At 46.1% G+C, this 142,285-nt stretch overlaps 3 protein-coding genes and 1 pseudogene across 14 annotated transcripts; 1 reads left to right on the top strand and 3 right to left on the bottom strand.

Moving 5' to 3' along the window:
• Positions 1-10,393: 10,393 nt before the first annotated feature.
• On the bottom strand, positions 10,394-20,162 carry LOC103095825 (zinc finger protein 883-like; annotated as a pseudogene).
• Positions 20,163-28,583: 8,421 nt separating this feature from the next.
• LOC103092611 (zinc finger protein 420-like) lies at positions 28,584-48,516 on the bottom strand. 6 transcript variants are annotated; one of them, XM_007490108.3, is made up of 6 exons: positions 44,909-44,977; positions 44,434-44,529; positions 43,973-44,099; positions 43,574-43,669; positions 42,779-42,812; positions 31,003-39,392 (listed from the first exon to the last, which is right to left on the bottom strand). In XM_007490108.3, exons 2-6 carry the CDS (start codon positions 44,470-44,472, stop codon positions 39,380-39,382), a joined length of 309 nt encoding a protein of 102 aa, XP_007490170.1. In that variant the 5' UTR covers positions 44,473-44,529; positions 44,909-44,977; the 3' UTR covers positions 31,003-39,379. The 6 variants fall into 6 exon arrangements, with proteins under 6 accessions (XP_056677180.1, XP_007490170.1, XP_007490164.1 ...); XM_007490102.3 differs by lacking the exon at positions 42,779-42,812 and having other exon boundaries at positions 44,909-48,516; XM_056821200.1 differs by lacking the exon at positions 44,909-44,977 and having other exon boundaries at positions 31,003-31,483; positions 44,434-44,884.
• Positions 48,517-51,046: 2,530 nt separating this feature from the next.
• On the bottom strand, positions 51,047-74,789 carry LOC107648874 (zinc finger protein OZF-like). 3 transcript variants are annotated; one of them, XM_016432883.2, is made up of 6 exons: positions 74,342-74,789; positions 74,006-74,145; positions 73,633-73,719; positions 62,319-62,445; positions 61,712-61,810; positions 51,047-55,043 (listed from the first exon to the last, which is right to left on the bottom strand). In XM_016432883.2, exons 1-6 carry the CDS (start codon positions 74,592-74,594, stop codon positions 53,842-53,844), a joined length of 1,908 nt encoding a protein of 635 aa, XP_016288369.1. In that variant the 5' UTR covers positions 74,595-74,789; the 3' UTR covers positions 51,047-53,841. The 3 variants fall into 3 exon arrangements, with proteins under 3 accessions (XP_016288369.1, XP_056677185.1, XP_007490166.1); XM_056821207.1 differs by lacking the exons at positions 74,006-74,145; positions 74,342-74,789 and having other exon boundaries at positions 62,319-72,736; XM_007490104.2 differs by lacking the exons at positions 61,712-61,810; positions 62,319-62,445; positions 74,006-74,145 and having other exon boundaries at positions 74,342-74,788.
• An 11,872-nt stretch (positions 74,790-86,661) lies between these two features.
• Positions 86,662-141,263, top strand: LOC100014591 (zinc finger protein 420-like). 5 transcript variants are annotated; one of them, XM_007490101.3, is made up of 6 exons: positions 108,007-108,336; positions 111,396-111,522; positions 111,755-111,850; positions 114,184-114,319; positions 116,528-118,144; positions 120,427-122,362. In XM_007490101.3, exons 1-6 carry the CDS (start codon positions 108,304-108,306, stop codon positions 120,431-120,433), a joined length of 2,016 nt encoding a protein of 671 aa, XP_007490163.1. In that variant the 5' UTR covers positions 108,007-108,303; the 3' UTR covers positions 120,434-122,362. The 5 variants fall into 5 exon arrangements, with proteins under 5 accessions (XP_016288303.1, XP_016288304.1, XP_007490163.1 ...); XM_016432818.2 differs by lacking the exon at positions 116,528-118,144 and having other exon boundaries at positions 108,001-108,336; positions 120,385-122,362; XM_056821206.1 differs by lacking the exons at positions 108,007-108,336; positions 111,396-111,522; positions 111,755-111,850; ... (1 more) ...; positions 116,528-118,144; positions 120,427-122,362 and adding exons at positions 125,629-126,166; positions 126,290-126,416; positions 126,571-126,648; positions 135,147-135,321; positions 135,626-141,263.
• Positions 141,264-142,285: the final 1,022 nt, after the last annotated feature.

Here is a 142,285-nt window from a genome sequence, read left to right as displayed (position 1 = left end):
GACCCCAGCAACTCTGCTCCTGATCTCCAGCCTATGACCCAGATTGCTCATCCAGGCCCAGCCCCAGGTCCCAGGCTGCTGTTAGCTGCCACTGTGTCTTTGGGATCACAAACCAACTGGTAAAAACTGGGGTGTTCTTTCCTTAGGCAACAATTACCCTCCACATGGCAGGGGACCTGGAGGGGGGGATGGGGAGACTGTTCCAAACAGGAAGTTGATTACAAAATGGTGTATTCTATGAAAGAGCAGTGCATTACCTATTTCAAACAGCTTCTAGCTTTAGGATGTTTTTTCATGAGTGCACTGATCCTTTCACTTATCTTGCCTGAAATTCAGGGGAGAAATTCATCTCCCTGCAACTCTTTACCATTTGGGCCTGCCCAGTTTGAAATTCCTAAAACCCATGTTCTCCCTCCCTATGGAAAATCCAAGAGCACTGACAATAGGAATCTGAACAGATAAAGAAAGAAACTTTAAAGAGTCTGGAGGTGAAATTTTAAGCTTTTTCAGACCCCATTTTTATGAAAGTCTCTGTATCTTATTGTATTTTGCTGATTGTATTGTTTAAGATTTAGTTTTGCTGTTTTAAGTTCATATATTAATGTATTCAATACTATTCTGTTACACTGAATCATTTTAATGTACTGGGTTTTAACTACTGTTATATTCTGTTTCTTTTCCCCTATAACTATACTGAACAAATATTATTGAATAAGCCTATATAAAAAACAGCTTTTTCCCCCTATTTTGTCTTTGTAAATTGTCACATAGAGAATGGATGGACTTCATAAAAAACTGGTTACAATTGTATAACAACCTTTGGAAAATTTAATGAGCTAAATACCTCAAATTGATTTTAAGGGGTCTTAAAACATGGATTTTAGGTTTTTTCCCTCAACTCTGATCATTTTGCCTGCTTCTTAATTATTTGTAACTGGAGGCATGGTCCATTTTAGCAGATGAAGTGAAGTACAATTATAATCCCCACCTCCCAATGGGACATTACAGTCTCATACTAAAGGAGCTAGGAAGTTGATCCCAGGGCATTATACCTCTGGATGGCTCCCAAAAGAAGGGTATCTTTCATTTATAACTCCTCATAGCTCACTTTACCCTTTCATCAGAATGATCTCTAGATTCTTGGTGACTTTTTAGACCCAATATAGTTGTCTATCCTGGACCTGTTTTCTAAATCTTCTGTTTTGTGGATGAGGTGTTTCATATTTTCCTCAATTTTTTTCATTCTTTTAATTTTGTTTTATAGTTTACTGCTGCCTTGTGAAGTCATTTGTTTCTAATTGTTATATTCTAGTTTTTAAAGACTGAATTTTGTCCCTGGTTTTTTGGTCATCCTCCTTCTGGTATGATTTTCTTTGGAGGATCTTATTTGCCTCATCTTTCATTTTCTTTGCCTCATTTTCAAGCTGATTAATTTTGGCTTTCAAGACACTATTTTCACGTTTTGGTTCAAGTGCCTCTGTTTACAGATGACTTATCTTGTTTTTTAAGTTCTTTTCCCAGTTGTCTTCAGCCTCTCTTAATTGTGTTTTGAATTGTATTTTGAGTTCTTTCAAAGCCTGTGTCCAATTCACTGGAGTTTCTGTGTTTTTGCTTAGTGTTCCTTGATCTTCCTCTGTTTCATTTGCTCTACAATTGTTCATTGCCTGGATAGAAGCTATTGATTGTAATTTCTTCTTTCTTTTTCTGTTGTTTGCTCATATTTGCCCCCTTCTTTCCCCCTTGTAGTTGCCTATAGTCTTGCTCCTCTCATTATGTGCTGGGTCTGTGGGTTTGGGCTTTTCTGTCCTGAAGGGACTTCTCTGCTCTGCTGATTGGTCAGGTTGAGTCCTGAAGTCAGATCTTTCACAGCTGTCAGCAGAAGCTGAAAAGGAGTTGGGCTTTCCACCTTGTTATTAAGGTGTTCTGTAGTAGTTGCAGTCTTCACTCTTGGAGCTTGATCAGCAAGGCTTAAAGAGCAGTCTGTGGGGGAGGGGTATTGGAGCTTGAGCTTCCCTGCCCTCTGTAGGCTTGATAAGATTAAGTCAGGGTGGAGCTGTTCTTGCAGAACTGGATGTGCCCTGAGGCCAAAAACTTGGGAAAGGGGGGGGGGATAATTTGGAGTATCTGGGCTGGTATTGGGCTGCTTTATCAGAGCTTCTCCTCCAACTGTCTCCCAACCACCTGTGTTCAAAGCCCTGAGCCTAGAACAGCTTTGTCTGCAAGGTACTCCCTCCAGACTAGCACCCTTGCCTGCCCAGAGATTCCAGCCACTGCTGGAGGCTCAGTACTGTAGTTGGGGGAGGGGTCCTGAGACCTTCCTTCCTTCCCCTTAAACCCAAGTATTCTGGAATCCAGGCTGTTGGGGAGCATACCTTTTAAGTTGAGTCCAGCAGGAGGGTTCCTTAGCTCTGTCCTCTTGTTAGATTTGGTTTTCAGTCCTCTAGGAGCATTTTGTTTTTGATCGGTGAGGAAGGGTTTTCAGAGGTCTGAATTTTTGCTGCCTCTAGACCTCCATCTTGACTCTGCCTCCTTTTAGACCCAATATAAACAGTACAGAGATTTTGATTTTTCTAGACCCCTCTGCCACAATTTTGTAATGATGGCAGTAATAAAAAATTTTTAAATATCTCAGCCAAGCTTGAAACATTGCTACACCTGAAAAACTTGTGACAAGTATCCATTTTATTTAAATGTCATACAGCAGACTCATGTAAAATATGATAATGGATTTGTTTACTATTATTATTAAATGGGCTATCATAACTTTGGGGATTTTGATATTAATTGAATGTGCATTACATGCTGTACTACTGTTCTTTATAAAAAACTGTTACTTTGTGAAAATCATTTGCTTTGCACTCACAGTGGATCATGGCCAAGTTTAAAGAGGAAATGGATCTCATTTCTGGTGAGAAACCTCTGTATTCTACTTTCCTTAGCTGACACAATGTGTCAGTGATTATAAACTATATATTTTTGATTTTTAGAACTTTTTATTATTGTTTTGCTTGCATGTGCAAAATATACTATTTCAGTTTTTTTATTTTTTCTCTTCTTTTTTGTATTTGAAGCATAGGTCACCAGTATTAAGGTGTTCTTTAACTTTTTTGATTTTGCAGTAATATAAGTTTAAAAATACATTTACTTTGATGTCCATGCATACCCATGAAGCTTTAGACTATACAAATTATGCCATTGATTGTTTAAAAAAATTTATGGGACTTTGCTTAATGATTCTGTCTGATTCCAGGAGAAGGAAATACAAAAAGGGTATTATGGAGCCCCAGTCAGGATTACATAGAATCTGGCAGCTTCTACATTGGAGGATTGGAATGTTTAGAGTATGATATTCTATAAGTGTCTTGCCCATCATCACACAGCTAGGAAGTGTTTGAGTTCATATTTCAACTCATGTATTCTTGTCTTTAGGCCCTGTATTCCATCCACTATATCACCTAGCTACCTATTATGAACAATATTCAATATATTTAATGAATTTTTAAAAATCAAAGATACAGGACTATTAAATTTTCATTCTAAACCATCAAGAGAACAAACTTGTCAAAAAAGAAGGGGAAAATAATTCAATTTATTGTTCCAATATTTGCAGCGACTTAAAAAATCACACTCAGGTGTGTTAAAGGGAAATTAGCAGGAGCAAGAACAATACTACAACTAGGAGCAGGAAATCCTGTAGGACAGAAGCAAGGGCAAGGTTCCAGAACTCTGGAGAAGTCAGGCAATTTCTTCTTCTCATAGACAGTTAAACAGCTAGGAGATGAGTTTCTGTCTGTCTCTTCTGGGGTGGACCCCAGAAGAGCTAGGTATTCTCTCTCCTGTGTCTTTCCTTACGATTCTGCCTATCCCTGTGGATCCTGTTGATGCTGAGAATGATTTCCAACAGAGCAACTCAAGACTCTTCAGAGGACAACTGTTAGCAAGACCCTTCCTTTGAACTCAGTTCCTGTTACCTTCAGTTCCTTCCCATTTTATATATTAACTAAGGGGGTTTAATTTAACTAGTTGTAGGAAGTAGATTTGTAGGTAGAAAAGTATTCAATAGTGTAGACTTACAGCTTGATGTTGGTTTTAGATGGGTCATCCAAATCCCTTCCCTTCCTTCCTCTATCTTAAAATAAACTATTTTAGTTATATTTTATCTTTACATATATTATTTCAGGTGCCAACTTAAAGCCAGAAGTGCCAACCATCATCCTCTTTGCTCCTGTTTCCACTTGTGAACATCCTTCCTTTTTTTCTGGATGTCGCTGTCATTGTCCTTTATGGACGTAGTCAGTTTATTATTCAGATTCTGCCTCTTCATTCATTGAGTTGTGTAGAGGACTTCGTACATTTCTCTGTATGGTCCACAGATGTCACTCCTTATTGCTCAATAATCCCCCCCCCACCTTCATAGAGGACCACTGGCTTTTCTAGCCTGTAGCTTCTAGTGCTCCAGGAATGTTTTGTCTCATAAGTGTCTCACCTCCACTAACCACTTTAGGGCTGTTAGGTCCAACCAGGGAGATCAGGAGCCAGCCTGATCACTTCATAGTTAATGTGGTATGATGCCATAACATTTTCCAAAAATATCAGTATTTGCATCTCTCTCAGCAGTGTAAACGTAAGTCTCTTCTCCAGACCTACCAGTGTCATTGCATCATCTTTAGCAAACTCTGTCCGCCCTGACAGAGGGGTCCTCTGCAGGTCTCCACATCTCTAACTCTGGCAGGGGCTCTCTGTTGCTGCTGTGGGGTCAGGTAGCTTAGCATCCGTAAGATAGTGGCACCGACCTCTCTAGGCGTGGAAAGCCAAAGACAAGATGCTGCAGGCTTTCGATGATGCAGCCGAACAAAAGATTGCGAAAAAGATGTCAGGGGAGCAGTGTGTTAACAGCCCAGACCTCCTCACAGGCTCTTTTTCTCCAGTTGCCTTTCCTCACTTCTCTAGGCCATTCCAGGAAAAGCAGTAGACGAGAGGTGCTTCCGGAGGGGAATCTACAAAGTGTCTTTACTTTCCCCTCCCAACGATAATAAACACAAATACGATAGAATGATGGGATTCCAGAAAACACCTCACGCTGTGACCTGCCCGAGATAGAACAATAATCTCCCCCGACCCTTCCATATCCCTACTGAAAATAGCTTCCACGTGGGGGAACAAGGTGTCCTGTAGCTCTCATTGCCATTGTCACCTGTCACCAACAATGTCATGATTCGATTTGGGTGGCTTGCACACCTCGGGATTTCTGACCCCACGTTAGAAAGACCACTTCCAAGCTTCCCCAAAATCTTCTACTATAAATTCATTTGGGCAAACATAAACATCTCAAGGAAGGGTCCAGACTGGCTTCCTTCATCTAAATAAGTAAACTAATCCACCCATAGGGAAGGGAAAGGCACTTTTCATTTGTGTTGGTGGGAAGAGGTGACTTGGGAGAGAGCAGAGTAAGTAATAGTCCTAGATTTGGACCCAGAGCCACAGGGTTTAAATCTTGGCTGCAATGACTAAAGTTGTTTGACCAAGGGTTAGCCAGCCATGGCCTCTCGTTGGGATGGAGTTTCCTCTCTTGGACTAGTCTTGAAGATCCCTTGTAGCAATACACTTGAAAGGCTTCTGCAGCTGCTTCAGTCTATGAATCAGGCAGGGGTTAGATAGCTTTGCTTCTTGGCCAAGGAAAACCCATGGCTAGGGTCCTCAGTGAGAACCACTTCCTGCCTCACTCCAAAACCTCAGACCAAAGAAGGGGGCCTTTGGGCAGACGGAATCTGGGAAGCGAAATGACAGATTCCATTTATGGGAGTGGGGAGTGAGACCACAGTGTTAGTACATGTACAAAGCACTCGAAGGCTAGCCAAACAATGTCCCTTGATCCTCACCACCCTGTGTGACAGGACACATGTGGCTGAGGAGGGGTGTCATCCTAGTTCTTGGCACTACTTTGTCCACAAGTCCACCCATTCCACCACACTGCTCCCTCCCAATGGGGATGGATCCCAAACTTAAGCCCACCAGCCAAACCTTGAGTCTTCTTTTCAATTTACAAATGTTTCTGCCCCTTCTTCCCAGCCAATTCAGCAGCTGCCCACTCGGGTAATGCCCCCAAAGTCCTAAAGAATGGAAGGTCCACTTGAAGAGAAACTGGTCATATCCTTATGACGGTTGCTCATGAAACACAATGGCTTCAGAAGAGGACAAACAATGGGAAATGAATGATGGATTTTGAATCTGGACTTTTGGGGATGACTTATCATTCAAGAAGTTCTTATCCAGGAACACTGCAAATCTAATCCATAAGGCTAAAGCTGAAAAGAAACTGGGAATCTATCTCTGACAATCTGGAAGTCAAAGAGAGCCGATACAACACAGGAATTAGATGTTTAACAAACGCTTGCCAGTGGATGGGAAGAACTGCAGAAATTCAAATAAGAATTTAGGACATCTGGGACAGGAACAACAAAAAAGGGCCTCAAATGGAGTCAAGAGGGCCAAGGCAGAGGTCCTGAAGCAAACAGGTAACCCTGATTTTAGAGATATCCCCGAGGATGAATGCATCCCCAGAATACGGCCCTGGCAGGCAAACTTTATTCCAAAAGCTAAGGACAGGTAAAAGAATGGGGGTGGGGGGGGGACCATGATGAACCTTTGGAAGAAACACTCTTCCTGATGGACTGTGAAGGATGCCGAAAGCCAGACCTAATCCAAAATCACTAACAGAGATGTTGGGAGTACTGATTTCAGAGACAGATCTGGGAAATGCCATCTCCTAAAGTACTGCAAGGGAAGATAGCTCAGAGAGAAAGAGAAGCACTCTAGAAGGAAAATCCGAAGTTCTGGAAAAAAGCCAAGTTATTTACAAAGCATGATGTGAGCTCTAAAGGACACTGGCTCATGAAGCACTGAATTTTAGAAGAAAATGTTTGGAATGCAGAAAGGCAGAGAACGCGATCCTGGAAAGGTCACTTGAAATGCTAAGACCAAAAGAAAGACCTGCTGAGGGCTGTAGAAGAGTGGCAGACCAAACAAAGGGCAGTCCGTGGCTCAGGTTAAGTGAGATATAAAGTACAATGAAGCAATTCATACATTGTTTGGTCTACCAAAGAGAATTACCTTTGGGCTCAGAGACAGAGCAGGGAAGTCCATTGTAAAGTCGAAAGTTTAAGTAGGGAGATAAAAAAAAAGAGAGAGAGAGAGCTCAATGCTATTGTCCATGAGTTTAAGTTGCAGCCCAAACAAGTCACATGTCACCTCCAAAAAAGTAGCAAAGACGATCAAAGACGGAAACGGTCAGTACAAAAAGGGCTGTGATGGACACAAATACCCTGTGGGTGGAGCTACAAACTGGTTCGGCCATCTTAGAAAACAAAGTGGAACCATGTGGGAATGTAAACCACTGGACTCGAGAATGCTTATGGCGTCAATGGTTCACCGTGGTAGGAAGTTCCTAGCGGAGTCACACAGGGATTGAGGCTTGGCTCTGTACTACTTAACATTTTTATCAGGGCTGTGAGTAAAGGCATAAATGGCAGCATTATCCAATTTCCAGCTGACCCAAAGTGGGAAGAGAGAGCTAACACACTTGATGCCAGTTAGGATCCCAAAAGGATCTTGAGAGCCTAGAGCAGTTCATAACCTAGGATCTGTGAACTTAAAACTGATGCACACACACACACACACACGTACACACGTACACACACACACACACATGAATATACACATGAAATAACTGCCTCTGGATACTTGTGCAATCCTATACATTTGAAAGACATCATTTTGAGGTAGAGTCCCTTAGCTTCCCCCAACTATCCAAGAGGTCTATCACATCCACAAAAAGAACCCCTGGGTCTAGAACCTTGAGTTAAAGCCAATAAGCTGCAATAGGGACAAATATAAAATTCTGCACTGCAGTAAAAAACAATCAGCCTCATTTGTGTAAGGGGGACCAAGACAGTCATTCTGAAAGGACTGGGACATTTTGACAAACTGCAAGTTCAATGACTCCACAGTGTGACATGGCAGCCAAGAAACAGAGTAGATCTGAGACTGCCCCTAGGGAGCTTTAAGATTAGAGGCAAGGATTTCACTGTATTCTGCCTACTGTCAAGCCACCCCTGGAGGACCGTGTTCAGATTTGGGCACCCAGGTTTAAAAAAGGAAGTACTAAGCTAACTGGAGAACACAAGAAGCTTCATGAACATTTCTTGGGTATAGTAGAGAGATGCCAAGCATGTGGCCCAAATGAGATCAAAGTGTAATTGGGAAATAGTTAACAAAGTAAATAAAAATACAATAAAACATAATGTTAATATGTGGCTTTATAAGTCAGGCAGGAATCCTCATCTATGATTTAGTGGCTCATGTCTCGGAGTTTGGCACACCAGTTTAGAGGATTCCTTTGTCGGCAATGTATTGGACTAGAAGGCTATTCGGGTCCCTTACAACTCAGAAAACCTGAGATTCTCGGTTGAGCAAGTGTCAGTATTTGAAGACAAAAAGGAAGTTGAGGCTCAAAAAAGGATCATTATATTTCACAAGTCACTAGTGATTTTTCAAAGTTCAATTACAATTGAGGCACAAATCCAATTGTAAAGCATTGAGGAGATGGTGGACACTGATGAAATGGAAATGAGTATAACATTGTTCTTTATTAAGTTTGGTGGTGAAGAGAAAAACAAACCAAAGGGGAGCTAGCTGACTATAGAACGGGATGTTTATAAGGTACTGTGAAGGCCAGGGCATTTGGACTGACAGTTGAGAAGCAAGGTTTGAGGGACAGAATTATGAAGTATTAAGGGAGAAGGGAGGATTGCTGGAGTGATGATGTCCTGAAGCAGCTAGCACAGGACAGAACTGAAAGTGAGAGAAATGAGCTTTAAGGAAGAATTAAGGAAATCTTTTCTGTGAAAGATGAGAAGAGAATAACGATTCTACTGAGAATTTTAACAGAGCAGAACCACTGGGAGGAGAGTAATTACGCCCCTATTAAATCGTCATCATTTTGTTTAAAAGGATGACTAATGAACTTAGAGTACAATCAATGCATTTAAGTTGACTTTACAATTACTGATACTTAATTCAATTTCAAAGCATGAAATGTTCATCTTGTCATCACTCCCCTTGAAGTCTCCCACACTTTCTTCTTATACAACTGTAGTCTCATTGTAACGGCTTCTCTGGCCATTGGTTTCCGATTTTTCCTGTTTTATTCCACAAAACCTTTCCAGATTATATCACATTCTTCAGTCTTGTTCCCCTCAATCACGCTATCATATTCCATTCTATTAGTGGAATTTAATGGAATTATTTTTTTTAAACTTGTTCCCCAGAGTTGGCCATTTAACTTGCTTTCATTTTTTTTCTTTACTACAAATAATGCTGCTATGCAAAGTTTTGAATAGTTATTTTTATATTTTATAACACCTTAAAAGCATATTCCTCAAAAAGGACCTGGAGTGGCAGAAGGGAAGAGTTTCCAAAACTTCTGTGAGCTGGACTTGTCGCCACCGTAGGAGTATAACAGTAAGAAGCTTTGACAGGATTCAGGGGTGGGAATGGAGCTGGGTGATCCCTGGGGCCTGGCTGGTGATTGTAAATGACAACAGCAGGGAACCCTATTATCTTGGGAGAGGGGGGCTGCAGGAGACCAACATAGGAATCCCTTCCGTAGAACCCCAGGCACGATTTATACCATGAGGTAAGGGATGTCCAGAAGGAATGGGAAGAGGGGATGGGTTTGGGTATCAGATAGGCCTCAGACTGACAAGAAATGCTTATATAACAAATTTTCTTAAGATTCAAGTCACCATGTACCTATGGGGATCAAGGAGGGAAATGCCTGGAGTCTCTAGTGGAAATAGCTTGAAACAATCTCTACGGGGAATTAATATATATCTATTTTATCTATATCAAGAGTTCTTAACCTGAGGTCCACAAACTTAAAAAAAAAATCTTTTTTGATAACTGCATTTCAACATAATTAGCTTTTGTAATCCCACATTTTTAATACTTCTGAGAAGGGCTCCTTCAGGAGATTGTCAAAGTGATCCCAGACCACAAAAAAGGCGAAGAACCTCTGATTTATAGGGTTTTTCTCTAGTCTGAATTCTCTAATGTTCATTAAATGATTTTAGCAATCCTTCTCATATTCATTCTATTCATGAGTTTCTCGCCAATAAGAATTAACCTGATAGTCACTATCTGTCCCATGATTGAAGATCTTTTCTCATTCATCAGCTTGTCTTCTCAAGTATGAACTGATACTTGGAAAGGAATTTACTCCAAAGGTTAAGCTTTCCCTCAATCATTACATTCATAAAGTTTTTCTCCAGTCTGGATTCTCCATTGCTGAGTAAGGTGTGATCTACGATGAAAGGCCTCCCCAAATTGATAAGGTTTCTCTCCTACAGGAATACCCTGATGTTCATTAAGTCCTGTGCTCCATCTGAAGGCTTTCCCACATTCATAAGGTCTCTCCCCAGTATGAATTGTTTGATGCTGAGTAAGCTGTGAACTCTGGGGAAAGGACTTTCCACATTCATTACATTCATAAGATTTCTTTCCAGTATGAATCAACTGATGTCGAGTAAGATGTGATCTATGGCGGAAGGCCTTGCCACATTCATTGCATTCATAAGGTTTATCTCCGGTGTGAAGTCTCTGATGTTCCATGAGTCCTTTGCTCAGACGAAAGGCCTTCCCACATTCATTGCATTTATAAGGTTTCTCTCCAGTGTGAATTGTCTGATGCACAGCAAGTTGTGTCCCCAAGCGGAAGGCTTTCCCACATTCACTACATTCATAAGGTTTCTCTCCAGTATGTATTCTCTTATGACGAGTCAGCTGTGAGCTCTGGGGAAAGGCCTTTCCACATTTATTACATTCATAAGGCTTCTCCCCAGTATGAATTATCTGATGTTGAGTAAGCTGTGAGCTTTGGCAGAAGACCTTTCCACATTCATTACACTTGTAAGGTTTCCCTCCAGCATGAATTATCTGATGCTGAGTCAACTGTGAGCTCTGGGGAAAGGACTTTCCACATTCATTGCATTCATAAGGTTTCTTTCCAGTATGAATCATCTGATGTCGAGTAAGTTGTGAGCTATGGCGGAAAGCCTTTCCACATTCACTACATTCATAAGGTTTATCTCCAGTATGAAGTCTCTGGTGCTCCATTAGACCTGTGCTCAGGCGAAAGGCCTTCCCACATTCATTACATTTATAAGGCTTTTCTCCAGTGTGGATTGTCTGATGTTGAGTGAGCTGTGAACTCTGTCGGAAGGCCTTCCCACATTGATTGCATTTATAAGGTTTCTCTCCAGTATGAATTGTCTGATGTACATTAAGTTCTGTGCTTCGTGCAAAGGCCTTCCCACAGTCATTACATTCATAAGGTTTCTCCCCAGTATGTATTCGATGATGTCGAATGAGCTGTGAGCTATCACGGAAGGCCTTCCCACATTCATTACATTTATAAGGTTTGTCTCCTGTATGAATTGTCTGATGTTGAGTAAGTCCTTTTCTCTGGCGGAAGGCCTTCCCACATTCATTACATTTATAAGGTTTATCTCCTGTGTGAATTGTCTGATGTCGACTAAGTCCTGTTCTCTGGCGAAAGGTTTTCCCACATTCATTACATTCATAAGGTTTCTCTCCTGTATGAATTGTCTGATGTTGAGTAAGTCCTGTTCTCTGGCAAAAGGCTTTTCCACATTCATGACATTCATAAGGTTTCTCTCCTGTATGAATTCTCTGATGTCGAGTAAGCTTTGAGCTCTGGGGGAAGGCTTTCCCACATTCATTACACTCATAAGGTTTCTCTCCTGTATGGATTCTTTGATGCTCTATAAGTCTTGTGCTCAGGCGGAAGGCCTTTCCACATTCACTACATTCATAAGGTTTCTCTCCAGTATGGATTCTCTGATGTAGAATAAGATGTGTGCTCTGTCGAAAGACCTTTCCACAATCATTACATATATAAGGTTTCTTCTCTCCAGCAGGCATTCTATGACTTTCAATAAGGTCTAAATTATAACTAAAGGATTTTCCACACTCTTTAAATTTAGAAAGTATTTTCTTGGAGGAGATCCTATTGCATTTTCTTATGTCTGAATATAGTCGGAAGCTTTTCCTATAAGTACCACATTTATCAAGATTCTTGCTTAACCGTTGCTGTGGGAAAAGGACTGGCCCTAGACTAAAGCTTTTGCTATATTTATTATACTCATGCCCTCTCAACTTATTGGGAGGTTTGATTTTTACTTGTTTACCATATTTTCCCTCATTGTTCTGCTGCCTCTCTAACCTGGAATCCCATTCCCAGGTTTCTTCCAACTTAGAGGCACAGGACCCATTCCTTGTAAATCTTTCCTGGTATGATTCTTCCATAGAGAGAACCAGCTCTGAGGCCGACTCCTTCATTTCATGCCTCATCCCCCAATCTGAAAGAAATAAAAATTATAAATATCTATTCTATCCCCTGCTGTTTCTTTTGAGTTTTTTGCTCAATTACACATTACAAACAATTTTTAACATTTGTTTTTTTAAATTGAGTTCCAAATTCTCTCCCTCCCTCTTTCGCTCTCCTTTGCACCTTGACAAGACACTTTACTTATATGTATAATCACACAAATTTCCATATTACTCTATTTAGATGTTTTGCATATTTGATCAAGAAAAAAAGTATTTTAAAGATTATAAAGATTAATGAAAATGAAATCTTTTGCTTTAAAGTGGTTATAAGATAGTGCTTCACATGCCTTAAAATGTGATGTGTCCCCTATTTTATTATCTATGAATCATTAGCCAATACTCTGAAAAGTTATCTGCTTCCTCCATGGTTATAAAAGATAATGGGTGAGGGGGCAGTGAGGTGGTTCAATGGATTGAGGGCCAGGCCTAGAGACAGGAGGTCTTAGGTTCAAATCTAGACTCACACTTCTTAGCAGTGTGACCCTGGGCAAGTCATTTAACCCACATTGCCTAAGCCTTACCATTCTTCTGCCTTGGAAGCAATACATGGTATTGATTCTAAGATGGAAGGTATGGATTAAAAAAAAAAAAGACAATGGATAGAAACAGAAAAACCTCTTTCAGTTGAACATAAAGAATGAATGCAACACAGGAGTTCTGCTTTCCTTATTTTTTAGAGAAAATAAGCACAAATACAAGAGAAAAGGTGCTGCACTTAGAGCCCGAGACCTGTATATAAATTGTTTCTGTCACTTAGTACCCTTCCAATAGATGTCTATTTCTCATACATTAAAATAAGAGATAGTTCTTAAAGACCACTAGGTCTCTTTCAGGTGGTATGGGGAGGCATGAAGCCTTGAGTTCAAATCTGGCCTCAAACAACTATTAGATGGGTGACGTTGGGCAAGTCACAAAACAATAACAGCCCCACCTCCTGAGATTGTGAGAATCAAAAGGAGGTAACTGTAAAGTATTTGCAAACTTCAAAGTGCTACCTAAATGCTAACTATTATTGTTATTAGTAAGTCTATGATTTTTAATCTTTCCTTGATTAGGCACCTTATAGATGTCTAAAATCTTAAGTAGAGATTGGATAACCATCAATCAGCTGTGAGAGAAGCAGGACATTGCACCTGATCACCAGTCACTCTCCTCATGACTGAGATTCCAGGGCTCTTCAGGCTCTCCTGAAACACAATGAAAAGAGAACCACGGGGCGGACTATCCAGGGTCTCTTGTTCTTAATTCTCTCACCTGCTTCCCAGAGGCATCTGCTTCTGCCTGGAGGTACCTCTCCAAGGGGACAGTATATAAGTATCCCAAATTCAACATATCCAAAACATGATGTACTCTGTAGCTCCCCCCAGTAAGGCACCCACATCTTTACCAAGGGCACCAGCATTCTTTCTCTCCCCCAGATCCCATCATTTAGCCAAATCCTGTTGATTCTGCTCTTTCCACCTCTGTCCTCTCTCTCCCCCTCATACTAGCTCCTTTGATGGTCTTGACTTTGGTCTCCTGCTTGAATCCCCTCCTCTCTATAATCCATCCCCCATACAACTACTGATATGATTTTCCTGCAAAAAAAAAATCTGACCTTGTTACTTTCTCACTCAACAGCCTCCTGTGGCTGTCGAGTCAAAGAAAAGTTTCCCAATTTCGGACTGAAGGCTCTTCCCAATTTGCCTCTAATCTCATTCCCAGCTTTATTTCTCTCACATTTCTCATCACTCTCATGCTAATCCTCTGTCTCTGGGGGTGTTAGCCCCCCCTGGGACCGGGAAAGGCTTCATGAAGAAGATGGTGCTGAGCTAAGGCCTAAAGGAACCTTGGGATCCTAAGTAGCTGGGATGTGGAGTGAGACTGGAGCAGGAAAGAGGCAGTGCTAGTGAAAATGCCCAGAGGGTCACATGGGAGGAAGGGCAGGAAGGCCAGTGTGGCTGGACTGCAGAGGGAGTAAAGGGGAAATACCTAAGGCTGGAAAAGTGGATTGGAGTCAGGCTGTGAAGGACTCTGAATATCAAACACAGGAGAAGCCTGGACTAGATCCCGGAGACACTACTAAAAAACCACTACAGTTACTGAGGAGGGAGGAATGGAGCTTCAGGGACATCCCAAATGTAAAGACAACAAGGAAGTCTTCCCCTCCAATGGCATCCTCCTGGGGAGCATCCAGTATGTACCCAAGTCATTGAGCAAAAAGGAATTCTGTTAATTTTAAGAAGGAAAGGCAATCGATAGCTGGGACAGATCCAAAAAGACGCTGAGGTGAGAGGTGGAGTGTCCACCCAGAAAACAACGTCAGGTTGCTTTGGCAGCACCACAAGAGGCAATGAAGAAAATAACAAGAAGTCTGACTAGAAAGATGGTGGGGAGCGAGGCTGAGAGGGGCCTTGAAGGCTGACAAAGACGCTTGTGTCGGGCCCCCAGGGGGAGAGAAGACCAAGGACTATTTCTGAGGAGACGCCATGGTTTCCTTTCTTGAGTGCCCTTGGTGGGCCAGGGGCCTGGACTGCTTGGCTGCACTCACTCCTGGAACAGCTCTCCAAAGGGGTTGGCGGCCCTTGGCTGTTCCGGCTCTGCCGTGTCCCAGCTCGTTCAGATTTGGTCTAAACCGTCTCTCTTCCCCTCGTGGTGACGTGCCGGCCTGCCCAAGGCCTGGTGACCCCAAGACAAGGACTAAGGGCGCTTAAGAAAGGGAACCACAGCCTCTTCCTAGAAAAGGTCGAATGGTGGCTTCGCTTCAAGGAGTAAAAGGTAAAATGATGGCTGGGGCCAGTGTAGGAAGGGAGCTCGGCTGAGCCAATTCCCCACCCTGCAGCACGGTCACTCCTTATGGCGCCCAAGGCCCGTGGGCAACCTGCGCCACAGGCCACCCACGACAAGGGGCACAAGACAAACAACATTCCTGCTGTTACTGCGAGGATGAGAACGAGTGGTCGGGGCAGATGAGGCAGGAGATACTGCAGAGCAGTAGGGCCGCTCCCCAAATGGGGACCCTCTTAAACTGAAGGAGGGTCAGCTCGGACCTTCCGGGGGTAGAGGTGGTTCCCTGAGGGAGCTTACAACAAGGTACCCCCTGGAAGCCCCACCAGTGACGGACACTCACCCAAGCAGCGACCCCGGGCGCTGCCTCCCTCCAGCCTCCAGGGGGCTTCCCCTTGCTCCAGCTGGGAGATCACATCTGGCTTGGAAACGGTGAGTCCTGTTCATTGGAAACAAGAAAAGACTGAGCACAGAGCCAGGCCCTGAGCAAAGCCTCGTCTGGTTTCATTTGGGAGAAGCAGACGTGGAGGCAGATCCAGAAGCTAGATCGGAGGTGCTGCAATGTGCAAAGGGAGAGGGAAAAGGGCGAGGAGTCTGACTCACAAAAAAAATCCCTTCCCTCCACCCAGTCCCTGCCCAGAGGATGTACGGAGCCCAAGAGGGGGGACAGCGAGCCGCAGAAGCTCAGGCCCTAGAACTGACCGATCGGAGGGCCTGGTCTCTGGGTGACGGTGCAAGACCACTCCTGGAGAGCCTGGGCCCCATGGAGACATCGCTGGGCCCAGCCAAGATGCCCGCAGCATTCCCGAGAGAAGCAGCAAAGCCCCCGTCCCTGGGCAGAGCCTGGGCCCCAGTGCGGTCTGTGCTCCTCACCCAGGCACACCAGGTTCCTGTAGTTCTCCAGCATCACCTCCTGGTACAGCTCCTTCTGGGCAGGACCCAGCTGCCCCCACTCCTCTGGGGTGAAGTCCACGGCCACGTCCCGGAACGTCACCAACTCCTGAAACGCCAAGAACACACGTGCTCGTCCACAGACACCCTCCTACCTATGTAGAAGTTGGGGTCAAGAGGAGAGGACGGGAAGGGGTGTGCTCAGGGCTCGGGACTTTGGGGTGTTCTAAGTTCCATCTCTGAGTGATCGACGCGTGCCTCAGTTTACACAAAACAACTACAATCCTCTCCCTCAGGCTTTTAAGGCAATGCCCCACAGTGGCTCTGGAGTATGCAACTCAGCCCTGTTCTGATCAGAGAAGTGAGCAGGGGAGGGGAAGTGCCCCCACCCCAAGTCCAGGGACTCCGTGGCCTCCGGCTCGAGTGCTTTCCCCAGGAGGGGCCAGTGGGGTCAGGCTCTAGTCTGCTGCGTCTCTGGAGCTCCTCAAACGACGTCGGCCCCACCAGATTCCATCAAGAGGCTGAAGAGCCGAGATCATCTCCGTTCAGGGCCTGCGTCAGATGACCAGAGACTGGGCGACCCTGACTGTGCTCTGCACAAGCCTCTGTTCCTCCTCCAAGAGTGTTCCACAGCCTGTCCCCTCATGCAGCCAAGGGACAGAGCACTGGGCCCGGAGCCAGGGAGACCCGAGTTCTAATCTGGCCCCCAACACAGGTATCCCTCTACACTGGGGGTGGGGGCCAGCCTCTGTGATCCAGGAACTCCACACAGGCTTGTCAGCCTTGCCTTTGGCCCAGGAGCCTGGATTTCCTGTTTCTTTTATGGGAAGACGTCTGCAGTCCCTCAGAGGATTCTGGGAATGGCTCGGCTCTTGGAGGCCTCTCAAGGTGGGCCAGCAGCTGGCTTTTGCACTCTTTTTGCAAATCCACCTTTTACTTCATTTAGTTTTACAGAAGAAATGTGTGTAAACAGATGGTACCAAACGAGAAATGGTTGCAGTACGCAATACTGGGCCGCCGTGGGGGCATTGCTGAGTTTTTCAAGCTTTGCTGTCTTCTGCTAGTCCTGGCACGTCGCTGGCAGCGTCTGCGGAACTCCCCCCATCCCCACCTTCTTAAGCCAGTACCCCGAGAGCACCACGGGGGGAGTGGCAACGAGGAAGGCATTCCTGGTGCCTCAGTTTCCCCAGCTTTGAGATTCTATCAGCAAAGTACTGGGCCCAGAGCACATGCCAAGTGCTTGCTGATGGCTCTCCCTACCCCAAAGCTATGATGATTCCCCACCAACAGTCAAGCACTATTGTGTCTTGGGGAAAACGCGATTCTGGAACTCCTTCCTGTGCTTTCAGAGGCCTGAGCCTCCCGGCGGGCTCTCCTCATCTTCCTCTCCAGCATCTTGGTGATCCGAGCAATGGCAGCCATGTTTCACACGTCGCCGCCGAGTGGATGGTTCTGCCCGATGTTGCGGCCCCCGGTTCTCTCCTGACCCCCCCCCCCCGCCGCCCAACCACAATAATGGCATCGTAATGGCTGGCACTTCTAGGCTTTCAAGGCTCTTCATGGATACGACATCTCATCGAGGGCCCACAACAACCCTGGCAAGCAGTTGCTGTAATCATCCCTATTTCCAGATAAGGAAACTGAGGCCAAAAGGCCGGTGACGGGCCCGGGCCACACAGCTGGCGAGGCTGTGAAGCTGCAGCTGAACTTGGGCAGGCCCTCCCGACTCCAGGCCCAGCTCTCCATCCTTTCCGACCTCTCTGCCTCCACCTCTTCCCCAAGATGTCTCTTTCAGACCCGTCCAGAAGAGAACTCAAGATCTTTCCCCCTCATTCTAGCTTCCCTGCCACTGAGGGCGCCCTGTGGTCCCTGACACCACGGGAGCACCCCTCGCTTCCTCCCATTACCCCCTCGACCCTGACGCCTAGATCCAATCGGTGGTCGAGCCCCGTCACTTCTCCCTTTTCAACAGCTCTGGGACATGCCCCCTCTCTCCTCTGCCCCTGCCCCTGCCCCTCCCTGGTCCAGGCCTCAGATCCCCTGGCACCGGCCTTCACAGCAGCATCTGGGGGTCGCCCTGTCTCAGCCTCTCCCCTCTAGTCCACCCTCAATCCAGTCACTGAAGTGATCTCCCTAAAGGCTCCCTATTCAATAACTTCTAGAGGCTCCCAATTACCTCAAGGCAGTGATGGTGAAGGCAGAGACAGAGTGCCCCTCCCCCCCACCAAGTACAGGGTGCCCCCTCCCCCCATATCCACATGGGGGGGGGGAGAAAGCGCTCCCACTGGGCTGCTGGGCAGAAGGGCGTGTGGTCAGGGAGAGGGGGAGGGAAGCAGCTCCATCCCAGTTCCTCTGCCTTTCTAGCAACGAGCGCTCTGCGTGCCACCTTTGGCACCTGAGCCAAAGGTTTGCCATCCCTGCCCCAAGGCCTCAGAGCCCTTCATCTCCCACCTTTCAATCTGCCCTTCAGGTCTTCTGGCAGCCTGCTCCGTTCCCCACACTCTAATCCAGTGACACGGGCCTCTGGGCTGTTCCTGAAACAAGACCCTCCCCGCCCTGACTCCCAGCTGTGCCCCAAGCCTGGAACGCTGGCCCTCTTCACCCCCACGGTCTGGCTTCCCTGAAGTCTCGGCTGAAACCCCACCTGCTCCAGGAAGCTTTGTCCAGCCCTGCTTCACTCTCCTGCTTTCCCTCTGCCCGTTATCACTGGTAGGGCTTGTCTGGGGTCTCTGACCCGGGGATGGCCCCACCTTTCTCCTTACTCAACGGCTGACCAGGCGCCTGGGGCCTCCCCCGCGACAGTGTGCCAGCCTTGAGGAAAAGGCCTGGGCCTCTAGGGCAGGAAGGCCTTGGGAACTTGGGCTCCATGACAGGAGGATGGTCAGGCTCGGGGATGCCTGCCCGAGGAGGGCCAAGGGCTCATCTCCAGAAGGGAGGCATCCTGTGCCCCATCATCGGCCCCGAATCTCTTCAGAGGGGGTGGGCAGGCTGGTAAAGGTGGCCCCTCCCCCTCCGGGGCATCTCTTCTAGCTGCGTGCTTTGGCCTCCTCCCGAGCTTCTGGAAGCCTCCTCTCTTCAAGAGTGCAGCTGACACAGCCCGAGCACGGAGGGCTCCTCTGGGCGGCCCCCACGCGGAGGGGACTCGTCCTGAGCCAAGCGGCCACCCGCTCCGCTCTCTGCCTCCCACCCGATGGTGCTGCGCCCCGACTCACCTGGGGGGGCCGGGCCGGCAGCGGCGTGGGCGCCATTCGTCACTCCCAGGGAAGGGCAGAGGCGTCAGAAGGCGGAGCTAAGGAGGAAGAGGGGGGCGTGAGACCAGAGCCGCCCCCAGCCTTCAGGGCGGACCCCAAGGGCACAATGGGGAGCGCGTGCGGGATGACGGGCAGTCCGGCGGCCCAAAGCACCGGGCCAGAGAACGAAGGGGGGCCGGAGGAGAGCCTCTAGTTCTCCGGGCCCGGAAGGTCAGGGACGAAGAAGTCTGGGAGAAGATCCCCAAGGGGAGGCGGCCAGAGGGGAAGCAGGGTAGTGCCCGGGGCCCGGGGGAGTCCTGGGTGGCGGCGGGCAGAGGGCGCAGAGCCCAAAGAGGTCCGAAGGTGCAGGACGCCGCCCCCAGTCCAAGGGTCCCTAGGGCCTCCCGCCAGAGGAGAACTAGTGTGGGTCCGGGGGAGGAGCGCCGCTGGAGCAGCGTCTCGGATTGGTTCGCAGGCCACGCCCCTCCCGGAAAAGCCAATGGAGGCGGCGGACCGCCGGAGGGGGCGGGGCCAGGGAGGGTTCGGAGGCGAACTGTGGAGTAGCCCTCGGGCCCCTCCCCTCACCAGACCTCGGGCTACGAAAGCAGGCGCCAGGCGTCCCCTGCCCCAAAAGCCGCCTCCAAGCCCCAGACCCAGGCCGCCACTCACCCCGGCTCGAGATGCGGGGCTCGGCCTCAGCAGAGACGGCAGACAGGGCTGAGCCGAAGCGGGCGCGAACGCTGAGGTCGCGGAGAGGCCAGAAGCGGAAATGACGCAAATGGTTCGGTGCCGACTTCCCATCCCTGGGCGTCACCATGGCAACCGCCGCGGGACCGCGAAGGACCTTCTGGGACTTGTAGTCCTCGTGGCCCGGCTGAGGTGAGGGGAGCGTCCGGCGATAACAGGTTCCCCTGGTGAGATGCGCTTTCCGAACGTTCTCTTTTGACACGGGGCGGGTCTCCTGCCTGCCCTTTCCCGGGGTAGCTGCAGGCGGCCGCTCTCGGGTCCTGGGCCCTTTGGAGGCCATCTCCTCCGGGGAAAGGACCGTCTCTCCCAGCTTTCCCGGGGCCCCTCCTAACTTGGGCCAAAGAGCGCTTGCGGTTAACCGCAGCGGAAGGGCCGCAGTCCTGGCCCACCTTCCTGGCGGTCTGTATAATCCCTTCGGAGCTCCCCTGGGGCCGGCGCCAGCCCCTACTCTTAGCTTAGCTCCTCGTCTGACCAATGAGAGACAAGCGTCGCCTTTGGCTCTTCCCCCTTCCGCGGGGGCTGGCCTTTGTGGTGGGATTTGAACCCAGGCCTTCCTGCGTGTGCATGTCCAGCCTCTCCTCCCACCTAGAGGCGGTTCCCGCAGGCCCTGTTAGGTTCTTGGGACCCTAAGACCAGGGAAGTGCCTGCAGCCGCCTCCACTGGGCTGGGAGCTGAGCTAAGCGCTAGGAATGGAGACCCCTGTGAGGAAGTTTTCCCTGAAATGGGCCCGCAACCCCCCACCCCCAAGACTCCGAGGTTTCCCCCAGGAGGCCAAACAAGGGAAATCCCTCCTCCAGGCGATGGCTCTTCCCACACTCCAGGTCGGTGGAACCTATGTAAAGGCTGTTGGAATAGTTGAGGTGCTACAGAGGGGTGGCCTGAATTCCAAGGGGTGCCTTAGAATGGAGAGGACCTGTGGGGGAGCCAGGAAGACCCGTCCATGTGCTGAGGGAGGGGGTCCGAAAGGGCTCCCCGAAGCCTCAAGTCTGGGAGGCCGGGAAGGAGCCAGGAAACCTTGGATGGGGGGGGAAAGATGAGGCCATGGCCAGCTGGAGAGGACTGGGTGACCTCCAGCCACAGAGAAAAGGCAGACGGTTGGGGGAGAAGGGAGGACAGGCAGCGGGGACCACAGGACCCTCCATATGGGGATGAACATCCATCCGGGAGACTTGTAAGATCACAGAAGAACCGAGTATATGAAGAAAAGGGGGCCCCAGCGAGATTACCCAAGGCTAATGAGCATGACGAAGGAGATGAGGCGGAAGGAGCCACCTGAACTGAGAAAGGTGGCCTGGTATGAAGAGGTGATCCATAGGTTCACCTGCGGCTAAAAAGAAGCCGAGGAAAAACCATTGGATCTGATCGGACCATTTGTTCACTGAGAACTTTGGCCGGGGCAATTTCAGTTGAATGCAAAGTTAGAAGCCAGATTGCAGAAGGTCTAGAAGAACATGAGGGAAGCAGGGAGAGGTGGAGGATCAGAAGGGAGTTACAGGATGATCCTGTGATCCAGCTGCACCTGACTCCTGGTGGCCCTGTGGACCCTCGGGAAATGGGCCTTCCTGAATGCTGAGCTGGGGCTCTCTCCACTAAGCCACCTCTAGGCCTCCAAGCCAGGAAGATGGAAAGAGAACAGATTTAAGGATGAGGGAGATTTGGGTGTATGTAGGTAGGAAGGGAGCAAGCAAGGAGAGACAGAGAGGGAGAGGGGAGGGGAAGAGTGGAGAGTGAGCATGACTCCAATGGCAGACCCTTCCCACATGGGTCATCACACGCTCTTGTTGATATTTTATGCATTAGAATTCACTGAAATGTACAAATAATGTCCATTATCATTACTTGTATTAGTGTAGTGTACCAGAGAGGCAAGTTGAACAGGATGTCCAGTAAACACTTAAAACTAAATACATCCAAAACAATTCATAACCCCTAACCCTCCCCTCCTCCTTCCCTTCCCTATTATTGCTGAACCGGGGCCCATAATGGTGATGCTATTCATAGTAGTAGATTCCACCAGCCTGTTCATGACATTATAGGAAAGGATTCTTTCTGCATGCAATTAATGCCTCCTTCCAGAAAAGGGGGAGGGGGAGAGTTGGAAGACTGTCCTCCTTCTTGGCATCTGTGAATCGAGGTTCAAATCCCATCTGACTTTGAGCAAGTCGCTTAATTTCCCTGCCTCCATTTCTTCCCCTGCATGTAAAATAAGGGGCTTGGATCCAAGATCCCTTCCAAGTTCAGAGTCTGTTGTTGTCCATTCATTTTTAGTCATGTCCCACTCTCCATGACCCCATTTGTTTTGGGGGGAAGATAACCGGAATGGCTTACCATTTGCTTCTCAACTTCATTTTGTGAGAGTTAAAATAGTGGAAGCCATAAACTGTGGCAGTTAAAAGAGTGTTTGGCTTAAATTGTGACCACAGAAAATATGGTTTCAAGACAGTGTCTTGTTTTAAAATCAAATATAAAGTGGTCGTCAGGGAAAAAATCCCAAATATTAAATATATCCAAGTCAGCTGGATTTTATAGAGATTTTAATTAATACAAATGAGGAATTAATGAAAGGGAGAGAGAGAAAAAAGGAAATAATGAGAAAAGGGCTAGACCAGCCTAGACCAGCATGAGCCAGCCTAGGCTGAAAACCCTAAGAGAGAGATCAGTCAGTCTTTTATCCACTCACCACAAGATTTGTCCCAAGCAAGATTCTAGTGTTCAGAGAGACACCAGTTCAGCTTCAGCTAGCTCAAACAAGTTCAGCCATCAAGCCCTTCAAGGCAACTTTGGCCAGCTGCCTCCTCCAATTCAGCTTTTCCCAGCTGAATCTCTCAGAGACCTCTTTTTGACCTCCTTTTAAAGTGAATTTTCTCCCATGTCACCTCCCCTAAGTTCTCACATCTACCAATCACAGTAGATGTTCTCCAAAGGACTGACCATTCTTAATTCACACCTGAGTAGACTAAAATCTCTGAGTAAGTTCTCACCTCCTTACCCTTTGTAAGTTTACAAGTTGCCTGACCTTCATAGGTACTTAGCACCTTTTTGTATTAGATATAAAAATAGGCCCAGCTTAAGGGCTTTTGCCTTACTATAAGTATGGGTTTAAGTACTTTTCATTGTTCACTAAGGAGTTTACAACTTTATCTTCCCCTAAGGCATGCATAAGTATGGGTGGAGTAGAGTTCTCACATTCCTGACTAAGTCCCTTCATTGTTTAAATGGGGAATGGTCTTAACCAAGTGTTCTGAAGTAGGGTCTGAGAATTTTTAAGATTCACAATTTTACAGTTGAGGAAACCAAGAAAAACAAAGATAAGTGACTTTCCCAAGGTCACAGAGCTCCTAAGGGTCTGAGGTCAAAGTTGAACTCAGGGAACATGAGTCTTTCTGAGTCTGAGCCTGGCATTCTGTCCACTGCCCCCAAGTCTGGAGCTGGAGTCCCCTAATTCTTAAGATTTCCTGTTCCCCTCCAGGAATCGGCTCTGGTACCTCCTCCTCCTCCACAAGGCCTCCCCTGATGCTCTCAGTTTTTAGAATACTTTGTCCTAAAAATATCTGTTTGCTCGTCTTTATCCAACTTGTAACCACGTGGTAAAACGGAAGTTCCTTGGGGACAGGAGTTAAATGTTTGCATTTGTATCCCCAGCTCCCAGCACAATGCTTAGCAAAGTCCCTAATCTTTGTCGGTTGTCCTTGGCTCCAGGCTCCTTCTGGGCCCAGTGATTTCACCTCTGCAGCATCTTTCAAATAGAGTCCATTCACTCCTCTAACCCTGCTTCTGTGCTGGGGCAGCCCCTCAGAGCAAGACTACAGTAGTAACTGCTGAGGAGTCTGCCTGGTTCAGGTCTCTCCTTTCCCGTCCATCCTCCATTTGCCCACCAAAGCGGCCCTAAAGGGCAGGTTGATCAGCCCAGCCCTTCTGCTGTTCTGGTGTTTCCCTATTGCTTCCAGAAGTGAATACAAAATGTACTGTGTGGCCTTCAAAGCCCTGCCTAACCTAGCCCTGCCTCCCTCAGAAAGTTCCCTTTGATCCAGTGGTACCGGCCTCCTTGCTCTTCCAGCACCACCTTCCATCCCTTACCTCTAAGCATTCTGGCCGACCTAGAATGCTCTCTCTCCAGTCTACTGTCTTCCGTGGCTCCCTTTTAGTACCAACTGAAATCAGACCTTTGAGAAGCAGCCTTCTCCAATCACTCTTACGTCTAGTGCCTTCCTTCAGTTAACTATTTCCTATTTATCATGCTAGAGGATGCTTTGTAGACAACACTTTTTTGAGTCTTGAATACTGGGACTTTTTTCTTCTTTTTGGACCCTGAGCATAGTGCCTGGAATGTAGGAAGAATTCAATAAATGTTGACTGATTGATTAAGCTGTCACAGTGTGCTATAAATATTTTGGAATATCAGGGAACTTTCTTCTTATTGATGACTACAATTTCATCGCTGCACCAACAATATATTCATGTGCCCATCCTTCCACAGTCTCTCTGATACAGACTGTTGCCATTTTGACTTTTTGGGGTGATTTTTGCCAATTTGTGGAGTGTGAGGTATAAGATTTAAATTAATATTGATAACACTGAGGATTAATTTCATAAAGTGTATTAATAATCACTTGAAGTAAAAGAAATAAAAAAATAGAAATAGAAGCTCAAAGCCTAATTTTCCAACTAACATAAGACCACGTGTGTACATTCTCCTGCCTGGCTGAAAGCCAGCTTCAGCAGCTGCGTTCAGGGAAAAAGAGAGGCGGGGTCACACCAACACTTTATCCCACAAACATACACAGTATTTGCACTCGGCCTGAGCACGCAGATGGGATGCTGGGAGAGAGTCCTGGGGCGCACATTCTGCCCACATGCAGATAAAATCTCAAGGTGGTTTCCATGGGCATTTCTTGTGTGAGTTGGGGCATTTTTCCCTGTGATTGTGAATACTTTGCATTGTAGTTCTTTTGAAAACTCATTCTTTGAGCATGTACTCATGAGGAATGGCTACTAGTTATAATATACATCTGTGTATCTATGTGTGTACATGGGAAGCTAGTGCCTGGCCTGGAGCCAGAAAGATTCGTCTAGTCTCAGATACGTACGAGCTGTGTGACCCTGGGGAAGTCATCTAACCCTGTTTGCCTCAGTTTCTTCACCTGTAAAATGAGCTGGAGAAGGAAATGGCACAAACCAGTTCAGTATCTAAACCCAAATGGGGTCATGAAGTCAGACATGATTGAAACTGAACAACAAAAAGTTATAGAGTATAATGATATGTAACTATATGTTTAGGTTTATGTATGTGTATCTGTGTGTATACACACACACACACACATACATACATATATATATATATATATATATATATAATTTACATATTATGGATGCCAAACCCTTTTCAGAGAAATTTGATACAAAGATTTTTTTCCAAAGGAACCATCTCTAATTTAAATGCATGAATTAAATGCAGACATGTCGTCTACGCAGCTTTTCTGTTTCAAATGATCCAAGTCATCTATTTTTAACTTTTGCCTCTGCCTCCTGGTTGGGTGAGACTCTATCCCCTACCCCTCAGTGGTGAGACATACGGTCTGTTTCTCTTCTCATCTTTAGAAAGATCTCTAGTATTAAGACTGCATATTTAATATGTTGTGGCGTGTCCTATAAATGCTGATCTCTTTCCAATTTCTGCTTTCTGCTTTTCCTGGGAATTAAAAAGTATTTAAAACAAATACAGCTTAGCTTAGCTTTATTGTTTCTGAATCTCCCTTGTATGATCTGATCGATTGATCTGTTTCCCCATTCTATAATCAATATCAGATGAGCTTATATTTTAGTTTGAAGTCTAGAAGAGCGAGCTGCCCTTTATCCTTACTTCTTTCCATAACTTCCCTGGATAGTCTTAATCTTTCATTTTTTCTAAATACATTATTTCACCAATAGATCACACAGTGTATGATCTTAAGACATATTGGTGGAATCCCTATGCTAGTATTTTCTTTAAAAATTTTGCATCCATGTCATCAGGAAATTGGGCTATCGTTTTCTTTGCTTTTCTTCTCCCTGGTTTAGGGATCAAAAACGTCCCGGTGTCATAAAAGGAATTTGGTAGAACTCCTTTTTTGTGCTTTTTTCCTTGTCCTTTTCAAAACTAAAATCATCATGGAAGTGAAATATATTCCAGTTTCTTCCTTTTAGTTTAATTTTTAGAAATTATATTTGTTGTTAAGTTATTTTAGTCATACCCAACTCTTTGTGACCCCATTTGGGATTTTTTTCACAAAATATACTGGAATGGTTTGTCATTTCCTTCTCCAGTTCATTTTTACAGATGAGGAACTGAGGCAAATAAGGTGAAGCACCTTGCCTGGCATTTTGCAGCTAGTGTCTGAAGCCATATTTAAACTTGGGAAGATGAATCTTCCTGACTCCAGGCCTGGCATTCTACCCACCGTACCATTCAAAAAGAAAAAGAAACTCTACATTATTTACACATAAAGAAGATAAAATTCCCTTTTCACATAAATCAAACTATTGTCACCCACATCATTACTAGTTCAAAACTACTTGATGCCTATGGAATTGATATCATAAACGTTCAAAACTACTTGCCTATTTTAAAAAGTTTATAAGGTATGTGAATTGTTATTTAAATGTTTGGTAGAATTCACTTGTAAATTCTTTTTTTTTTTTAAATATATTTTATTTGATAATTTCCAAGCATTATTCGTTAAAGATCATTTTCTTTTCCTCCCCCCACCCCCCATAGCCGACGCGTAAGTCCACTGGGCATTAGATGTTTTCTTGATTTGAACCCATTGCTTTGTTGATAGTATTTGCATTAGAGTGTTCATTTAGAGTCTCTCCTCTGTCATGTCCCCTCAACCTCTGTATTCAGGCAGTTGCTTTTTCTCGGTGTTTCCACTCCCATAGTTTATCCTTTGCTTATGAATGGTGTTTTTTTCTCCTGGGTCCCTGCAAGTTGTTCAGGGACATTACACCGCCACTAATGGAGAAGTCCATTACGTTCGATTATACCACAGTGTATCCGTCTCTGTGTACAATGTTCTCCTGGTTCTGCTCCTCTCACTCTGCATCACTTCCTGGAGGTTGTTCCAGTCTCCATGGAACTCCTCCACTTTATTATTCCTTTTAGCACAATAGTATTCCATCACCAACATATACCACAGTTTGTTCAGCCATTCCCCAATTGATGGGCATCCCCTCGTTTTCCAGTTTTGGGCCACCACAAAGAGCGCAGCTATGAATATTTTTGTACAAGTCTTTGTGTCCATTATCTCTTTGGGGTACAGACCCAGCAGTGCTATGGCTGGGTCAAAGGGCAGATATTCTTTTGTCGCCCTTTGTGCATAGTTCCAAATTGCCCTCCAGAATGGTTGGATCAGTTCACAACTCCACCAGCAATGAATTAATGTCCCTACTTTGCCACATCCCCTCCAGCATTCATTACTTTCCTTTGCTGTTATGTTAGCCAATCTGCTAGGTGTGAGGTGATACCTCAGAGTTGTTTTGATTTGCATCTCTCTGATTATAAGAGATTTAGAACACTTCTTCATGTGCTTGTTAGTAGTTTTGATTTCTTTATCTGAGAACTGCCTATCCATGTCCCTTGCCCATTTATCAATTGGAGAATGGCTTGATTTTGTGTACAATTGATTTAGCTCATTATAAATATGAGTAATTAAACCTTTGTCAGAGGTTTCTATGAAGATTTTTTCCCAATTTGTTGTTTCCCTTCTGATTTTAGTTACATTGGTTTTGTTTGTACAAAAGCTTTTTAGTTTGATGTAGTCAAAATTATTTATTTTACATTTTGTGATTCTTTCTATATCTTGCTTGGTTTTAAAGCCTTTCCCCTCCCAAGGGTCTGACATGTATACTATTCTGTGTTTACCCAATTTACTTATGGTTTCCTTACTTGTAAATTCTTTTAGTCCCATTTTTCCCCCTTTTTCCTTCTTCTCTCCACAAATGGAGTTTCTCTGTTATAATAATTAAAATTTAATGAGGCTGGTTATAGCTTAATAACTTAAAATCAAAAGTAGTAAGAGTAGTGAAGAGTGGAAAAGATGGGAGAGAGGTAGGGGTACTTAACCTTTTCTAATCAATGGCTGTCATTATAGGGTCTCCTTCTACACTCCGCCACAAGCATGCCAAAGACTCAGACTTCCTCCTGATCTGAACTTACAAACTTTTTTCTCCAGCCACTAACTCTCACGGGTCACATTTAAGGAACCAATCACAGTTTCTTAATTTGCCTACTATTTTCTTTTTCTGTTAATCTGGGCAATTTATATTTTTGTAAATATTTGTTCATTTTATTTAGTCAGTTTTACTGGTATAATGTGACAAAATAGTTCCTAATAATTGCTTTAATTTCATCTTCAATATGCATTCATTCTTTTCCTGTTTGATATGGATAACTTGGTTTTCTTTTTTTAAATCAAATACACTGATGGTTTATCTAGTTTATCATTTTTATTTTTGTAAAATTAGCTCCTACTTTTAATTATTAATTTAATGTTTTGCTTTCCTTTTTTACTTATTAATCTCTACTTAGATTTTCAAGATTTGTATTTTGATGTTTAATTGGAGATTTTTAATTTGACCTTTTTCTAATTTTTTTTAGTTGCATGCCCAATTCATTAATCTGATATTTCTATCTTTTATTTTTGTATTTAAAGATATCTTCCAATAATTCCTGCTTTGGCTGAATCCCACAGAATTTGCTATGTTGTCTGCTTTAATGACCAATTGTTTCTATGATTTATTCTTTGATTCACTCATTTTTGGGGGATTAGAATTAATTTCCAATTTTTAACATATTTGAAAGACTATTGAAAGTAACTTTTGTTGCAGTATGGTCTGGAAAATGTTCATTTTAATATTTCTGCTTTTCTTCATTTGTGGTTTTTATGACCTAATACCTAGTTTCATCAACACTTTCAAGTACCTGGGCAGCACCATCGCCAACGACGGGTCCCTAGACCATGAGATTAATGCCAGGATCCAAAAGGCCAGCCAGGCACTCGGGTGGCTGCGCTCCAAAGTCCTCCAACACAGTGGTGTAAGCACTGCGACGAAGCTCAAAGTGTATAACGCAGTGGTCCTCAGCTCGCTCCTGTACGGTTGTGAGACATGAACACTGTACTGGAAGCACGTGAAACAGCTGGAACAATTCCACCAATGCCCCCTCCAGTCAATCATGAGGATCCGATGGGAGGACCGAATCACCAACCAGGAAGTCCTCGACAGAGCCAACTCCACCAGCATCGAAGTCCTGGTCCTCCAAACCCAGCTACGATGGTCTGGACACGTCATCCGCATGGACCCACAGCGAATACCAAGACAGGTATTCTACGGTGAACTGTCAGTTGGACTCAGGAAACAAGGCCGACCAAAGAAAAGATTCAAGGATCAGCTAAAGTCCAACTTGAAGTGGGCTGGCATGACACCAAAGCAACTAGAACTCGCTGCCTCTGACAGAAGCAGCTGGCGAACCCACATTAACCATGCCGCCGCCATCTTTGAGGATGAGCGACGTCGACGTCTTGTGAACGCCAACACCAGGCCACACCCGCACCTCCTGTAACAACTGGCGTCCCAGGCCCCGTGTGCCACAAACTGTGCGCCTCAGCCTTTGGACTCCAAAGCCACATGAGGGTACACCGTAGATGAAACTGCACAAAGACAATAGTCATTCTCGATCACCGAGAGACTACTATATATATACCTAGTTTGTTGTTGCAAAGGCATCATATATAGCTGAGAAAGTTATTCTACTAAATTTATACTCAGTTACCTTCAGAGATCTACTATATAACCTTTAAATTCTATTCATATTATTAATTTTATTGTTGTTCAGTCATTTCAGTGGTGTGTGGCTCTTCATTGACATTTTGGGGTTTTCTCAATAACTATACTGGAGTGGTTTGCCATTTCCTTTTCTGGCTCATTTTACAAATGAGGAAACTTGAGGCAAACAGGGTTAAATGATTCACCCAGGGTCAAAGAAAGTGTCTGGGGTCAGATTTGAACTTAGGAAAAATGAGTCTTCCTGCCTTCAGGCTTGGTACTCTTATCTACCATGCCACCTACCTTTCTCAAATTTATAATTAGATCAAATTTTGAGAGGTAAATTGCGTGCGCGGGCACACACACACACACACACACACACACACACACACACACACACACACCCCTAGTATAGTTTTTGTCTTTTTCCTCTTGTACTTCGTTTAAATTTTCCTTCAAGAACTTGGATGCTCTGCAATTTGATGCATGGGTCCAGTAATGATATTACTGTCTATGATACCTTTTGGCAAAATGTAGTTTCCTGGATTATCTCTTTTAATTAGGCTTATTTTTGATTTTGCAATGTTTGATCAAGATTGCTACCCCTGTCTTTTATTTCAGCAGAAGCAAAATAGATTCTGTCTCAACTTATTTGAAAAATGTATGCCTAAGTGTTTCTTGTAAAGAGCATACTATTGACTTTTGGTTTCTAGTCCACTCTGCAATAGATTTTTATGAGTTTTAGAGATGATTCCTATGCATTTCCCTTCATCTTATTCACTTCTGTGAATTATCCCCTCCATGTCCCTTCTGGCTAATACCTACCTTAATTTGCCCTCCCATATATTACATGTCCTCCTCTTTTACCTCCTTCTTCCACTTTGGGTGAGATGAATTTCTATTCACAACTCTGTATTTATATTCTTCCCTCTCTGAACCAGTTCAGATGAGAGGTTTCAGCATTGCTGCTTTTTCCCTCCAGCATGTTTCCTCCCCCAGTGTAAAAACTCTACATTGTAGGTTTCTTCTTTTATGTGAGATAATTTTCCCCATTCTTGCTTCCCTTTCTCCCTTGTCCCTTCTTTCTTGCCTTTCCATCTTTTTTTTTTGAGAGAGAAAATTTTTATTTAATTAATTTAGAATATTTTCCCATGGTTACATGATTCATGTCCTTTCCCTCCCCTCCTCCCACTGCCCTCCCACAGCCAACAAGCAATTCCACCGGGTTTTACATGTGTCATTGATCAAGATCTATTTCCATATTATTGATATTTGTACTAGACTGATGTCTACATCCCCAATCATATCCCCATCAACCCATGTGATTGAGCAGTTGTTTTTCTTCTGTGTTTCCACTCCCACAGTTCTTTTTCTGGATATGGATAGTGTTCTTTCTCATAAGTCCCTCAGAATTGTCCTGGGTCATTGCATTGTTGCTGGTAAAGAAGTCCATTATATTCGATTGTACCACAGTGTACTCAGTCTCTGTGTATAAGGTTCTCCTGGTTCTGCTCCTCTCACTCTGCATCAATTCCTGGAGGTTATTCCAGTTCATGTGGGATTCCTTCAGTTCATCATTCCTTTGGGCACAATAGTATTCCATCACCAACAGATAGTACAATTTGTTCAGTCATTCCCCAGTTGAAGAGTATCCCCTCATTTTCCAATTTCTTTGCTACCTACCACAAAGAGTGTGGGTATAAATATTTTTGTACAAGTCTTTTTCCTTATTATTTGGGGATACAAACCTAGCAGTGGTATGGCTGGATCAAAGGGCATTGCCTTTCCATCTTTTAAGATCATCCTAAAGTAACAGCCTTCTAATTATCCAAATGACAATAAATTTCTTAGTGGTAATAAAGGAATGTAAACAGTTTAACCTTAACTTTCTTATAACTTATGTTTACCTTTTTATTCTTGAGACTTGTGTTTGAATGTTGCTCTGGTCTTTACATCAGGAATGTTTGGAAGTCCTCTATTTCATAAAGTAACCATTTCCCCCCTTTCTAGGATTGCCCTGGAGGCAGCTAGGTAGTGCAGTGGATAGAGCTCTGGGCCTGGAGTCAGAAATACTTATAAAATTCAAATCTGAACTCAGATTCTTACTAGCTGTGTGACTCTAGGTAAGTTAATTAATCCAGTTTGTCTCAGTTTCTTCGTCTGTAAAATGAGCTGGAAAAAGAAATGGCAAACCATCCCACTATCTGTCAAGAAATCCAAAATGGAGTCACAAAGAGTCAGACATGACTTGAAAAATGAAAACCAAGAATAAAATATTATTCTCAGGTTAGCTTTTTAGATTACTCTTGATTGTAATCCTAGAACTTTGCCTTTTGGAATAACATTCCAAGCCATATAGTCCTTTAATGTTGTCCCCAAGTCTTGTGTGATCCTGACAATAGCTCCATAGTATTTGAATTCACTTTTCTCCCTCACCTGGGAGCTCTGGAATTTGGCTATAATATTCCTTTGAGTTTTCATTTTGGGATTTCTTAAGGGACTGATCAGTGGATTCTTTCACTTTCTATTTTGTCCTCTGGTTCTAAGTTTCCTTTATAATTTCTTGAAATAGGATGCTGCTACCACTGTCTCCAAGGTCCACAACACTGCACAGTTGGCGGTTGTCATGCCTCATGCTCTCAACTAGCCCCTACCACATTGCCCAGAGACTCTTGTCTTCTTAAGCTATATTGGGCTAGAAACATTACTGTGACTTTTTGTTCATCATGTCTCTTAGCATTTCATTTGGTTCACTTTTTAAAAGTTTCTTAAAGAGGCAAGTGAAGAAGGCTCAGTAGAAATGCTCACTTTATTCTGTCATTCTGGCTCTGCGCCTCTTCCATCTCAACTTACAAGAGCCAAATTCAAGTTCTTGCCTGGACTTTTAATAGCCCTTTGCTGCTCTCCTTTTCTATTTCAACCGTCTCCAATTCATCCTGCACAGAACTGTGCACATCTATTGTTCCCCTACTGACAGATCTTGCCCTTTTACCTCTAGGAGAAAATATGAACTCACCACAGAATTTAAAGTCCTCCTCATGTCACCATACTACTCATCAAATTCTGGTAGCTCCCTATTGCCTCCAGGATCAAAACCAGAATCCTCTGGTGTTCCAAACCTTTCATAACCTAGCATATCTCCCACATTTGTAGTCTTCTTATACCTTATATATCCTTGTACTCTTCATTTGGTGACACTGACTTCTCTGTTGTTTTACATACAAAGACAATCCACCTCATGGACTCTGGGCAATTTTTCTGGATGTCCCTAACACCTGGAATGATCTTTCTCATCTCCATCTCCTGGTTTCCTTCAAGTCCCACCTTCTATAAGAAGCCTTTCCCAACATTTCTTCAATCTAGTATCTTCCTTCTGTTAATTACTTCCTCTTAATCCATACGCATCATTTAAACAGTGATCTGCATATTGTTTCCATGAGATTCCAAGTCCCTCAAGCACAGGGGCTGTCAATTGCCTTTCTTTATATACATCATATGTATCTAATTGTAGGAATTAAATTTTAATGGGTTGACTAAAATATATGAAAATTAAATTTAATATGGTCCCCAATGTAAAATATTATAGCTCAAAGTCAAAATGACTTTTAATGACTTTTATTTACAAGAGGTGGAAAGAGTGAAGAGAAATACAAAAAGGAATAGATTCTAGGCTATCACACAAAATATTGCTCTGCTACTTGACTCAGCCAGGTACAACTTGTTAACCCTCTCAACCAAAGTTAAACTCTCTCTGGAAGTCAGGAAAGGAAAGCCATCTATTCACTCACCCAAGTTCCCTCCAAGAAGCAGGTCAAGATGAGTCATGCTGAAGATGACTCCTAAAGCCAACTCTCTTCTTGAAGCTGACTTCCCAGCCCCAGAAATTCAGGGCCATTTATAGTGGCTTCTTGTCCCTTCCCCTCTTCACAAGGGCCAATCACAGCTTCCAAATTTCCCACCACTGCCCAGAGGGGCAGTGTCTTCTGAGATCCACTTCTCACTTCTGAAGGTATCAATTCTTATTATAGGTCTTGGGAAGTTTAAACCTTTTTTTTATCATGGGATTCACACATTACTGACTGATTGGGTTAGAAGGATGGAGCACTCTTTACTTAGTGGTTAGCCAGGTACTAAGTAGAGGTACTAAAAGAGTTGACTTAAGTGTTGACTCAACATAGACAAAGAGAATAAATAATTCCCTTTTACAAGTGTTAACATAGACAAAGAAAATAAAGAATTCCCTTTCACATAATGCTACTTGACTAGTGAATGAAAGTACACATGAAGAAAATAACTGAAAGATTGCTGTGGGGAAATTAAACAAGACTCTACTTCCTTTAGAAGGTTTTTACTGAATTTTTCTGATTTTTCAGGAAAGTGTGCTCTGGCTGGAATCTTCACATTTATTTGGAGTTTTTTAATTAACTTTACTTTTTTATTTTTAATATAATGATCCTCACAAAATAGATTTCATTACACAAAAAACAAACAAGGTGATTGTATGGGGATCATTAAGTTCTGTTAATGCCATTTGCTTTTTAAAGGCATATACACACTTTAACAAGGTGGTAACAAAATTACTTTGAACTTCTTTTGAGAATGGGTTCCATTTTCAAATGCTTTATTTAAAAAAAAAAACTATCATTATTCACAAACTCACACCGGGCAAAATAAATCAACTACTAATGAATTTCTCATTGTATACCTCATCTGTCACTTCTCTGAAAAAGGATGGGTGGCATACTTTGCCAGTTTTCTGAATTATAACTGGGCATTGCTTTGACAGGTTGGGCTATGAAGCTGAGTGATATCTGTGTTTTCTAAGAACTGGATGAAGTTCATTTCAGTCCCATCCTGGGGCCCCATCTTTATAATTTTCAGCTAGCCTTATGATCAGGTACCTCTGAAACCCTTATCAGTGACTATGATCTCATGATACAGTTAGACCCAATAAATTCATACATTCCTAAGAGACAGTGAGGAGTGGATCTCATCCCTTGTGTATTTATGCCCACCTTCATTAATGTAACCTTCTGTAATGTTGCCAATCTCATAACTAATGATGTGATTTTGTCCTCTGCTTATAAAAGTATATTGTAATTCCTATTCAAGGTCTTTTAGCTCCTGGAAGGGTCAAGAGATCCACTTAACTGGTAGATTAAAACAACTTTGCTCAGGGAAACTTACCTCGACTTACCCATTTGGCCATAAATTCTACTATAACTGTTACATGTGTAAAGCCTCCCAATCATAAGTCTTCTCTATAGCAGGAATTATATGGTTCTTATTAAGATCTGTGCTTTAAAGGGCTTTTTATATTGATCAAAAGCAAGTTTTCTCTAATATAGATGGATGAAGAACAATGAATTTGTCTAGAGGAAAAACTAGCTCTCACTTATTATCCATTAAGTTTCTCTCCAATGCAAACTCTTAAGACACATTCTTAATTGAAAGGACCTTTCATAGTCATTGGGTTGCTCTCTAGTAACAATTATCTCACATAAAAATAAGGAAAAATTATGGATTTTCATCACATTCATAAAGTTTATCTTAAGCATAAAACATCTGATGCACCCTGAAGACTTTGCCACACTCACATTTATTTAATATCTCTTATGTGAATTTTCTGGGTAGTCGATAAATCCTATGTTCTAACAAAGTATTCTGGCATTAAACAAATTCAGGTCTCTCCAGTATGAGTTTGTTGTTGGGCTTTTTTTTTTTTAATATCATGCACATTAATGTTTTCTCTTTTACTAAAGATCTGAAGTCATTTGTTACATTTGTAAGGTTTTTCTCCAGTTAATTTTGTGATATACACTAATTTTAAGCATAGGCAAAATGCCTTATCACCATCATTATAGTTGTAAGATCCTTCCATGATCAATTCTTAAAAGGAAAATGTGGCATTATGGATAGTCTTTCTGAGGATCAGGAAGACTTGGTTGCAAGTACCACCTCTGACACATAATTGTGTTACCTTTTGTTACTTAAAGCAAGTCACTTTACCTCCTCAAGGTAACTCTCACATTATATGCTGCAAAAAAGATGGTACAAAACTTAATTTTGGAGAAAATTTCCTCATTTAGACCTTTGTGACACCAATGAAATGAAGCCCAGTTCCTATGCCTATCTCTTATGAGTTTTCTAAAGTTTTCTTTCTGGCTAATCTCACCACATTATTTACATTTTAAAGAACATCCCCCAAAATGAATACTATGAGGTACACCAAATAGCTCAAAATGCCTACCTGCCCTCAGTATAGTTATAGTTTCTCTACAGGATGAATTGGCTAACGTCAGCAGATCTAAGAACTGAAAGGGAAGCCCCCCCCCCCCCCTTTATACAATATCTTTCAAGTATGAATTCTCTGATGCTGAATAAGAGTTGAGCTCTGGTCAAATTACTTTCCATGTTCATTAAGTTGATCTCTAGTATGAATTGTCTGATGTGTAATAAGATGTGGCTTCTGGCGAAAGAACTTCCCACATTCATTACATTTATAAGGTTTTTCTCCAAGATGAATTCTCCGATGGAGAATAAGTTGTGAGCTCATTCGGAATGCCTTTCCACATTCCTTACATCCAAACGGCTTCTCTCCAGTATGACTTCTCTGATGTGCAGTAAGATGTGCAGTCTGGCGGAAGAACTTTCCACATTCATTACATTTGTAAGGTTTCTCTCCAGTGTGAATTCTTTGATGGAGAACGAGCTCGGCATTTCGACAGAATGCCTTCCCACATGCATGACATTCATATCGAGTTTCTCCAGAATGAATCTTCTGATGTAGAGTAAGACTTCTACTCCGGACAAAGACCTTCCCACACTCACTACATTCATAGGATTTCTCTCCTCCGGTATGAACTCTCTGATGTTGAGTGAGGTCTGAGCTCTGGCGGAAGGCTTTTTCACATCTACTACATTTATATGGCTTCTCTCCAGTATGAATTCTCTGATGTGAAATAAGATGTGCATTTTGTCGGAAGAACTTCCCACATTCAATACACTTATATGGTTTTTCACCGAGATGAATTCTCCGATGGAGAGTAAGTTGTGAGCCCATTCGGAATGCCTTTCCACATTCCTTACATTGATAAGGCTTCTCACCCGTGTGACTTCTCTGATGTGCAGTAAGATGTGCAGTCTGGCGAAAGAACTTCCCACATTCACTACATTGATAAGGTTTCTCTCCAGTGTGGATTCTTTGATGAAGAATAAGTTCTGTGCTTCGGGAAAAAGCTTTCCCACACTCACTACATTCATGTGGTGTCTCTCCAGTGTGAATCTTCTGATGTAGAGTAAGACTTCTATACTGGACAAAGGCCTTCCCACATTCATTGCATTTATAAGATTGCTCTCCTCTAATATGAAATCTCTGATGTTGAATAAGGTCTGAGTTCTTATAGAAGGTCCTTTTACACTTATTACATTTATATGGTTTATCTTCAATATGAATTCTCTGATGTATTTTAAGGTTTGTTTTCTGACCAAAGACCTTCCCACATTCATTACATCTATAAGGTTTTTCACTGAGGTGAATTCTCCGATGAAGTGTAAGTTGTGAGCCCATTCGGAATACCTTTCCACATTCCTTACATTCATAAGACTTCTCTCCAGTATGATTTCTCTGATGTTCGGTAAGATGTGCAGTCTGGTGGAAGAACTTCCCACATTCATTAGATTTCTCTCCAGTGTGGATTCTCTGATGGAGAATAAATTCTGTGTTTCGGAGAAAAGCTTTCCCACATTCACTACACTGATATGGTGTCTCTCCAGTGTGAATCTTCTGATGAAGAGTAAGACTTCTACTCCGAGCAAAGGCCTTTCCACACTCGTTACATTCATAAGGCTTCTCTCCAGTATGAATTCTCTGATGCTGAGTAAGGTCTGAACTCTGGCGGAAGGCCTTTTCACATTTATTACATTCATAAGGTTTCTCTCCAGTATGAATTCTCTGATGTATTTTAAGGTTTGTTTTCTGACTGAAGACCTTTCCACACTCGTTACATTTATAAGGTTTTTCTCCAAGGTGAATTCTCTGATGTATACCAAGTTGTGAGCTCAGGCGAAAAGCCTTTCCACATTCTTTACATTTGTGAGGCTTCTCTCCAGTATGAATTGACTGATGTTCGGTAAGCTTTGCTCTCCGGTGAAAGACCTTTCCACACTGGTTACATTCATAAGGCTTTTCTCCACTATGAATTCTCTTATGTTGAGTAAGATGTGAACTCTGGTGGAAGGCCTTCCCACATTCATTACATTCAAAAGGTTTCTCTCCCAGGTGAATTCTCCAATGGAGAATAAGATTTCTGCTCTGGCTAAAGGCCTTCCCACACTCCCTACATTTATAAGGTTTTTCCCCAGTATGACTTCTCTGATGTATGATAAGATGTGAATTTTGACGGAAGAACTTCCCACATCCATTACATTTATATGGTTTTTCTCCAGTGTGAATTCTCTGATGGAGAGTAAGTTCTGTGCTTCTGCAGAAAGCCTTCCCACATTCACTGCATTCAAAAGGTTTCTCTCCTTTATGACTCTTCTGATGTACTATGAGATGTGAACTCTGGCGGAAGAACTTTCCACAGTCATTACATTTATATGGTTTCTCTCCAGTATGAATTCTCTCATGAAGAATAAGTTCTGTACTTCGACAGAAAGCCTTTCCACATTCACTACATTCATATGGTGTATCTCCAGTGTGAATTTTGTGATGGAGAATAAGGCTTCGTCTCCGGGTGAAGGTCTTCCCACATTCGTTACATTCATAAGGTTTCTCTCCAGTATGACTTCTGTGATGTACACTAAGGTGAGCACGTTGTCGAAAAAATCTCCCACATTCCTTACACTCATATGGTTTCTCTCCAGTATGGACTTTCTGATGAATAATAAGATTTCTCCTTCTGTGGAAGACCTTCTCACATTCATCACACTTATAAGGTTTCTCTTCAATATGAATTCTCTGATGTTGAATAAGCTCTGAGCTCTGATGAAAGACCTTCCCACATTCACTACATTCTTGAGGTGTCTTTCTAGAATGAATTCTATTATTTTCAGTAAGATCTGAATTATAACTCAAGGAGTCCCTAAGTCCATGATGCTTAATAATAATCTTATTCTTTGAAGTAGTTTTATTTTTTTTTAGGTCTGAATATGAGCTAAAGCTTTTTCTATAAATATCACATTCAAAGAAACTTTCTCCTGCACTTACACTCTGTTGTGGAAAAAGCACTGGCCTTGGTATGAAGCTTCTGCTACTTTTATCATATCCATGGCCTCTCATTTCATCAGGTTTGTTTTGAAGAATTTTTATTTGCTGGAAGAGTTTTTCCTTACTACTCTGTCTTTCTGAGCTGGTGTCAAATTCACAGGCTTCTCTCAACTTGAAGATACAAGCACCATTCTTTATGAGTCTTTTCTGGGATAAATCTTCCCAAGAGAGGCCCAGCTTTAGATTTGGCTCCCTGCTTTCAGGCCTAGTCTTGCAATCTAAAAAAAAAAACATATATTGTCTCATCTTCTCTCCCACTTCTGTATCCTCCACCAAGATCGCTACACTCGAAATGGGCAGAAAACAAACAACCTACCAGTGATATATAAGCTTATATTGGGAAGAGTTGTAAACAAAACTATCATGAAGCTTTTGATCTGTGATGATATTCATAGAAGTAAATGTTAATTAACATTATTTAGGAAGGAGGCAAGTTATTTTACCTTACAGATTTAGAACAGAATGACTTAACAACTTGCCTTAATCATGTCATCTCATGTTGCCATGTAAGGCTTGAAGCTCCTCTTTTGACTCCAAGCCTAATTCTCTTACCACTAAACTCTGGTGCCTGAAGTGCTTCTAATTTTCTTAATTTCTAAAGGGCAGAATAGAGACAGAAAGTTGGAAGCTAAATGGAGGCCATTTTGAGCTCAACATAATGAATTAATTTATCAGTATTTATGGCTGTCCCAACACTAGATGAAATGCTAGGGTCAGTGGAGGTTTGAATGACCACTTAATTTCCAACTTCCTCATTTTAAAGAAAAACAAGTGGGCCCAAGATGTTAACTAATTTGGTTGAGATAGTATTGCATCAGTAGTTCTTCAGCTTTAATCGAACATTCTTATGATTTTTTGGCCAAATTAAGCATACTGAGTTTTGGCAGAGAATGATATCCAAACAGTTTAAGGAGGCAGCCCTGTAGAAGGCAGCAAGATGGCACAGTGGATTAAAGGCTGGACTTGAGATCAGGAAGAGTGAAGTTCAAATCTGGCCTCAGACATATAGCCAGGTCACTTAATCTTTCTTTACCTCAGTTTCCTGAGGATAATAATCATCCCTCCCTCCAAAGCTGCTGTGAGGGTCAAATGATTAATTTGTAAAGCATGTCACATGATGCCTGGCATACAGATGTTTTAAAAATGTTTTTTCCTTAGTCCTTCCCTTATACTGCCACGCCAGTTTTATAACCTGTTTCCCAAATTCTTTGCCTAATCCCCTCTTCTGTCCACATGGTCTGTGATATATTTCTGTAACCATATTCATTCTGTTGATACCTCTTTTAATACTTAATGAAATCCTTTTGTCTCTCCTCATTTCTTTTTAAACCCCTACCATCTGTTTTAGAATCAATACTAATTACTGGTTCTAGTGCAGAATAAGTAAGGGCTATACAATGGAGGGTTAAGTGACTTGCTCAGGTTCACATAGCTAGGAAGTGTCTGAGGTCAAATCTGAATGCAGAATCTCCTGTCTCCAGCCATTGAGCCACATAGCTGCCCCTTCTCTCTCCTTGTGTTAAGTTTTCTCATGTGAATGTGTTTTCAAAATACAATGCTATTCCCATCATTCCTTCTTTTGATTCTGTTCCCATTAAGAAAGAGATATTTGTATGGACCCAATTCTAGTCATGTGTCCCACCTGCAGAGTTTTAGTGAGCTATTATTTAGATAGGCTGGTTTACCCAATTATTACTTTCACTGTGAAAGAGGAAGGGATGATTCTAGAGTGCGGTGGGTAGTATAAGAAGTACTTCTGTGATTGTGAAAAACATGGGAAACACAAAAATCACTTGCAGTCTTTTTCTTATAACAATAAAATTACAAAAAAATAGTCTAAACATTAATAAAACCAAAAAAGTTGGGGAATTGAGCTACCTAGAAATACACAAATGGCTCTGCATAACAAATATAAAATCATGACTGAAATAAAGCCCTAAATAAATTAGATCTTCCATGTTCAAGGAAGACACTAATTCAATAAATACTTCATGCAACACAAGTGGGTTTTGCCTAGAACTGCACAAAACCCCGGAATTTCTCTGGGAAAACGATAGAGCAAGAATATTAATAGGCACATTGAAGAAGAGACAGGAATGGAGCCGGATGGCACCCTGGATTTAAAATGGTCTACAAAGTGACTCAGAGCAAAACTACTTGAGATGTGGTCCCAAAGTGGAGGAATAAACACATGAAAGAGACTACATGTAAATACTAGATACATAAAAGATGAGCTATCCAGTGTAATCTCAAAGGAAGAAACTAGAAACTGAGGAAAACTGAGAAAAAGCCTCCAATAGAAGGCAGGATTTGAGATGAATCTTGAAGGGAGAAATAAAGATCAAGAAGGGAGAGCTTTCTAGGCCTGAAGAACCAGCAGAAAAAATGCCTGAAGTCTGGAGATGGAGGATATGTGCAAAACAGCAAGCAGGCTATGTAGCTGTAGCTAGCATTTGTGGAGGATGTAAGGAAGAAAGGAAGGATGGTGTAATGAACAGCTCAGAATGCCCCAAACAGGATTTTGTATTTCAACCTGGAAGTTTGAGGAAGCTAAGGAAGCTTGAGTCTACAGCATGTGCTCTACCACATATTACTGAAATTAAGGGTTTGGATCCCAACAGTGTCTCTGGTCGCCTTTACATTGGTGATCACACCAAGAGAGGGTTTTCTTTATCCCTCAGGAAGTCAAAACCAGGGTCTAGGTGAAAAAAAGAGTGTCATTTGTCCAGAAAGAAATCTTCCTCGAGGAAATGCCCACATTCCTGCTGTTCTGCTGGACAAATAATTCCAAACCATCACTGGAAACTGGGGAGTGATGTCTTCTCATTGTTTCTCAAATTCATCTTTTGTTTCATGATCATTATGAAATATGAAATTCAAACTACTTACCTAAGCTAATAAAAACTTTATTTTTGCTTTTAAAAAAATAAAGTGGTTTCAGACACACTCCAGCTAAACCCAGACTGAAGGTGGCTAGCTTCCTTAGAACAGAAATAGGACATTTTCTAGAAAATAAATTCTGGAGGAGTTGTAGAAAGAGGTGCCCAAGGCCACAGCGGTGGAGCTATGAACAAGCAGTCCTTGGAAGCGATTTGGAACTCTGCTCAAATATTATTAAACCATGTATATTCCCTTTGACTCAGAGATACTGGCACTAGGCCTATATACATGAAGACATCTGGGAGAGAGAGGGAAAAGGACCCAGATGTAGAAAGTTATTTATGGTAGTTCTTTGGTTTTGGTGGCAAAGAATTGGAAACTGAGCAGCTGGCCACTAATTGGGAAATGGCTAAAAAAAATGGAATGAGAATGGTAAAGAAGACTATATTATATAAGAAATAAAGAGAGTTTCAAAGAAACCTGATTAGATTCATACAAATACACATCGAAGAGTGCAGAATCAGGCATCGAGCATACTGTGACATCAGCACCGTGAAATCACACTGCTTTGGAAGACTGAAGACTGATCACCTGACTCCAAAGTCTCACACCGAAACAGGAGACCCGCCTCCTGAGAAGGTGATGGACCACTACCAGAATGAGGCCCACCCTTTTGGACAAAACCAGGAATATTTCTAACAAGAGTCTTGGTTTTTTGTCTTACTTTTCCAGTGGGAAGAAAAATAAATCCTTGATCCCTGAGGAGAAAAAAAAACAAAGAAAAACATTTAAAATTTACATTAAGATGAGGGAAGGATGTGAACTAGAACGACCTCCAGGAAGTGATGCAGAGCGAAAGGAGCAGAACCAGGAGAACATTGTTCACAGAGACTGATACACTGTGGTACAATAGAATGTAATGGATTTCTCCATTGGTGTCAATGCAGTGATCCTGAACAACTTGGAGGGATCTAGGAGAAACAAAGTATCCACATCCAGAGGAAGAACTGTGGGAGTAGAAACACAGAAGAAAAACAACTGCATGATCGCATTGGTGGAAGGGATATGGTTTGGGTGTAGACTCTAAACGAGCATCCTAGTGCAGATATCAATAATATGGAAACGGGTCTTGATCAATGACATGTAAAACCCAGTGGAATTGTGTCAGCTGGGGGAGGGGGAGAGAGGGAAAGAACATGAATCATGGAACCATGACAAAATTAATTAAATAAAAAATTTCAAATTAAAAAAAAAGACTAAGGTTAGGGTTCCTGGGGGTCTCTAGCAGGGGGCCCCATCCCACATATTTGAACTGTTTCCTCATGAGAGGCAGCAGGGTGTGATGGAGATGGCACAGGGCTATCAAGAAGTCCTGGATTCAAAGCCTGCCTCACATGCTTTCTAGTGGCCACCCTGGTCATGTCCTGATCCTCATCCCTAAAACGGAGAGACTGTCCCCCGAGCACTGGCCTCACGGGCTGCCTGGGAGACCCAAAGAGGCCGCCGAGGGGTCACTCACCTGGAGCGCAGCTCCCCGGGACACCTCCCTGCGGCGTCCAAGGCGCCTCCCCGCACTCCAACCGCTGGATCACGTGTGGTTTGCACACTTCGAGTCCTGCTCAGGGGAGAGGGGGAGGGCTGGGGCCAGAGAAGACCTGCGGCTCCCCCGACACCCCCCGGAAGACGGGCACCCACTGCTTCAGAGCTTAAGTCCCACAGGAGGGGGGGGGGGTTGGCCCTGCTCAGAGCCTGGGAGTTGTCCAAGGCTTCAGGGGCTTCCGCTGTCTTGGAACTGGAGGGAGGCTCTGGGGGCCCCACTGACCAAGGCCACCCACGCCCTCTGGGCTCCTCTGGCCGCCCGGGGAGCCCCCTTATCCCCTGCCCCCAGCACGGACTCAGGCCCGGGGAGCCCCCTTACCCAGCCACGCCAGGCTCCGGTAGTTCTCCAGCATCACCTCCCGGTACAGCTCCTTCTGGGCCGGGCCCAGGCGGCGCCACTCATCCGGGGAGAAGTCCACGGCCACGTCCCGGAAGGTCACGGCACCCTGTGACACCCAGGACAGCTCAGGGCGCCGGGCCAGGCCGGAAGGGGGCCCTGCAGGGGCTCCGGAGGGCGGGATTCCTCCCCCTCTCCTGCCCCCCCCCCCCCGCAGTGTGGCCAGCAGTCCTCCCCTCCCCCACCCCATTCACTGGGGCCGGGTGGGGGGCGCTGCCTGACACAGCGGCTCGGGGCTCCCCGTGACCCCCCCCCCCCCCCCGCCGCACGCAGCGAACCAGGCTCTCCCGGGGGGTTCACGGGTCACAGCCCGGGCGGGGGGGCACAAAGGGGGCCGGCCCTGCTCGCTCTGGCCAGACTCCGTGGCTGCTCCGGGGGCTCACCTGCTGGGCGCCGGCCACCAGGAACACGGGCGCCATCATCCTCCTCCTCCGGGCAGTGTGGGGGACGTCAGGGCAGGCCGGGGAGGTAGCGCCTACCTGTTGGGGCCGGGAAATGGGCAGAGGCTGGAGGGGGCAGCTCCCCACGCATGCCCGAGGGCCCCCGCGGCCAGGGGAGTGGGAGGAGCCTAGAGGCTGGCACGCCCCGCGCTCCTAGAGGGAAGTTGTCCCTCCCCCACCCCAGGCAGCGGAGCGGAAGTGGCTAGCGCCCGCGGCCTTCTGGGAAAGGTAGTTCACGGGGCCTGGGGTGCCTGTCATCTCGGAGCAGTCATCTCGGCCCCAAACGCTCAGAGCAGGGAGGGGCCCACAGGCGTAGGTGCGGGCAGAGGCGCCGGCTGCTTGCTCAATGCCCCACCGGCGTGGCGGGTTTCCTCCCGGCCCTCCCGCCCCTCATTGTCCCCCACAATGTACTCCTCACCTAGGTCCGAGAGGAATGCAGAGGTCGGTCGGGCCAAGCGGGAACAGGAAGGGTTGGCACCGGCCGGAAGTGACGCATGTCTGGTGGTCCCGCCCCCCGCGCTGTACAGACCCTCAGGAGCTCCCTCCGCCCCGTTCCCAACAGCTTCTGCCCCGGCTCCCTGGTCCCTCAGTCGGGTCCAACTCGGAGTCCCTGGATAGGGAAACTGAGGCAGATGAGGAAGTGACTCTCGCAGACTGGTAGGGCCCTGAAGGTTGGCGTCTCCGTTATATGGGGAGGAGACAAGGTGAAAGGAGGAAGAGGGCTCCGCGAGCGCGCCTCGTCCGGGTGGGGCACTCCCGGCCTTCGAAGGGCGCGCCAGAGAAAGACTTCCAGGGGCAGGCCTGAGGTTCGGCCGAGTCGAAGGGAGCCAGGCCTCAGTCGTTCTCCCCTTCTCTAAGCGTCCTGCCCCTGGCTCCGGCTCTCCCTCCCATCCTTCCTCCGGCCTCCAGGGAACTTCTTGGATCTCAGCCCCGGGATACCAGAGGGCGGGGGGGGGGGGGGGGGGGGGCGGGGCGGAAGCCATCCAGCTCAGGAGGGACCCAGCACGGGCGTGAGGAAGCACCCCAGAGCCACTGGGAGAGCAGCCAGCTAAGCCCCTCTGGAGGAGAGTCCAGTCCAAGGGAAGAGGGGAGGACTCGGGCTTGCAGCATGGAGATTCTCAGGGCCGAGGAAAGGCTGCGGAGCCGGAGAGGGAGAAGAATAACCCGGAGGGAGGCCGAAGAGGAAAGGAGGGACCAGCTGGCTCGGGGAGGCTGCACGGATACACACCTGTGCCAACAAGGGGGAAACCTCCCTCCCCTCGGAACTGCCCGGAGAGCCGAGTACCCACTCCACACTCCCCCACGGAATTGGGCGAGGGGAAGTGCAGGGAGGGCGGGTTAAGCAGACTTACACTAGGTGTCGCCCAAGGCCCGGGATGGCACTCCAAGAGCAATGCTCTCACCTGCAGGAGTGGCATGGCAGAGCCTGGCTTTCTTTCAGGCTTCCAGCTTTCAGAGAGAAGATGGAGGATGTCAACCACTTCAGGTTCCTGAAGGAAAAAGGACTCCTAAGGATATGGAGCCGGAAGCTTCGGGCCTGCTCCCCTACTGAATGAGCAGCGATTGCACCGAAACCACGTCCTCGAGATAAACAATATTGAAGGGAGCTCATAGAGTTCTAATCCACCATCCAACATTCTGCTTCATTCCTGGCAGGAATTAAGTCTCCTTTGGAAAAGGCCAGGGAGAGAAGGGGCCAGCCACGTCTATTGACACCCTCAGCTCTATTCAGGAAACAGCCTTTAGGACAAACTGATGTTAAAAACTACTTTGAGCAGCCTTTTTGAGGATGCCCATATGTTGGGGAGGGACTAGTAGTAGTAGTAGTCTCTTGGTAACCGAGGATGACGATTGTTTTTGTGCACAAAGACACTTGTGCATGAAGATTTAAGTGGAAAAGCGGATGCACAGAGACAGTCCCACTCTCTCGGCAATGGCACGAAAAGTCATTACACCTGGAGACTTCCTCAGCTGCATTGGATGCCGTGTTGTCTTTTGTGCTCCAATACGCCCTAAGTATTCCACAAGGCTTTGCTGCGTTGCCGCTGAACCTTCTTGTTGGTTTCTTCCGCCTGTTCCAAGCAGTCTTCACATGCTGGGTGAGCAAAGCCCTAGTTCACCAGGGGTCGACAATGACCCGATGGCTGTTGCCCAGGGTGTGGCCGCTGCCTCATGCTAGCAGCTACTGGGAGCCACAAGTGAGAGCTGGGTGTCAGGTGAGGGTCAGAGGCTGGAGAGCTGCCCTAGGAGGGCACGACAAACCCTCCATACCAGAGATATTACCCCTCCCTGAGCACTAAGTCGAGTTATATAATTGTGATGGAATACTATTGTACTTTAAAGAATTATTGGGAATGACTTAGAGAAACTGCCATATATTGGTGCTGAGTGAAGGGAGCAGACCAGGAGAGCAATTTCTACCATGACAAAAATATTATAAAGACAAACAATACTTGCCTCATCAGCAGTGTTAAAGGCTGTAGGGAAGTCAATAAAGAATATAACAGAAAAGGCAAGCAAAAGAGCATTAATAACTTTGGAGAGATGTATTTATAATTTTATAAATTACATCTGGAGAATTTTACAATTTACAAATTTACATTTTGTAAATTACATCTGGAGAATTTTACAATTCACAATTTTGTAAATTACATCTGGAGAATGTAAATTACATTTGGAGAGATGTAATTACAATTTACAATAAATTTACAATTTACAAGATTGATTTACAATTTTGAACCCTACAAACTACTATTTCCCACAATTCCTTTTCCTGGGTCCCTGTATTTTGGGTGATTGATTTTAAGTAGCTGTCATGCTCTCTCTCTTCCTCTCTTGGACCTACAACTGGGCTGAAGTCAGGCGGTTCTTTTGCTTTAGTTATTATTAATAAAACTTTATAAAATATAATAGTTATTATTTATTGATTTTAAAACCCCACAGAGAACAGTTTCAGTTTAATGAGGAGGCTGGAAGCCAGACTGCAATGGCTTGGGGAGAGAGGAGAATAAGTAAAGGCATCCACTGTAGATGATCTTCTCAAGGAGTTTAACCAAAAAAAGGAAAAGAAACATGAGAGTAGAAATGGGATGACCAGATGAGGGATTTTGAGGTTGGGGAACACATCCTTGTATTTGTGGGTATTGGGGAAGCATCCAACAAATGGAGAGATTGAAAGGTGAGAGAGTGGGGATGACTAAGGGGACAATCTATTGGAGGAGATGGGAGGGAAGGCGATCACTTGTATAGGTCGATGAGCTTGCTTTGGTAAGCAGATGGGCTGCCTCTTCATGTGAGACAGAGTGAAGGCATCTCAGTGAGATGGAGAGAAACAAGAAATCCCAGCGAATGGTCTCAACTATTTCCATAAAATATGAGGCAAGGTTCTCAGCTGAGAGGTGGAAAGAGTGGGAAGTTTGAGGAGGGATGGAAAGGTTTAAAAAAGGTGTTATGGAGAGTGGGATGAATTCATTAAGGAGGCAATGAAGGAGTGCTCTGCAGCAGGGAGAGCCCAGTTATATAACCTAAATTGAAGGTTCTTTTTGCTACCTAATCAGAGGTGAATTCTTCCTAAGGGGGCCTTTCTGTATGGAGACCCACTTTCTGGAAGGACATCAAGTGAAGCGGAAACTCCCTCACTCAATTCCATCTAGTCCTGCTGATATGGAAAAAGGAGCCCTAGTCCTTTGGACCAACCAAACCCAGAGAAAGGCCTTCTCATCTCAGCCCAGCCTGCCCAGAACAAGTGCATCTTCTGGACCTATGAGACACTAATGGATGAACATAAACAGACAGGGTAGTCCTCAAAACCACAGCATTCAGGAGCCCTACCTAGAAATAATTGTAACGAGCACCAGTAGCAAGTGGGGATTTCAGCATCTGGGAAGCCTGGCTTAACTTCACCCAAACCAGAAATGATTTCCTCAAATTGGCTTGGGATCACCATGGAAAAGCAAGTTGTGAGAAAAGCATGAATTGGCCTCACCATGGGGACCAATCCAACTCTTCCTCTAATTCCTGCTCCTAACACAGCATTCATTTCTTTGAAACCTGAAGGTTTCCGGTATTTTACAAATATCTCATTTTTTTAACAAGTCTGGGAGTTGGCGCTGTTTCCTCTTTTTGACAAATGAGCAAACTGAGGTTAAGTCTTGCTCAGGATCACTCTGATCTGACCTTCTATATTCCAGGCTCCCTCCCTCTTCTAAAGGGATATATTCATTTAGGATTCTAGTAACTGGTCATGTTCTCCTAGGCACATAGCACTCTGTATTTAGGGGTGAGGGTCCTCCAAATGAGTGGGTTTGTGATGAGCTAACCTTCACACCTAGGAAAGGAGACAGGTCACATGAACAGAACTTGCCAAGTTTAATGAGGTTTATCGAAGGTCATTCAGCAGAGGCAGGCAGATGACAGATACAACAGAGTGCTCAGCTCAGAGATGGGAAGTCCTCAGTCCACGTCTGCCCTGTTAAATTTATTTGGTTATTGGTAGTCGCCAGGGATTTAATTTCTAAATCCCAAAATGAATTACTAAAGTAAATGGAATTTATGAAGTTTATTTTTTCAGGAAGATATTAAGGAATGAGAGAGAGAGAGAGAGAACTCTGGCTTCCTCTGAGCCAGGTAGAAATTCTAAGGCCCTAATTAGGGAAAAGGAATCTCAAGATGATGGGCCTTTTCTCGGAGGTTCACACCTCCAGAAAGGCAAGGAAACTAAGTCAACCTTTCATTCACCACAGTGAAGTCTAAAAGGAAAGCAGTCTGAGGTCTCCTGCATGAGCTCCTCCAGGGTCAAGTTCCACAGCCAAGTCTGAGTGTTTGTCTTCCAGTCTCTCCTCAAGTGTCTCTCTTCCCTCCAGCTCCAAGTGACTGATCCTTCACTCCAAGCCTGGGTGACTCCTTCTCCAGTCTTTGTTTCCTCTATTTAAAGACCTTTTTCTCTGTGTCACCTCCCCTACCAACCACAGTAGATGTTCCTCTCCAGGGCTACCCACTCAATGTATGAAATGGGTGTTCACACCTTTTTTGTTAGATCACACCTTTAGTGATTCGTTCACAGTTTTGTGGTTAAAAATGGGTAGATCTACTTTAAATATTGAGTTAACACTTCGGGGACTAAAATCTAAAAATAGACAGGGGATTACAATTTAATCTTTGAAATAAAGGAAGAGCTAAGTACCTTCATTGTTACAATCAGGAGATAGCCAAATCCAATCTTCACAGCCCTCGGAACCTGGGCAAGCCATGCTACTTAATCTCCCTCCACTTCAGTTTCCTCATCTGTAAAACGGGGAGACTAGCACCCACATAACAAAGGGTTGAATGAGGTGATTTACATATATGTTGTGTATATAATTTTTTACAAAAAGCACACACGCGCGCGCGCACACACACACACACACGCATTTGCAAATCTTGGTGACAAACGCCTGCTGTCTGAGTTGTCAATCTTTGGAGCCAGCAGAGGTCTGTGAAGAGATGAGCCATCCCTGAGCTCTGTGTTTCTGGTAGTTGCTCCACAGGCTGGCTGAGCCCATCTTTAGTGTAGGGAACAGCGTGCTGGAATCGGGGTCAAGTCCCATTTTGAACACGTGTTAGTTCTGTGACCCCAGAGCAAGGCCATCCCCTTCTTGGGCTGCATGATCTTTGAGATCCCTTCTGGCTCTAAATCTGTTCTCTTTTGAGTAATGAAAATAGTAGTGGAAGAGAAGATGGTGAGTCTACATTGGGCAGGTGTGAGTTGGGTAGCAAGCCTAGGGGTAGCTGTCCACTCCATGCCAGCAGCAGAGGCCCAGGCTGTTGGACTGAGTTTGGCAGTGAGGAGGGAGAGAGCACCATTAAATGAAACTAGCTGGTGAGGATGGACAGAGCCCTGGATGGTGCCCAGGCTCCTCTTCTACAAAGGCTCAATTTCTGAGGCACGTTCCAGATGGGACGTGGGCTCAGAGACCACTTCACAGGGAGCTCTGGCTTTCACTTCCCAAGTATGGACATTTATTGCTGGTCTCTACAACTTGGGGATTTTAAGGGGGAAAAAAAGTTTCATTTTCAGATTGAAGCTACAAGGTGCTTCTCCCCTACCCCCTCGCTGAAGAGTAGAGACAAGATCTTTTTTTTATCTGTAAACAGATCTCTGGAGAGGGTGTAGCAGAGAAAAGTGGACGTGCCCTCAGTGCTACTCTTGGCATCCTCTTGACCAAGTGAGGTTGGGCCTTCAATCAGGAAGAGCATAAACTGGAGTACCAGGAAAAAGTGAGGGTTTTTGCCTTGGAGTCAGTGGACAGGTGTGTGGTCTGGACCAGCTCTTGGAAGGGCAAGAGGCCAGCCACACATGGCTGGTGCCTTCTCTTTCTCTGGCCCACTTTTTGTTATTTAATAAATATTATAAACTAAGATGGTCTCCAGTGGATTTTAATTATAACACAGGGTTCACCCCCAAAAAAGGAACCAGGCTATTTCTCTGCTTCATGGCCCCGTCCTCTAGAACAAAGACTAGGTGTGGCTTCTGTGGATTCCCCCCCCCCAAAAAAAAAGGCTCAATGTACAATAAGGGTAGGAGCTATGGCATAGCCTTTTATTTCCTACATCACAGAAAATGCTTCCAATAAAAAAGATGAAAAAGCAGAGTCACAAATGAACCACATTTACATTCTGCTGAAAAGTAGTTGCACCTTTTCTGGGCTGGCATAACAGGCATTTCCATTTTCTCTCAGAATGACACTGAGCTACTCTCTTGGGCAGCCAGGGTAGGGCTTCCTTAGTCACCATAGCTGCAGTATTCACTTAACGATTATGGAATTTTGTTTAATTTTTCGTCTCAGAAATGGTATGATTGTGGGAAATTACTTCCTTCTGAGAAGCTAGCACCAAGGCAGAAATTTGAATTCTAGAACACGAGGACACTCCTAGAGCTGGAAACATACATTTCTCAGATTTTTGTCCAGGGACTGGGGCTGGTCCTAGGAAACACATTCTTCCCCTTGTGTTTATAGGTGCCATTACTGTGTTCACAATGTACATAAATCAAAAACTCAAGAGGGATTCTTTATTCCACTGAGGTACTAGGCAAATCACAATATGGCAGGAAATAGAATAAGGCTATGGAATATGTTCCCCACCATCTACTGTGGTGAAGAATAACTGACACCAGAGATAAAGAGGAACTTAAAAATTCTTGTTTGGCCACAAGAATGACCTTTGGTACTTGAAGTGATTGGACGATAATGCACAAGGAGTTAACACCCAACAAAGGATCAGGAAGAGACTACCCAGTTGATCCTGATGAATTGAAGCTTTGGGGCCCAGATGAACCACATTTTTAAGTACCAAAGAAGTGGCAAATGTGATAGTAAGAGATCAAGGGACACTGAACTGGAGGGCATATGAAAACATTCAGAGAGGACAAAACCTGGGCCTACAAACTAGACTAGAGTTTGACTTCAATTCCTAGGGAAATTCTAGAATAGATCATTAAAGAGATAGCAAATATCTGGAACGTAAAGTAGTGATTATGAGTTCTATCAAGAACTGATCATAGGGGGCAGCTGGGTAGCTCAGTGGATTGAGATGGGCGGTCCTAAGTTCAAATCTGGCCTCAGACACTTCCCAGCCGTGTTGACCCCCATTGCCTAGTCCTTAGCACTCTTCTGCCTTGGAACCAATACACATTGATTCCAAGATGGAAGGTGAGGGTTTAAAACAACCACTGATCATGGCAGGCTATCTTCATCTCCATAAATGAGAGGGGACAGAATTAATAAACTAATTAATGAGAATTTTATGGATATAGTTTACCCAGATTTTAGCAAAGCTTTTGATAAAAATATTCCATATTTCTACAAAGAATACAGAAGATGTTTATCAGATAACACAATTGGATGGGTTAAGAATTGGCTGGATGGCTGGATTTGAGTTGCGGTTAGTGATTCAATGTTAATCCAATAGTAGGGGCCTTTAATGGAGTTGCTTAAGAATCTGTGCTATTGAATATTGTCAATGACTCAAATAAGGCAAAGATGATACCAAATTGGGAATAGAATGCAGTGAACTGCAAATGTGATGTTGAGAGATCAAGGGACCAAGGATCCTAGCAGATGAGAGCACTGGACTAGGAAACTCAACAGGGATCAGTGCAAAATCTCGCATTTAGATTTTTTAAAAAATGAACTTCACAAGTTGGGAGGCACAGCAAGAGAGCAATTATGAAAGACTGAGAATTTCGGTGAACTGAAAATGCATATGAACTGGCAGTGTAATGTGCTGGCCCCCAAAGCTGCTTCAACCTTGGAAAGCTTCCTGGAATGGTAGAAAAAACAGATGCACTCTACTCTCCCTTCAGTGGTCCAAGACTGTGTTCAGGGTGCCATGTTTTATGAAGGACACTGATAAGCTGGAGAGAGTCCTGGATGGTAAAGGGATGGGGATTACATGGAGGAAGGGGATATTTGGCTTGGAGAAAAGAAGACTAGGAGGAAGAGGGCTATGACTGGGGCTATAGGCCTACCTGAAGGGCTGTGATAGGGAAGAAAGATTAGGTTTCTGTTTGACCTCAGAGAAAGAACCAGGAGCCACAGGTGGAAAGAGCAACGAGGCAAATTTAAGCTAATGTTGGAAAGAACTTGCTACAATGAAAGCCATCCAAAAGTGGAATGATTTGTCTCAAGAGGTGATAGGTTCCCCCTCCTCAGAGGTTAAGTAGGAACCAGATGAAGCCAAGACTTGTTGGCTATGTTAGATTATTCTTTTGGCACATGGAAATAGACTATGTGGTTGTTAACCACCCCCCCCCCACATTGGGACATTCCACAATCTGTTTCCTCTGTAGGAAAGCCTTCCCTCAGATAGTCAATCCAATTTAATAATATATTAAGCACTTCATATCTTTCAAGCACTTAGTAGGTCCCAAGGATATAGACAAAAATAGGGCAATTCCTGCCATGTAGCCACATTCCGCTACTGGAGGAAAACAGTATGTGTATGTTGTCTAAAAATTGGGCAAAATACAAATTTCTTAGGGCAGCCAGGGGCCAATAACGACTGGGGATTATAAGAGATGTAAGAAAGGAAAGCATTACAGGCATTACAAGCTCTGCATATTCAAGGAATGGGAGATGGAATATCATGTCAGGGGACTCTAAGGAACCTAGACTGACTGGAAGGAGAGATGTTGGCTAGACGTCTCTGAGGTTGACCAGATTGTATACACCAGCAGAAGGTCACCCCATATCATGACATCTCTATGGTTTTACTCTTGTATGGAATTTCCTGTTGTTGAATAAAGCCTCTGCATTCATAAGATTTCTCTCCAGTGTGAATTTTCTAGAAATGAGTAACTTTTTACTTGCAATGCTAATTATGTCCACAAACTTTTTTCCCACTATGAATTTTTCGGTGTTCAACGAGTCCTCTGTTCTGGCGGAAGCACTTCCCACATTCATCACACTTATAAACTTTCTCTCCAGTGTGAATGTTCTGATGGTCGGTAAGTCCCGTCCTCTGGGAAAAGGCTTTCCCACATTCACTGCACTTGTAAGGCTTCTCTCCGGTGTGAATTCTTTGATGTCGAACAAGATCTGTCCTCTGACTAAAGGCTTTCCCACATTCATTACAGTCATAAGGTTTCTCTCCAGTGTGAATTTTATTATGTTCAGTAAGTCCTTTCCTCTGGGAGAAGGCTTTCCCACATTCACTGCACTTGTAAGGCTTCTCTCCAGTATGAATTCTTTGATGTCGAATAAAATCTGTCCTCTGACTAAAGGCTTTCCCACAGTCGTTACATACATACGGTTTCTCTCCAGTGTGAATCTTCTGATGTTCAGTAAGTCCCTTCCTCTGACGAAAGGCTTTCCCACATTCATTACACTCATATGGTTTCTCTCCAGTGTGAATCTTCTGATGTTCGGTAAGTCCTTTCCTCTGGCGAAATGTTTTCCCACATCCATTACATTCATAAGGTTTCTCTCCAGTATGAATTGTCTTATGTTGAGTAAGGTGTGAGCTCTGTCGGAAGGCCTTCCCACATTCCTGACATACATAAGGCTTCTCTCCAGTATGAATCGCTTGATGTTTAATAAGCTGTGACTTCCAGCAGAAGGCCTTCTCACATTCGTTACATTTATATTCTTTTGCTTTAGTGCATAGTTTTTGATTTTCAATAGGGGCTAAATTGTACCTGAAGGATTTCCCACATTTGGTACACATAGAAAATATCTTTTGGGGGTACATCTTATTACACTTTAACAGATGTGTATACAGTCTAAAGTTCTCTCTGTGAGTATCACATTTACAGAAATCCTTTTCAACAGACACTTTCTCTTGAGGAAGAGAGAATGGTTGTAGGCTGATACTTCTATTACACTTGTCATGGGAAGGTTTCTTCTGAATAACTTTAACTTGCTGGCTGTGATTTCTCTGCTGGTTTTCAATTGAAGAGTCATATTTCAAAGTTTCCTCCAACTTAGAGACACGAAGACCATCTTTTTTGAGTTTTTCCTGACAGGACTGTTCCGGTTTTAGAATCGACACCTTGGTTTCACGCATAGATTTCCAACCTTAAAGACAAAAAAAAAGCTTTTAAATATTCTGCTCACCCTGCTGTACTACAAAGTTCTTCTCTGTGTTCTCTCCATCAAGAAAAGTGATCTTCTAAATCGATTTCAGCAATGCTCATTTCCTCAATGTGTTTTCCTTGTTTTACTGCGACAGCCAGCATTTCTAAAGACAGATCAGGAAGGGTGAAGTCAAGGTGCACCCTTGGCTTCCCATCAGACCTTACTAGCAAGCTATCCAATGTTTCTACATCACAAGTAATTATTACTCTCAATAATAGAGCGATTCTATTGATCTACCCAAGACTGTGGGTCAAATTAAGGAAAAGTCTTTCAATGACTTTTTTTAAAAGACTTTTTAATGTGTCCTATATTTTGCTCCAGATCTGAGATCATCCTATATAGTTTCTATTAATGAGATTCATTATTGTTTAGACCACATTGAACCATCCTTGTACCTGCAGCATAAATTCAATCTGGCCATAATTTTGAAAAATGGAACATACAACCTTCTAGTTACCTTCTTCCCATCAATATTCATCAGTGATATTGGCCTCTAGTTCTCACTTGCAGCCTTATCCCTTCCCCTCATCTCCCTAGTCTCCTATTACCTTTAAGAGCCAACAACATTCTGCTAGTTCCTCCCAATCAAGGGTCATCCGGGACTTCTCACTCGCTCGCTCTCACCCCCATTTCCAATCCGCTGCCAAGGCCTCTTGCTTTCAGCTTTGCAACCTAAGCTGCCCATTTTACAGATGAAGAAAACGTGCTCACGTGGGGAGCGAGCCTGCCTCTGATGCTCACTAGCTGAGGGAGCCGGGATGAACCTTTGTGTGAACACGTACGAGGCATGAGGTGACTCCCGAGGATGAAGGTCGGGGGAGAGAAGCGGAAACAGGGGCTCTCAGAGGTTAGCGGAGAGTCAACGATCTAATTACTAATGATAATGAGGCCACTGCACAACACCTTTCACACCAATGAGTCAGACACAAACAGCTGTAAAACACTGATGGCTCCTGAGCCAATAGAATAAAAATTCTTCCTAATGTAGTTCTTTAGCGTCGTACCAACCAAACTACCCAAAATGACCTCACAGGACTAGAATGATACGATTCATCTGCAAGAACAAAAGGCCTAGAATGCCAACAGAATTCGGGGGGGGGGGGGGGGGGAGGCTTAACTGTGCTGGATCTCAGACGAAGCTGTAAAGCAGCCACCGTCAAAGGAACCTGGCGGGACAGGAAACAGAGCGGAGGGCCAATGGAAGACGCAGCACTCAAGCCGCGTGGCCAACGGCCCTAGTGACCGGGGCTTGACAAGCCCCGAGATCCAGCCTTTTGGGAGAACTCGCTGGGAACGCTAGAAAACAGTGTGGCAGACGGAAGGCAGAGACAAACACCCCAAAGCGAAGGGCAAACGGATCCACGACTGAGAAACGAAGGCTGTGCCACGAACAGATCAGGGGAGCCCCGAGGAGCTAACCCGTCAGAGCCAGGAAAAAGGGAAAATTCAGATTCAAACACGTGAACTAGAGTCCTGCCTACATGGAGTCACGAGTTTCTGCCCAGTCAACGCATCCAAGATGAAAAGACGACTCATAAACTTGGGGAAACCCCTTCTGGCACGTCTCTGCGATGAAGGCTGCCTTCCTCAGCTGCAGAGAACAGCCCAACGGGCAAGAACACGGAGCATGTCACAGCTGGCAGACGCCCAAGGATTCTCGCCTTAAGACATTAAAATGAACCAGTCACAGGGAAGGTGCTTGAAACCACTCCTGGCTAGACGCTCAGGGCCCACCTCGTACCCCTCGGGCTGCCCGACGCGACCAAAAGGAAAACCACCACGGCCAGAGGGATGAGGAAGACGAGGACAGACACGCTGCTGGCAGAGCTTCTGCAGAGCCAGCAGCAGCCGTGTCCGAAGGGCCACCCAACCGGAGGCACGAGCACCCCCCGCAGGCCCGTCCCGTGTGCCAGAGGGATCAAAGCGGGGACGAGGACCAACAGCACAGAAACACGCCGAGCCGTTCTTCTGTGGCGGCCAAGGGCGAGAAGGGAGGGCCGTCCATCCCTCGGGGGTGGCATCTACTGGGCCACGGGAAAGGGCAGACGAGCCGACGGCAGAAAACCCGAGGAGTTCTCGGAGGTGACAGAGCGAAGAGGGCAGGCACAGGAGGACGCTGGGACGGCAATGGCGGCAGTGATGACCCGGAAGGGCTTGACCGTCATCCACAAGCGAAGGACCCGGGATGCCTGCCGGACTCCTGACAAAAGAAGGCCATGGGGCACCCGAAGGAGCAGGCGGAGTCCGACTGTGATCGGAATGTGCTTCCCTCCACTTCCTCCTCGGTGAAGTTTTGTCTACTGTAAGCAATACTGTCTTGTTGCACAGCACGCGAGCAGGGAAGTCTGTACAACCCACAGCCTATTGCCTGCCTTCTTGGGGAGGGGGAGAACCCGGACTTCGAAATAGCAGGAAATGAACTTAAAGCATCGCACTGACACGTCATCTGGAAAAATGAAAATTCATCACGATAAACACGTGACGACGAGGGCCTTTTTCACAGCCCCTACCCTGTGCCACCTGACCCTCAGCACAGCCTTGCGGAGGCCGGGGCCATCGCGACCCCGTTTTGCAGAGGAGCACCCTGAGGTAGAAGGGGGTGAAGCACGGGGCCCCGGATCACCCAGTCATTAAGTGTCTGCGGCTGAATTTGAACTCGGGTCTCTGTGACCCCCAGCCTTGTGCTCGCCTCAGACCCGTGGGGCCAGAGCTCTGTCCATCCCACTCAGGGCAGTCCAACAAACGTGTATCTCGGTCCCCAAAGACGGGGGAGCAGCAGGTCCGGTCCTGCTGGGCTCACGCGCCACTGCCGAGGAGGGAGGCCCAGGAGGTTGGGAAAGGCACTTCCAGCAGGCCCGGCCCCAGGCCCGGGCACAGAAAGGCAGAACCAGCTGCTGCCCAACAGACGGGCAGACTCGGCCTTTTCTCCGCTCCCCGGGCTGCCTGCTGCGAGGAAGGGCCGGAGCCCAGTGGTCAGTCCGTGGCCGAGGCGCGCTCCCGCCTCCTTGGCCCCCAGCCCGGCTTAGGACCTCCTCCAGCCGCCTTGTGCTCAGGCAGTCGTCTGTCCAGCATGTCCGGGCGAGCGTGGAGGGGCTTCTGCCTCTCTACGTGCCGGCACACGGCCGCCGCCTAATAGATGCTCGCCGACCGGTCCGGGCCTCACACGGAGGAAAAGCCCCGCCTCACCCGCTCCAGCACCAGCTCCAGGGGCTCCGGCTCGTGGCCCTTCTCAGGCGGGTCCTTAGAGCCCCCCCGCCTGCTCTTCCTGTTTCCGGGGGGCAGCCAGCCAGCACCGCCCCCCTTTCCTGAAGTCTGGACTGAAGCATCAGGAGGTGCTGTGGCGGGTGGAGGAGAGGGGAGCGATGGGGGCCCCGGGAGAAGAGAAGGAGGACGAGCAGGCTGAACCAGCTCGAGGGAAGGTGGGGGTGCAGAGCGGACTCCACCTGAGCAAGGATGAAAAGCGTCCCCTGCCAAAGGAGGGCGGCTGGAGGCTTGAAGCGGGGGCAGGAGGGGGGCCGTCGTGACGGCCAGACGCTGCCCCTCGGGCGCGGGCTCCCTGGGCTCCCCCAAGCTGACAGGCTTTCCGGAGGCTTCTCTCGGCCAAGGCCTCGCGACGGAGGAGCGAAGCCCCTTCGGGACTTGCTGGTGTGAGGAAGCTGCCTGCCGGGGCAGAAAGTCTTCGGACGCTCCGGACTGCGCGCGTTCTCGCCATGGTGCGTGTTTGGGTGTGACCGGGCTGACTTCCTGCTGTGTGCAGGGACGTTCCCGCCTCTGCTGGTCGCGGCGTGAGGGGTGCGTCACGATTTTTGCTTTCCTTCCTTCGGCGGGAAGCTGGTTCGGCCTGTGACATCCCCCGTTCTGAGGAAGGTGCCAAGAAAGGCCTGTTCCCGTCTCCTCCCACTCAGCTCCGCAGAGGCCGACCCTATCAAGCGTTTCTAAAACTCTATTGGCTTCCTAACGGCTTGTTTCCTTTTCGTCTGGATCTGTCCAGGTCGGAGAGGAGAAGTTCCCTCCGAGTAGAGTTCGGCTCTTACTTCCTATAACTCACGGGCACTTCAAGGGGGAGGCCTGCGGCTCCCTCGCCCTGCTGCTGGTCCTCTGGTCTCTCGTGCTGTGCTGGTAGTTCCTGGGACGCCTCCCTTCTCACCCTCATCATGTGGGTCCCTCTTGCTTTCCTTTGTGTGTTTTTAAACCCTCCCCTTCCGTCTTGGAAGCAATATTTGGTATTGGTTCCAAGGCAGAAGAGCGGTCAGGACTAGGCAGTGGGGGTCAGGTGACTGGCCCAGGGTCACCCAGCTGGGAAGTGTCTGAGGATGGATTTGAATCCAGGACCTCCCGTCTCTGGGCCTGGCTCTCCGTCCACTGGCCCCCTTTCATTTGTTTTGAGGCATTTTCCCTCTTCTTTTTTACGGAGGGCTTGGCCAAGCCTGGACTGTTACTTCACCATGTAGCGCCTGGAAGCAGAAGTCCGGCACACGCACGTCCTTTCTTAGGGCCCAGTCACCGTCCACCACTTCCTCCTTCCCTTGGTTTCCGAGCCTCGGCTTTCACGGGAAGCGCTGCTGCTTCACATGTTCCGGTGCCTCTGAAGCCTTTCTCACCCCCTGACTTCCTTTAAGGGCCCCGTCGCTGCCTGCGGCCCAGGAACAGTCCTCGCCGTTCAGAGCAGAGACCTCCGGGGCCCACGTCCTACCAAGCGGAGCGGCCGAGGCGCACGAAGCTGCTCACGGAGGCCCAGCTGGCGGCTGGAGGCTGGGGGCTCCGGAGGCTCCAAGGGAGAGGCTGCACTGTGGAGAGCCGATGGGTTATTGGGGGAAATGGAACGCTTTCTCCTTCATTTCGGTGTTCTTTCTTTGTGAATATGAACTTCAACAAACACAACTGGTTCTGCGTGTGAGTGGATGAAGCGGGGAGATCCCTGGCCGTACGGGGGCTTTTCGAGGCCCCTGCTGTGATCCTGGAAAGGTTTTGGGCCGACAAAACCAACGCCATTAAGTTTAGAAGGACAGCAGAGAGCGGAGGCAACAGCTAGAGCAGGTACGCAAGCATCTGGCGAATGCCCGACGTCTCAAAAACAGAGGACGGGGTCAAATGGATCAAAATGAAGCCATTCTCCAACTCATAGATGACCAAAGGCTACGGACAGGCAGTTCTCGGATGAAGTCCGTTACAGGAAAAGACTCTCTCAATCGCCTCTGACGAGACAGATGCACGCTAGAACTCCTGCAACGCACCTCCCAGCTCCGGGCCTGGCCGGTGTGACGGAGACGTTGGCCATGTGGGGACGCGGGACGCCAGGGCCCTGCCGGTGGGGCTGTGAACTGAGCCCGGCATTCTGGAGAGCCGCGTGGAGCTCCCCGAAGGGCTCTCACGCTAGGTGTGCCCTCGGACCCCGCCATCCCCGAGAGGCAAAAAGGGGACCCCAAACGTACACGGCGCCTCTGTGACAGCCAAGGGAACCGAGGGGTCAGGGAAAGGCCGAACAAAGGCTGGCGTGTGATTAGAACGGAACACCAACGGCGAGCAGACGCATTCAGAAAAACCAGGAAAGCCGTCACGGAGCGGATACAAAGTGAAGTGGGTGAACGGAAGCAGGACATCTCCCACAGCGACGGCGGCGGCGTTTCTCGACGGAACGACCTAGTTATTCTCAGCCGTTCACCGATCCGAGAACCCCGACCCCTGGCGACACGCACAGACAGGAAGAGGCCCAACGCACTCTCACACCCAGCCCTCGGGGTGTCAGGCACACCAAAAGCTCCAGGATAGACCAGTAGATGCACGGCCGCCATCTTTGTGGTAGCCAAACTCTAGAAACCAAGGAGGTGACCATCCACGGGGAATGGCCGAACTCCAGCCTGATGGGAGACAACATGGAAGCAACTGCTCTACACAGGACAACGTGGAGGTGATCTTGGGGAAAGGCACCGGGCGGTCAAAATAAACATGATCAGTGAGCAATGAAGACATCTGAAGCGTATCCAAGCCGGTCACTGCCTTTCTCCAGGGTTCCCTCCTCCTACTGAAGGCACCACCACGTCCCTCACTATTTTCCCAGACTTCCTGCCTCCCTGATCCCATACATCTACCTCCACGACGTCTCTTGCCTATGACTCCACAATTCAGCGACACTGGCCTTCCTCACACACAGCACTTCATTTCCCATCTCCACGCCTTTACCCTGACAGGTCTGCATGCCTAGAACGCATTTCCTCCTTCCCTCTGTCTCAAAGCATTCGTCTCTTTCATGAAAACGAAGCGCAAGCCCCACCGCTACAGGAATCTTTCCCGATTCCCCGCACCTGCCAGGCCGTGTAGATTTGCATCGACGTGCATGAGATGCCTACATTTTCCCACGTACTCATCTTCTCTCCTGCCACCTGCATCCCCAGGGCCTCGCACAATGGCTGGCCCACAGCGGCGGCTTCATAAGTCCTTGCTGACTGACTGAAACTGAAAAGGGGGAAGAGTGACCTCACTCCGAGGGGCGGTGGAAGGGCGCGCGCGCGCTGCCCTCCGGGGCCAGAGGCCCACAGTCGCCCGGGGGCGCTGTCTTCGCCACGCCTGCAGAGCTGGGGGGATCCCTCCTAGCCGGGCCCCTCACTCACCAGGACGGAGGCTGTTCCTCCAGCCGTCTCCCTTGGGCCTCCACGGCGTTTCCCCTCGTTCCAGCTGGTGGATCAGCTCTGGCTTAGAAACGGCACGTCCTGTTCATTGGAAATGAGAAAGAGCTGAGGCCACAGAGGCCCAGGGGCAGCGGGAGGCAAGGGTGAAGCGGACACCGAGCTGGGTTCCTCGGGACTGGAGAATATCCCACAGAATGGTTCTGGGATCAGAAATGAGGGCACGCGGCCAAGGCGCTAAGAGGAAGTGGGAGCAGGCCCAGGATCTTCAATGGGAGTCCCCAAGGCCACACAGGGTGCCAGGGAGGGGCCCAGAAAACTCCACCTGCTGTCTCCATCCTGCAGCTCCCTGGTTGTACAAGCCAGTGCGGCCCACTCGCTCTCTTTGGCGCTCAAGGTCCTGTCTTTACAACAGCGCCTCAAAGGTCCCTCCGGCTACCAAGCTGTGTGTCGTGTACTTTTGTCTTGGGCACAAAAGGGGTTACGGCCAAGGACCGAGCTCTTGCTGCTCTGGGCTAAGTAACATGCTCACTAGCCTTCACCTTTAAGGGGAGGTGGCAGAGACAGTTTGGGCCCCGGGGAGCCCCCTTACCCAGGGACACCAAGTTCCTGTAGTTCTCCAACATCACCTCCCGGTACAGCTCCTTCTGAGAGGGGGCCAGGCACTTCCACTCCTCTTGGGTAAAGTCCACGGCCACATCCTTGAAAGTCACTAACTCCTGAAACAACATCGACATTGGGGATTGCCCAGGGGTCATCCCCAACGGCCCTTGAGGAGAGGGAATCGGCAAGGGTCCTGGGAGTGTGTCCCCCCGTTCCTGTGGCCAGGGGCCAAAGCCCAACATTCGATGAGCATTGAGTAAGTTCTCCCTGTGTACCCAGCCACGTGGTAAGGCTTTAGTCATGGGCTCTGCCTCAAGGGAACCGCACTGGCCTGGGAGAGACCAAATGCCAACAACTATGACAGACAAGACATAGACAGTATAAACAATTCATTCTTTAAAAATTAGAATTGGGCAAATAGAAGCTAATGACTTCATGAAGACATTAAGAAACAATCAAACAATCAAAAGAATGAAAGAAATGAAAAATCTCATTTTAAAAACTTACTGGAAAATAGATAGAAACATTTTAAGAATTGTTGGACTACCTGAAAGCTAAGATTTTTTTTAAAAGCCTCAACATATTGTAAAATGGAGATTTGAACCCTAGACTTCAATCCCCAGAAGTCCTTGGTACTTCCCAGAATTCCCTATAATCTCTCCTGAGTTCCCACCTGGGCAAGATCACAATTAGTATTTAAACTGGCAGTAACGCCTACCTCAGCCTCTTTCTCTACTCGGCCATTGCAAGATGTAGTAAGTAAGCTGTGAATGGGTCAATCAGTCCTAGGCAAGTGGTTTTCTTATTTTATATTTTCTTTATTTCTTGACTTCTAATAATCAGTAATAAACCTCTTAAAATACTTTTAGTAGAGAAACTAATTTAATTTTTACAGTTTTGGCTGACCACGTTGGTTGTGATGAAATACCCTCAATCTTCTTAATGTTCCTAAATCTTTTCTCTACTGTGACTAAGTTCAGCTTTTAATGGCTTATTTTGATCAGCTGTAGAGGGAACAACTGCCTAGATAATTTTTTTTTAAGCCATGTTCCTCCTGTCAAGGCTTTTCAGCAAAGCTGATTCTTAAGTTCCTTCTGACCTTCTTGACCAAGATCACTCACCTGGTCCCAGTCCTGCCTGCCCAGCTCTTGGTGCCTGTTCCTGCCTCCATTTATCCTGCTTGAACCAGATCACTCTCCATGTCCCAACCTGCCCTGGCCCAGCCCCAGATGATCTCCAGCCTCCAAGCCAGATCACCCCAGCCCAGCCTCAGGACCCAGACTGCTGGTAGCTGCCCCAGTTTCTTCAGGACTCACAAACCAGCTGGTAAAAATGGAGATGTTCTTCCTTAGGCTACAATTAGCTTCCATGTGACAAGGGACCACAGGAGGATGGACAATGAGAAGGAAGAGCCTTTTCCAAACAGGAACTTATTTCAAAGGGTATCTTTTGATTGCACTGATTCTATTACTTATCTCACCTGAGATTCAGGGGAGAATTCATCTCCCTGCAACCCTTTGCTGTCTGGGCCAGTCCAATTTGAGATTCCAAAAACCCACCCTCACTATGGGGGAGCAGCTCAGTGGATTGAGAGCCAGGCCTAGAGACGGGAGGTCCTGGGTTCTAATCTGGCCTCAGACACTTGCTGGCTGTGTGACCCTGGGCAAGTCACTTGAACCCCATTGCCTACCCCTTACCAATCTTCTGCCTTCTGACAATAGGCATCTAAATGGATAAAAAAAATAAACTTTAAAGAGACTGGAGGTTATATTTTAAGGCATTTCAGACTCCAATGTTTTATAAGAATCTCTGTATTTTATTGCATTTTACTGATTGTTTTGTTTAAGATTTAATTTTGTGGTTTTAAGTTCGTATGTCAATGCATTCAATACTATTCTGTTACACTGAATCATTTTAATGTACTGGGTTTTAACTACTGTTATATTTTGTTGATTTCCCCCTATAACTACACTGAACAAATATTATTGAATAAGCCCATATATAAAAACAGCCTTTTCTATTTTTGAATTTGTAAACTGTCACCTAACAGATAGATGGGCATTATCAAAACTGGTTAAAATTGTATAACAACCTTTGGAGAATTTAATGAGCTAAATATCTCAAACTGATTTTAAGGGGTCTTTTAGATATGATTTTTATTTTTTTTTCAACAACTCTGATAAGGTCCATTTTAGTAGCTGAAGTGAAATATAATTATAATCCCCACCTCCCACATTTACAAAAATATGAATGGATGGGACATCACAGTCTCATACCAAAGGAGCTGGAAAGTTAATCCCAGGGCATAGTACCCCTGGATGACTCCCAAAAAAAGAGGAGCATCTCTCATTTAATACTCTTCAGCTCACTTTACCCAACATCAACAGTACAGGGGTTTGGATTTTTCCTAGACTCCTCTGCCATATTTTTGTAATGATATCTAGATTTCTTGATGATGTTCTAGACCCAAATAAGTTCTATTTTGTTTAAAAATATGTTTGCCAAGGTTGAAAGATTTGCTATGTCTATAAAATTTGTGACAAGTATCCATTTTCTTTAAATGTCAGACAGCAGACATATGTAAAAAATGATAGTGGGGTTTTTTTTTTGCTATTGTAATTAATTGGGCTATTGAGAATTTTGGGGATTTTGAACTAATGTTATGGGGCTTTGCTTAATGAGTTTATCTGATTCCAGGACAAGACATACAAAAGAGCCATTGCACAGGACAAAGAAGCACAAAGCTAAACCTGAATTGTGCCAAAAGAGCACACAGGTCAAAAAAGAAGAAATCAATCGAGGTAGGAATGATGAACTTCTAAGCCAATACAAAGGACTTGAACCTAGTGTGAGACCTGAGGTTGCAATGCTTGACATATGTTAAGACATAGGCCTTCCTTGTATCCACACTCTTCGTGAAAATGATTACAGACAAGTATCTCAAATTTGGCTCCTACCTGGCTCCTATAATCTAGTCCCTCTTCTGTCTTTCATAGTGTGGCAAACTTTTTGTAGTCCTGGCTACTGATTGGGTAAATGCATCAATTCTTTTTTTTTTTTAATATATTTTATTTGATCATTTCCAAGCATTATTCGTTAAAGACATAGATCATTTTCTTTTCCTCCCCCCCACCCCCCATAGCCAACACGTAAGTCCACTGGTAAATGCATCAATTCTTGAATCACTTTAATTGGTCCCTGATTCAAGGACCTGTTATAGATTTATTTTTCCTTTACTTAGAATTTTTACACATAAGACTTTGATAGTCTATATTTCATCCAGAAATTATCTTTTTTTATTTAGATTTTTTTATGGTTTTGATTTCTCTTACCAATTGATTCATATACCTCATAACTCAGCCATGCATCCCTAAGTGATCCCTGTGTTTTTCAATCACCCTCTTTGGGGGGGGGGAGAATGTATAATTATTATTATTTTAAATTGCAACATTTAAATTCCTTGAGAGAGAAATTTTAGGTTAAGAAACATGCCACCTCTCCAAATCCAGAAACTGAACTGTTTGGAGAAGACACCATGAAGATGCCTCCACAGACCACAAGCTGCATGAGAAAGATCAAGAATGAACTTTGGGTGTGGTTGATTGAACATTTATTTGTATGTATACTTTCATGCTAAAGGGGACTGCCCCCAACTGCCTTTTTGTCAACGCGTGTAGCAATTATTGGTTTTATTCTCTTTTCCTCTTATCCTCAAATTATTGTAATTTCAAAGTTGATATTCTCACCTTAGTCACCACCTGGGCAAGATCACAATTAGTATTTAAACTGGCAGTAACGCCTACCTTGGCCTCTTTCTCTACTCGGCCATTGCAAGATATAGTAAGTAAGCTGTGAATGGGCTAATCAGCCCTAGGCACATGGTTTTCTTATTTTATATTTTCTTTATTCCTTGATTTCTAATAATCATTAATAAACCTCTTAAAATATAATACTTTTAGTAGAGAAACTAATTTATTTTTTACAATATTACAAGAAATTATCCAAGAAAATTGTCCTGATATTCTTGAATAAGAGGGTAAAATAGAAATGGAAAGAATCCACAGATCACCTCCTGCAATAAATCCCCAAATGACAACTGCCAGGAATATCATAGCCAAGTTCAAGAGTTCCCAGGCCAAGAAGAAAATGGTGCAAGCAGACAGAAACAAATGTAAAAAGGAATTCTTTAAATATATTGATTCTGCCTGGTGAGCTGAGCTGAAGAGTAATCAGCTAGACTTTCTCTAACAATAGGCATAGGCAGATATAAGCAGTTTTAGGTAGTAATTATAGGTAGTTATAGGATAATGTAAAGGCCAAAATGTAAGGGGTAAAATTATGGTTGGACATATAGTTTAGTTTTAGTTAGAATTTATCAGAGTGTGATCACCAGGAATTTAATTAATTCCAAATGATTTTTTAGCAATTTATTTATAAAATATAGAAGAGTGAAAGTAAGAAAATCAGAGAGAGGTTAGGGTAAGATATCTAACCTAACACACTAAGTATTTCACTCTGGCCCCTGGTTCAACCAGGCAAGGCTAATTAGTCCTTAGCCGGAGGGGCCTCAGCCTTGAGCCAAGGACCCAGGGATGAATAAAGCAAGGGCTTCAGTCACAAAGCCTCTCTCAAGAGGGGAGGCCTCTCCTGAAGCTAGTCCTTTAGAAATTCCAGGAAAGGAATCAGCTTTTTCACTCACCACGTGTCAGTCCAAAGGGGGAGATTTTAAGAGCAGTCTCACCAAGTCCAAGGTCTCAGGTCCAGCAAACAGATTCTGCATCAGCCTCCAACTTGAACTAAAAACTCCAAAGAACTCTCCACAGGAAGTTGTAACTCCCTTTTAAAGATGCTTCTTTTGCACCACTTCCTGTGCCTTCCTCTACTTATACATGTACCAATTACAGCTAAAGATTTGCTTAGGACTCTCCAGGGCGCAGTAAGTGGGTTCTGATTCACCACCCACTATTGCACACGTGGGTCACAGACCTCCCCCACTTAAGGATTAAGTGGGCTATGTACACTTTTGGTGATTAAATCTAAAAATGGGCAGGGAAGAGTCAATCCCATCTTCACAATAACTTGTATCGACATTAGGAAATTTTCTTTCTCTATCTCTTTCCTATATTTCTCTCCTTTACTATATTCATTTTACTATATTCTTTTACTATCTCTATTTTAATGAAAATAAATTATTAATTATTAAAAGCTGCTAGAAGTTTTCTTTTCTCTGGCTTACAGGGATAATATTAAATGTATAACTCTACTATTCTCATGAAAACTTGTTATTAAAAACTGCTCTCTTATTTTGTCAGAACTCCTAATTTAACCCTTGCAGAAATATTCCAAATATCATGGAACCCCAGTAAGGATTACACGGAATCTGGCAGATTCCACAATAAAGGACAAGATGGCTTAGAATATGATATTCCAGGGGGCAGCTGGGTAGCTCAGTGGATTGAGAGCCAGGCCTACAGAAGGGAGGTCCTAGGTTCAAATCTGGCCTCAGACACTTCCCAGCTATGTGACCCTGGGCAAGTCACTTGACCCCCATTTCCTAGCCCTTACCACTCTTCTGCCTTGGAGCCAATACACAGTACTGACTCCAAGATGGAAGGTAAGGGTTTAAAAAAAAATTAAAAAATTAAAAAAAAGAATATGATATTCCAGAAGGCAAGGAAACTGGGTTTACAACCTAGAATCACTTACCCATCAAAATTGACTATATTCTTTCAGAGGAAAAGATGGTAATTTAATAAAATAGAAGATTTCTAAGCATACCTAAGGAAAGAGGAAAAATGTGAGGGCCTCAATAAGGTCAAACTGTTGATATTCCTCTATGGAAAGATGACATCTGTAACTCTTATCATAGTTAGAAGTATACATAGACAGAGGGTGTCTAGGCAAAAAAAAATCAAGAGATGAAAAACTGGATTGCACTAAAATAAAAGGTAAGCAAGATGTAAAATGGAGTAAATTATAACACATAAAGAGATGGGGGGAGAATATTATTACACTGGAGGGAAAGATGAGGGTAGTGATATGTAATACTTAAATCTTACTCTCATTGGAATTTGCTCAGAGAAGGAAGAATAGCTAGATTCTTTGGGGCAGAAACTTCTATTACCCTACAGAGAAGTAGAAGGGGAATAAGAAAAGAGGTGGTGGGCAGGGGAGTAATATAAGGGAGGGAAAGGCTGGGGAGTGACTAAAAGACCCTGCAAAGAAGAGGATAATAAGAAGGGAGGGGAAGGGAAAAGGGGAAAAATAAGGAGGTGGATGTAGAGGAGTGATTAAAAGCAAAACACTGGTGTGGAGGAAAAGAATGAAAGGAGAAAGGGCAGGACTAAAAGATGAAATCAAGATGGATGGGAATATATAGATGGTGATCATGACTGTGAATGTAAATGGGATGAATTCACCCATAAAACGGAAGCAGATAGCAGAGTGGATTAAAAACTAGAATGCTACGATATGTTGTTTACAAGAAACACATCTCAAGTAGACAGATACATAAGGTAAAGGTAATGTAGTAGAATCTATTGGGCTTCAAATTTTTAAAGGAGAAACTAAAGGAGCTTTAGAAGGAAATAAATAGTAAACCTTATACTAGTGGGAAACCTTAACCTTCCCCTATCAGAGCTAGATAAATTTAACCAAAAAATAAATAAGAAAGAGGTAAAGGAAGTGAATGAAATCTTAGAAAAGTTAGATTTAATAGATATCTGGAAAAAATTGAAGAAGGATGAAAAGGAATATGCCTTTTCAGCAGCACGTGGTATATATACAAAAACTGACCATGTCCTAGAGCATAAAAACTTTACAACCAAATGCAGAAAAGTGGAAGTAATAAATGCAACCTTTTCAGATCATAATGCAATAAAAATTCATGAAAAGGCAAATTAACAATTAATTGGAAATGAAATAATATAACTCTTCAAAACTGGTGGGTCAGAGAACAAATCATAGAAATAATTACTGATTTCAATGAAGAGCATGACAACGTGGAGACTATATATCAAAATTTAAGGGGTACAGCCAAAGCAGTAATTAGGAAAATTTATATCCCTGAAAACTTATATCAATAAAATAGAGAAAAAGCAGATCAATGAATTGGAGATGCAACTAAACAAATGAGAAAAAAATCCCTAATTAAAGACTAAATTAGAAATCTTAAAAATCAAAGGAGAAAGAACTATTGGAGTTGAAATGCAGATAAAAAAAATGATTTATCACTTGTTTATTTGTGTATATGATTTACGGTTTTTGGTTAAGATTATTCACTTACAAAAATGAATATGGAAATGTTTTGTGTGATAATACATTTATAACCCAGAAAAAATCAAAGGCGAAATTAATAAAATTAAAAATTAAATAACTGTTGAACTAATAAATAAAACTGAGTTGGTTCTATGAAAAAACAAATAGATAATAACTAAAAAGTGGTTTATTTGATTAAATAAAAAGGAAAGAAGAGAATCAAATTATAAGTATCAAAACTGAAGAGTGATTTCAACTCTAATGAAGAGGCAATTAAATTTTCCAAGAGCTATTTTGCCCAATTATATGATAATAAAACTGATAATCTAGGTGAATTGGATGAAAATTTACAAAAATATAAATTGCCTAAGTTACAAAAGAGGAAACAGAATACTTAAATAATCCCATCTCAGAAAAAAGAAATTGAACAAACCATCAATGAACTCCCTAAGAAAAAATTCCCCAGGGCCAGATTCACAAGTGAATTCTATAAAACATTTAAAGAACAATGAATCCCAAACTATTTGGCAAAATAAGCAAAGAAAGACTCCTACCAAATTCTTATGACACAAATATGAAACCTAAGCCAGAAAGACTAAAAATAGGGAAAGAAATTTACAGATCACGTTCCTTAATGAACTTTGATGCAAAGAGACTATATGACAAGGATTGTTCACTATGATCAGGTGGGATTTATACCAGGCATGCAAGGATGGTTTAATATTAGGAAAACTATCAGCATAATTTGACCATATCAACAATGAAACAGTAATCACATGGTTATCTAAATAGATGCAGAAAAAGCCTTTGACAAAATACAACACCCATTCCTACTGAGAACACTAGAAAGCTTAGGAATAAAAAGGCCTTTCTTCAAAATAAGTAGCATTTATTGAAAACCATCAGCAAGTATCATCTGCAATGGGGATAGGTTAGAAGCCTTTGCGATAAGATCAGGAGTGAAGCAAGGATACCCATTACCATCAAATTTATTTACTATTATAGTAGAAATGATAGTTTTAGCTATTAGAGAAGAAAAAGAAATTGAAGGAATTAAAATAGGCAATGAGGAAACTAAACGACCCTCTTACAGATGATATGATGATATATCTAGAGAATCAACTAAAAACTAGTTGAAATAATTAATAATTTTAGCAAAGTTTCAGCAAAATAAGCCCACATAAATCATCATCATTTCTATATATTTCCAAAAGAGCCCAGCAGAAAGAGTCAGAAAGAGAAAACTCCATTTAAAATCACCCTAGACAATATAAAATACTTAGGATTCTATCTGCCAAAACAAACTCAGGAATTATATGAACACAACTACAAAACACTTTCCACACAAATAAAACTATACCTAAACAATTGTTAAAACATTAGTTGTTCATGGGTAGGCTGAGCTAATATAATAAAAATGACTAACACGCCTAAATTAATTTACTTATTCAGTCCAAAACTATCAAACTAACAAAAAGTTATTTTATGGAACTAGAAAAATAATGACAACATTCATCTGGAAGAACAAAAGGTCAAGAATATTAAGGGAACTAAAGGAAAATAATGTGAAGGAAGGAGGCCTAGTAGTACCAGATCTTAAACTGTAACACAAAGCAGTGATCATCAGAACAATATTGTACTAGCTAAGAAACAGAAGGATAGATCAATGGAATAGAGTTGGGGTAAATGACCTCAGCAATCTAGTGTTGGATAAACCCAAAGATCCCAGTTTTGGGGATAAGAAATCACTACTAGACAAAAATTGCTGGGAAAATAGGAAAAGAGTATGAGAAAAATTAGGTTTAGATCAATATTTCATACCCTATACCAAGATAAGTTCTAAATGGGAATATGATTTAAATATAAAGAGTGATATAAGCAAATTAGGGGAACATAGAATAGTTTACTTGGTATATCTACAGAGAAGGAAAGAATTTGTGACCAAATAAGAGAGAGAGAACACTAAACGTTGTAAAATGAATCATTTTGATAATATTACATTTAAGAAGTTTTTGTATAGACAAAACCAAGGCAACCAAAATCAGAAAAGAAATAACTGGGAAAAATTTTTAATAACAAATTTCTCTAAGAAAGGTCTCTTTTCCCAAATACATAAAGAACTAAGTCAAATTTATAAGAATACAAGTCCTATCCCAAATGATAAATGGTCAAAGAATATGAATAGGCCGTTTTCAGATGAAGAAATCAAAGTTATCAATAATCATACGAAAAAATGTTTTACATTGTTCTTAATCAGAGAAATGCAAATTAAAACAACTCTGAGGTACCACCTCACACCTATCAGATGGGCTAATATGACAGAAAAGAAAAATGATACATTTTGGAGATGTAGCAAAATTGGGACACTGATGCATTGTTGGTGGAGCTGTGAACTGATCCAACCAATTTGGAACTATGCCCAAAGGCTACCCTATGAATGCCCCTCCTTTGATCCAGCAATAGCACGGCTGGGTCTGTATCCCAAAGAGGTTTTTAAAAATGGGAAAGGACTGGTTGGCACAAAAATATTTATAGCCACCTTTTTGTGGTGGCAAAGAATTGGGAACTAAAGGGGTGTCTGTGGATTGAGGGCGGCTGAACAAATTGTGGCCCATGAGCAGATGCAGTGATGAGAGGAACCAGGAGAACGTTATACAGTCAATGCAACGCGGTGGGATGATCAAACAGGACTGCCGTTCTCCTAGCAGCAAGGCCATGACCCAGGAGGAGGGGGCGGGGCTTGGGAGAAGGATGATCCAGCTCCAGAGAAAGAACTGGGGGAGTGGAATGCGGATGAAAACACAGGCCTGCTCGCTTGGTTCCCGAGCATAGGCTGGGCGGTTTCGTGAGAGAACTCAAGTGGGAAAATGAATAGTACGGAAGGAAACACGTCTGGAGTGATCTACGGGTACGACCCTGGCTGAGGGGCACCTGTGGCCGTGCAGGGACCATGGCGGGCCCTCCAGTGACCTCCTCAGCTGATCCCGGTAGTCCTCCTCACGCCTCACTGGCACCTTCTGCCCAGGCCGCCTTCTAATTGCTGATGGTCTTCACTTCAGGTGGAAGCACGAGGGTGTCTTTTTCCTAACTCTGGTCTTCCTCTTGGAATCAGTTCTGTATGCGGGCTCCAAGGCAGAGCAGCAGGAGGGGCTAGCAAGGGGGGGAAGGGACTGGCCCACGGTCTGAGGTCGGATTTGAACCCAGGACCTCCCCTCTCCAAGGCTGGCTCTCTATCCACTGAGACACCCAGAGGGCCCCTCGAGGGTTTCCAAGGCCTTGCCCTCCTTCCCTGATTCCTGGAAACCCGAGGCCGGTCCCGCCCCATCACGAGCTCCCGTCTAGCTCCGCACGTGGTCAGGCCGCTGGCAGCCAGGCTGGGGCTGTCTAGGGAAGGCCTGAATGGCCTCTCGTGTATGCGGACAAGCAGGAGTCCCGGCAGGGGCTGCAGCTTCCGCCTCACTGAGGAGCCATCAGGCCGGCCTCAGTGTCCCCCCCCCTCCCCCGCGCCCCCCCCCCCCCGTGATTGGCGGGCAGAGCCGGGCCCAAACCTCCCCATCGTCCTCCGGCCTGTCCTTGTGCCCGGCCCGGTCCGGGACAAGAGCCAGCTGGGCCGGTTTTCCAGGAACCACCGGAAGCTTCCTTTGGGTGCCTTGCTTTCCCAGTTCAGGGCAGCTTGTGGCTGAAGCGCAAAGACTTGTGGGCCGGGGGGCGGCGCTCGGCTCCTCCAGTCTCTGGGCACAGCCTCACCGAGCCGGAGGGCTGGGCAAAGGCCAGTCCCTGGCGCTGCGGGCCTCGGCTTGCCCATCCATAAAATGGGCTCAGGGGAGCCGCCAGCTTGGGGGGAGGGGGGGCCGCGTAAAGAGACGGAGAAATGGCGGCGGCTCCTCGGAGATTGCCCCGCGGGGGAGCCAGACCTCGGGGTTGGGAGGCCTCTGGAGCATTTGCCGCCCACCAGCTGGTCCGCCCGCCCGCCCGAGCCCGGAAGGTGTCTCGCGCCAGATACGGCACGCACGTGGGGGCAGCCTCGGGGCTGGCAAGTCACTCACCTGGTGGGCCCGAGAGGTCGGGCACGCGGGGGCCATTCCTGCTTCGCGGGGGACGCCGCCTGGGGGCAGCGCAGCTCTTGGGGGCGGCTGCGGAGAGAAGGGAACCATGAAGCGGGCTCCGGCGGGGAGAGGGTCGCTCCTGGGGACACCACCCTGGGGGCCGTCCGTGTGACCTGGAAAATGGGCCCACAGCCACAGGACCAGCCCATGGGGGGGGATGGAGGAGGGAAGGGGGGAGGGGAGAGGAGGAGAAGGGGAAGGGGAGAGGAATTTCCAAGAAGAGGCCCAAGAATTAGAGCGCAAAGAGTTAGGGCAGGGGCCGGACCGCCCCCATCTCCAGTCCGAGGCTCCCAGGGGGTCCCCTCATTCAGACCTGGGTGGACGCGCCTCGGAAAGATCCCGCAGCTCCAGGCCAGCCGGGGAGGCACGAATGACCCGCAGGTGCAGGTGCAGGTGCAGGCGAGGGGTGGGGCAGAAGCCGCGCCACGATTGGCTCCGAAGTCCCGCTACGCCCTGGGAGGGCCAATGGACGCGCCCGACTAAGCGGAGGGGCGGGAGGGGCGGCTGGGCCCCCCTGCGCGTGCGCGTCAGCATCCTCTTCCCCCCCCCCCTCTTCATCCCATCAGGTCCCGCTTCCCAGCGCGAAGCATCCGCCTTCTGCCCTGGGGTCCCCCGCCCCGCCCCGCCCAGCTTCTGGCTCCCCACTCACCCGGAGCCGAGACGCGAGCCTGGCCGCCGCCGAGCACGGATCCTAAGAGAGGCGGCACCTGACGGCGGAGCAGAGAAGCCCAAAGCGGACGTGACGCACCAAGCGGAGCCTTACGCCCCGTCTTCCCGGGGGCTCCACGGCGACTGCGTCCGATCCCCGAGGTGTCTCCTGGGAAACGTAGTCCCGGGCCGCGGTTCCGACTCGCCTTCTGCAGTCTGGCCGGGTCCCCGCCGACCCCAGAGGCCAGGCTCATACTACAGATGGGAAAACTGAGCCCCAGGGAGCTGGGCGGCGCAGTACCTAAACCAAGGGGCTTGAATTCAGATCCTGCCGCACACAGGCACGAACTCTGGGACCCTGGGCAAGTCACTTCGCCTGTTTGCCCGCCGATCCCATCCCCCTGGCGTCCGCAGACGGCCACCCTTAGCACTGCGCCCCGGGCTGCAGGGGGGGGGGGGGGGGGGGCTGTTCCTTGAAGCCCGGGACACGCCCCGAGAGCTGCGCTGAGCACCTAAGGGTGACCCGAGGGGAAAGCTCAGGACAGGCACGCTTCTCTTCGTGCCTCCCGTTCCGCTGGGTGACGCTGGCTAGAACTCATCGGATTGAGGCGGGGCGGGGCTCTGCCAGAGTAGGGAGGGTCACAGCTAGCCTCGGTCTGGCTCTTCCAGGCTTGCGCATCCTCCCACCAAAGGGGGGGGGGGGGGGTGAGTGCTCTTACCACGTCCCGTTTACCCGGAAAGAGAGGAAGATTCCCACAGAGTAAATGGCATGGCAGGCCACAAAGGTAGGAAGTGGCCAGGGCAGGGTTGGGCCCTAAACCGAGTATTCTATCCGCTGTGCCCCAGTCTGGAGTCCTTTCCTAACTTCCCATCACCCTGCCCTGCCCCCTCCCCCCATTTGTATGGCTCACTGAGTGCAAAGACTGGTTTCTCCACTGTATACCCGGGGTTTGGACACTGGCTGGCACACCCTGGTGTAAGGGGGCATTTAGGGGGGTTTGACCAATATATTAAACTGATAGTCTTCAAATCCCAATAAAAATACTCAAGTCAGTTGGGGAATTTTATGGTGGTTTAATTAATATAGAGGGAAGGAATGAAGAAGAGAGAGAGAGAGAGAGAAAGAGGTATAAGATTTCTCCAGCCTAGTCTGAGCCAAGGGGAGTTCAGAGACCTCAACCACAAGACCTCCTCCAGCATTTGATCTAGCACAGATTCCAGCCACAAGGCCTCCTGGAGATGAGGGGCCTCCTAGGAGGATGGTGGTTTAGGAAAGGTAAAGGAAAAAAAGGAATCAGCCTAAACTCTTAAGAGAGCTCAGGGAAGGTGCCTCACCTAACCCACACCAAGCCACCAAAAACTGCTGCAGTGAGCCACACCTCAATTTGAACCCAGCATCTCAGAGAGAGAAACCTCAAGCTCAACTCCACCCAGAGGAACGAATGTGAATTTATAGACTTCTTTACATCACTTCCTGTTTCTCACATGTACCAATGGTAGCTTAAGCTTGACTTAGGACAGCCCAGGGGTCTGCCATTTCTCATTTGCTAGCACATTTCTGTCATAGGCCATCCTTCTCAACACTTAGTCCTTAAGTGGGAGTGTATACATTCCTCATTGCTAGACTAAGCAGGGTGGAGTAAATCTAAAGTATACAATCCCCCCTGATGATGATTGGGGGACTAGTCTCCCCAACTGATCACTAAACATAATCATCCTGCAACTCTAAATTCTTCTTACTACAAGTCCATTCATAATTTCACCTTCTAGGAGGAAACTACAATAGTTAGATAGAAGAGGGAAATAGAAGAAAGATAGACAGCAAAACCAATGTTTGCTGGACACATTGACAAAAACCAATTGGGGGCAGTCCCCTTTTGGAATAAGAGTATACATTCAAAAAAATGTTCAATCAAACTTCAGTTCAATCAACTACACCCAAAATTCGTTCTGGATCTTCTTGATGTAATGTAGGTTTTCTGGCATCTTTCTGCAACAGTTCATTCTCTGGAATTAGGAGTTAGCAAGCTTCTTTCCTTGAAGATCTTTCTCGAACAAAATTTCAATATCTTGGATTTTTATTAAAATACAACCCCGCCCCTAAAGTGGGTGTTAAGAAACACCCAGTTCAGCTCAGGATTCAAGGTTGAGTTATGGGACTGTATGAGTCAATTATCAAAAGAAGAGAAAAACAAAACAAAGAAAAAATGGAAGAAAATTAAACTTTTGGGAGAAAGAAAAAAATTCAAACTCAGAATCAAAATATCAAAATCTATGTATACAAAATTTTGAGTAAACAAAATAAATTCATAATATGCCCTAGTATTAGGGTCCAATAAATTTCTAAAAGGCACTTGTATTAGGGTCCAATTTAAAGTATTTTCTATCCCACAAGTCTGTAGGACAGAATGCAATATTTCACTTACCCATTTGCAGCCAAGACTACAGGAAGTTGCCATTCTATAAGAAAGAAAATACTAGATTTTTATTTTGATAGGGAAGTGTCATTCCCTGGTCCAATTTTTTGTCATTCTTAGGGATAATGGTGAGCCAGGATGATAGCCAAACTTCAGTACTTGTCTGAGTATTTTTCACAAAAAAGTGTGGATACAAGAAAGTACTATGTCTTAACATATGTCAAGCATCACAACCTTGAGTCTCACACTAGGTACAAGTCCCTTTGTATTGGCTTAGAAGTACATCAATCCTACCTGAATTGGTTTCTTTTCTTTTTGACCTGTGTGCTCTTTTTGGCACTATTCAGGTTGAGTGTATGCATCCCTTTTGATCCCACAAACAATCACAGTCCCATAGCATTTTATCAGTAAATGGCAGGTTCCCAAAGTTTAAATCTTTGGAGTAGGCATTAATATTATAGCAAGTATATGTGTATATATATATATATATGTATATATATATATTGAATTTAAATTACTGCAGAATAAAAAAATTGATTGTATGTACCTTAAGTACAAGAAATGAAAAAAAAGAAAAAATCAAATATTCTAATCAAAAGAAAAGAAAAGCAATAATAAAAATAAGGGGGAAAATTCAGGAATTCAAGATGTTCCTAAAAACAGTATTCATTTGTCTATGGATTATTATCTCCAATGCATGTGATAGGATACAGTCAATCAGTCTCAACAGAAGACGCTCTCTTTACATGTGAGCAATGAATCCCAGAGTCCTTCTCTCCAATCTTTATAGATGTTGGAGTAGTTATCAGTATTTGGAATGGTCCTTCCCAGGAAGGCTGAGTTGCTCCAATACGCTGGAATTCTTAATATACACCTTGTCTCCTGGGTTTAGATCATGAAGTGAAAAGTCTAGTGGTCCAGCTTGGACTGCAGCTCTGGATTCACGGAGTTCATGCAGTTTGTGCTGTAATTTCTGTATATAGGAAGCAATAGTAGTATCTCCCTTTATTAGTAGTGATGTATATGCAGGGGAAAAAGGCTTAGCCTGTGTAAGTGGCTGTCCAAAAAGCATCTCAAATGGTGAGATATGTAGGTCTCCTTGAGGCCTGCTTCTAAGATAAAATAGGGCCAGAGGGAGAATTTCAGGCCATTTTAAATGGATCTCAGTGCATAATTTGCCAATCATAGTTTTAAGTTCTCTGTTCATTTTTTCATCTTGATCTGAGATCTGGGGATGATATGGTACATGAAATATGGGAGTTATTCCCAAGCAAGAATATATCCGATTTAGGACAGAATCAGTAAAATGACTTCCTCTATCTGAATCAATAAGTGCTGGCAGGCCAAAGTGAGGAATAATCTCTTTTAGAAGCACCTTAGCAACAAAAGAAGCTGTGGCTCGGGTTGCAAGAAATGCTTCTGACCATCTGGTCAGTTAATCTACTATGACTAGCCAAAATTTATAATGTCCACCATTTGGCATTGTTATGAAATCTATCTGCAGGTGCTCAAAAGGTGTGTAAGCCAGAGGACACCCACCAAAGGCTTTCCACATAACCCTGTGGCAGACGACTCCATGTATTCTTGGAGCCCTTCCAGGTAAAAGCAAAGATATGCCTGGAATCCTCATGAATAGGTATGGAAAAGAAGGCTGGGCACAAGTCCACTACTGTAAAGTATGTAGCTGTGCTAAGAATAAAAGAAATGATCATATATATCTTGGAAACTACGGAGTGTCTCTTTATAACATGACTGTTTAACAGCCCTCAAATCCTGTATGAATCTTTAGAGGTGCTTGCCATCGGGCCCTATTTTTGGTTTTTTAATGAGCAGGGTGGGCAAATTGCATTCAGGTTTACAGGGGATTATTATTCCCTGGTCAATTAATGAGTTTATTACTAGGGTAATACCCTCAATTGCCTCTTTTGAGAGGGGATACTGGGGAATGGAAGGAGATGGGCTAGATTTAGTTTTTATCTGCACAGGAACAGCCGACTTAAGTAATCCTATATCGGAAGAAGATGTGGCCTAAAGAGACTCCCATATATCTGCAGGTATTACAAAGGTGGGATGCTCTTTCCCCTCCTGGCTCTCTGAGAGAAGTACAGGGAGTAATTTTAAAGATTCCTCAGGTACTTCCAATGATAAGGGACTATCTGGGGAGCAAGGAATTGTGGCTCTGAGTTTGCACAGAAGGTCCCTCCCCAGCAAATTTAAAGGGGAGTCAGGCATCAAGAGGAAAGAATATTGTATGTCTAGGGGTCCTACAGACACCATCCTAGGGGAAAGCTTTTTAACTCCTTGGAGTATCCCTGACACGCCCATTACACTCTCTGAGCCAATGGAATAGCAATGTAAATCAGGTGTACTCTTTACCACAGACCTGGAAGTTCCAGTGTCCAAAATACAATCATAATAGGTGTTACCTACCTTTAAGGTAACATGGGGCTCATCAGTATGGGGGAGCAGTGGATAGAGACAATGGATAGTAGGACATCAGGGCCCAGAAAATCAAAGGTTGTATCCTCTGATTCCTATGCTCCAGCACCACTACCCCCCCAGACACCATCATAGTATTTGGGAAGTTCCTTGGGCACCACCCTGAGGGGCAATCCCCTGAGGGGCAAAAGCACCCGGAGAACAAAGAAGAGTCACTCGGAGGAGAGACTGGAAGACAGACACTTGAGGAGAGACTGGAAGACAGACACTCAGACTTGGAGTGAAAGCACTTGGCTGTAGAACTGGACCCCTGGAGGAGCTCATGCGGGAGCCCTCAGATTGCTTTCCTTTTAGACTTTTAGTCACTATGGTGAGTGAAAGGCTGATTTAGTTCCTTGTCCTTTCTGGAGGTGTGAACCTCCAAGAAAGGCCCATTGCCTTGATACTCCTTTCCCTTGGCTGGGGCTTAGAATTTCTACCTGGCTCTGAGGAAGCCAGAGCTCTCTCCCTCCTTTTATCTCTTCCTCAATATATTCCCTCTATTGTAAATAAACTATCATAAATTCCATTTACTTGAATACTTCATTTGGGGATTTAGAAATTAAATCCCTAGTGACAACCAATTGAATAATATTCAAATTTAACCCAATAAGTCTAACAATTGGAAAACAAAATTGACCTGCTGGAAACCATGAAAAGTAGTTTAGTATAAACTGAAAAGGAAAATCAAAAGATAACAGCTTAAAACCAGTATTTAACGACTAGAATTGGACAAATAGAAGCTAATGATCTAAGATTAGGAGTTTGTACTTTGTAAAAATAAATAAAATAGATAAAATACTGGTTAATCTAATTTTAAAAAAAGGAACAAAGAAAACCAAATTAATAGTATCAAAGATGAAAAGGGAGACCTCACCTCTAATGAACAGGAAATTAAAGCAATCCTTAAAAACTCTTTTGCCCAATTATATGGCAATAAATATGGCAATCTAGGTGATATGACAGTATGGAAAGCCATCAAGTCCATGCTGTCTGACATGGCCACACTTGAGCAACTTTCTGGAAAAATAAGGCACCCACAGAACCCCCCTCTGTGTGACTTCTCTCTCTAATGGAATTGTTATGATTATTGTTCCCTCCCCAATACAGGAGAAATAATATGAACTTCTGGGTAAGCATGGCTGCAGATTAGACGCAGCTCGCTTCCCCTCCTCAGACCCAACGATACACATGACCTCAAAAGACCCCAAAAAACCACCCTCATAAGAACGAAGGAACTCTAAAGTAGGGTGCAGCACTGAAGGTATATGGGATTCGGGCATTTCCACACTATAAGGGAACGAAAAAGCTCCCACCCAAACCTGAGCTGACCTACCCTCCCCCACCACACCTATGGAGCCAAATTAAAGTCAGTGAGCGCCAGAATCAACAAGTGAGGGAGGGCCACCCCAGGACTAAACAACGGGCAGCTTCAGGTCTGGGGAGATGACTAAGACTACCAAGGACTTACCCCTGAGAGAAGTAACACCCAAAATCTGGCAGGCAGGCAAGGGGAGCTCAGATCTCAGGTGCTCAGAACTAGCACGCCATAATCAATGAGTGTGCAAAAGGCACCCCTGAAGTGAGCAAGGGGCACCAATAGATCTTGGGAGTTAACTAAGACCACCAAGGGCTCACCCCTGAGGGCAGTAACACCTGAAACCCCAGCAGGTGGGCAAGGGGAGCTCAGATCTTGGGCACTCAGAACCAGTGTGCCACAATCAACGAGTGTGCAAAGGGTACCCCTGAAGTGAGCAAGGGGCACCTATAGGTCTTGGGAGTTAACTAAGACCTCCAAGGACTCACCCCTGAGAGCAGTAACACCTGAAACGCCAGCAGGCAGGGGAAGGCAGACCTTGGGCTCCCCCCGGGAAGATAGCACAACTGGGGAGAATCGAGAATGTGCCCAAGGCAAAAGCCTTGAGCATTAGATCCATACACAGAGTCAGCCCTCCTCACTCAGATTTCTGACTGGAAAGGGAAGAAAAAACCATAGAGATGGCAAACAGTGCCCAGAAACAACATCCCAACACCAAGAAAAGCAAGAAGAAGGGGTTGTTTTTGGAGAGTTTTTACGGAGGAAAAATACAGAATACAGAGGAAATAGCAGAAGAGGAAACCCAAATAAATACTCCAAAACCTTCCAAAAGAAATGGAAATTGTCCACAAGCTCTTGAAGAATTTAAATGGGAAGTTATCAAAAAGATGGAAGCCTCCTGGCAGGAAAAATGGGAAATAATGCAAAGGGAATTCAACAATCTGAGGGAGAAGAACTCCCAATTGGAGAAACAGCTGGAAGCCTCAAAAAGCAGGACAGACCAAACTGAAAACTAGTCTTTAAAGATCTGAATCAGGCAACTAGAAGACAATGATCTTGCAAAAGGGCAAGAAATAATGAAACAAAGTCAAAAGACTAAGAAATTAGAAGAAAACATAAAATATCTCACTGACAAGGTGACAGACCTGGCAAACAGAGGAAAGAGAGACAATCTGAGAATCATTGGTCTACCCAAAAAGCCAGAAATAAACAGAAATCTTGGTATCATAATACAAGATATCATCCAAGAAAACTGTCCTGATGTCTAGAACAAGGGGCAAAAATAGGCATTGAAAGAGTTCGCCCTGTACTCTAAATCCCCAAAAGACAACTCCCAGGGATGTAATTGCTAAATTCCAAAGCTTTCAAGATAAAGAAAAAAATCCTACAAAAAGCCAAAGAGAGACAACTTAGACACAAAGGAGTACCAATCAGGATCACACAAGGCCTAGCAACTTCCACCCTGAATGACCGCAAGGCCTGGAACATGATATTCAGAAAGGCAAGAGAACTGGGTCTTCAACCAAGAATCACCTATCCATCAAAACTGACTATATACTTCCAGGGGAAAGTATGGGCATTCAACAAAATAGAAGATTTCCAAGTATGTGTAAAGAAAAGACCAGAACTGAGTGGAAAGTTTGACATCCAAACACAAAGAGCAAGAGAACCATGAAAAGGTAAATATGAAAGAAAGGGAAAAGGAGAAAAATGTTTTTTTTTCTTTTATTCAAACTCTCTTCTAGTAGGGCTACAATTACATCAAATTATATATATTAATATGTGGGGGAAATGTTATGTGTAACTCTCAAAAATTGTATGCATTATTAGAGTAATTAGAAGAATCACTCATAGGGAAAGATTGGGGAATTAAGACGATAGGGAGAAAGAGGGGGAAGAAAGAAAAGGGGAGGGGAAAATAGTTGATGGTACTAAGATATACTTGAAGAAATAGAAATAAATTAAATAGAATAATCTTTCTCACAGAAAGATACACATAGGAAGGGGGTGGGGAAGAATTCTATTATAAGAAGGAGAGGAAGAGAGTGCCAATTGGTAGTCTCAGTGAAATCAACTCTGAGAGGAAAGAGCATCTAGATCCATTGGGAGGGAAGGAGAGGGGGGAGGGAAATTAACAGACCCTATTAAAAAAAACAAGAAGGGAACAAAAAGGGAGGGGCTAGAAAGGGAAGCATATCAAGGGAGGAGTCTAGGGGGACTGATTTAAAGTAAATCACTGGTTTAAAAGGTTATAGCAAAAGGAGAAATAATATGAGAGCAAAGACTTATAGAGTTAATACACATATGTCCCACCTTAATCCTCCCAGATTATTACCCCAAAAGATTACATTCACAGAATTAAAACCTAGACATCACTACCCATTGCACCCCTCCTTTCCTTCTCCACAGAGTTACATTCATTCCCATTATAAGCCAGGGAAGTCAAGAACATCAATCACCTTCAAAACACACTCCACTGAATTCTGTTTATGGACAGAAACCAGGCAACATTTCCAGGGGCTTTAAAGTAACACAAGTAAAATATAACTTGTAAATTGTGGAAAACCCCAAATCTGGTCTGTCATTAAATTGCCCTCAACTTACCTAGCTACAAAATGTTTTGTTTTCCATTTCCTTAGTAATTGTGATTGATTGTGAAAGTTGACCCAAAATAACAATGATTCTCCTAGTTCAGGGAGAACTAACCTCTAGATCACCCTGTTTATGTCATTCATCTATAGCAACAATGTTTCATTGACTATCTCCATAGGCTATGCATCTTGATGTTAAGTTCCATGGAAACATATATGTAGAAAATTAATTGTGTGCCAAAGAAGTATGTAATCACAAGCCTATGTAATAAACGAACCTCCATGCTATGGCAGAACACTGTGTGACACCTATGCAAGTGGGCCTGAGCACACAATGTCTCTCATCTCCATTACTCGACTGGATTGTCACATCTGGACAGAGTATGCCCTCACCCTCAGAGAAACTGCTGGATGGCTTCCAAAGTGAATGAATATTTATAAAAATATAAACTGCCTAGGTTAACAGAAGAGGAAATATAATACTTAATTAACCCCATATCAGAAATAGAAATTGAACAAGCCATCAAGGAACTCTCTAAGAAAAAATCTCCAGGGCCAGATGGATTCACAAGTGAATTCTAACCAACATTTAAAGAACAACTAATCTCAATATTGTACAAACTATTTGACAAAATAATCAAAGAAGCAGTTCTACCAAATTCCTTTTATGACCCAAATATGGTAATGATTCCAAAGCCAGGCAGACCAAAAACAGAGAAAGAAAACTACAGACCAATCTCCTTAATGAACACAGCTGCAAAAATCTTAAATAGAATACTAGCAAAAAGACTCCAGTGTAAGATGCCCCACTGGGGGGGTGTGTGTGTAAGAACCAGGACCAGGAGTTCCTCAGGTAAGGGTGAGGGAGAATGAGAGACAGGAGAAAAGATTGGAGTCGGAAGGACCTCATCTACTGGTGGTAGAATGAGTATGCTTTAATTCAAGCTGGTAACATCTTTTAAAGGCAAGAACCACAGACAGTAAAATAATCCTTGGAGAAACATCAATGAGAAGGTTGTCAATTTTTATGGTTGGACTGAATATTTAATTGGTCACCAGGGATTTTATTTCTAAATCCCAAAAATGAATTACTAAAATGAAATGGAATTTATGGTAGTTTATTTTACAATAAAGGGAAGATATTAAGGGAGAGAGAGAGAGAGAGAGAGAGAGAGAGAGAGAGAGAGAGAGAGAGAGAGAGAGAGAGAGAGAGAGAGAGAGAGAGAGAAGTGAAAGCTCTGGCTTCCTCTGGGACAAGTAGCAACTCTAGGGTCGCAGCCAGGGGAAAAGAGTCTCAAGACGATGGGCCTTTCCCAGAGGCTGACACCTCCAGAAGGCTAAGGAAGGGAGTCAGCCTTTACACTCATCATGTGTCAGCTCAATTCTTTATCAGCCATCAACACCAGCAGGCTCCACTCCTCCACTCCAGATGTGTCTTTCAACCTCCAAGTGTCCCTCTTCACTCCAAGTCTGTCTTCACTCCAAGTGTGTCTCTTCACTCTAAGTGTGTGTCTGTGTGTGTTTCCACTTTTAAATACATTTTTCTCTTGTGTTACTTCTCCTAAATGTTTACATCTACCAATCACAGCCGAAGCTCCACTCCAGGACTGCCAACTCTTTAATACATGGGTCACAGACCTCCCACTCAATGTATGAAATGAGTGTTCACACCTTTTTGTGGTTAAAATCCCAAATGGGTAGATCTCCATACTCAACTTTAAGTAGTTACATTTTTAGGGATTAAAATCTAAAAATAGACAGGGGGTTACAATTTAATCTTCACAATCAAGGAAGAGCTAGGTACCTTCATTGTTACAATCAGGGGAGAACCAATTCCAATCTTCACAAGGTGTAGCAGATAAGGCTCTAAGGTCAACAGAATTCATGGAACAGTTTAATCATTAATAACATGTTATTGCCTGCAATCACATGTTTTATTATGCTAAGAATAAAGGTGAAGGAGAGGGCACTTGAACATTATCTAGACAGACTATGAGTAATCTAACTTTGAGAGGGCACTCAAATCTTAATCCTAGACAGGCTCTGAGATCTCTACCTCTGACACTCCAACAAGTGATCATTGGATTATTCACTATGATCAGGCGGGATTCATACCAGGAATTCAAGGATGGTTCAATATTAGGAAAATCATTCACATAATTGACCATATCAGCAACGAAACCAACAGAAATCACATGATTATCTCAACAGATGCAAAAAAAGCCTTTGACAAAATACAACACTTATTCCTAATGAAAATACTAGAAAGTATAGGATGAGAAGGGCCTTTCCTCAAAATAATAAACAGTATATATCTAAAACCATCAGCAAACATCATCTGCAATGGGGACAAATTAGAAGCCTTCCCAATAAGATCAGGAGTGAAACAAGGATGCCCATTATCACCTCTATTATTTAACATTGTACTAGAAACACTAGCAGTAGCAATTAGAGAAGAACAAGAAATTCAAGGTATTAAAAAAGGCCATAAGGATTCTAAACTATCACTTTTTGCGGATGACATGATGGTCTACTTAAAGAATCTTAGAGAATCAACCAAAAAGCTAATTGAAATAATGAACAACTTTAGCAAAGTTGCAGGATACAAAATAAACCCACATAAATCAAGAGCATTTCTATATATCTCCAATACAACTCAACAGCAAGAGCTAGAAAGAGAAATTCCATTTATAAATCACCCTAGAGAATATAAAATATTTAGGAATCTATTTGCCAAGAGAAACACAGAAATTATACAAATATAACTACAAAACACTTTCCACACAATTAAAACTAGATCTATATACAGTAGTAGTCTCTTGGTAACCGAGGATGACAATTGTCTTTGTGAACTTTCATCTGTGATGTAGATGAGTGTGCACAAAGACACTTGTGCATGAAGGAGATTTAAGTGGAAAAGTCGATGCATCCAATGCAGCTGAGGAAGTCTCCAGGTGTAAAGACCTTTCCTGCCACTGGACCCAGGCTTCCAACGCGGAGAGAGTGGGACTGTCTCTGTGCATCAACTTTTCCACTTAAGTCTCCTTCATGCACAAGTGTCTTTGTGCATAACACACAAAGACAATCATCATTTTCGGTTACCGAGAGACTACTATCATCTCAGCTGTTGAACCTTCTTATTGGTTTCATCCGCCTGTTCCGCGGAAGCAGTCTTCACATGCTGGGTGAGCAAAGCCCTGGTTCACCAGGGGTCAACGACCTGATGGCTACCCTCACAAGGTTTAGCCGGTCTGTCGAAGCTGTTGCCCGGGGTGTGGCCACTGCTGCATGCTAGCAGCTACTGGGAGCCACAAGTGAGAGCTGGGTGTCAAGTGAGGGTCAGAGGCTGGAGAGCTGCCCTAGGAGGGCACAACAAGCCCTCCATACCAGAGATACTACTCCTCTCTGAGCACCCCATACACCCCAGTGATGGAATACTATTGTGCTAAAAGGAATAATAAAGTGGAGGAATTCCATGGAGACTGGAACAACCTCCAGGAAGTGATGCAGAGTGGGAGAAGCAGAACCAGGAGAACATTGTACACAGAGGGATACACTGTGGTACAATCCAACCTAATGGACTTCTCCATTAGTGTCAATGCAATGACCAGGACAACTCGGAGGGATTTACAAGAAAGAACACCATCCACATTCAGAGGAAGAACTGTGGGAGCAGAAACGGGGAAGGAAAACACCTGCTTGATTGATCACATGGGCGGATGGGGATAGGATTGACTCAGTGATCACCCCGGTGCAATTATCAAGGCTAGGGAAATGGGTCTTGACCAATGACACCGTAAAACCGGGTGAAATTGTGGGTTGTCCACAGGAGGGGGGCGGGAGGCGGGGAGGGAAGGAACATGAATCTTTTAGCCATGGAAATATTCTCAATTAATTAATTAAAAAATAAATTTGCTTTAAACAAAAATCTGCCCCCCTTCGTGATTGGCTTATAGATGTCCCCTCACAGCCGGGCCTGAGAGCCCCAGGGCTGAGGAGGGCCTGGGCACACCCTGTCACCATCCCCGAGACTCGGCGGGCCGCCCTTTCAAAGGGGTCGAGGCTCAGCAGGGCTGACCCGCCTGGAATCTTCTGAAGAACCCCGGCTGCTGCAGCCTGGCCTGGGGAGGCTGGCGGAGAAGGACTGCTCCGAACAACAGGATGCCGCGTAAGGCAGTGGAGTGCCTGCGAGCCTGGGCAGAAAGAGATCCGGGTAGCCGCTCCGGGAGCAAATGCAGATCGTCCCTTGGAAGCCGAAGGGCTTTGGACTCCCAGGAACAGCCCCAGCTTTGGGAACAGGCTGCCGACAGACGCTGAGCTTGGGCAGCCCGGGGAAAGGGTGGAGGGCAGAAGGGCCGGGAAGCGTCCCCCCCCCCCAATGACGTGGTACAGCCCAGTGCCTGCCGCGGACTTCTGGAGGGCTCGTCAGCTTAGAGGGAGGGAGGAAGGAAGGAAGGCAAATCGACTGACACCGGAGGGCAGGAGGCGCCGTCGCTCTTTCAGGGGGCCCATTGCTCTGAGGCTGAGAGGGAAGGCTCGGGGCCAGGCAGTGCCTGCAGGGCAGGTAGAGGGAGCGCAGCAACAAGCCAGGAATAGCGCTAGGTGGGGCTCAGTTAAGGTGACGGTCAGCTGGCCTGCCCTGCAGGCATGCGCAGGCGCCGCCTTGGCCTCGAGCCTACATTTCCCAGAAGGCCTTGCGGGCGGCCTGGCTCCGGGTACCCCTCAGTCGCCGTCCCTTTGGTTCCGTCACTTCCGCCTCTGACGCTTGGGAGTGAGCCCGCGCCTGCTTTTCCTCCCCTCCTCCTCAACCTTTACTGCTCCACTGACCCTGCACTCTGTGACCTCGCGGCTTGGGTCAAGTGAGTCGGTGCCGGAAGCGAAGGGACAGGCGGACTGAGAAGGCCAAAGGATCGGTCCGCCCGGCGCCTGTCCTCCGAATCTCTGGGGAGAAGAGAAGCTGCACTTCGTCCGGCCCCCGAATACACTCATTGGTCAGGCCAGGGGGTGGGGCCGTCTTAACGAATCGCGCATCACCCGGGAACGCCCCCGCCCCAGTCGCACGCTCCCATTGGGTGGCATTAGAACTGGTCCTGCCCCTCCCTAGTATGGACACGTGCAGTGTGAGTGGTCGAACTCGGCTACCAAGGTCAGCTGTCCGACCTTGGCCTTCCGGGCTCCCGGGCTTTGGACCGTCCCAGTGGAGCTCTCCCTCGGCGCGGCGGGGGCCGGGACAGCCCCTGTCAGGCGTCCGCTTCCTTCCAGCTGCCCAGGAGGAGGAGAAGGTGGCGCAGGCACTAGCGATGGCCCCCGCGGCTCCCCAGGTGAGTGGCGCTGGACTCCCCCACCCCGCGGCCCTCCGTGACCCTTCCGGAAACCAGGCCGGAAGCTGAGATTTTACCGAAGGGGAAAGGGAGGCCGGAGAAGCGGGGCTGGCAGGAAGCCGGGCTTCTGCCCAGCCGAGGACCAAGATCTCATTCCCGGCCCCTCGCCCGAGGGTCCCTCCCCCCGCTCCTGCCCATCTGTGGGCCGTGAGCCCTTCTTCCCAAGGGGAACCAAGACAGGCCCGCTTTGGAAGCTGAGCGTCCCTTCCCTTTCCTCTTCCCGCACGCTCTCCTCCTGCCCTGCTCTCTGCTGCTCTTGGGACTCCCTGGAGGAGGAGGGGATTCCTAAGCCCTGACTCAGGGGCAGCTAGGTAGTGCAGTGCAGAGAGCCAGGCCTGGCTGTGCGACCCTGGCCAAGTCACTTAACCCCCTGGCCAAGCCTTGCACTTTCCTTTGGCATCCATATGGATCCTAGGACGGGAGAAAAGGGTTCTCAATGAACAAACACACACTCAGCTCTGGCCCGGGAAATGGCCAGGCTTTCCTGGCAGTCTGAATGGCTCCCTGGGTTTAAGACACAAACCTCCCCCTGAGAGCGTCTGCATCAGCTGTGAGGCCAGGAGGCACGCGTGCCGCTCTTGGGTGGGTCTGCCTGCATCTCGGGCTGCCTTCTTTACTTGTGCAGCGACTGCCAGGAGCTCTGAGCAGCCCTGTCACACTAGCAAGAACCTCCGGCCCTCTTGACTTGACAACTTTGTTGTGAGTTCGAGTCATGCTACGCCTGTCTTTTCCAAGAGGCTACTGAGATTTTCAGAGAGGAAGCGACTTTCCTGTCCGTGTGCGAGGCCCCTCACGAATATGATCTTGTCCTTGTTAGCTTTGCTTTAAACAGCGACGGGCTGTCCCCATTTCCGATCCTCTGCCCTCGCAACTCCCCCCGTCACAGAAACTCTTCAGCAAGAGGAACGACCTAGCGAAGGCCTGAACGGGCACACGCCTGTCGCTCCCCAGCTCTGCAGAGGAGAGCCTGGCCCCGCTTCCTCTAAAGGGCCCCTTTCAGCATCCAGCAGAGCTCTCTTCCCGCATTTCCTTACTGCTCCCGGGGGTTCCTTTCCAGTCTGCCAGCCAGGGGGCCTCTCCGGGCTTTGCTCCCTTCCAGAGAGGGACTGGGCACGTACGCCGTCCAGTGTAGCGGGCCAGCCGCGTCGGCATCCGGGAAGTGTGCTGGGCGTCTCGATGTTGTGTTACCAGACCCACGGCCAGACCTTGATGGTCACTGCGCAGGGCGGGCAGATGCCTGGGCTGGGCCTCATCCGCGAAGCGCAGGTCAGTGGGTTAATCGCCACCTCTCTGGTCTCGTCAGTGTCAATTCAACCGACGTCATGTTACGTATTCGCTGATCCACATTCCCAAAACCTTCAACAAATGCTGGGGAACTAGGGTGAAACTCACTCTTACTAGCCCTTTACTAGCTCGCTCTCGCCGGCTCTCTCCCCCTCACTTCCTCTCGGCCTCTGATCCTCCTCGATGCTCTCTCCTTCCTCCTCTCCTCTTACCTCTCTTGCTTCACTATATCTTTTTCCTAGTGCCGCTGTCGCCCCAAGGAGTTGAGACTCCCCCTTTCCTAGCGCCGCTGTCGCCCCAAGGAGTTGAGACTCCCCCCTTTCCTAGCGCCGCTGTCGCCCCAAGGAGTTGAGACTCCCCCTTTCCTAGCGCCGCTGTCGCCCCAAGGAGTTGAGACTCCCCCTTTCCTAGCGCCGCTGTCGCCCCAAGGAGTTGAGACTCCCCCCTTTCCTAGCGCCGCTGTTGCCCCCAAAGCAGACGCTCTTGTCTAGGGGTATCAAGGAGCTGGTGCTCCCCTCCTATTCTCTTGTTCCTCCTATCTCCTCGGGGTCTGCGTCACTCCCCACGTGTTTCTACTTCTGCCTTTGAGTCTTTATTATCCTCCCATTCCCTCAGCCTCCTCTCTCCACCTCAGGTTATTCCCACGGATACATATTATAGGACTCCCGCGGGGGGGGGGGGGGGGGGGCTATATCCAGGCGGTGCCTTCTTCCAGGTATCTGTCAGCCTGGTGCTGGGGGTCAGAAGGGAAGACTGGCCTGGCAGTTTTTCTCAGGTCGTGCCAGACTTAATTTCCAGAACGGTCCCACCTCCCCCTCTGTATACATGTCAAGGTTTTGTGAATTTTAGGGTTCCCTGATGTTAAGCAAATTCGGAAAACTAAAACCACCCTGACCTTCAGTCTTAGAATTGATACTGTGTTATTGGTTTCAAGGTGGAAGAGTGGCTAGGCCACAGGGGTTATGTGACTTGTCTAGGGTCATACAGCTAGGAAGGGTCTGAGGCCACATTTGAACCCATAGATCGTCTGGACTCCAGATCTGGCTCTCTATGCACTGAGCTGTCCCTTAGTCAGGGTTTAGGAATCCCCCACTCCTCCTACATGCTTTATTAGATAGGTGAAAGGGAAGGGATGGGCTCCTGGAACTCCTCAAAGTCCCAAGAGTTTTCTTTTGTGATGGAGAATGGATCTGGAAGATAATGTCCCTGCCAGTAGAGAGCCAGGCAGAAGGAAACTGGACCCCAGGCCTGGCCCTCAGTCCACTGAGGCCCCAGTTGCCTCCCACGCGTGAATTCCACGAAATGAGCTCCCAAGCTACTAAAGGAAACTCTTTGTCTAAAGGTTCTAAAAGAGGTTGGATAATGCCCTCCCCAAGGGAGGGCGCCGTTTTCAGCACCCTGGAGAGCAGAGGGCAGCCAGCAGGCTAGGGTATGGCAAGTGTCCTCTGGGAGGGTGGGCTTGGAGGAAGGACCAGGGAGTCCAGCCATTGGGAGATGTTGGCAGTTGGAGAGCACAGTTTCAGCTGAGGGAGGGGTCTAGGAATGAAGAGGTTGAGATCCTGGGTGATCAGAGGATGATGGTGTCCTGGAGGGAAACTCAGATGACTGCAAGAGAGGAAGCTTTGGGCAGAAAGGCCATAGACATAGATCATGGCCTTTGGGGCTCTGCTTATCCTGGACCCATGAAAGAGAAAACCATCTCCAAAAGGAGATAAATTTTAATGGGAAGGAACTAGATGGATTGGAAATGGAGAAAACCCAACTAAGAACCTTCCAGAGTCAGTGAAGCACAGCCCTTGCAATTATAGGAAAAAACAAGTTTATTGCGGTTAGGGAAATGGTAGATAAGGTCCTAATACTACAACATCTAGACTCTACCCAACTTCTATGCTCCCCTCATGGGGATGCCCTTCTGGTCTTCTCAAGACCTTCTTATTCACTCCCTGATCTTATCTAGACCCCCAAAACTATCTGACTACCTACATACTATAGATTGTCTTTAAAAGGCTGAGGACACAGGACTCACAGATGTACTGAATCCTTACCCAAAACAAAGCCTGGGGTGGCTTCCTAGGTAAACCCAAAGTTCCAGGGGACAAAGCCCTTGGGTTTATCTTAACCAAGTTGATCTCTGACAGGTTGATCTCAGGTTGATCTCTGTACTTCAGGGAAAGGCAGCTCTCCTCCAAGGCAATTCTCCAACCAGGGATTTCCTAATCTTTCCACAAGATTAATATTTTCCCAGGGGATGCCAGAGAAAAGATCCTCCTTACCAGCTCAGAGGAAAGCCAGATTAGTAATGACAATTAAACCCAGTAAAACTCCCAAGATCCTCCTTTCCTTCGAGAATCTTCTCCCAGGGTTTGTGTCTAAATTCTCCTCCTTTCCTTTTAAAGACAATCCATGCATTTTTCTCTATCCCTTATCATTTATCCTTACACCCAGCTGGGAAAAATGAGGGTGCAGGCCAGGTTATAAGAGCCCCTTGAGACTGATGGGGCAGTTTGTATTGGAAGGCGCTCCAGCCTTCCCACAGTGTCAGTGGTTTATGGCCTCTTTGGGTCAGGCCCTATCTGGCGGAGAGAGAAGAGTTTGTGACCTGAAATTAGAAGCCGGGGTTGGAGGCCAGACCCTGGGAGTGAGTGAATGTTACTTCTCGTAGAGAGGGCGTTAGGGTGCCCTCTGATGAAAGTATGGTATAGACACACCCATTCAGTCCTTTTGGATGTGTGGGTCTCAATAAGTACATTATTTTGGCATCCTATTAATTATCCAACTTACTCTCAACTAGAGTAAGTGATGGTCATTGTGAGCTTACTTTGGACCAAGATGCTATTAGTCCATGTTTAAATGAGGAAATGAACATTGGAGCCTATAGAGAGGGGCGTGGTGTGAATTTTAAAACTGCTCCACCCTACTCAGACCATACTTTAGAAAATCTGATTTAGCTATTTCCTGATTAGTAACAATGGAGATACTTGGTCTAACAGAATCAAGTCTTGGGAACTCTACATTTCTCCACCCTACTTAGTTTAACAAAGTCAGGAATATCCACACCATACTCAAGATTTAATTATCTAAGAAGATGGCCTTCAACAGACATGTGCAGAAACAGCTGACAGAGCCCAGAGCTGTCCTAAGTCAAGCTAAGCTATCATTGGTACAGATGAGATACAGGAAAGTGACGTAAAACCATCTATATAAGGCGCATCACTTGCTCTCTCTCCCTCTTTCCCCGGAGAGGCAACTCTGGCTGGCAGAGTGCTAAGCATTCTGACATCTTCGCGTGGTGGCAGCTATTGTCTGGGTTTGGCAGTGAGTTTGCCCTTGAGCTGATTCAGGTTCAGGCATCTTGGCTGAACCCTTTGGAGTTCAGGCTGATTCTTCTTACTCTTCAAAACCTTACTTTCCTAGAGGCTCTGGTGTTCCTCCTGGCACTAGCCAGGCGGGAGGAATCCTACACCTTTTTCCTTCTTCCTTCTTAATTTCTTTCCACTATTGTAATGGTAGAAATTTAAGGCTTTTGGGAGAGATTATAATATTGTAATGGTTAAAGTGTGGCTACAGGATTTATGTAATATTAAACAATGGCCGCCAAGGAATTTACTTATGAAATTCCTAAAATGAAACACTCAAGTCAGAATGGAGTTTATGGAGGTTTAATCACACTGGGAGTAGGGAAGGAGAGGGAGAGAAGGAGAGAAGAGAAAAGGGAAAGAGCTACTCAACCTCTGACCAAGGCAGAGGGAGTTTTAGGCCCAAAGGGCCAAGGTGGAAAGAATCAGTCCTTAACTCACGTGAGTGATCTGAAGGAAAGCTGTCTGTGGGCATCCTCCCTGTTCAAGCTCCTAACACCAACTCGCTTCTCGCTCTCTCCACAGGAAGTGAGCGAATTCCAGAGGCTGTTCCCTACCTCACTTCCTGTGTCTCACAAAATCCAATGGTTGGCTCTAGCTTGGCTTAGGACAGCCCAGGTGGGCAGTTAGTTATTTCTGATTTGTCATTGACTAGCACATGCCCGTGTAGTGTGGGTGTGCACAATTTTTGGGTGCTAGACCAAGATGGAGACTTTTAAAATTCACACTATATCGATTAAATCACCATAAATTTCCAGGTGACTTAGTTATATATTATATATATATATGTATATATATATATTTGGGATATCTATGGTGACCAAATAATTAACATAGTTTTTAGGTCACAACACTAAATTATCCTTTACACTGGCTAGAGGTCCACCTGATCCCTGGGGTCATGGTCTTTGGGCAATGCTTGTTTTACCACAGAAGGACCTCGACAATTCGCCCATTATCCTAGGCCAGAGCAGGGGACCGTGAATTCTGGGAGGTTTCTGCTGCCCAGTGGGATAGTTGCCCCCTTTGACTGGGTGTTGGTTTTTTTCCAGTGAAATAAAAATCATCTTATTTTAAAAAACAAAAACAAATCCTGGAGCTCAGAGAGCAGAGGGCCATGAGCATCACTCCCCTTACTTCCTCCCGGCTCCCCATTCCCTCTGAGCCGTCAGAAGGAAGCTCCATCCCAGGGCAAACACTTGTGTATTGGTCTTCCAGGAGTTGGTGACCTTCCAGGATGTGGCTGTGGACTTTACCCCAGAGGAGTGGGGATGCCTTGCCCTCCCTCAGAAGGAGCTGTACCGGGAAGTGATGCTGGAGAACTATGGGAACCTGGTGTGCCTGGGTAAGGGGCTCCCTGGGCCTCAGTGAAGAGGCCTAGGCCATTGTGGGGCTTCTACACAGACCCAAGAGAACTCTGGTCCTTGAGGGGCCCTGACCCATGGCATTTAGGCAACTTACCTGGGAATGGCTGAAGGGCCCTGAATTTCCTATTGGAGGAGCCTTGAGGTCAGCCGGACCACCCCCCACTTTATAATTATTTGGGTTTCCTTCACTTGGCCCTGCCTCAGCTTCCCCCAACCCAAATCAAGTAAAAAGAAGACAAAAGGTCTTGGTGTAGTTCACCTTCCTCTGGGAGCTTCTCCAGAGTCCTGGCTGGCCCCATCCCCATTCCTGGGGCTCTTCCTTCTCTTCTTCCAGGCCTTAGTTTGAGTCCCCCCCTCAGCAGGAAGCCATCACCAGGCTCTCCTGGTGTGCTGGAGCCTTCCCTAGTGGCTACCTCTGACCCTTTAGTCCAGAGCCCCAGGAGTCTAGGATTGTGCCACCTTCTAGTCACCCCAGGGAAACTGAGGCACCTGGGAGGCCCTTAATAAGGCAAGACAGGATGTCCCAGATATCCTGGTGTGGTCTAGAGTAAGTGGATGGGGAGCCCCTGAGTCATGACGGGCACCGGGCTGGGCTCTGTGCAGTTAGCCAGAGCTAATGTGGGAGAAAGTGCCCTTATCACCCCATTACATAGAGCATTAGGGTTAGGGGAAACTAAGGGCTAACAGCTGAATTTGAACTTGGGTTTTCCTGACTCAGGCCCAGGGCTCCCTGCTGTGCTCTGGTGGCCCCTAGTGGCCAAACCAGGCCCAGGGCTCTTTTGCAAGCACTCTGGCACCACCAATGATGGCACCTGGAATTGGTCCTTCCTGACTATAAGTATAGCACTCTGTAGCATCCTGTAGTGGCTGCACCAGGAATTGGCTCTTCTTGACTGGCCCAGTGGCTAGGGTGCTGGGCCTGGAGTGAGAAAGACTTACCTCGCTGAGTTCAGGTGGGTCTCAGATGCCAGCTGTGTGACCCTGCACAAGTCACCGAAGCCCACTTGCCTCAGTTTCCTCATCTATAAAATGCTAGGGCTTGGGGGGTGGCTGTGCCAGATCAGATTCCAGGCCAGAGCTGGGCCCCCAACACCCCCTCTTTGAGTCTTTCTGGACCCCTGTACCTGTGGTGCCCCATACCCACAACTTCAGCCCATTTTTAGGATAAGGAGACTGAGGCCTGGTCAGCTTTGGTTCTGCATTTGGCCCTGTTTCTGCTCCCTTGGGCCCCGTTGGCTTACCTCATCCCTGCACCCATGCTCCCCCTTTGAGTGGGGGCCCTTAGTAGGGTGCAGGTCAGATGGATGTGTTAGCCTTGAAAGTCCTCCCTCACCCACTGTCACTGTCCTATTGGCATGACGAGGGCATCCCTCTAAGCTCTCCTTAAGGTCTAGGGGCTGGACTCAATCCCCAGAGGACTGCTCCCAGCCCTTTTTGTTCCCTCTGAGCAGGGCTTGAGATCAAACCTGATATGATCGGCCGACTGGAACGAAGGGAGGCCCCATGGAGGCCAGGGAGAGAAGAGTCAGGAGGCAGCTGGGCAGGTGAGTGATTGTAGGAAGAGCCTCTGGGGGGTCCTCGTGGGGCCTTCCCAGGGTGAGGCCTGGATTCTGGCATACACTGAGACTCGCTTCTCCCGTTGGGAACTCCAGAGCTTCTCCTGCATCTGCTTGGTCTTTCTGAGCTGCTCCAGGCCCCATTTTTTCCCATGGGGCTATTATTGCCCAGGCTGCCCAGCCACCCCTGAGGGGAAAATGCTTTGGGGAGACCCCTCTATGACCTGTGCCCTGTGTAAGGGTTAAATAAGAGAGCAGCTTTTAATAATTTAAGTTTTAATGAGAATATAGTATAGTTGTAAATTAATATTATCCCTTTAAGCCAGAGAAAAGAAAACTTCTAGCAGCTTTTAACAATTAACATTTAGTTTAATTTAAATAGATAGTAAAATATAGTAAAATGAATACACTAAAGGAGAGAAATATAGGAAAGAGATAGAAAAAGAAAATTTCCCAGTCTATACTAGTTATCCTATAACTACCTACATCTACCTATAATTGCCTAAAACTATCACTAATAACAACCACCCCACAAAGTTCCAACCCAATGTAGCCTAATCAAAACCATCAGTGTTTAATCCAACTCCAATTAGGTCTGTCAACAAAGACCAGCCACCTCCAAACCCAGAAAAAATCAAAAAGCCTTCTAAAGGCTAAAGCCAAAAACTCCTCTCAGTAAGCTCAGGCCCTCCTTTATATTCCAGCAACTAAACACCAACCACCAATTCACACACTCCCAGCAGCCAACTTCCCTGCAACTGCCACCCCAGCCCTAACTGTCAGTAACTAACGGCTCAACTGTCAGCAACTGACTCCTTGTATAACCTTTTTCTACCTCGCTTCCTGTCTCTATAGTTTTGTAAGATTAAAATTAATATCTAATAACTCCAAGTATTATATATTTTATAAGATTTATTAATATTCACTCGAAGTTAAAGAAATAAAAGAACAAAAGTAAAAGCCTGAGAAAAGAGAAGTTTTCCCAGCCATGTTCATATAAAAAAAGAGAGGTGGGATCACACATAACTTTATCTCCAAAATGTAAGTACCTAATGTCAGAACAGAAGTGGGATGCTGGGAATTGGAGTTCTGGGGAGCAAATTCTAATTATACAGTTTCTATTTCCTGTCAAGGTGGGCTGGTTAATCCCTACACATCTCTGTGGTAAGAGGACCTCTAGGTTCCCCCATTAAATTAAAAAAAGAATAAAGAATTCCTTTTTATACCTGACTGAGCCTGGAGAGATGGGAAGCTTTTTCCCCTCCCCTTGGGTCATCATCTCTTCAGTAAAGGGGAAGTGAAATTAGGAGTGATGATGCATCTGGTCTGGCTCTACTGTGTCTTAACCTTTCCTCTCTTTTGAGAGGTGACTTCTTATTACTGTGTCTGGTTCTGACTCCCTGGCTCCCCACTTGGTGGGCTGCACCTCCTGGTAGTCTTCTATTGCTTGGGAAGCTGGTGTTTTGTTAGAGTTTTTCTTAAATAATTTTAGCCCTCATGGATCTTTGGATTCTGCTGTTGGCCTCCAACGTCATTCTTGGGCTTTCCCATTTAGCAGGGGATTTCCTTTGATTTTTTGTGCCACTTTTATTTATTTATTTGTTTGTTTATTTATTTATTTGTGTTTCAGATTGGGAGACTAGACCTGAGACTAAGGAGTCAGCTCCAGACCTGGGCCTCTCTGTGGAAGAATTGTCTCTAAAAGGCCACCCAAGGGGTGTTCCTTTTGTCACCAAGCTGGGAGAACCCTGGAAATGGGAGGCTGGGTTAGAGAGGCAGTGGAGCAATGAGGAGAGATATCCTAGACAAGTAAAAGGCACTCAGAGGAAACCTTTCCATAAATCAAGAGGTCATGAATATAAGAAATATGGCAAGAGTGTTAGTCTGGGGACAGGTCTTTTACTGCAACAGAAATTATCTGTAGGAAAGAGTGTCCGTAGATGGGAAGCACATAGACAAGGCTGCAGACTATATCCAGAGCTAAGAAAATCTTCCAGAATGTTCTTAAAGAAGATATTTTCTAAGCATGATGAATATGAGAAAGCTGTTCTTACTGAAAATCATGAACTTCATCCTGGAGAGAAACTTTATAAATGTAATGAATGTGGCAAGACATTCCACCAGAGGGCCCAACTTACTGTCCATCAGAGAATTCACACTGGAGAGAAACCTTATGAATGTAAAGCTTGTGGGAAGGCCTTCCGGAGGAGTGCAGAGCTGAATGTCCATCAGAGAATTCATAGCGGGGAAAAGCCATATGAATGCAATCAGTGTAGAAAGGCCTTTAGAAGGAAAACACACCTTACCGTGCACCAGAGGATACACAGTGGAGAGAAGCCTTATGAATGTGAGGAGTGTGGGAAGGCCTTTCACCGGAGCTCAATGCTTATTCAGCATCAGAGGATTCACACTGGAGAGAAACCTTATGAATGTAGTGAGTGTGGGAATCTCTTTCGCTGGAGGACCTATCTTACTGTCCATCAGAGAATTCATAGTGGAGAGAAACCTTATGCATGTAATGAGTGTGGGAAGGCTTTCCGCCAAAGGTCACAGCTAACTCTGCATCAGAGAATGCATACTGGAGAGAAGCCTTATGAATGCAGTGAGTGTGGGAAGGCCTTCTACCAGAGCACTGGCCTAACTCTTCACAAGAGAATTCATACTGGAGAGAAACCTTACAAATGTGCTGAATGTGGGAAGGCCTTCTACAGGAGCAGAGGACTTAGTGTACACCGGAGAATTCACACTGGAGAGAAACCCTATGAGTGTAAAGGATGTGGAAAGACCTTTCGCCAGAGCTCTCAGCTGACTCTGCATCAGAAGATTCATACTGGAGAGAAACCGTATGAATGCAGTGAATGTGGGAAGGCCTTCCGTTTGAGCCGAGGACTTACTGAACACCAGAGAATTCACACTGGAGAGAAACCCTATGAATGTCATGAATGTGGGAAGGCCTTTCGCCAGAAGTCTCAGCTTACTGTACATCAGAGGATTCATACTGGACAGAAACCTTATGAATGTAATGAGTGTGGGAAGGCCTTTGGCCAGAGGGCCCAACTTACTCGACATCAGAGAATCCATAGTGGATATGAACCTTAGGAATGCGACACGTGTGAAGGCTTTCTGCCAGAGCACATTATTTAATGAATGCCAGAGGATTCACACTGCAGAAAACCTTAGGAATTTGGGAAAGTGGGACTCAAGTCAATAGCAGATAACTCTTAGGGGGACATACATTTAGGAATGTACTGATGTAGGGAATGCTTTTTTTTTTTTAAAGCAAACATCATGGAAGAAGTTTAAAATGTATTTAACTTGAAAATACTTTCATCAAGAATATGGAGCTTACTGAACATCAAATCCATATTGGAGAGAAGTATTATGTGTAAAGATCTTAGCCAGAGGCACGATCTTTTCCTAAAAGTAGGGAACCCAAACCCAAATTTTCTAGTGAAGGAAGCCCTTGCCTAATTTCCCAAAATAGTTCTTACAAACCTGGTCTCTCATCAGCTGTCTTCCTCCCACGTAAAACACTTGGAATCCTAATTTACTAAGAAATTTGTGGATATCTAATTGGATATCATGAAACTGTTTCCTGAGAAATCCTGTGAATTGCCATCCAGGCTCTTGCTCCTTCCTGTCACCATCTCTAGACTTTGCTGAACTTTCCTCCTTGAGTACTTCTGCAGAATTCCTCTCCTTCTAACCTTCTTTTCAGGATCTGCCTTCAGCAGTCATCCAATCTCGTGCCCCCCTGGTCTTCTACCAACATGCCTGAGGCTTTTCTGTATTAGAAAACTACCTGAAAAGCAACCATCTTGGGATCTTCTGTGACAGAGGCTGGCACTAAGGGAAGGGTGCCAGGCTGAATCTTTCTCCTCGTCATCAGCTGTCTCGCCTAGATCCTGTTTCTTTTACCACCTACAAACCTTTCTCCATTACACTTCTGTACCACAACACATCCCGCTGACAAACAATAAAAATCTGCCTCATGCAGCCCTCCATGTTGTCCTCATTTCTTTCTTTGCTTTGAAGCCGCTCCTCCAGAGTTCACCAAAGGCCTCCTCGTCAGTCTTTATCCTCTAAATATCATGTGTCAGATATCGGCAACGTGAGCCAGGTTTCCTTCCGGATACGGCGTCCCTCCTTGGCTCCCAGGACATGTACTCTCTCGTGTAATAACAACAGCTCCTACTTTGTGGGGAGTGCTTGAAGGTTTGAAGAGCACGTTCCCACTCTCCTTTTACAAATGAGGACACTGAGCTTCCCAAGAGCTGACTCGCCTGTGGAGCGTTTCATGCCCTGGTCTCCTGGAAGACTCGAACTCCTGCACCCTTGCCACTACAAGCCGCCTCCTCCTAATTCATATTTAACCAGTGGCTCTGTTCCTGCTCTTTTCCATAGCCAGTAACGTGGCTGTTCCCTGAAAATCCGCCCTTTCTCTCTTCTCTCTCCCTGTCGTCACCATTATGATGGGGAGAACTCAGGTTTGCATAATGTTTGCTTCAAGGTTTCAGAGGGGACAGGCGTGGTCTTGTCGGATCCCCATAACAACTCTGGAAAGTCGGTGCTGTTGTTGCCATTTTGTGACACTGAGGCTCAGGGTCGCATAGATCATAAACTTCCAGTGCTGTGCTGCCTTCTTCTCTCTGACCCCATCTTCATCCCAGTGCCTTGACTCTAGTAATTACTCTGCTTGTCCTGTCTAATGCACACAATTGATTCCTGGTTTCTTCCCCCATTAGGCCACAGGCTCCTGGAGGACAGGGACTGTCTTTTTCCTGTCTCCCCAGAGTTTGGCTCAGGGCTTGGCAGATAGTCAGCCTACTGAACACTTAGCATTTATTGAGACTGACTGACTGGGAATCTGGACTCACTTCCAAGGTTCAAGTGCATCCTGCAAGGGTTTCTCTCCAAACCTGAGCCGGGCTGGCTTGGGAGCTGCTGCTGGTGACCCGTGCCACCATTCAGCTCATCTCCTACATTTAGTGCCTCCATATCAGTTCTGGCTTTTTCACGGTCCTGGCCTACCATGGAAATGTCCCTTGTGTTGGTCCTTTCTCTCTTTCCCATTGCCACCCATCTTGTGGCTAGAAGCATCCACACTCGTGTCAGGGTCAGGAGGGATCAGGCTTCACAGCCTCGCTCTGTTATTTACGAGCTTGGGCTACCAGTCAGGTTGCAGAGTGTTTCCTAATCTGTAAAATGGAGTGAACACGTGTAGGGCTTGCCTTACACATTTGTTGTGAGGCCCTACTGAGAATCTAAAGGCCTGTATCTACCCAGTTGCTGGTTGGGCTGGTCCTTGTTTTTGCCTGGAGGGATTAGCACAGCTGCCGTCCAAGACTCCAGGCCCAGGGTTGAAATGGCCAGGCTCCATTCCTTGACTGCTCCGCTCTTGCCTTTCATTGACATTTGAGGCCATCCCAATGTTAACGAAGTGCTTACAATGTGCTGGGTATTCACTGGTCACACAAGAAAAGACAAGAAGATGCCCCCTTCCTCCCCTCCCCTGCCTAGGAGCTCCCATTCCAATGGGGAAGACAACAGGAAATGAAAACAAGCTCTACACGGAATATCAATGGAAGTGATGTCTAGGAAAGCGTTAACCTGGGGAGAAGAGGGGCGGCCCAGTATCAGACTGGAGCCGAGTCCTCTGGCTAACACAGATAGCAAGCAGAGGGAATCTACCTCTTGTGTGGCCTTTAAAGACATTTCACGCTTATTCGAAGGTCGAAATTAATTGGTCGAATTGTGTTTTCACCTAATTAAGAGATTGGAGTTGATGTGGTTTCCGACCCACTACTAGGTCTGGGAATTGTCTGCATTTACGGGAGCTGCTGAGATTGGCAGGCGAAGCTGAGAAGGCCCAGGACAAAGATTTGGGAAACCACCCATGTGGGGTGGGCGTGACCTGGAGGAAGCTCCAGCAAAGGAGGCTTTTTGATGCTTTCTCTCCTTTCGTGGCTCCTCTCCCTAGATCCACTTAGGCATTTGTTTAGATACTTTTAGGCCAAACCCCAGGGCCACATCCTTCTTTAGGTGTTCTCATTACCTGGGGATGGTCCAGAGCACTCGGTTTGCAATTAGATGTATTTTGGGACAGCTAAGTGGCCCAGTGGAGTGCCAGGCTTGAAATCAGGAAGACTTATCTCGGGTTCAAATATGACTTTCAATACTTCCTAGCCAAAAGACCGAGGGCTCCTCACTTAACTAACTCCGTTTCCTCAGTTTTCTGTAAAAGGAGATGGCAAAGCACCCCACATCTCTGCCCAGAAAACCTCAGATGGGGTCACAAAGAGCCAGACACACTTGAGAAACCACTGACTGACAAAGTACTGAAATTACCCATCATGTCCATTTGCCAAACGAAAGTTCTATCAAGATAGAGGCCAAGGGCCATCTCAACAACTGCCTTGCCCTGTGCCACCCCAGATGCCTCACTGGAGGCCATTGGATTGAACTGGATCTGGAAAAGCATCCTTTGGCTTTCATGCTAAGTTGTTGAATTTGTGGTGCAGAGAAGCCCTTGGTTCCTTCTTTGTGGTCGGCTGAGCCCTGGCTCCATGGGATGGCAGTCTACATGACGTTGGGCTGCTTGCCTAGGTGAGGGGAGCTTTCCATTCCGTAACACCCCAGAGAGGTTCATCAGAATGGTCCGCACAGGTTCAGAGGCCCACTGGTACAGTCTAGGAAGACGCGGGACTCCTGTGTAAATGCCATGCCGTTGGGCTCATGTGAACTTAGGGCAAAGTCCAGGTCCCTGCCCGCCTCTCCACCATGCCCGAGGCCATTTCTCACATCACCTGCTGCTCTTCTCAGCAGCCCAAAAGGAGCGCTTCCTCTGTCCCCTACTGGGGTGGGCAGGGAGGGCTCACATGTGGTCTCTAAAACTTGGCCATCACTGGACTAGGTAATTTGGGTACTACCTTGCCCAGCTATCCCACCCAGCACCACATTGCAGAGGACATCCTGGGAAGCTGGGAGTCCAGCCTGGAGAGGAGTGAGATACCAGAGCTGCTTTGGTAGGCAGAATGTGCTTTCACTGCCAGGCCCCAGGGGAATGAACTTCTGGGAAGTCTTCGCTGGGACTGCAGAGAAAGCCCTGGAGAATCTGGAGTGCAGTTTAGAGAGGAATGAAGACTTCAGGGCTGAGCTGTCTTCACAGGGGGAAATCCCAAGTGCTGCCATTATTGCCCGGAAGATCTAAAACCCGTGAGAAACTTGCAGAGAGAGCATGCCCAAAGCGCTTTGCTAAGGATCCTATGTGGCGAGTGGCCATATCTCTAAGAGCCGTATGAGTTTAAATGGACTGCACCGAAGGGGCATCCTTGAGGAATGCATGCGAGAGAGCCAGGCCACCAGCACCGGTGTGGAATGGATTGGACACTTCACTGGTTCCCGGATTTGTTGTGCAGGAATCAGGCCGAAATGCGGATGACGGCTACAGCAGGAGCGGGTGGTGGACGCGGGCCCTGCTTGTTACAGACAAAAGAGTGGTTGCCATAAACTGTGACCGCGAAAATGTGGGTTCAAGACTGAATTGCCAAAAGCATAAGATAAGTTTTAGTGTCTTGATTTAAATAAAAAATAAGTGGTCGCTCACCCTAGACAATATAAAATACTTAGGAATCTATCTGCCGAGACAAACACAGGAACTATATGAACACAACTACAAAACACTTTCCACACAGCTAAAACTAGATCTAAACAATTGGAAAAACATTGATTGCTCATGGGTGGGACGAGCTAACATAATAAAAATGACAATCCTACCCAAACGAATTTACTTATTTAGTGCCATACCCATTGAACTACCAAAAAACTTCTTTACTGAATTAGAAAAAAACATAACTAAGTTCATTTGGAAGAACAAAGGATCAAGGATATCCAGGAAATCATGACAAAAAATGCAAGGGAAGGAGGACTTGCAGTCCCAGATCTCAAACTATACTATAAATCAGTGGTTATCAAAACAATTTGGTACTGGCTAAGAGACAGAAAGGAGGATCAGTGGAACAGACTTAGGGTAAATGACCTCAGTAAGACAGTCTATGATAAACCCAAAGGTCCCAGCTTTGGGGACAAAAATCCACTATTTGATACAAACTGCTGGGAAAATTGGAAGACAGTGTGGGAGAGATTAGGTTTGGATCAACACCTCACACCCTGCATCAAGATAAACTCAGAATGGGTGAATGACTTGAACATAAAGAAGGAAACTATAAGTAAATTAGGTGAACACAGAATAGTATACATGTCAGACCTTTGGGAAGGGGAAGATTTTAAAACCAAGCAAGACTTAGAAAGAGTCACAAAATGTAAAATAAATAATTTTCACTACATCAAATTAAAAAGTTTTTGTACAAACAAAACCAATGTAACCAAAATCAGAAGGGAAACAACAAATTGGGAAACAATCCTCATAAAAACCTCTGACAAAGGTTTAATTACTCAAATTTACAAAGAGCTAAATCAGTTGTACAAAAAAGCCATTCTCCAATTGATAAATGGGCAAGGGACATGAACAGGCAGTTTGCAGCCAAAGAAATCAAAACCATTAATAAGCACATGAAGAAGTGTTCTAAATCTCTTATAATCAGAGAGATGCAAATAAAAACAACTCTGAGGTATCACCTCACACCTAGCAGATTGGCTAACATGACAGCAAAGGAAAGCAGTGAATGCTGGAGGGGATGTGGCAAAGTGGGGACATTAATTCATTGCTGGTGGAGTTGTGAATTGATCCAACCATTCTGGAGGGTAATTTGGAACTATGCCCAAAGGGCAATAAAAGACTGTCTGCCCTTTGATCCAGCCATAGCACTGCTGGGTTTGTACCCCAAAGAGATAATAAGGAAAAATGTACAAGAATATTCATAGCTGCGCTCTTTGTGGTGGCAAAATATTGAAAAACGAGGGGCTGCCCTTCAATTGGGGAATGGCTGAACAAATTGTGGTATATGTTGGTGATGGAATACTATTGTGCTAAAAGGAATAATAAAGTGGAGGAATTCCATGGCGACTGGAACAACCTCCAGGAAGTGATGCAGAGCGAGAGGAGCAGAACCAGGAAAACATTGTACACAGAGACTGACACACTGTGGTACAATCGAAGGTAATGGACGTCTCCATTGGTGTCAATGCAATGTCCCTGAACAATCTGCAGGGATGTTAAAAACACTATCCACAAGCAGAGGATAAACTGTGGGAGTAAAAACACTGGTGAAAAGCAACTGCTTGACTGCAGCGGTGGAGGGGATATGACTGAGGAGAGACTCTAAATGAACACTCTAATTCAAATACCAACAACACGGAAATGGGTTTGAATCAAGAACACATGTGATACCCAGTGGAATCACGCGTGGGCTATGGGAGAGGTGGTGGGAGGGAGGGAGGGAAGAAAAAATGATCTTTGTTTCCAATGAATAATGTTTGGAAATGACCAAATAAAAATTAAAAAAATAAAATAAAATAAGTGGTCGCCAAAGGAAAAATTCCCAAATATGAAATGCCCAAGTCAACTGGGTTTTATGGAGATTTTAATTAATACAAATGAAGGAATTAAAGAAAGGGAGAGAGACAGAGTAATAGGAAATAATAGGAAAAGGCTAGAGCCTAGGCCTTTGTCCTTAAGAGAGAAAACTAAGTCAGTCTTTAATCACTCACCACAAGGTCGTTCTAAGCAAAACTCTAGTGTTCAGAGAGACCCTCCAGTTCAGCTCCTGAGCTCAACTAAGTTCAGCCACCGAGAGCCCCCAATTTAGCTTCCTAAGCTGAACTAAGTCCAGAGGCCTCTGACCTCCTTTTAAAGAGAATTTTCTCCTATGACACCTCCCCTAAGTTTTCACATCTAACAATCACAGTAGATGTTTTCACAGGACTGACCATTCTTAATTCACATCTTGTTATCACCTTCTCTGGGTAAACTAAAACTTCTGAGTATTTCACACCTCTTTGCTAAGGTTGTCCCTTGCAAGTTGCCTGACCTTTTAGTGATTAATTTGACCTTCATAGGTACTTAGCACCCTTTTGTATTAGATCCAAAAATAGACCTAGCTTAAAGGCTTTTGCCTCACTATAAGTATGGGTTAAGTACTTTTTCATTGTTCAGTAAGGAGTTTTACAACTTTATCTTCCCCTAAGGTATGCCTAAGTATGGGTGGAGTAATTTAAAGTTCCCAATACATTCCTGATCAAGTACCTCCATTGTTTAAATGGGGAATAACCTAACCAAATCTTCTAAGGTTAGAGTCTGAGAAATTTTAAGATTCACATGCTCCAAGCTTTGAAGGGCTGTCTTTGAGGCAGCAGATTGGGGGGAAGGAGCAGTTGCTGAGGAGTCGGCAATGGCATGGGAGTACCAGGCTCAGCTGAAGAGAAGGGGCGCTAGCAGGCTCAAGGGAGAGCAGAGGTGGGAAAGCAGGGGAGATCACAGTCGGAGAAGCTTCCCATCCTATCAGCCCTCTCAAACAAAGTCCCAATTGCTCTGAGAGGCCCAAGGGAAGGTCCCAAATGTTCCTGCCAGTATGTATGCCCAACTTTTGCTCTCATATAGCCTTGTTGGCTTTCATTGAACCTTTTTGCTGGCTGCTCATTTTTCTTTGTATTTAAAAGAAACCAGAACAAGGAAAGTCATGAAGGTTGTCTTATATGTCTATGCTGAGAAAGATGGAAATGGAGGCCATCGAGATTTCACTGGACAGTGAAACTTTGGGGAGGGTTATTATTTTTCTGTCCACAGTGGTTTGCAGGTTGCCTCTCCCTCCTGAATCTGTAGGCTGCTTGGATACAGGAGCCACGTAGTGCCCTTTTAGCCAGGCACACAGTAAGCACTTTATAAATGCTTGTCATCTGCACACCTGTGATCCTAACCAGCAGAGGGCCTGAGGAAGGCCCCTTAGCCTCAACCTGTCTCATTTTTCATCTGTGAAATGGGTTCAACAGCTTCCCAGGTTTCTTGTGAATAGAGAAATGAAACTGAAATGTGAGCTTATTTGGTGTGAGGCTTTGACCTCATTAATAATAATATTTTCGGGTTGACAGCTTGTTCACAAATATCTCACTTTAAGCTCACAGCAAGGGGAAGTAGAGGGTGTTTAGGACTCCCATTTTACAGATAAAGAATTGGGCAGACAAGTTGTGTCCCACCTAAGATCACAGAGGTAATAAATAGCCCGTGAAAGAGTGCCCCAAATCACAAACCATGCAAATGAAAACCAGAGTGGCAGAGGACACAAGCTGTCAGTGGCCAAGGCGGGAGGAGTTGTGGGAAGCCAGGTACACTAGTACATTGTTGGTGGAGCTGAGTCAGCCCAACCATTTTGGAAAGGGATTGGGGATTCCACAGACAGTGAGGAACAGCTCAGAACCACCAAGTAGACACGCCTCAGCTGGGAAATGGCTAAACCAAGTGTGGTCCATGATCGTAAAGGAATATTGCAGTGCTGGAAGAGGTGGTTCCGGAGAAGCCTGGAACCATCTAAAGGGGCGCATGTGGAGGGAAGGTCCCCTCCAGTACTCTGGGGGAGGTCCTCCGCCCCATCAGCAAAGTGTGTGTGCGAGGGGGAGGGGCTCCTGGGCACCCTGGAATTCCTACAGGCCTGGGGGGGAGGGGGGGGGGACCAGCACTGCTTAGGCGCCTCCTGTGTGCCGGGCGGCCCTTTCGTTTTATCCTCTGACATCGCTCTGTTCCTGCGCCACTGAGCTGTCCCATAGATTGGGGCGACGATGACGGGAAAGAAAGGAAGTTGGGGATCCAAATGGGACCCCCAAAGGCGCCTCCTTCTCCTAGGCGGGAAGGGCCTGAGGGGCCAGGACTTCAGGCATGCGCGCACGTCGCTAAAGCCCCTGGACTACGTTTCCCAGAAGGCCGCAGGCGCCACTCCCTTGCTTTCCAGGTGCTGCACAGCTTCCGCGGCCTACGTCACTTCCATCCTCTCCTGGGTGGCCGTCGTTCCGGCCTTGGTTGCAGCCGCGGCCCGATCCTTGGTGTCCAGGGTCGGGCTGAGGGAAGGGAGCGCTGGGCCGAGGCGCGAGACTGCGGCTTCCGGAGTTTGGGACAGGGTGGAGGAGGGGCGCCGGCTCCGCAAACGGGTGCGCCCATTGGTCAGGCCTGAGGGGGTGGAGCAGCCCGGGGTTCTGCCCCTCTGGAGGTGTGGCTGACTCCCCTCCCGACCCGCCCTCCCTCCTTTTCCTTCGGGGGCCTCGCAGGTATGGCTCCTCCCCTGCCAGCCGCCGCCCTCCAGGTGAGTCGCAGGGTAAACTGAGGACCGACGGGCTTAGGGAAGGGAGCTAGCTTGGCACCGAGGGGGCAGGGCTGGGGGAGAGCCCCGGCAGCTGAACTCGCCACGGGCCTAGGCCGGGACACGTCCGCTCCCCCAGGCCAGCAGGAGGGGCGCTGTGAGGGAGAGGGGAAGGAGAGATGCCCCCCCAAGGGCCTTCCCATTCTCCAAGGACCCCCGACCGTGTGGGGTGGGGGCTGCGGGGGGGGGGGGGAGATGCCCCCCTAAAGCCGGGGTCTTCCCCCCTCCCCTTAACACCCCCTGCCAATAACCTGGCACCGCTGGGGTGGGGTGGGGGGGCTTCCCTCAGACCTTCTCCCTCCTCTGCCCTTTGGCCCATGTCCCTGTAATTTTCCTTTGGGGATTCTTCCAAGAAGTGATTTTTCCTCCTTAAACCACACACCGTTGCTAAATAGCTTCCCGAATTCGAACTCAGGTCTTCTGACTCCAAGCCCATTTCACCACCAGCTGGCTAGATTTTTGCTTTGGTTACAGCTTTCAGGTCGTTCCTTCAGCTCCCTTTCCTTGATCTGTTGTTTCTGCCATGAGATTTTGCTCTTCTCTGTCCGGTTCTAACCCCACAGTCCTCATTTCCTTCCCTTACCCCTTTCTCCACCCCATCCCTGTCATTTAGTTTAGTAAACATTTTGGAACTTCCCCTCCAGGAATTCCAGATGAATAAGCTGGAGCTGTTTGTCTTCTCTCCCTCTGGCTGTGTCCTGAAGGCTTGGCACCACAGTAGCTTTTTATGGTGGGGTTCTTTCTTTTTTTCTTGGCTCATTCTTCTGCCCTCCTCCCTGACTCTAATCAGGGCTGCCATGATTAAGATGATCTTGAAGGACTGATTTGGGGGAAGAAAATCAGCTTATTGATTGTATCCATTTATCCATTAGGCCAGCAGAATCAATCCTGATGAGGTGACCTATAGGGCGGTGGCAGCGGCCCTCTGGAATGACCAGAGATCCAGAATCTTGGTTAGGCCTCTTAATAGCGTGGTAGGAGCTCATTAGTCAGCCCCTCCCTTGAACATCCCAAGACATGTCTAATGGGTGAAAACCCAGTTAGGAGGTGGCCCGTCAAACCCTCAGCCCTTCCCTAAGACAGGGACAGGTGAGGATTTCATGGATGGTGTCCCCTTCATGTATTAAATTCTGTTCAAAAGGGGGACATTCCTTGGGATCCCCAAGGACAAGGAAAATGCAAAAAGCGGTAGCCTGGATAGACTCTGACCCAGATCCCAGGCACAGGAATACGCCACCGTTCTCCGACTCCCCAGGAAGTGGGGCCTTTCCACTGCCGAGTTCTGATAAAAGACTCAGTGCTGTCCATGAAAAGTAAATGATCCCAGGGCTCAGCTCGGCAGACTTCGGGAAGGAATGCTTAGGCTGGTCAGGACAGTTTTCTTGGGTCCAAAGTGCTGTGTGGTGAGGATCTCCGGCCAGCTCAGGCCGCTCGCCTGCACTCCCAAAGCGCTGTCTGGTCCAAGACAAAGTCTCCCTGCTTGCTTATCTCTCGGTCTGAGCCCAACAAGCTTCTGGCCCGCCTTTGGGTCTGAGCGACCGGCCTGTGGGTTTGCCATGTTTAGAGGGCCAGGAGACGGCTCCTGGGCTCAGCCGGGAAGCTCTGCTGGTTCAGGGGGACAGAACTCAAGGCTTCCCTTTGGCGGGGAACAAGCTGCTTTGCTTGTTCCTCAAAGGCTTCTGTCTGGGTTAGAGGCTAGAACGGAGACTCCTGAAGGCTCTAAGCAGCTCTCGTGTTCCCCCGAGCCTTCTGTCCATCCTGGTTCTTCCCACTCGTCCAGAGCCCCTCGGGACTGGCCAGTTAAAATGCCCGGCGTCTATACACTTGCCGATCAGGCTAGCAATAACCAGTACACTAATCGGTCATGGATCGCTCTCGCTGATCAGAGGCAAATCCATTTGTTCCGCATCTTGAGCCGCTGCACACAGTCCTTCTGAGGCCATGTCAATGGCTGGCTCCCTGACGAGGAGGGACACTGACGTGTGACAGCCGCCCCTCCCTGACAACTGGGAAATCTCATGCGTGATCCGAGGAAGAAACCCGATTGTGCCCAGGTCGTCCCGAGGGGCCAAGGACGGTGCCCGGCTCGAGTCCGATTGGTCGACTGTACCAGAGGAGAGGAGGGCAGGGAATGTGGGGATTCCTCGGATCGCCGGGACAAAGCTTGGGAAGAGACGGGGCACCCGCTAGAAATAAGGGACAGCATTAAAAAGGGCAAAACAAAAATAAGTGACAAAAAATTACCCCCCGTAAATAAATAAATAAGTGACAAAATACAGCGTTTGGACTGGCTCTTCTCAGGCCTGAGCCCAGGACGTGGGCCTCCTCGGGTGGACACACCGTGGCTTGCGGAGGGCCCTCCCTGGGGCCCTCATCCTGCCTGGGTCCCTTGTCCTGGCCTTTGACCTCAGACTCCAGGGTCCACTGACCCATCTGGCCCCACTCTAAGACTCGACCAGGATGCTGTTGTGGTACCAAGTGGGAGGGGATGGAGGCCTGTGGCCGGCCCCACCATGGGCTGAAGGAGGCCGAGAGGGCTTAGCAGACGTGGTGGGAGCCAGAGGCATGATGCCAAGGGGGTAGAGGCCTGCCCTGGTGTCAGAAGGCCCGAGTCCAAATCTGTCCTCAGACTCTTGTTAGTTGTGGGGGCCTGGGCGGGTCACTTTGCCCCGCTGGCCTCAGTTTCCCCATCTGTCATATAGCTGGAGAAGGAAATGGCCACGCCCTCAGGTCAGCCAAGGAAACCCCTGAAGGCTGCAGAAGAGCATATCTGAATAGGGAAGCTCTGGCTTGTGGCTTCTCTTCCGGGTGAGGGAAGCGGCGAGCCATTGGGAGCGAAGGACCACCCAGCAGAGTCGCTGTGTCCTGTGATTGGGCCCAGAGGGAGGGAGCGCCCGGGAGCCCCTGAACCCCAAGCTCTGCCCTTGTGGTCCCCGCCAGCGCCCCCCTCGCCCCAGGGTCTTTGGGGTCCCAGCCGAGCCCCTGCGTATCTGGTGTTCCAGGCATCCGTGACCTTCGAGGACGTGGCCGTGGACTTCTCCGCCGAGGAGTGGCGCCGCCTGCGGCCTCTCCAGAGGGAGCTGTACCGGGAGGTGATGCTGGAGAACTACCGGAGCCTGGCGTGGCTGGGTGAGCCCCACGGCCGCCCCGGGGACCCCCTGCTCCATCCCGAATCCAGCTGTGGTCCGGAGGGCTGTGAGGGCCCCCCCCCACTCTCTTCCCCCCGGCCCAGGGCTCGCAGCCCCCCTCTGAGCCTCCCTTGTCCCCCTCCTCGGCAGCCCCGCATAGCCTCGTTTCCCCACAGAGGCCGGGCCCAAGTCCGAGGACGCTCCACTCTTCAGTGTCACGTTTCCACTTGCAGGCCTTGCCGCGTCCAAGCCGGGCGTGATCTGCCGGCTGGAGAGAGGGGAGGCCCCCCGGGAGCCGGACCCCGACGGTCCCCAGAGCGGCTGGGCAGGTGAGTCACGGGGCTGGCCCGAGGCTCCCCAGGGACGTGCGGCGTGGCGCCCCTGCAGGGGAGGCTCAGGGAAGTCCTTGGCTTCCCAGCCAGGCTCCTGGAGGCCTTTCTGGGGAACGGGCTGGCCGTCCGGGCGCTCTGAGAGCCGGGTCTCACGGCGGCTGTTCTCTGTGGCGAGGAGGGAGGCCGAGAGCCCCGGAGGGCCGTGTGTGTGGAGCCTGGAGCCCTCGGACGTGGGCGCGCGCCTGCCCCCTTGCACAGGCCAGCTTCCACCTGCTCCCTCTTTGCTTCCAGTCTCGTCCAGGTTCGAGCGGGTCAGCTGCGACCTTCTCCTGTGGAGCAGCTCCAGTGTCTGTGCAGCCCCCAAGGCTGGGAGCTTCGGGCAAAGGCACCGTCCAAGTTCTCGCGGCTTTAAGCCCCGCCGTGAGGAATTGCGGCTCGCTCCCGAGCCTCCGCTCACGCTTCAGCCTGCATTTCTACTTCTTTTCTTTCCTTTTTTAAACCCTCATCTTCCATCTTCGCATCAATACTGCGTATCGACTGTGGTCAGGGCTAGGCCATGTGGGAGAAGGGACTGGCCCAGGGTCGCCCTGCTGGGAAGGGTCTGAGGCCAGACTTGAACCCAGGACCTCCTGGCTCTCCACCCACAGAGCCACCCAGCGGTCCCTCTCCTTTTCTGAAAGCATGCCGAGGCTTTCTCCAGCTCAGGCTTTGGCAAAGGGCCAGAAGCGTGTGGGAGGGGACGAGGGACAGCTGCCCTGTTTACCTTTCCGCATGCTCAGACGGTGAACTAGGAAGCTTTGCGGTCACACCGTCTCCGAGTTGAAAGGAAGCCAAGGGAGGAGCCTGCCAGACTCCTCCGTCCACGGGAGAATCCCAGCCGTGCTCTCAGGGACGGCCGCCCAGCGTGGTGGCTTTTTGAGTGGGGGAAGAGAGGCGGGAGCCTGGGGCTTCGTGGGCTGGGAAACGATGGAAGGACTCTCGTGAGAGGAAGAAGCTGCGGGGTGGGAGGAGCCGCTGGACGCCTGAGAAGGCCTCTGGCCTAGTCTTGTGACCCCCCCCCCCCACGCAGTTGGTGGCCAGGAAGGCTGCTTGCACTTAAAATGTGTGTCTCCGGACCAGCAATATTTAGAGGCGCTGATAGATGAATTTCCAGGCTGGTCCCCCTCTCTTGGAGGAGAGCCAAGTGGACAGCCTTGGCTCCCTTCTGCTTCACTCCAGGCAGGACTCAGAGCCTCCCTTGGAATGGACTGGGCTAGGATTTATATATATATAATATGTATGTGTGTGTGTGTGTGCACGTGTGTGTGCAAGCATGCATGTATGTGTTCATTCTCTCCTCCCCAAGAGCCAAATTGAGACAGACCAGTGGACAAACACAGACTGTGCGTGTCCTCGTCACCTTCCTGAGGCCCCTTCCAGCCCTACCGCCGTTTGGAACATGAGACTCCTGTCACTCCCATCATTGGTTTTGGTGCTGCATCATGGAAACTCATCCCATAAAGAACATGGACTATGAGGCAGCTCCTGGAGTGGCAGCTGGTGGCGGCCCCGCGTCCAGCCCGCCTTCAGCACCGCCTTTTAACTAACCAGGACCTGGTGCCACCATGCCTGGTAGTTTAAATGGCACCAGATGGGCTGGATCAGGTCTGGGAAGTTCTCAGAAGTCTCTTGTTGAATCCAATTGACTGGGTGGCCAGCAATCCCAAAGGGAAGTTGTGTTCTGTAGTCCCTTTGTTCTGATGTGTGCTTTAAGACGTTAAGAATGAAAGTAGTGTTCTCTGTCTTTGATGGTTAAGATGGGAGAGACCCGGAATCTGGCTTGGCCTGGGCCAGAAGAGGCTGCACAGTGTCTTTGTGGTGGGAACACCTGGATGACCCTGGATCACTATAAGCCTGGGGAGCCCCTTCTCTCAGGAAAAGTAAATTAGAACATGAGTCCGAATGCTTTGCTTTGATTTACAAGTGATTATGGAAATATGGAGTCCCACCTTGTGCCAGAAATCTCTTGTGGTTCTCCTTAATCTGAGTCCCTCTCTGGGGGACCAAAGTGCATCCAGTCTGGTTCATATCTGTTTGGTCATTGTGTGTGTGGTGACTCCCTCATTGGTCTAGGAGCTCCTTGAGAACTGGGACGGTTTCCTTTGCTTTCGTCGTATCCCCAGCAGTGGACACAAGTTGTGGCATGTAGAAAAATGCTGGCCGACTAAATAACTTCTGGCAGTCCTATTTCTCATTGCAGGATTCAGAAGTCAGGCCTGATGAAGCAGGGGTTCCCTTTCTTCCAGCTGGGGAAATGTGTTTTCAAGCCCCCCCCCCCTTTTTTTTTCCAGATTGTGGGACAGGACTTGATACCAAAGGATTAACTCCAAAGCCTGGCACATTTCTGGAAAAATCAGGCCTGGAACAGCTCCAAAGGGATAATTTTTGGGTATCCAATTGGAAGAACACTTTCGAAGCTGATGCCAGGTAGGAAGGAAGATGACCCAGTACTCAGTGTTTTCTCATTCCAGGTTCATCAGAGATGGATGTGTATGTATATGTGCATACCCACTTAGCCATGAGCAGGCATGCTTGAAGGGATGTAACCATGAAAATGTGGTTTGCCAAGACTGAATTGCCAAAATTGTAAAGGTTTCAGCCAAACTGTAAAGATAATTTTTAGTGTCTTGATTTAAAATCTAAAATAAGTGGTCACCATGAGAAAATTCCCAAATATGAAAATACCCAAGTCAGCTGGGTTTTTATGGCGATTTTAATTAATATAAATGAAGGAATTAAGGGAAGGAGGGAGAGAGAAAAATAGTAGAAAGGGCCTAGGCCAAATGGCTTAGGCCTGAGCCTAAGGGAGAGCGAGTCAGTCTTTATCACTCACCACAAGATCATCTTCAAGCAAGCTCCAAACCTCTGAACTCCAACTCTAACTAACTTCCAATCCAAAAACTCAATTACCTGAACTGCCTTCTCCTTTTAAAGAAATTTTCTCTTATGTCACCTCCCCTAAATTTTCACATCTACGTTTTTTCCCAGGACTGCCCATTCTTAGTTCTCATCTTCTTTTGTTCTCACCTTCTCTGGTTAGATAAAATCTACTGAGTACTTCACACCTCTTTTGTTAAGCTTGCCCTTTGTAAGTTGCTTGACCTTTTAGTGATTAATTTAACCTTTATAGGTATTTAGCACCCTTTTGTATTAGATCTAAAAATAGACCTAGCTTAAGGTTCTAGCTTTACTATAAGGTATGAGTTGGGGACTTTTCATTGTTCAATCAGGAGTTTGCAACTTATCTTCCCCTAAGGCACTGTCTAAGTAGGATGGGGTAATTTTAAAAGTTCAATACATTCCTGATCAAGTATCTACATTGTTACAATAGGGGAAAAACTTAACCAAATCTTCCAAGGTACAGTCTGAGCAGTTTTAAGATTCACAGGGAGAAGCTAATGTCAGTTTTCATTGGGCTTTTCTCTGCCCAAATATGGCCTTTCTACATTGATAGTATTCAGAAACAAAAATTACTGTGCAGCCAAGTCTATAAGCAAAGGAAGCCAGCCTAGGTAACAGACTTGAATTCATCAGACAGCAGAATAGCAGCAGGAAAAGTCCCTGGAGAATCAGGCTAGCCAAGAGTAGAGAAAGGAGGACTACACTTCCCTGCAGTCAGCCAAGGGAGTTTGTGACCTTCTCGGGTCATTGGCCTAAGGCTTCTCTTCAGAGGGATCTGAAGAATTCCCCGAGCTTTGTGGAGGTTCTTAATCTATAAACTTATTGTTAACTGGGTATTGGGGGGAAATGATTAGAACCAATTTCCTTTTAATCCTAGGGGTCCATTTAAAAACATGGTTATCAGAAGGGGTTTTTAGGCATTACCAGTCCACCAGAAGGGTCTAACATGAAAAAAAGTTAAGAACTTCTGTGTGAGAAACTGGTGAGGACTTTGGAATGGATGTTTGAGAAGAATTTCAGGCTGGGATACTGTCTCCTTGGCATTTGCCCAAGTATTGAAAGTATTGAAAGTTTCCTAAATGAGTCTAAAAGCTTTATTTGAGGCACTGAGAAAATAAGATTTGTTAATATGTCTAGAAGATGGAACAGGGGGTGCCTTTGTATGCTTCCTCAGAGTCTAAAGAAGCAGCATCCCAGTGAGCTGTATTCTAGGAAATTAAATCTCCTAAGGGAAAATCCCAACAAAGAACTGCAAAAATGAATAGGTCTGAAGCCACAGGCCATGGCCAATTCTCATCCCTCAGTGAAGAGGCTCTATAGGGAAGGAGCTATATGACTGGTTCCCAGAGAAATAGTGATTAAGTCTGATCTCTGCCTTTTTTGATATATTGGTTAGTTTTATGGCCTTTTTTCCCCTTGATTTAGGAGACGGATCTCTAGGAAGAGGGTTAGAAGGGATATAGCGGGAAACAGAAGTGCTGAGAAATAACACAAGTGCTTTAAAACAATAAATAACATTTTCTTTACAAAAAGTTACTGAGTGTTTGGTTTAGGCTTTGCAAATGCAACAGAATCTGCTCAAAATAATTCTTTTCCAAGACATAGGAACATTTGCCATAACTGAGTTCTAATCTGAACTTAACTAGACATTATAGGCTACGTACTTAAAAGTTTTAAACTCAATAAAAGTGTGACAGCTTTTAACCATAGTTCATCCATCACTTCCCTTCACAGAATTCATGCTTCTGAGAAATCCCATAAATATATTGACTATGAGAAAGCTTTCCATGAGGGCTCACCACTTATTGTACATCAGAAAATCTATAGTATCAAGAAACCTCATGAATGTAATGAATGTGGGAAGACCTTCAGTGTGCGAACAGGACTTACTCGACACCAGAGAATTCACACCAGAGAGAAACCTTATGAATGCAGTGAATGTCTGAAGGCCTTCAATCAGCGATCACACCTCACTCAACATCAGAGACTTCATACAGGAGAGAGACCTTATGAGTGTCATGAATGTGGGAAGGCCTTCATTGTGAAAACTGGACTTATTCAACATCAGACAACTCACACTGGAGAGAGACCTTATGAATGTAATGAATGTGGAAAGGGCTTCAGTTTGAGGACAGATCTCACTAGGCATCAGAAACTTCATACGAGAGAAAAGCCTTATGAATGTTTTGAATGTGGGAAGGCTTTCCATTGGAGCTCACACCTTACTCAACATCAGAGAATTCATACTGGAGAAAAACCTTATGAATGTAAAGACTGTGGGAAGGCCTTTCACCAGAGGTCAAGCCTTAACGAACACCAGAGAATTCACACTGGAGAGAAACCTTATGAATGTAAGGAGTGTGGGAAGGCCTTCAGTAGAAGCTCACGACTTATTGTACATCAGAGGATTCATACTGGAGAGAAACCTTATGTGTGCAATGAATGTGGGAAAGCCTTTAGCAAGAGCTCACAACTTATTGTACATAAAAGAATCCATACTGGAGAAAAACCTTATGAGTGTAATGAATGTGCAAAGGCTTTTAGAAGTAGCTCAGGGCTTATTCAACATCAAACAACTCATACTGGAGAGAAACCTTTTGAATGTAATGAGTGTGGGAAGCCCTTTAGCCATAGCTCACATCTTATTGTACATCAAAGAATTCACACAGGAGAGAAACCTTATGAATGTAACGAGTGTGGGAAGGCCTTCCGTTTAAAGACAAGTCTTACTTTACATCAGAGAATTCATACTGGAGAGAAACCTTTTGAATGTAATGAATGTGGAAAGACCTTCAGTGTGAGAAAACGTCTTACTCTACATAAGAGAATTCATGGCCGAGAGAAAACTTTGGAATATTTTGAATGTGGGAAGACCTTTCGTGGTACTTCACAACTTACTCTACAGGAGAGAATTCATCCTGGAGAGAAACGTTTTGAGTGTTTTGAATGTGGGAAAGCCTTCCATGGAAGCTCACAGCTTACACTACATTGGAGAATTCATACTGGAGAAAAACCTTTTGACTGCAATGCCTGTGGCAAAGCCTTCAGGCAAAGATCACAGCTTACTGTACACCAAAAAATTCATACTGGAGAGAAACCCTATGAATGCAGTGAATGTGGGAAAGCCTTCATCCGGACAACAGATCTCACTCGGCATCAGAGAATTCATACTGGAGAGAAACCTTATGAATGTAATGAGTGTGGGAAGGCCTTTAGCCAGAGGTCACAGCTTACTGTTCATCAAAGAATTCATTCTGGAGAGAAACCTTATGAATGTAATGAGTGTGGGAAGGCCTTCAGTCAGAGATCCCAACTTATTGTGCATCAGAAAATTCATACAAGAAAGAAACCGTATCCTCCTTTATCTTCTTTAATCAATTAAGTATTTGACACTATTAAGTCCCTTGTACTCCTGAGTATTCCTCTCCTTCCTTGTCTTTGGATCATCACAATTAGAGATTTTCCTCTTACCTCTTTTTAACTGTGTCTTTAATGTCTTAAGATTGTCATGTCTTGGTTTTTTGCTCATACGCATTAAACTAATTGTTCTCTTAGATTCTGTCCTCAACCTGTTCTTCTTTTCTTTAAACTCTGTCAGGAATCTCTTTCAGCCCTGTTTGGGTAACTAGCATGTTAAAAAACATGGGAGGGAGGCAGCTAGGTGACTCAGTGGATTGAGAATCAGGCCTGGGGAGGGGAGGTCCTGGATTCAAATCTACATTTAGACACTTCCTAGCTGTGTGACTGAGTCACTTATCTCCCATTTCCTAGCCTTATTGCTCTTCTGGCCTTGATACATGAGGACTTTAAGTCACGAGCAATTTGAGATATGAGCAGCCAGGATCAGGATTAAAAAAATTTTTTTTTATTTGGTCAATTTCCAACATTATTCCTTGGTTACAAAAATCATTTTCTATTCCTCCCTCCCCTCCTATAGCTGATGCACAATTCCACTGGGTATTGCATGTGTCCTTGATCAGAACCCATTTCCATGTTGTTGGTATTTGCACTAGGATGTTCATTTAGAGTCTATTTCCCCAATCATATCCCTTTTGACCCATATCATTAAGCAGTTGTTTTTCTTTCGTGTTTTCACTCCCACATTTTTTCCTCTGCATGTGGATAGTGTTTTTTCTCCTGTATCCCTCCAAGTGTTCAAGATCAATGCATAACCACTAATGGAGAAGTCCATTACATTCAATTGTACCACAGTGTATCAGTCTCTGTGTACAACGTTCTCCTGGTTCTGCTCCTTTCACTCTGCATCACTTCCTGGAGGTTGTTCCAGTCCCCATGGAATTCCTCCACTTTATTATTCCTTTGAGCACAATAGTACTCCATCACCAAAATATACCACAATTTGCTCAGCCATTCCCCAATTAGAGGGCATCCCCTCATTTTCCAATTTTTTGCCACCACAAAGAGCACAGCAATGAATATTTTTGTACATGTCTTTTTCCTTATCTCTTTGGGGTACAATCCCAGCAGTGCTATGGCGGGATCAAAGGGCAGTCTTTTATCGCCCTTTGGGCATAGTGTGAATCTTAAAATTGCTCAGACTATACCTTAGAACATTTGGTTAAGGCTATTCCCTTATTGTAACAATGGAGGTACTTGATCAGGAATGTATTGGGAATTTTAACATTACTCCACCCATACTTAGGCATACCTTAGGGGAAGATATAGTTGTAAACTCCTTACTGAACAATGAAAAGTCCCCAACTCATACTTGTAGTGAAGCAAAAACCCTTAAGCTAGGTCTATTTTTAGATCTAATACAAAAGGGTACTAAGTACCTATAAAGGTTAATCACTAAAAGGTCAAGCAACTTACAAAGGGCAAGCTTAGCAAGAGGTGTGAAGTTTTAGTCTATTCAGGGAAGGTGATAACAAAAGATGTGAATTAAGAATGGACAGTTCTGTGGGGAAAGTCTACTGTGATTGGTAGATGTGAAAATTTAGGGGAGGTGACAAGAGAAATTTCTCTTTAAAAGGAGCTGTCTGAACCAGTTCAGGGAGGTCGGGTAGTTGGAGTTTTGGAGTTAGTGTGGAGGAGCTGGCTTTCTGAACTTAGTTGGAATTTTGCTTGGGACAAAATCTTGTGGTGAGTGGATAAAAGACTGACTAGTCTCTCTTAAGGCTTAGGCCTAGGCCATTTGGCCCAGGCCTTTTCCTACTATTTCCTCTTACTCTGTCTCTCTCCCTTTCCTTAATTCCTTCATTTGTATTAATTAAAATCTCCATAAAACCCAGCTGACTTGGGTATTTTCATATTTGGGAATTTTTCCCATGGTGACCACTTATTTTTGATTTAAATCAAGACACTAAAAATTATCTTTACAGTTTGGGCAATTAACAGTCTTGAAACCCACATTTTCGCGATCACAATAGTCAGGATCAGGATTTTTTGCTTTAAGTCACAAGTGGATATTTGAAACATGTGCTTCTGCCACCCTCCACTAGATAGCCTGCTGAACATTTAGTTTCACAAGTTACACAAGGCTATCTCATTTAGTTCGGTGTTTAGCTGGCTGTGTGAGCATCTGTATTGAATTGCTTTTGCTTTCTTCTTTTTTTTGTCTTTGTTATCAGTTTTTTGGGCAAATTTCTTAACTTTTAACCATGGGTCCTAAGAAAATGAGTGCCAAGGGCAGTGCTGAGAAGAAGAGAAGGATGATGTCCATGAAATTAAAGCAAGAAATCATCAAAAAATATGAGCGAGGTGTGCGTGTTTCTGACTTGGCAAAGGAATACGATCGTAGTACATCAACAATATGTACGATTTTGAAGCAGAAGGAGTTGTTAAAAGTTATAACGCCAGCCAAGGGAATTAAGATTATTTCAAAGCTCCGGACCTCTGTCCATGAAGAGATGGAGAGGCTATTGTTAGTCTGGTTGATGGAGAAGCAGCTCACAGGAGAAACTGTGACCAAAAGCATTATCTGTGAGAAGGCACAAGAGATTTACGGTGATTTGGTGGAACAGACACCAGGAACATCAATGGATGAGACATCAAAAGAGTCATTCAAAGCCAGTCGGGGATGGTTTGATAACTTCAAAAAAAGGTCAGGCATTCACTCTGTTGTCAGGGATAGTGAGGCATCAAGTGCAGGTGAGAAGTCGGCAAAGGCTTTCATTGAAACCTTTGCAAAATTGGTAGAAGACGAAGCATACATCCCCCAGCAAGTCTTCAATTGTGATGAGACAGGGCTATTCTGGAAAAAGATGCCAAGGAGGACGTATATAACTGCAGAGGAGAAGAGCATGCCAGGCCACAAACCTATGAAGGATAGGCTAACCCTTGCGCTTTGTGCAAATGCAAGTGGTGACTGTAAGATCAAACCACTACTTGTATACCACTCAGAAAACCCTAGAGCTTTTAAGTCTCATAAAATAATTAAAGAAAAACTGCAGGTTATGTGGAGGGCAAACCCCAAAGCATGGGTCACCAGAGAGTTATTTGTGCAGTGGGTAAACCTGGTCTTTGGACCCGCTGTAAAGAAATATTTGTCAGAAAATAACCTACCCCTGAAAGCCCTCCTCGTCCTTGACAATGCTCCTGCGCACTCACCAAACCTCACAGAGGACATTCTTTATGAGTTTAATTTCATCAAGGTCCTCTACCTTCCACCCAACACTACCCCTATCCTTCAGCCCATGGACCAGCAGGTGATTTCAGATTTCAAAAAGCTCTTCATGAAGCAGCTGTTTCGGCAATGCTTTGAGATTACAGAGAGCACAAACCTCACCCTTCAAGAGTTCTGGAAGGAGCATTACAATATAGTGACTTGCCTCAAAATTATCGACATGGCCTGGCAGGGTACTACAAGAAGGACCTTGAACTCTGCATGGAGGAAACTGTGGCCCGAGGTTGTATCTGAGAGCGACTTTGAAGGATTCAAACCTGAAGTACCAGTGGTGGAGGAGATTGTGTCGCTTGGAAAGTCCATGGGCCTGGAGGTGAATGAAGAAGACATTGATGACCTCATCGGGAAGCACATCGAGGAACTGACAACAGAGGAACTGAAGGAGTTACAGCAGCAGCAGCAGCATATGGAGGTTTTTCAGGAAATTAGTGAAGAGGAGCCTGAAGTGGATCAGGTAATCAGTACAAGCAAGATTAAGGAAATGTTGAGGTTTTGGGAAAAAATTAAACACTTCATTGAAAAGACACATCCAGAAAAAGTTGCAACAGGTCATGCATTGGAGCTGTGTGATGACGCTTGTTTCACACATTATCGAAACATTCTGAAAGGGAGGAAGAAACAAACTTCCCGGGAAGGTTTTTGTTGAAACAATCTCTAAGTGAAATTGAGAAAGGTGTGGTAAAACAGTCCAAATCCAGGGAAGAAAATGATAATTAAGTAAAGTAAAAAAATAGCAATGAAGTTTAGCAATAAAATTACATATCATAAGTAATATGTAAGGTCAATTTTGCATTTAAATATAGCATTATGTGTGTAGAATAAGTTATGTTAAGCGATAGCACATGAAATGGAAAATTTCTCCACCAGCATCTTTCCCTGATCTTAAAGGTAAATAACATTGCATAAGCAAGTTTATTTCTTCATATTTTTCTTATTATCTTTGTTATTTATAAAGTACACTTTCATATTTAAAAGCATATAAAACAAAAAAATGGTGTGTTTTTTTTGGGGGGGGGCTGGAATGGGTTAATTGCACTTCCATTAATTTAAGTAGGGAAATTCATTTTGACACATGAGCAAATTGAGTTATGTAAAGATTAAAATTTTAGGAAACTGAGGCAGGTAGAAATTAGTTTCTCTCTGCAAGGAGTATGATATTTATGAGGTTTTTTAAAGGTCAAGGGTTAAAGAAAATACAAGCAAAAGAAGCATGTGCTAGGTGGGCCATGAGGCCCACCCAAATTTCACTCACATCATGAGATGCCTCTGCCAGCAGAGCCAGGAAGAGAAGAGCCCCTGCCATAGGCGGAGACCCTTTAAATAATGATTTTGCTCTCCGCCCAGGTGAGAATTCAGTGAGATTACAAAGCATTCTGGGGAAGTGGAGCAAGGGCTTCTGGGGATTGAAGTCCTGGATTCAAGTCTATTTTTATAGTTACAAGCTTGGCCATGGAATGAATTAAACTTGTGTGTCAAGGTATCACTGTGTTGATTCTAAGATGGAAGATAAGGGTTAAAAAAAAGAACGAAAAATACCTTTTGGGGAAATTAGTGAAAACCAAGAGAAGATGACTGAAGGCAGTTGTACTGGGCCCCTTTTCCTTTTTTGAAATGATCTCAAGACTCTGAAAGTCTAAAGTCATCATCACTTTTATTTTGTTGGGGGTTGGGAAAAAAGGGAAAGAAATGGGTGCTGGCTTTGTTATGGCCGCAATGAGGCTTTTGTTGTTGTTGTTCCTTGATCATTTGAATTTGGGGGCATCAAAAATGGCAAGGACCAGAGTTGGGGGAAAGGCAGAATTGGCAGGAGTCCAGATAACACCCAGTGCCCTCGTAAGTCGCTTTCTTTACCAGCAAACTTGCCCTTTTCCAAGCATCTCCTTATGTGTTGAGGACATCACTAGCCAGCCTCCGAGGCTTGTAGTATGAGGGCCATTCTCATCTCCTGCCTCGTTCAATCTTGCCAAACTTGTAAGGACCCTACAACTCTTGTATTTGTCCACTTGACTTCACTTCTACAGCCCTACTCTAGTCAGGCTCTTGTCACCTTTCTCCTGGAGTAGTGCCACAATCGATGCCGCTGCCCCAAGTCTCATACCAAGCCGTGTTCCACAGAAGTGCTGAGGTGATCTTAAAGCATGGCTGTACTCTTTAGTGACTCTGTATTTCCTCCAAGATCAGATATAAAGTCCTTTATTTGGCCTTTAAAGTTTTCTACAACCTGCCCCTTCCTACCGTTCTAATTGTACTTCCCTGGATGTACCCCGGCCTGCTTGCTGTCACTTAAACACTCTACCTTTCCACTGCCTTTTTCTCAGACTGGGAAAGCTTTCCCTAGCATCCCCTGCCCCTAACTCTGATTTCCTTTAAGGATCAGCTGAAGGGCCTTTCCTGGTGGCCGGCCTGCTAGAGCCTCCCCTCAAGGTCATCTCCCACCAATACAGTGTACCTACTGGTTTATCCATGCCTCCCCCATTTGGGGGGCAGCTCCTTTAGGTAGGGGCAGTTTGGGGGTTTCTTTGTATCTCTGGTCCTTAGCACAGTGGTTTGTACCTAGTGAGCACTTAAAACATGCTCCTTATACTGGACCGACTCAGGGATTTCATAGAATTAATCCACCATGCAAACTTTCACACCCAAGACGGGCTCCCCTTCAAAGTGTAAGCGTGGACTTTAGCCTTCTGCTGTGAGTCCTGTGCCCTGGGGTCATTAATGGACAACCCATGCCATGGCTTTTGGGTTTTCTCAGGCCTTTTGTCACGGCACTCATTTCTGGATCACTTCCAACTCTAGGCTCTGGATCACTTCTAGGCTCTTCTGAAGTCCCAGTTTCTGGCCAAGGGCCGGCCATCCTTCCAGGCCCACAGGCTGGGCCACTCTCACTCCGTCCAACCCCTGGGACCCATCGGTCACCAGGTCTGCTTGGATCGCCCTCTGTGGCACCCATGTACTTCTGCACGATAGCCTCTCTCCCTTGCCCTAATCCTGGAGTCGCCTGGCTCCCAAAGCACGTCCACCTATTCTTTCTTTGGAACCCTTATCTTCTGCCTTAAAAGCAATACCGTGTCCCTGAAGTTGGAAGGTTGGCCTCAGACCTCAGCTGTGTGCCCGTGGTCAAGTCACTTGACCCTGATTGTCTAGCTCTTCCTAGTCCGGGTTCTAAGGCGGAAGGTAAAGGTTTGAAAAAACCAACCGACCAGAAACCTGTTACACGTCTTCAGCGACATTTTAGTTTCCCAACGAACAAAATAGTTCTCTGCTCTGTGGCGCCTCCTGGTTCGAGTTAGCCCCAAGGCCCAGGTTCAAGGATTTCCAGGAAATTGGGGCTCACAGGCGCAGCAAGTAGGCAGCAAAGGCCCTCGAGACCCTCCACAGCCAGGTGGCGAGGAAGGCCGCAGAGACTTCTGGGAAGTGAGGGCAGGAGCAGGCTTGGTGCTGCCCTCTAGCGGAGACTCGGGAGGAGGCATTCTCCGCCTGGGAAGGCTTCAGCTTGGCAAGCCTCCCACCGCCCACTGGGGGCTCTCAGTGGGAGTGGTGGCCGCCTTGCTCAGTGGCTGAGGTTAGCCCTTGCTCCGGCTCTTGGTGAGCCACGCCTGCATGTGGAAAAGGGCAGCAGGAGCAGCCGGCCTCGCGGGCGCCCCTTCCTCAGGGCTGGATTTCGGCCGCGACGGGGCTGCCTGGACAGGCTCGGAGGAGGCGGCTGGGACGGGCTTTCCCGGACGCTCTGCTTCCGAAAGCTTCCCCATCTGCACCACTACAGGCGCTCCAGGCCGGCGGGGGAGGGGGAGGGGAGGGGTGGCGGCACACAGCCAGGCAGGGAGCGGCGGCCAGCGTCAGGGCTCCGAATGGCCGCCCGGCGCCGCGGGCCCCGGAGAGGGGAAGGACCGAGAGGGGCCGGAGGCCGCAGAGCCCCGAGGAGGTTCCGACGGCCGGGATGCCCTGGCGGGCGGGGAGGACGCAGTCGCCCCCTCCCTGACTGGGGGGGGGTGGCCTGTTCCGGACTAGTTTGGTCTGAAATGGGTGAAAGGCAGGTCGCGCGGGGCTGAGAATCCTCGCCTTAGAGCCGCGGAAGAGCGGGAGAAGGGACGAGGGCCCGGGGGGGGGGGGGGGGGGGGAAGCTTTCTGCTGGAGGAGGCCGGGCGGAGAAAGCGGCCATTCTGGCTGACGAGGGCGATAGTGACCGAAGGTCTCGGAGGTGTGGCGGAGGAGGAGACGTGAACTGAGCCCGGCTCTGATCACATCGCCTCCTGCCCGCGGAGCCTCCGACTACATTTCCCAGAAGGCCTTGCGGCCTCCTGGAGCAGTTCCGGTGCCACTTTTCTCCCCCACGCAAGTTCCGCCCCTCCGTCTGGATGCTGGCTTGTGGCCTCCTCAGCTGCGTTCCTTCAGCCACTACTGCCGCCCGGGTCCGAGCCCCGCGTCCGGTCCGGGGTGCTGTTAAGCTGGGGCTGAGCTGCGGCCGACAGTCTCCTGGGGGGGGGGGGGAGGAAGCGGGCGCGCTGATTGGTTAGCCAGGAGAGGTGCGAGGCCGGGAAGCCAATCAGCGGCTCTGCTCCTCTCCTCCCTGAGGGAGGTCCCGGGGGCCGAAGGCACGTGCGCAATTCCCTTTCCCGCCTGGGCCAGGGGTATTTGTCTGCCCCGGGCCCGCCCCCCGGCACGTGGCCACGGCTCCCTCTCCCGGCCCAGGTCCGCCCCGTAGAGGAGCTGGCATGGCCCCCGGGCCGGAGGTGAGCGAGCCTTGCGGGGATCCGCCCCCTGATGGCTGGGAAATGGGCTCCGGGCGGGGGCTGTTGCGCGCCTGGGCGGAGCCTGGCCGGCCGGCTCTCAGCGGGGGCTCCTTGGGGTTTCAGGGCGCCGTGACCTTCCAGGACGTGGCCGTGACCTTCACCCCGGAGGAATGGGGGCGCCTGGTGGCCCCCCAGAAGGAGCTGTACCGGGAGGTGATGCTGGAGAACTACGGGCACCTGAGCAGTCTGGGTGAGCGCGGGCCCAAACTGCCCCGAAGGGGGGCCCCTCCCCCCCAGGCTTTGGCTGCTGCCCTGACACTGCCCCTCCCCCCTCCAGCTCCCGGGGTCCCGCGGGGGGGCGGGGGGGGCTGGGCGCCCTGACCGCAGGCCTTTTCAACGGACAGGACTGGCCGCTTCGAAGCCGGACGTGATCCTCCGGCTGGAGCGAGGGGAAGCCCCGTGGCCGCGGAGACACGGTGCAGGTGAGTCTGCGCTCCCAGGGCTCCCAAAGCTGGCTGTGGGGCTCCTGGTGGCCTGAGCCGGCGCGGGGCAGGCTCGGAGCGGTCGGTCAGGGGTGCCGGGGCCGCTCCGAGGCTCCTGGGGGGCCTCTACCAGTGTGCAGCGGGCGGAAGCGGCGTGCAGAGCATGCCGGGCACTGGTACCCAAGGTTCATTGGGCTGCCACGGGGACTCCCGGCCCCACGCTCAGGGGCAGAGCAGTGCCAGGAATCACCCAGAAGCCCTGGAGGCGGATGCTGGGCAGCCACCAGCAGGGAACCCCGAGCTGCCCCCAGACATGGTGGGAGGAGATCCTGGCGCCCCCAGAAGACTTTCCCTTGGCCCGCGGCTCCAGGAAGCGCCCCTCGCAGGCCCTTCTGGGACTTCCTGCCCAACCCTCCCCCCAGTGGTGCTGGCAGCCATTGCTGATCCGCTTTGCGCTGTGACGGTGGGGGGGGGGGGAACCCAGCAACCACGTGATCGGGATCGCTACTTCCCGGTGCCTGGAGCGCTGCTTCTCGGTGTCCCCTTTGATCTGAACAGCCCGAGCTGGGGGTTGTAAAGCGGAAAGCTGGGGCAAGCGGAGTCACAGCTGGAGGGTGGCTGAGGTCACATTTGAACCTGGGCCCAGGGCTTTCTCTGCCTCTCCACCCTAACTGACCCTGAACCAGAGGCTTCCGGTCCTGGAAATGAGACTCCTCCTCCCCTGGCCGCCATGATTTCCTCTCCTCCTCCGGGATCCTCCGTGGCCCCAACTTTCAGACCGGCTCCGGGGCTTTCCCCTCTTCCTCATCCGTCAGCGATGCACCACTCTGCGGCTTGGTCCCGGGCCCTTTGGAGCTCCGTCGGGGCTTCCTTCCCGGCAGTTCTGGCCAGAGAGCCAGAGCTTCCCCAGCAGGCTCTTCTGCTGCTCTAGTCGAGGCCGCTAGATAACTTGTGGCATGGGGAAGGCCCGGCAGGACGTGCCCAGCCCCCCTCACCGTGGCTCCAAGGGGAAGCCATCGTGGCAGAGCTCAAGGGGGTGGCGGGTGCCCTGGCTGAGGTGGAGGGTGCCGACCTCCCCCAGTGACTATGAAGGCGCCACAAGCAGGGCCTGCAGAATGCCCTGGGCGTGGGCAGACAGGAGGCCGGGCCGCATCCCGGGCCATCTGTAGTCAGCCTGGCTTTTGTCCTCCCCGACTCCGGGAGAAAGTGTCTATCTGGGCCTCCCTCAGATCCATTGGTGCTCCAGTGGCGGCATTGTGAAGCCGCTTGCTCCCACTCCTTATGGATCTCTTTTCTCCTCTGGCCTGCCCTGGCCCCGCAGACCCTCATCACCTCCCACCTGGACCACTGCAAGAGCCGTCAGGGGCTCTGCTGCCTCCAGTCTCCCCCTAGTGCTTCCTCCACTGCGCTGGCAGAGTGGCCTTCCCAAAGCTTGGTGGTCTCCCTCTCTCGTCGGTGGCCTTCCTCTCGTGTGCAAGGCCTTTGTCCCGGATCTTGCCAGTGTGCCCTGGCTCTCACCCCCCACTTCCTACATTTTCTCCACTGGCCTCTCCCTCCTCACCTCTGCCTCTGGGCTTCCCTGGCCCAGGAAATTAAAGAGGGATTTCCTGGGCTTCAAGAGCTCCTGGCCCAGACCACTCTGATCACTTCCAGGGGGGCAACGCCACGTGCCTCAGTCTACACTGCTGCTTCCTAGCTCACAACAGCCCTGGGTGGTGCTCTGACAGCCGCAAGGGGCTGATTTAGGCTGCCCTCGTTCCCCAGTAGGGGAGTGCTTTAGAGAGAAGCCAAGTTGTGACGGGCTGGGCTGAGAAGGCAGCAGGTAAAGCAGGGACAGGAAGGAATGCAGACAGCCTAGATGAAGACTTCGCTCCACCAAGGGGACCGAGATTTGGGACGGTGTGTGAGGGGATGGTGGAGCCTAGTGAAGGTGGGAGATGTGGGCGTGTTGGGAGGGTGCAGTAAAGGAGCCGTGGGCAAGGAGAGATTGCAGATGGAGCCTGAGGGAGTGACTCATTCCCCTGCTGATCGCCAGTCCCCCTTAGAGCGCCCGCATGGACGTTCCCTGGGTCTGGGGCAGACCTCCCCATCCTATTTCTCGCCTTGTCCTTGGGGATGAGCTGTGGGCCAGAGGACAGGACAGGTGGGTGTCTTCAGAACGGATCGAACGGGGACTGTTCCTTGGTGCCTGGGTGCCAGTTTGGAAGGAGGCTCCTATTGCAGGGCCCGGGTTGGTGAGGACTGTTTTATGGCTATGCCTCGGATATAGCGACGAGGGACTCTGACCAGATTCACAGAGAAGTCCAAAAAACCATCTTGGCAGTTTGGAAAGTTAGAAGATGAGCTCAGAGTGGGAGAAATGTCAAACCTGGTGGCTTTTTGAGCCTCTGTGGGATGGAGGAGCCATGATGAGATGGCTGCCAGCCTAAAGAAACCCAGGGGAGGCACACAAGTAGCCCTCAAGCTTAGGGGAGCTCTGAAAGCTACCTTGGCTCCTCACCTGAGGCAAGGAACAAGCAAGGTCTGATCCCCAGGTGGGGTCTGAACACAGCTGTGGTCACCACAGTTTAGGGAGAACATAGGCACCCTAATGGGCAGCACCCGTGAATGGCCCTTCCCATCTCTAGGAGTTGTTGAAGGAACAGTGGGCATTTTGGTTTGAGAAGGCCCAGAAACAAGGTAAGTGCTTGCTCTTTAGGTTGGCTTGGCTAGCTTTCCTCTTCTGCTCACAGTTGCCCTTGGGACTTCACACTTCTCCAGGCATCAGTCTCAATTCAGGCAAGGCCGCCCGGCTCCCGAGTAACCCTTTAGCCAGGAGAGGTCAACTGTTCCTGCCCCTCTTGCCATCCCTCCATTCTCAGTCCCCTGAACCAGTTCTTGGGGACTCTTCTTGGTAGGCCGTTGGGCCAGTTCCCTCCTTTCTCAAGGAGTAGAGTCTGATGTACCCGATGCTTGGATTCCGCTTCTGCACTGAATGAAGAACGCTCAGTTCCCTAGCTTCCCTTTCACCGACTTCATCTTGACCTGCAGATTCACTCTTTGCCGGTCTTGTCATTCATGAGCCTTTGCCCCCACAATCCATAGTTCTGAGCTTCCTTTTAGTGTGACTTCCATGCACTAGTTTTTTCAAAAATATTTCACTAGATACATTTTAGTAGAATTGGCCATCTTTGTAATCTTCTGTGTCCTGTTTCATGCATTCAAAAACCTGATTTTGAGAAGGGTTCTATCATTAGACTGATTGCTAGTGGGGCCAGGCCACTCAAGGGTTCTGAGCCTCCTTTGGCTCCTTCCATCTGCCTCAGTGGCCCTCCATGCTCACCACAACATCTGGTCACAAGACCTTCCCTTGCTTTCCTCCCCCAAAACCTTGATCTCTCTGCCCTCAACTCTGGAACCCTTTGCATCGTCAGCCCTCCTGTCTCTCCAAACCCTGGCCTTGGCATCCCACGACATCTTCCATCTCTCTTTTTGCTCTCAGGTTGCTAGTGATCACCAGACTGTTCCAAGCCCTTGTCCAAAGGGCTCCTTTTACCCTGGGGTTTCAGAATGAATGGGAAAGTATTTATCTGGCCCTTACTATGTGGGCTAAGCACTGGGTGTACAAATGTAGAAAAAGGTGAGATGATAGTTCCGGCCCTCAAGGAGCTTAGATTCTAATAGGAGAGCAACAGCTTTTATGGAACAGCCCATTGTTTGGGTTTAGAAAGGTGCCAGGGTTGGGGGCACGTGGGATGCAGTAACAGGAGAACCTACTGACCTGGCCTTTCCAATATGTATGTGATTGTAGTTCCAGAACTGGAAGTCTTCAGGTAGAGGGGAGAGAAAGGTGGACCTCTGGGCCCAGTGGTTCAGAGGGTGTGGTGGTGGCCAGAGCAGACAAATAGGAGGTGGGGTGGATTACTGGGCCCAGTGGTTTAGAGGGTGTGGTGGTGGCCAGGATGGACAGATAGGAGGGGGTGGTGGCAGGTAGGATGGCAGATGACTAGAAAATACCTGGGATACCGTCATGGCAGGAGCCTAGCTTCTCCCTAATATACAGGAACCAGGGCCTTTCTACCCAGGGTCCTGATAGAAGATTTAGTTCAGTATGTGGGAAATAAATTCTCCCATCCAGAAGAGAAAGACCTTGGCCCTACCATGTAATTCAAGCATCAGAAGTAGATACAGCTTCATAGAAGAAGGAAGAGGTGTCAGGGCCTACCAAGAGCCCTATCTCTTCCTCCAGGTTCTTTTTCTCCCTAGTAGAATATGAGCTCCCTGAGAGTGGAGCCTGCCTCACTCGTCTTCTTGTATTCTGAGAGCTCAGTGCACTATTTGGTGCAAAATAAATGCTTTATTGTCCCGTTAATCATTCTTTACCGTGTTGCAGCATTTGTTGTTTGGTGGCAGTAGTTCTTTCCATTTTTGTTGTAATCATTGTGTAAACATCGTAACCAAGTTGTTTACCTGACTTGAATGCCTTCTTAATATACACTGCCACCCAGACAGCCTTATGGACTCTGTTTCTTTTGAGCATGACATATCTGTCCAGAGTGGATCCTTGGTGGAATGGACAAAAAATGAGAGTGATCACTGCTCCAGCCTGGTCTGAACCAGTCAGGGCTTCAGAGGCCCCAGCAAAGGGGAGACAGAGGCTAATTAAACAAGGCTTCTAGCCATGAGTCCTCCTCCAAGACAGATGAGGGGCCTCTCCAGAGGTTAGTGCCTCTAGAAAAGCCAAGGAAAGGGAGTCAGCCTTCTTCACTCACCCATGTTTCAGTCCAAAGGGAAGCAGTCTGATCTCTCAAGCTTCAGCTCCTTCAAGGCCAAGGCCAAAGGGGAAGAACCTCTCACAGGAAGTTACCACCACATTTAAAGACAGTTCTTTGTGTCACTTTCTGTGCCTTTGATCCACTTTTATGTGGACCAATGTTGGTTTTAACTTTGTTTCAGACTGCCAGAGGGCAGTGTAAAGATTAAAATTTAGGGGAGATGGGGAGACTGAGGCAGGTAGAAATTAGTTTCTCTCTGCAAGGAATATATATATTTTTAGAGGTTTATTAAAGGTTAAAGATTAAGAATATACAAGTAAGAAACATGTGCCTAGGCCAGAGGCCTAGACAAAATAACCTCACATCATGGAAGAGACGCCTCTGCTCCAAAAACGGAAGTCCAAAAGAGGGCCGAGCCCTTCAAAAGCCTTTGCTTAAATATCTTCTCGATCTCGGCCCAGGTGAGATTACAAGGCATTCTGGGGAAGTGGAGCAAAGGCTCATGGGGATTGTAGTCCTGTATTTGAGTCTTTTTTACATCAGTCAGTTGTTTTTGATTTGTCACTCACTAGCACAGGTGGGTCACAGACCTCCCCCTCCCCACTTATGGATTAAGTGGGGTTGCATACATTCCTGGTGGCTAAAATCTAAAGAATAAATAGGGGAAGAGTTAATCGCATCTTCACACAGCACTATCTTTACTACCCAACTTGGTTTTTCTCCTAGCTAACCCTTGCTCACTGTGGAGAGCCAAAAGTAAAGCATTCTATGGACCTAATCTTCAACTCTTACCTAAGACTTCATGATCATCAGTAATGTTTTTATAGGTTACAGCTTATAAAGGATAATTTTAGCATTGTGACCTAACTATATTAATTATTGGTCGCCATGGAAACCCCACATTAAAAAAACCAAGTCAGCTGGAAATTTATGGTGATTTAATTAATATAGTGGAAAGAAATTAAAAAGACGGAAGAAGGAAAGGGTGTAGGATTTCTCCGCCTGGCTTGTGCCAGGAAGAACACCAGAGGCTCTAGGAAGGTAAGGGTTTGGAGAGTAAAGGAGGAAGGAATCAGCCTGAACTCCAAGAGGGCTCAGCCACAGTGCCTGAACCTGAATCGGCTCAAGGGCAAACTCACTGCCAAAACCCAGGCAAATAGCTGCCACCACACTAAGATGTCGGAACACTTAGCACTCTGCCAGCCAGAGCCTCTTCTCCAGGGAAAAAGGGCGAAGAGAGGAAGTAACGTGCCTTATATAGACGATTTTATGTCACTTTCCTGCATCTCATCCGTACCAATGATAGCTTAGCTTGACTTAGGACAGCCCAGGGGTCTGTCAGCTGTTTCTGCACATGTCTGTTGAAGGCCATCTTAGATACTTAATCCTTGAGTATGGTGCAGACATTCCTGACTGCTAAGTAGGGTGGAGAATGTAGAGTTCCCAAGACCTGATTCTGTTAAACCAAGTATCTCCATCATTACTAATCAGGAAATAGCTAAATCAGATCTTCTAAAGTACAGTCTGAGTAGGGTGGAATAGTTTTAAAAATCACAATCTGTAAGGGTTATTGTACCCATGAGAATCACTGTAAGTGGATGTTTTATCTTTTAATAACTCGTCAGTTTTCTTTTGTTAGAAGGAATGAAAACTAGCACTTCTTTAGTGCTATAAGGTTTTGCAAAGCATTTTGCACATATTAACTCATTTTATTTTCCCACATCCCTGGAGTATAGATGCTATTATTATCTTCACTTTACAGATGCTGACACTGTGACAGACAGTTAAGTGACTTGCCCAGTGTCACACAATTGGGAAGCGTTTGAGGTTGGCTTTGAACTTGCATCTTTTTGGCTCCAGACATAGTACTCTATCCATTAAGCTGTCTTGTTACTATAGGTATGGATATTTTAGGCACTTAAATTCATTCTGTACTGCCTTTCACGATGGTCAGATCAGTGTGTTGCTCCTGAACTGTTATGATTAATATTCTCTGGAGATTGTATATTAATTTAGGATTACTTATTAAAGAAATGAAAAGAATGGGTCAGAGAAAGAAAAGGCCTCTTACCACATGTGGCCCAGGAACCATCCCCATGAATATCTTCTTTTTCCAAATTCCTAGCCAAAAAGATTCAGTTTCTTCTTGGACTCAAATCTGTACTTTGAATGATGTCCCCTTTCCCCAGCCCCTCTGACTCGAGAGTTATGACCTCACTCTGGGCATGAGGCAGGTCTTCTGGATGCCAGGGAGTAATGTGGGTCCAGTGTTCCCATGTATGCCTGTTCTTCTCTCCCACTTTCTTGATTTGATAAGAGGGTGGGGCAGGTTACAGCTTAATCCAATCAAGATCCATCCAATCCAATCTAATTTAGAGTCAAAACTTTCTCTTGAAAATCCAAGGTTGATCTTAGGGTACCAAGAAGAAGAAAAAGGGCACAGGCTAATGTTAAATTCTCACACCACAAATTAACATGCCTTTCTTTTCTCACACATCTTTCAACATGAACTGTTATCTTTTGTCACATCCTCATTTATAGTTGCACAATAAACTTTCTTTTAAAAATACATTCTAGAGTTTCCCCAAGGAATTGAAGGCAAGTTTAATGGTCTGTAACCTGGAAGTTTCACCTTCCTATTTTTGAAAATCCAGCAGTCCAATGGCACAATCCCATTCTCCCTCTTGCAGTGTTCACTTTCAGTGAAATCCACAGTTATTTTAGTACTTCATTTGGGCTTTTTGACTTTAGAGCAGGTGGGAGTTTGGCTCAGGAAAGAATGATGCAACTGGGGTCCTGGAGGGAAGGGAGGAGAAGCTATAACTAAACCCCTTTGCTCCTCCAGGCATTGTTCTCGTTCTTGGGTCGGCCTTTATGATGACCAAGAAGGGTTTAGACTTAGACATTTAAAATCACAAGGACACTGGTTGCTAAGTCACTTTAACTGCAAGAATCCTCCACATGTATCTTGGAACTGATGGCCATCCAACTTCTGCTCAGATATGTCCAGATTCAGTGAGTGCAGTTCCTTGTGGAGAGACAGTCCAGTATGGGGAAATGATCAGTGAAATGGAAGTTCCTTGTTAAGAGTTCCTTTGAGCAGGTCACTTATCCTCCTCAAGCTCAATTTCCCCATTTGTGCAATAAGGGAATTGGATTAGATCAGGGATTTTTAAGACTTTCTATTTCCTGGACCCCATGAGGAATCTGGTTAATGAAACCCTTGGTTCCCCTCAGACTGTTTTTTATCAGAGAAAATGCTATGTTTCATTTGGAATTTAGTAGAAATAAGGAGGCCATATTCTGCTAATGTGCAGAGACCCCTGACATCTCTCCATGGGCTCCATAGGGTTAAGAAATCTTGAACTAAATGGTCTCTTAAGATCTTTGCTGGAATATGAGTCCTTCAGTTAAGTAAAAAGTGGTCCTCCTGGAATATCCACTCTTTGATCCTATCTCCACATTTCTTGGAAGCACAGAATAAATACACTGCTTTGTGTAGGGAGGCAGTGTATTATAATGGAAAGTGGATATATCTTAATGTCAAAAGATCTTGGTTCCTTGGCCTTAGCTTTGATACTTATTAGCATTGTGACCTTTGGTAAGTCAACAAATCATCCTAATCCTCAGTTTCCTCATTTGGCAAAGTAACTTGAGTGTGAAAGGTTTTGGTGAATTCTAAGACATGTAAATATAAGATTGTATCAGAGAATCAGGGTTATTGATGTATTTTATTTCTTTCAGATTTGCAGGTGGTGTCTAAAACCAAGGAGTCAACTCCAAAGATTGCCATTTCTATTGAAGAATCATCCTCGAAAACACTCACAAAGAATCTTCCCTGTGTCTTCAAGTTGGGAGAAACCTTAGAATATGATACCCAGTTAAAGAAGCAGCAAAGAAATGTGGAAAAGTACTCCAGGCAAGTAAAAATCCCCTTAAGGAAAAGTGCCATTTTAGTAAGTGGTCATGAAAATAATAAATGTGGTAGAAGCTTCTCTCAAGAGTCAGGTCTTTTCCCACAAGGGATAATCTCTATAGAAAAGATAGATGTGATATCCAGATAAAAGAGCTTAAAATCCATATACTCCGTGAACTCTAAATTTGAATGAATTGCAAATGGTAGTTATAATTTAGATTCTGTTGGTTATCAGAGGATATGTATACTGAATATAATAAATGGAAAAGCTTTTTAATTGCTATTCATTCATTACTTTCTATCACAGAATTCACCCTGGAGAGAAGCCCCGTAAATGTAATGAATGTGGGAAGCCCTTTCGCCAGCGTTCACAACTTATTGAACATATGAGAATTCATACTGGAGAGAAACCTTATGAATGTAAGATATGTGGGAAGGCCTTCAGGCGGACCACAGGACTTATTCAACATCAGACAACTCATACTGGAGAGAGACCTTATGAATGTAATGAATGTGGGAAGGCTTTTACCCGGATCACAGATCTTACTCGACATCAAAGAATTCATACTGGAGAAAAACCTTACAGATGTGAGGAGTGTGGAAAGGCCTTCACCCAGATTATAGATCTTACTCGACATCAAAGAATTCATACTGGAGAAAAACCTTATGAATGTTTTGAATGTGGGAAGGCCTACCATGGGAGCTCACAACTTACTCGACATCAGAGAATTCATACTGGAGAGAAACCTTATCAGTGCAGTGAATGTGGGAAGGCTTTCAGTCAGAAGTCACAACTTACTGTACATCAGAGAATTCACACTGGAGAGAAACCTTATGAATGCAAAGAATGTGGGAAGGCCTTCAGTCAGAGCTCACAACTTACTCTACATCAGAGAATTCATACTGGAGAGAAACCTTATGCATGCAAAGAATGTGGGAAGGCCTTCAGTCAGAGCTCACAGCTTACTCTACATCAGAGTGTTCACACTGGAGTGAAACCTTATGAATGTAATGAATGTGGGAAGTCTTTCAGCTGTTTCACAATACTTACTGAACACCAGCGAATTCATACTGGAGAGAGACCTTATAAATGTAATGAATGTGGAAAAGCTTTTAGCCAGAGCTCACAGCTTACTCTACATCATAGAATTCATACAGGAGAGAAACCTTATGAATGTAATGAATGTGGGAAGGCCTTTAGTCGCTTCACAATTCTCACTCAACATCAGAGAATTCATACAGGAGAAAAACCTTATGAATGTAATGAATGTGGGAAGTCTTTTAGCTGGAGTACAGGACTTAGTAGGCATAAAGCAATTCATAATGGAGACAAACCGTATGAATGTGAAGAGTGTGGGAAGGCTTTCCATGAGAGCTCTCAGCTAATTCGACATCAGAGAATTCATACTGGAGAGAAACCGTATGAATGTTTTGAATGTGGGAAGGCTTTTAGTCGTTTCACAATACTTACTCAACATCAAAGAATTCATACTGGAGAGAAACCTTATGAATGCTTTGAATGTGGAAAATCTTTTAGCCGGAGCTCTCAGCTTACTCTACACCAGAGAATTCACACTGGAGAGAAACCTTATGAATGTTTTGAATGTGGCAAAGCTTTCAGTCAGAGTTCACAGCTTACTCTACATCAGAGAATTCATACTGGGGAGAAGCCTTATGAATGTAATGACTGTGGGAAGGCCTTCCGTGACAGTTCACAACTGTCTCGACATCAGAGAAGTCATAATGGAATAAAACCCTATGAATGTATGTGAAAAGGCCTTTTCCCCCAGAGAATAGAACTTATTTGACCTATTCTTGGTGAAATATTGCCTTTGACTGGTAAAGCTTATGAAGATAATGATAGTGAGAAAGATTTTAGCCAGAGTATTCCCTTGATATTTACAGAATTTTAACTAATGGGTGAAACTATAGATAAGCAAATTCCTGCCTAGTTTTTCTTAGCTGTTACAAAGCCTTTTCTCTCTCAACTCCCCAGCAATTTCCTTCTCCCAGATTCCTCACCAAAGCCAGAGTTCACTGAGAAAACTGTGGTTATCTGTAGTTGTTTTTTTTGCCAGATTTTTCATTAGTCTTTTTCAAAAGCTGTTCTCAATCTATTTTTTAATGTTTTGTTTTTATATCAAATTTTCCCATTCCCTTCTTTGTGAAAAAAGAAAAACATTTGAGTAAATATAGCACCATATACAACAGTGTTTTGGCATAGGCCAGGGGCTCCAAGCTGGAAGGGAAAAGCTATGTTACATTATCTCTTTCCTGGATTTTCAATAGGTTTTTCCATTTCTTGGAGTTTAGCTTCCTATTAGTAATCTTTTCATTTCCCGTATCCACATATTATAGTACTGTCTTCTTTCTACTTCTTTTGCTGTCTCTGCCCTGGTTCATGTGAGTCTTCCCATGTGTCTTTGAGTTTCTCATAATTATTCTGTATTGCACACTAATATTCCATTATGATTACATTAACCATAGTAAATTGGGGCAATCTAATTAGAGCTTGGCTCTTCTTCCACTCCTCAGGTATTCTCAGAATCACTTGGCTTTCTCCTTCCATTTCTGATTCCTTGAAAATAAAAAATTGCCTGCCTCCATGTCACCCAATCCCCATCATCTCTTCTGTCTTCAGTTCATCTTGTGCTGACTCCTTCCAAGCCACTTACAAATAAGGTCAGGTGTCACCAATGCTAAATAAAGAAAAAATGCTACCCTTAGCCCACTTACCCCTTGTTTCTAAGTCAGGGCCTCTATCAAGCCTGGAAGTCATCAGTGACATGTTCCACCAAACATAATGGCCTTTTGTCATTTCTTATTTCTTCCTTGCTCTTTGTGAATTAATCAGCTCTGCCTTTTCTTCACACTGCAGAAACATTTCCCTAGGTCTCTAACTGACCCTTCTCTCCTTTCCTTTGATTGTGTTTTTTTTTTCCTCTTGATTCCCTTCAGTTGAACAGTCCCTAAAATTTTGCTTTTGCTTCCCCTTCTCTTGCCTTCTCTTTCCTATGTACTCTCACTCTAGGGAATCTCATCCACCTCTTAGGGTGACTATAGGAAGGGCACAGAAATCTACAATGCCCTTCTCTGGCTTCTCAGCACCATCTGTGGTTTTTCAGTTCCTCGGCACCCACATTCCTTTGATGATAAATGCAGGTTCTTTTGTGTGTTCTGTTTTCACTCTACATTAGTTTGTAGCTGCCTTTGTTTTTCAGAATTCAACCAATAGGCATATATTAAGCTCCTACTGTGTGTCAGGCACTATGCTAGATTTAGGGGATACAAAGACTAAACTTAAGCCTTTGAAGAGCTTGAGGAGGGGCAACACTAAGCATATGCAAAAATATGTACCATTGTAAGAGTTTGAATTTAGGTTTTATCCTAATATGAGAATTCTAAAGTAATATCTAAAGTTGCCGATTTAAAAATATTATAGCTCAAGTCAAAATGACTTTTAGCTGCTTTATTTACAAAGAGGTGGAAAGAGTGAAAGTGGAAAAATGTAGATAGACAGACAGATTCTAATAAGCCTATATTAGCCCTTCTGAGAAGCCAGGCTCAGTCCTGGCAGCGCTTCCCCAAGACTGTCTCCACGTGGATTTCCCAATAATCCTCAGTCAGAAGTCCTGGTGGTGTCTTCTGCCAGGGTTCCTCCAATGCAGCCTCCTCCAAAGGCAAGGCAGGAATTTCATCATTCACCCAGCAAGCCTACATAGGATCCAGGTAAAAGTTCTTCAAGCTGGGAAAGGAATCTCCGGAACCAATCTCTCCAAACACCAGGAAGGGAATGAATCTAGACCATGCTGGTCTCTTCTTTTTATGCTTTTTTCCACATCACTTCCTGTCATTCCCCCTTCTTCACAGGAACCAATGGCAGTCTTTCAATTTGCCTAGCACTGCCCAAGGGAGGGGGGCAGTAGCCTTTGAAGGTGTGAGCTTACTCTAATAAGTGACTGTGAACTCTCATACTTAATGATAAGTAGGGGTACTTTAAGTTCTTGATTTGATTAGCTAAAAATAGACAATGGGAAAGCTAATCGAATCTTCACACAATATAGATACAAAGGAAGTGTCTGTGGGCTCCCAGCAGCTTCTGGAAGAAGGCATGTGAGGAAGGCCTCATGGATAAGGCAGCCTATGAACTTAACCTTGGAGTTAAGTAGGGGTTCAGCAGAGGCAGAGCTGAAGAAGGACATTTTAGATTTGGGCATCAGTCACTGTAAAGACAGAGAAACAGGGTAGGGTGGAGTGTGGGAGGAACAGCACAAAAGCCAGTTTGGAACATAGAGGGAAGTGGATAGGAACATATGAGACAGGAAAGGTATATAGTAGGGTTTAGGTTGTGAACCGTGGAGTTTGTATTTGACTCTAGAGGCCATAGGCATCCATTCAAGCTTCTTGAAGAAGGGAATGACATGGTCTAGCACTTTTGCAGTTGTCTAGGAGAGAGGTGATGAATGCCTGAACTAAGGAGATGAAATGAAAGACACTGATTTGAAATGTTAAGGCAGAATTGATCTGATTTGGCAACTGGGTGAGAGGGGAATATAGGGAGCCCAAAGAGTTGAGGAAAATACTAAGACTTTGAACTATCCTAGTCTGGGTAATGAAAATGACAATGATCCATTTTATAAAACAGGGAAGTTGGAAAGAGAATATAGTTTGTGGGGATGGAGGATAGCTTTTATTTTGGACATATTGCCTTTGGAATGTATCTGGGGCATCATTTGGAAATGTCCAGTAGCCAGTTGATGATTGTAGGTCTGTAGCCTAGCAGAAGGACCGAGGCTAGATAACCATCTGGAAATTCTTCACGTTTGTTGATTGCTACTATACAATGTTCCACCATGTTCATATGCCCCAGTTTGTCTAGCTATTCCCAACTGATGGACACCTGCTTTATTTTCTGCTCTTTTGCCTTTTTTTCTCACCAACATTTATCTCAGGTGATAGAGAGAATCTTGGAACCTTAGATTCAGTTGGAGAATCCCATTCCCATGGAGGATCAAGAATGCCACCTTAGCATTGAGGGACAGGTTGTGGTTAAACAAGAAGTGAACCAAGGATCTGTCAAGTAAATGCAGTAAGGGCATGCCCTGAATGAGGAAGCCTACTTAAAGTTTGGGCTACAGATGGGCAAGTCTTTGCCATAAAAACCAAGACTCATATTGAGCATGATCAACAGAATAATAGTTGGAGTGACTGGTGGAGAAGAGTAAATGTGAAGATAGGATTGACTCTCCCCTTGCCTATTTTTTAATTAATCAACCAAAGAATACCTTTACTTGGCACTAGGTGGAGGAGCTTGCAAGCCACTTAGAGAGTTCCACCCTTTCAACTCAGTCAGAAACTTGTGAATCCTTTGTGAAGAGTTTACACCCTCATACAGCAAGAGATGGAACCTATAAACACTGCCTGCCCTGGGCAATCCTATGCAAATTAAAAGACTGCAATTGGTCTCCATAAAGTGGAGGAAGGGACAGAAAGTGATGTAGAAAAACGATTATAAAAGGTGATGAACTTCCTTTCCAAGGAATCTTCGTCCTGAATTTTTGGGTTGGAGGATCTTGGCCTGTGGCTTGGAGCTACAACTTGGACCTGGGACTCTGGATCTTGGACTGCTTCTCATAAGACTATTCCTGGATATCCCTTTGAACTTCGGCTTGGGTGAGTGAAAAGCTGACCCTCCTTTCCTAACTTCTGGAGAGATTAGTTCTGGAGAGGCCTCCCCTTCTTGGAGGAGGCTGTGTGGGTTGAATTCTTGCTTAATTCACCACCGAGTTCCTTGGCTGAGGGGCTAACAAGAGCCATGCCTGGGCTGAGCCAGGAACTGGAGCAACATTTTAGAGTAATAGGCTGGACTCCTTCTCTACCCTCTTTTTTATATTTCTCTACTTTCACTCTTTCCACATTTTTGTAAATAAAACTACTAAAAGTCATTTTGGCTTGTGCTATAATATTTTTTAAGTCGGTGAGCATAGTATTAGCTTAGAATTCTCATATATTTAATTAAACCCTTAATTTAATTTCTTACAGAAAATGTGCCATGCTAATGAAAAGAATGAATGATGCTTACTGAATAGGACATCCTGCAATTCTTGGAAAAGAGCTTATTCCCTATAGGCCAGAACTGTTTGATTTATCCTTCTGTAATCTCATTGGTCAAAATGGAGAGAATTGCAAGGTTTGATTTACCTCAGGTGACTTTGGAAACCCTACACTGTCCTCATTTTGTAATCTGGTGCCTGTGAGTTCATTAGATGATTTGTCAAGACATATTCTTCTAGTTTCCCGTGTTCCAATTAATTCTCTAGAATCTGTTTTGCCCTTCCTTCTCCACACACATGAGCATGCACATATGTGCACACACACACACGAGTTTCCCTTTCTTGTCTGTTCTACCCCCATATACCTTTCACATCTTTACTCTTTGTTTCCCACTTCAGGAGAAGTCCTCATTTTGAATCTGGACTTTCATGCTATTCTCACCGCTCATCCCTTGTCCATTTTTCTCTGAATTTTTCACATACAGCATTTCTTAGGGGGAAATAATATTCCATTCACATACCATAATTTGTAGAGCTATTCCCTAGTCAGTGAACATCCACTGTGTTTACAGTTCTTAGATACCACAAAAGTATCATGAATTTTTTTGTCTACTTGGGACATTGTCCTCTATCCTTGACCCCTTTAGAGTGCAAGATTATATAGAGTTTAGTGACTTTCTTAGTATACTTCCAAATTGTTTTCTAGAATAGTTGGACTAATTCACAGGTCCCCAATGGGTCTCCAACACTAACAATTTTTGACTTTTGACATGTTTTTGAATCTAATGCATGAGTTGAAACTTCAGAGTTCACAGGAGGTCCTTGAACCAAAGTTGGATCACCATTCATTAGATATATTGTAGGGAATATTATGTTCAGATGTAGCTTGGATTAAGGGTTTTTAAGGTTCCTTT

The sequence above is a fragment of the Monodelphis domestica genome, chromosome 3 (assembly GCF_027887165.1).
Source record: "Monodelphis domestica isolate mMonDom1 chromosome 3, mMonDom1.pri, whole genome shotgun sequence".
NCBI lineage: Eukaryota > Metazoa > Chordata > Mammalia > Didelphimorphia > Didelphidae > Monodelphis > Monodelphis domestica.
This window is presented reverse-complemented; position numbering and strand designations above follow the sequence as displayed.

What these genes read in the sequence shown, in the direction of transcription:
- LOC103092611 (XM_007490102.3), bottom strand. Translation starts at nt 44,472, where the DNA reads ATGATGGCGCCCGTGTTCCTGGTGGCCGGCGCCCAGCAG. An exon ending in CCGGAGCCTGGCGTGGCTGG is followed by an intron (nt 43,670 to 43,972) that starts GTAAGGGGGCTC and finishes TCCCCTGAGCAG; the next exon opens with GACTCGAAGTGTGCAAACCA. An exon ending in CCCGGGGAGCTGCGCTCCAG is followed by an intron (nt 39,393 to 43,573) that starts GTGAGTGACCCC and finishes TTTTTTTTTTAG; the next exon opens with ATTGCAAGACTAGGCCTGAA.
- LOC107648874 (XM_016432883.2), bottom strand. Translation starts at nt 74,594, where the DNA reads ATGAGCCTGGCCTCTGGGGTCGGCGGGGACCCGGCCAGACTGCAGAAG. An exon ending in GGCTCGCGTCTCGGCTCCGG is followed by an intron (nt 74,146 to 74,341) that starts GTGAGTGGGGAG and finishes TGGCCCTCCCAG; the next exon opens with GGCGTAGCGGGACTTCGGAG. An exon ending in TCCGAGGCGCGTCCACCCAG is followed by an intron (nt 73,720 to 74,005) that starts GTCTGAATGAGG and finishes TTCTCTCCGCAG; the next exon opens with CCGCCCCCAAGAGCTGCGCT.
- LOC100014591 (XM_007490101.3), top strand. Translation starts at nt 108,304, where the DNA reads ATGGCTCCTCCCCTGCCAGCCGCCGCCCTCCAG. An exon ending in TCCCCAGAGCGGCTGGGCAG is followed by an intron (nt 111,851 to 114,183) that starts GTGAGTCACGGG and finishes TTTTTTTTCCAG; the next exon opens with ATTGTGGGACAGGACTTGAT. An exon ending in ACTTTCGAAGCTGATGCCAG is followed by an intron (nt 114,320 to 116,527) that starts GTAGGAAGGAAG and finishes TTCCCTTCACAG; the next exon opens with AATTCATGCTTCTGAGAAAT.